The following is a 121,896-nucleotide window of genomic DNA, read 5'->3' as shown; positions in this document are numbered from 1 at the left end:
ATCTGAACAAAAATCGAGCTAGCTAACTTTCATAATACTCTGGCTACTGTTAGGATTTATGTTTATGCACTATAGCCTGTTAGCATATTGTTTGAAGATGAATATTGTTTTGTTACACACACACACACAAACAATACAGATGGGTGTGTAAGGACTGACCAACACAGGCCATAAAAGCTGTGGTCAGTATGGAGAGGGGAGGGGTGCATCTCTCTAGGCCAACCAGGAGGTTAGAATACTGGACAATACCATATTAGGAACTGTTTCAGTGTAGAATCGACAGACACAAGACGGATGTAATCTACCCAGCAACCAGATGTGGACAAAAGGAACGTGCCAAGGGGCTTGGACAAATCCGAGGGCCAGCAAAGGCGGGGCAAAGTCTAAACCGCGCCCAGCCTCTACTGTGATAGGCCAACAGACACGTTGGAACTACGTCATCACGGTATAAGAACAGCTGTTTACGTAGTTCCTGCAGTTCCCTGTGTACCCTGCGTGGTGATACAGCGAACCCGTATATACGAAAATTGCATTTGCCATTCATTGTTTGCGGTAATTAAACATAATTAAAGAAAGTTAGCAGACCTTGCTATTTAATTATCCTGATACCGGATGTGTTACACGCAGCGTTCACACTACACATTCCAAAGCATTTCAATGTAATTAGCCAGCTGCTATCTGGCAATGTGATTTGTAACTTTACATGCTAATGTTAGCTTCATTGGGTTATGTTAGCTAGCTAACTAACTACCACAGAGGCTAATGTGACTAACGTTGTGTGTTCTATTTAGAGTCCGATCCCATCAACATCTTCAGTGGCATTGACATCAAGCTCAGCACCAGGTACTAGTGTAAGTCACCTTGTAAAATCTTACTTAAATATACAAAATTTTCCCATGACTCCATTATGCGCAAATATACTGGAGCTAGGCATAAACATGGTCCGTGTCTTGTTGGTGTGTTTACAAGTAGGCTATGTAATATTCATATGTGTAAACATACTGAATTATAATTGGATGCATTTTACCGCCATATCATACTGTGCTATGATTGGTTAAGACCACCCAAATGGTTAGGTGATGGTCAGTTTGATCCTGGTTGGCGATACGTGAACATGCCAGTTATAGCTAGCTAATAAAGAGCTACGTTAAGAAATATCCTGTAGTATTGCATTTTTATTATTTTGTACAAAGCGTGCAAAACAAGACAAGCTACAACGTCTACTGTAGTTTTCTCCTTATTATGGAGGCTTAGTTGATTGTTCATTCAAGGCTTGAAGTCAACATTTGAGAAAAATCAGTATTAGTAAGGACTGGATGTGTGGTTGACTGACTGGTGTCGGTTGCGGGTAGGTATTGTGTGTGTGTGAAGGTTAGTATGTGTGATCTATTGACACGATGGGGTTGGGTGGATATAGCCCCTTGTTTGAGTGTGTATTGATGGAGACAAAGTAGTAAAATGTTGGCTAATCACTGACTACTGTGTGTCCTACAGACTAATCCTGCTGCTGATGATGACACCAGTTTTACTAGTACAGAGCCTGTAGGGTGACCAGACGTCCCCGTTTTCCGGGGACAGTCCCCGGCTGGAGCTGTCCCCGGAAATGTCCCCGTTTTTAACTGTGCGTTAAAAACAGACTGCAAAGTGAAATAATATTTTACGTGGCAAGAAACACCGGGCATCAGAGTCTACCGGTTGACGTCTCAATCTTGTTGTGCTTGTTTTGTCCAGCAGAGGGGGCCGCTCGCTATATCAGCTTCATTCACTCTTCTACTTCTAACTACTTGCTCGCGCTAGTTTTAGAGAAAACTGCTGTGGAAAACTCGGCCAGAAGCTAGCAAGTGTCAAGTGAATCCATAACATCACCACAAACGTATTTTCAAGCCAGGTAAGTTACACTCATTTGAGATACTAGCTAATGATGTTCTTTCACAACGTATTTTATAGTTAAATGGTTTGCGTTATATGGTTTTAAATAGGTTATGCTAGCTAACATTAGCTATGTAGCTAGGTTAAAAAACGTTCACATGTAAACATGCAGTGGACGGGCTATTTTGAAAATATGATTATATTAAATTAATGCAGTGTGTAGTGTAGTGTTATAAGTAGTGTGAAAATATATTTTGACATTTTCATGGATAACATTAGCATAATGTTTTCTGTTAGAGTGGAAAGGAGAAAGACTGGATAGGAAGAAGAGTGAGATAGAGGAAAGATATGATTACAGAGCCTGCCAATTTATTATTCCAAACAATGTTTTTGAGATAAAATACAAAATGAGGCAAGCAATGGGAATCTGTTAACCAAAGTATTTTATCTAATAGTGTACTATTTATTATTAAAGATTGGAGAAGGAAAAATTAAGGGAGTAAAAAGAGTGAAGCGAGGAGAGTGAGGTGGAAAGGTAAAGAGAAGGAAAGGAAGAAAGATCAGGAAGACGATTGGAGGAGGAGAAAAAGTTGAGAGTAAGAAGAGTGACAGAAGGAGAGTGAAGAAGAACAGACAGAGGAGGTACAATGGCTCTTTCCAAGAAACGGAAATGCCATTTTAATGACAACATGACGAGAGAATTTCCATTTATACGCTCAGGTCAAGACGATAGAATGGTTAACTGCACCCTTTGTAATTCCTTTTTTTCAAATGGCAGCGGGGGAAGAACGGCAGTGGTAGAACATCAACAGACAAAAAAAGCATAAAGCCTCTCTGATTGCCCGTGTTGGTATACCCTCTGTCACCACATTCTTCAAGAAAGTAGATCCTTCCCAAGAAGAATATGATTTAGCTGTGCAGGAGGGTGTCTTTGCATACCACACTATGCGACACAATCATAGTTACAGATCTATGGACTGCACAGCATAACTGACACGAAAGCTTTATGAGCCGAAGTTTACACGTGCTAGGACAAAATGTGACGCCACAGTAAGTAACGTGTTAGCACCATGGGCAACCACTTTGGTAACACAGGACCTAGACCAGGTTGAATTTGTGTCCCTGGCCATTGATGCATCCAATCATGGACATGTAAAGCTGCTGCCAATAGTAGTCAGATATATGTGGAAACAAAACTGCTTGATTTTGTTGAATTGAAAGGAGAAACAGCAGAGGAGATTGCAGCTGCAGTCCTGGTGGTCATCCAAAAATGTAACCTGCAAAACAAAGTCGTGGCATTCCACTTTTTCACCGTCAAGAGTAGAAAACCTGAAGAGCTTTTGTGAGTTTGTTGGCCAGGAGTACCATAAAATTTTTGGACACAGCAATGTTTTTATTTTATTTATTTTATTTAACCTTTATTTAACCAGGTAGGCAAATTGAGAACACGTTCTCATTTACAATTGCGACCTGGCCAAGATAAAGCAAAGCAGTTCGACACATACAACAACACATAGTTACACATGGAGTAAAACAAACATATAGTCAATGATACAGTGAAAAAAAAATAAGTCTATATACAATGTGAGCAAGTGAGGTGAGATAAGGGAGGTGAAGGCAAACAAATATATGTATAAATAAATAAAAATATAAAAAGGCCATGGTGGCGAAGTAAATACAACACAGCAAGTAAAATAAAACTTAAAACACTGGAATGGTTGGTTTGCAGTAGAAGAAAGCGCAAAGTAGAGACAGAAATAATGGGGTGCAAAGGAGCAAAATAAATAAATAAATACAGTAGGTAAAGAGGTAGTTGTTTGGGCTAAATTATAGATGGGCTATGTACAGGTGCAGTAATCTATGAGCTGCTCTGACAGCTGGTGCTTAAAGCTAGTGAGGGAGATAAGTGTTTCCAGTTTCAGAGATTTTTGTAGTTCGTTCCAGTCATTGGCAGCAGAGAACTGGAAGGAGAGGCGGCCAAAGGAAGAATTGGTTTTGGGGGTGACCAGAGAGATAAACCTGCTGGAGCGCGTGCTACAGGTAGGTGTTGCTATGGTGACCAGCGAGCTGAGATAAGGGGGGACTTTACCTAGCAGGGTCTTGTAGATGACCTGGAACCAGTGGGTTTGGCGACGAGTATGAAGCGAGGGCCAGCCAACGAGAGTGTACAGGTCGCAGTGGTGGGTAGTATATGGGGCTTTGGTGACAAAACGGATGGCACTGTGATAGACTGCATCCAATTTATTGAGTAGGGTTTTGGAGGCTATTTTGTAAATGACATCACCGAAGTCGAGGATTGGTAGGATGGTCAGTTTTACAAGGGTATGTTTGGCAGCATGAGTGAAGGATGCTTTGTTGCGGAATAGGAAGCCAATTCTAGATTTAACTTTGGATTGGAGATGTTTGATGTGAGTCTGGAAGGAGAGTTTACAGTCTAACCAGACACCTAGGTATTTGTAGTTGTCCACATATTCTAGGTCAGAGCCGTCCAGAGTAGTGATGTTGGACAGGCGGGCAGGTGCAGGCAGCGATCGGTTGAAGAGCATGCATTTAGTTTTACTTGTATTTAAGAGCAATTGGAGGCCACGGAAGGAGAGTTGTATGGCATTGAAGCTCGCCTGGAGGGTTGTTAACACAGTGTCAAAAGAAGGGCCAGAAGTATACAGAATAGTGTCGTCTGCGTAGAGGTGGATCAGAGAATCACCAGCAGCAAGAGCGACATCATTGATGTATACAGAGAAGAGAGTCGGTCCAAGAATTGAACCCTGTGGCACCCCCATGGAGACTGCCAGAGGCCCGGACAACAGACCCTCCGATTTGACACACTGAACTCGATCAGAGAAGTAGTTGGTGAACCAGGCGAGGCAATCATTAGAGAAACCAAGGCTGTCGAGTCTGCCGATGAGGATGTGGTGATTGACAGAGTCAAAAGCCTTGGCCAGGTCAATGAATACGGCTGCACAGTATTGTTTCCTATCGATGGCGGTTAAGATATCGTTTATGACCTTGAGCGTGGCTGAGGTGCACCCATGACCAGCTCTGAAACCAGATTGCATAGCGGAGAAGGTATGGTGGGATTCGAAATGGTCGGTAATCTGTTTGTTGACTTGGCTTTCGAAGACCTTAGAAAGGCAGGGTAGGATAGATATAGGTCTGTAGCTGTTAGGGTCAAGAGTGTCCCCCCCTTTGAAGAGGGGGATAACCGCAGCTGCTTTCCAATCTTTGGGAATCTCAGACGACACGAAAGAGAGGTTGAAAAGGCTAGTAATAGGGGTGGCAACAATTTCAGCAGATAGTTTTAGAAAGAAAGGGTCCAGATTATCTAGCCCGGCTGATTTGTAAGGGTCCAGATTTTGCAGCTCTTTTAGAACATCAGCTGACTGTATTTGGGAGAAAGAGAAATGGGGAAGGCTTGGGCGAGTAGCAGAGGGGAGGGCAGTGCTGTTGTCCGGGGTAGGGGTAGCCAGGTGGAAAGCATGGCCAGCCGTAGAAAAATGCTTATTGAAATTCTCAATTATAGTGGATTTGTCGGTGGTGACAGTGTTTCCTATCTTCAGAGCAGTTGGAAGCTGGGAGGAGGTGTTCTTATTCTCCATGGACTTTACAGTGTCCCAGAACTTTTTTGAATTTGTGTTGCAGGAAGCAAATTTCTGCTTGAAAAAGCTAGCCTTGGCTTTTCTAACTGCCTGTGTATACTGGTTTCTAGCTTCCCTGAAAAGTTGCATATCACGGGGGCTGTTCGATGCTAATGCAGAACGCCATAGGATGTTTTTCTGTTGGTTAAGGGCAGTCAGGTCAGGAGAGAACCAAGGGCTATATCTGTTCCTGGTTCTAAATTTCTTGAATGGGGCATGCTTATTCAAGATGGTGAGGAAGGCATTTTTAAAAAATGTCCAGGCATCCTCTACTGACGGGATGAGATCAATATCCTTCCAGGATACCTCGGCCAGGTCGATTAGAAAGGCCTGCTCGCTGAAGTGTTTCAGGGAGCGTTTGACAGTGATGAGTGGAGGTCGTTTGACCGCTGACCCATTACGGATGCAGGCAATGAGGCAGTGATCGCTGAGATCTTGGTTGAAAACAGCAGAGGTGTATTTGGAGGGCAAGTTTGTTAGGATGATATCTATGAGGGTACCCGTGTTTACGGAATTGGGGTGGTACCTGGTAGGTTCATTGATAATTTGTGTGAGATTGAGGGCATCAAGCTTAGATTGTAGGGTGGCTGGGGTGTTAAGCATGTTAAAATGTAGGTCGCCTAGCAGCACGAGCTCTGAAGATAGATGGGGGGCAATCAGTTCACATATAGTGTCCAGAGCACAGCTGGGGGCAGAGGGTGGTCTATAGCAGGCGGCAACGGTGAGAGACTTGTTTTTAGAGAGGTGGATTTTTAAAAGTAGAAGTTCAAATTGTTTGGGAACAGACCTGGATAGTAAAACAGAACTCTGCAGGTAATCTTTGCAATAGATTGCAACACCGCCCCCTTTGGCCGTTCTATCTTGTCTGAAAATCTTGTAGTTGGGGATGAAAATGTCAGAATTTTTGGTGGTCTTTCTAAGCCAGGATTCAGACACGGCTAAAACATCCGGGTTGGCAAAGTGTGCTAAAGCAGTGAACAAAACAAACTTAGGGAGGAGGCTTCTAATGTTAACATGCATGAAGCCAAGGCTATTACGGTTACAGAAGTCATCAAAAGAGAGCGCCTGGGGAATAGGAGTGGAGCTAGGTACTGCAGGGCCTGGATTCACCTCTACATCACCAGAGGAACAGAGGAGGAGTAGGATAAGGGTACGGCTAAAAGCTATGAGAATTGGTCGTCTAGAACTTCTAGAGCAGAGAGTAAAAGGAAGTTTCTGGGGGCGATAAAATAGCTTAAAGGAATAATGTACAGACAAAGGTATGGTAGGATGTGAATACAGTGGAGGTAAACCTAGGTATTGAGTGATGATGAGAGAGATATTGTCTCTAGAAACATCATTGAAACCAGGTGATGTCATCGCATATGTGGGTGGTGGAACTGTGAGGTTGGATATGGTATAGTGGTCAGGGCTAGAGGCTCTACAGTGAAATAAGCCAATAAACACTAACCAGAACAGCAATGGACAAGGCATATTTACATTAAGGAGAGGCATGCTTAATCGAGTGATCAATAAGGGTCCAGTGAGTAGAGGTTGGTTGGGGTCACGGCGATCCAGACAGCTGGCCGGGTAGATGGCTATCGGTAGCAAGATAGCATAGTATGGAAGTCTATTTGTAGATGTCTCGTTCGTTTCCGTCGGTAGGTTAGTGGGGTTCCGTGTGGTAGAGGGGATCAATCCAAATTGGCAAAATAGATATAGTGACCCAAGAATAAAAAATAAAAAAAAATAAACAATTAAAAAATAATAATAATAATTAAAAAATAAAAAAAATAAAAAAATTAAATTTAAAAAATAATTTTTTTTTATTTTTTTTTATAAATAATATTAATAATTGTCAGATATACTTATTCAGATAGCAGCCGATAAGACAGCTAACGGTTAGCGGGCCCCAGATGAGCGTTCAGGTAACGTCGGGACGGAGGTGCCAGTTGGATAACTCCCTCGGGCAGATAACGTCGGCAGTCAGTCGTGCAGGCCCGGTGGGGCTCCGTATCTGCAGCAACAAAACAACAAAAAATATATATAAAAAAAAATAAATACGAAAAAAAAATAATAAAAATTATGAAAGAAAATAAAAATGAAAAAAAATAAAAAAAAATAAATAAAAGGGTCCGGAATAGGTGGCTGTAGCCCAGGATCGACGTAAGCCAGTAGTCACACGGTTTGCAGCTAGCTAGCTGCAAATGTCCAGAGCCTGCGGCTGAAATCCGGGGAAACTGAGAGAAAAAGAAAAAAAAGTCCCGGAATGCTCCGGTCCGAGTCGCGTTGCACAAAAGTGCCGGTAGATTATCGAGCTAAAGGAATAGCTGATGACCACAAAACGTGGGCAGCTGAAACACCAACGCTGGCCAGCAGACCGGCTAATTTCTGGGCAGCTACAGATTAGCTTCTGGCTAGCTATCGGATAGCTTCTGGTTAGCTTTCTGGCTAGCTTCTGAATTAGCCCCTGGCTAGCTTCCACGGTGGTTTTTCAGATTTGAGGTAAATAATACTTTTTTGTAATTGGTGAAGCGGGTTGCAGGAAAGCTTTTGCAGGGAAGCTTTTGTAGTTGAGTTCTTGGATAATAAAATATATAAAAGATATGCGAAGAAAGGTGTAAATATATATATATACAGGACACGACAATACGAAACAGAAATGACGTCTGAACTGCTAAGCCATCTTGGCTGGATGTTTGCTGGCTGTCCATGCTCCCTGCTCTAGAAAGAGTGCTGAAAAGGTATGTGCCATTGAAATCCTTTTTTCTTTCTGAAGACAAATGCCCTGTTGTCCTGCGAACAATGCTCGAAGATCCACTGACTGAACTTTGGCTGGACTTTGTCCATGGAAACTTGACCGTATTCAGTGACACGATCACGATGCTTGAAGGCCAGTACCACTGTGCTGTAGAGTCAGCTGCTATTCTGAGAAACATTGAGGCAAAATTGACTGCAAGACGTGATGACAACCTTACAGTGAAATGCTTACTTACGAACCCCTAACCGACAGTGCAGTTTCAAAAAATACAGATAAGAATAAGAGATAAAAGCAACAAGTAATTAAAGTGGAGCAGTAAAAAATAACAATATATACGGGGGGGTGCCGGTACAGAGTCAATGTGCGGGGGCACCGGTTAGTTGAGGTAGTATGTACATGTAGGTAGAGTTAATTAAAGGGATTATGCATAGATGACAACAGAGAGTGTCAGTGATGTGGAGAGTGGGGGGGGGGGGGGGGGGTGCAATGTTAATAGTCTGGGTAGCCATTTGACTAGATGTTCAGGAGTCTTATGGCTTGGAGGTAGATACTGTTTAGAAGCCTCTTGGACAAATACTTGGCGCTCCGGTACCGCTTGCCGTGTGGTAGCAGAGAGAATAGTCTATGACTAGGGTGGCTGGAGTATTTGACAATTTTCAGGGCCTTCCTTTGACACTGCCTGGTATAGAGGTCCTGGATGGCAGGAAGCTTGGCGCCAGTGATGTACTGGGCCGTTCGCACTACCCTCTGTAGTGCATTGTGGTCGGAGGCCGAGCAGTTGCCATACCAGGCAGTGATGCAACCACTCTCGATGATGCAGCTGTAGAACCTTTTAAAGATCGATGTCAAATCTTTTCAATCTCCTGAGGGGGAATAGGTTTTGTCGTGCCCGCTTCACGACTGTCTTGGTGTGCTTGGACCATGTTAGTTTGTTGGTGATATGGACTCCAAGGAACTTGAAGCTCTCAACCTGCTCCACTGCAGCCCCGTCGATGAGAATGGGTGCGTGCTCGGTCCTCTTTTTCCTGTAGTCCACAATCATCTCCTTTGTCTTGATCACGTTGAGGGAGAGGCTGTTGTCCTGGCACCACACGGCCAGGTCTCTGACCTCCTTCCTGTAGGCTGTCTCGTTGTTGTCGGTGATCAGGCCTACCACTGTTGTGTCATCTGCAAACTTAATGATGGCGTTGGAGTCGTGCCTGGCCATGCACTAATGAGTGAACAGGGAGTACAGGAGGGGACTGAGCACGCACCCCTGAGGGGCCCCAGTGTTGAGGATCAGCATGTGGATGTGTTGTTACCTACCCTTGCCACCTGGGGGCGGCCCGTCAGGAAGTCCAGGATCCAGTTACAGAGGGAGCTGTTTAGTCCCAGGGACCTTAGCTTAGTGATGAGCTTTGAGGGTACTATGGTGTTGAACGCTGAGCTGTAGTCAATGAATAGAATTCTCACATAGGTGTTTCTTTTGTCCAGGTGGGAAAGGGCAGTGTGGAGTGCAATATTGATTACATCATCTGTGGATCTGTTGGGGCAGTATGCAAATTGGAGTGGGTCTAGGGTTTCTGGGATAATGGTGTTGAAAAAGCCCTTCATGGCTACGGATGTGAGTGCTACGGTTCTGTAGTCAGTTAGGCAGGTTGCCTTCATGTTCTTGGGCACAGGGACTATGGTGGTCTGCTTGAAACATGTTGGTTTTACAGACTCAATCAGGGACATGTTGAAAATGTCAGTGAAGACACCGCAGCCTTGTGAATGTTAACTTGTTTAAAGATCTTACTCACGTCAGCTACGGAGAGCGGGATCACACAGTCTTCCGGTACAGCTGATGCTCTCATGCATGCCTCAGTGTTGCTTGCCTCGAAGCGAGCATAGAAGTGATTGGCTCGTGTCTGGTAGGCTCGTGTCACTGGGCAGCTCGCGGCTGTGTTTCCCTTTGTAGTCTGTAATAGTTTGCAAGCCCTGCCACATAAGACGAGCGTCGGAGCCGGTGTAGTATGATTCAATCTTAGCCCTGTATTGATGCTTTGCCTGTTTGTTTGTTCGTCGCAGGACATAGCAGGATTTCTTATAAGCTTCCGGGTTTTAGTAGCATAAAATGTATGACTCAATCAATCAATGTACATGCACAAACAGATATTGAAACAACCTGAAATACAGCCTGCTGAGAAATATGATAATGATGGGCATGGTTTTGGTTTGCGTTTTTGGGCTTTGTATTAGGGTAAAACTAGGCCATCAAAATAAGGCTTTATGAAATACATGTTGTATTGTGTTAAATAAATCTCACTTGAAGTACATAGGACCAAAAAATAGATGAATGCAACAACCATGTCTCGTTCAATAACAAATATAATCATGGAAAGGCAAGGAATTTTCTGGAAAGGCAAGAAACTCTGGAAAATATATGAATATGGCTTTACACTAAGCAGTGTGGTAATTTAACAATATTACAGTGTCTTTATGGGTCCACAGACTCAACACTTTACGTGCTGAATTAACACTCTGTGTTAATTTAATGTTTTTTTCTTACACTGAAGGTTTTGCTGTGTAGCATTGTCCCATATGTATTATGTGCTGCCTTGCCAACTCATATGGTCATTGTTTGTCGTGACAACGGCCATAGGCAGCACAAACAGATCTAGGACCAGGCAATTCCTACTGTGCCCTGACTGATTTGATGTTTGTTTCCTGTGCCCTAAGCTAGCTTGTTCCCAGATCTATTTGTGCTGTATAGCCAGCTATTGCACCATTACAACACAAAAAGATCTGGGACCAGGCTAACTGTACGCTATGGCTGTAACCTAATATTCCCCCTTCTGACAGATAATAACATTGACTCTGATTGGTAATAAAATATATACATTCCTTTGTGGTTGAGTGTGTGTCTCTCAGCTTTGGCAGTGGCTTCACAGTGAAGACGTATCTGGCAGTGTCTTCCTGTGAGGTGGAGTTTATTACCAACTTCATGCAACACCACTTCCCCACATTTCCCCCAGCACGTTCCCAAAGCACATTCACACAGTTTATGATGTATGGCACCTGATTGATGATATATTGATTGACATGTGCCCTCCTGTCTCCTCCCAGGACCAACACTCTTTCATTGTGGAGTATCATGTTCCTGTGGCACCTGGAGGTATGGCAGACATCTTTGACCAGCTGGAGTCCAACAAGGCCACTTTTCAGATCAAGCACTTCTCTGTCAGCCAGACTACCCTGGATGAGGTGAGCGAGAGAGACAGGGAGAGGAAGGGAGATGGAGAAAGTGAGATATGGGGTGTGAGAAAAGAGAGACAGACAGAGATGGTGGGGGGAGTCTGGCAGAGACTTAAAAGGCCATTATGTCTTCACACTTCAAAAATCAAGGTGCAAAAATATGTTTTGAATCCTATTCAGTGATTGACAGAGGGTATGAACCTATTACTGATGCTGCATCCCAAAATGGCACCCTATTCCCTTTATAGGTCAAAAGTAGTGCACTAGGGAATAGGGTGCCATTTGGGGCATAACCCTACAGTATGTAAAGCAGTCTGAATAACAGGTCTTCATGAACTTTGCCATGGGAAAGGTTGGCATGGAGACAATCCCAATCCACAGCGAAGAAGGTTCCGAAGCACACAGCATAAGCCTCGAATCCATTGAGGCTTCAGATACATAGCTTTGGCGGCTATCTTGTTCACAATACAATGTGTCTGTCTGTCTGAGGACACCCACTGTGAAGGAAGAAGAGCAACATTCAATCTGGGCTGGAAATGAATAATTGGATCTGCATGTACGTTTAATAATAATGCAAACATTAAATGAATTATTCTTGTAATTAATTTACTTTATTTTAATTGTATAATTTTGCTTTGGTACTGTTATCAGTTTATCAAATCACTGTATCACATATACCTTATAAAGGATAACTTATGAAGTCACTTTGTGGCCACTTTGGACTGTTAAATTGAACCGGGTTGCTATATTGATGTTTCATCATGTAATGAGAATCATAGAGATGTTAACATGCTTCTATCATGTTTCTTCACTAATTGTCACGCCCTGACCTTAGAGATCCTTTTTATGTCTCTATTTTGGTTTGGTCAGGGCGTGAGTTGGGGTGGGCATTCTATGTTTTGTGTTTCTATGATTTTCTATTTCTATGTTTTCTTTTTCTTTGTGTTTGGCCGGGTGTGGTTCTCAATCAGAGGCAGCTGTCTATCGTTGTCTCTGATTGAGAACCATACTTAGGTAGCCTTTTCCCACCTGTGTTTTGTGGGTAGTTGTTTTCTGTCTTTGTGTCTGTACCAGACAGGACTGTTTCGTTTCGTTCATTCTCTTTGTTATTTTGTTTAGTGTTCTGTTTAAAAAAAATTAACATGAACACTTACCACGCTGCGCTTTGGTCCGATGATTCCTCATCTTCAGACGACGAACGTGCCACTAATATGGGTTGAAGTCCAAAAAATGTAATGGCCATCCTTCCTCACCTGCAGGCTATAACCAATTAACAAAAGTACAATTACATATTTACAATTACAATCACATCTAAGAGCAAATAAATGGTATTGTCATGTTATTATCATTCCAAATCGAAGTACTGTGGTGGAGGCACTGCTCTTCAGCAACAGTTATAACCTTAGTGTAACGGGTGTCTAGATCTTCCTCGGACGAGGAGAGGAGAGAAGGATCGGAGGACCAAAATGCAGCGGGTTATGAATACATAATGATTTATTAAAGCAAACGACGAAACACGAAAACAAACACTTGGAAGGATTACAAAATAACAAAAACGAACGTAGACTGACCTAAACCATGAGAACTTACATATAACACGAAGAACGTAGGAACAGGTACAGACTATAACAAACGAACGAACAAACGCTACAGTCCCGTGTGGTGCGCAGACACAGACACGGAAGACAATCACCCATAAAACAAACAGTGAACAGCCAACCTATATATGGTTCTCAATCAGAGGAAAACGTCAAACACCTGTCCCTGATTGAGAACCATATAAGGCTAATTACAAGTGACCTAAACATAGAAACACAAAACATAGAATGCCCACCCCAACTCACGCCCTGACCAACTAAACACATACAAAAATAACATAAAACAGGTCAGGAACGTGACACTTAGAGAAATCAGTATTCCCCATGTTTAACCATTCTCTGCATTCCAATGGTGAAACTCTTATATTTTGTTGATTCAATTATATTTATTTGGCCCATTGGTTAAGCAAAAAAATATCAGAAAAAATACTTGAAAATGTACTACCTACTATATGTGCAGAGATTGTCGTACTTAATGTTCTCAATATCTCTTCTTTTCTCCTTAACACTTCCTCTGAGGGCATATCTAAATATTTTATTGGCACCTCCAAATGCTTTAAAGCGGCAATCAGCAGTTGACAAATCGTTCTCCCCGCCACTGTTTCTCTAGAAAGCTGAGGTATGGGGCTGGAGAAATGTAACCACTCTCAAATTCATAGACATAGCTATGGGTGCAAGGGCTGACCATCCATAATATCAAAATTATCGTTTTAATCATGTTTTGAGGCTATACAGTGTTTGTTTACATGTATTGTTTACAAACATTGTAGTAAAACAAGCTTATATTTTTAGTTCTGATGGGGTATAACAGTTGAACTAAACTCATAAGGCGTTCATAAGTTATATTCTTCAAGAATCAATGGTTATATGTCATTAATTTATAAGTGCAACAATTTATATAGCTACTGTAGATTGCCCCTTTAAGCACAGTTCCACATAAACATGAACACACTGAACTTATTTTTGTACATTTAATAAAGCTATTTTTCAAAGAATTTGTTGCTGTGTGGTGTGCTCATTATATGATAGCAAGTGTTGCTTCCTTATTACAACAATGTGTCATAAAACATTACTTTGTCCATTAGGCTTATCTATTGCATTTCACCATGTGCATGCAAATTACCTTCCTCCATTCCATTATGATTAAAGATCGTTGCTAGCTACCCTCATTTTCATCATAATTCTAAGTATATTCAATGCATAATGAATGAGTATAACGTTGAGATGGTAGATACAGTATCTACTTGTTAAGGATTTTTTTGTTTATGGAAGAGGGGAAGAAATGTGCCATACACATAGTCAGGAAGGTACAGGAAGCAATTGATGAGGTAGAGCAGTGGGCATTAATGTGGGGATTCAGGTTCTCTGTAGAGAAAACTCAAACAGTGTTCTTTACCAGGAAAGTGCGAGATGAGGTACACTTGAGGTTATATGGGAGAAACTTGGAGAGGGTGAGGCTTTCAGGTTCCTTGGGGTATATTTTGACACTAGACTGACCTGAGAGAGAGAGAGAGTGGTGGGAAAGTGTAAGAAGGTGCTAAATGTGATGCGCTGTCTGACGGGGAAGGAGTGGGGGGGCTGGTCGTTCCTCATTGAGGACCATGTATGTTACATTGATCCGATCTGTAATAGACTATGGCAGTATAGCGTATGGTTTGGCAGCCCGAACCTCATTGAACAGGCTAGATGTCACACAGGGGAAAGGACTCAGAATATGTAGTGGGGCGTTTCAGACCTCACTAGTGGCTGCACTACAGGTGGAGATGGGGGATATGCCATTGCAGAATAGGAGACAGCAGCTGCCAATTAATTATTGGGTCAACCTACAGGGACATGGGGTGTCTCATCCTGTGAAAGGGATTTTAAAGGCATGCTGGGGACATGAGTGAGGACAGAACACAAGCTTTAGGTGGGTGGATAATACCTAGGCGAAAGAGATGGGACTGTTTGGAAGGGAGTTTAGTCCAACGGGAGCTATTCCTGTGAATCCACCATGGCTACTCCCGCCTCCAGAAGTTGATCTAGAAGTGTTGGTGAGACTACAGAAAGACGTCTGGATACTGTGTATCAGGATTCTGTGGCCATTTACACAGATGGTTCAAAAGATCCAAGGACAGGACGTACTGGGTTAGCATTTGTAGTGAAGGAATGTGGGGTGGCAGTCAGGAAATGTATTACAGATCATCTGGCTGTATATACGGCGGAGCTGATTGCAATGGGTGGAGGAAGACAAACCAGACAGAGTGGTTATTTGCTCTTATTCATGTGCAGTGTTGATGAGTCTGCAGTCCTTTAGCTCACGTAGCAGACAAGACCTGCTTTATGATGTGCTACAAACCCATGGCAGGATTAGACAGATGGGTATGCAGATAAGATTTACTTGGGTCCCAGCACATGTGGGGGTGGAGGGGAATGAGGCAGTTCATGTACTGGCTAAACAACACATAGTAGTGGGGATGTTGATGTTGTGGTTTCAATGAGCAAGTCAGAGGCAAAAGCCTGATATGGACACTAATGGTGCAGAGATGGCAGGAGCAGTGGAATAGAGATACTAAGAGTATATTTCAAGTACAGAGGAAAGTCGGGGACGGGAGGGTAGCAGGAAGGGACAGAAGAGAGGAGGCTATTTTCACAAGATTAAGGGTGGGACACAGCCGGTTGAAAAGCATCCAACAAGAAAGTGTGATTTTCGCCAGGAAACAGAGACCATGGACCATGCATTGATACAGTGTGGGCAGTAGAGAAAAAAAGAGAGGCTGAGAGTATGAGGGAGAAGGAGGTACAGGAAATTTGTTTAAAGATTATATTGAGTAGAACGTAGCCTTCTTTGGTGAGGTTTATCGGCGGTTGGCATCCAACGTTATGGTGCATTACTGCCACCTACTGTATTGGAGTATGGGCCAGAGACATTGAGAAACTAAATCCTACCAGTCCTACCATTGCTCCTAAAAAAGAAAACAACATATTTGAGAGGCTGAGAGTATGAGGGAGAAGGGGGTACAGGAAATCTGTTTAAAGAGTATATTGAGTAGAACGTCATTAGATATAGTCTCAAATATTTTATGTTTTTTAGGAGCAACGGGGCTGACAGCTAGGATTTAGTTTCTCAATGTCTCTGGCCCATTCTCCAATACAGTAGGTGGAGGTAATGCACCATAACTTTGGATGCCACCAAAGAAGAAGGCTGCTTTCGATGGAGCTGAAAAGGGAGGGAGGGGATACGAGGCCCAGCTATGAGCGGCGACTAGCAGAGGTTTGAAAAGGTGTCTGCTTCATCAGCAGAAAAAAAGATGGTGGAAGCAGATGATGAAGTGGATTCTGAATACAATTGCGGGAGAATCAAGGAGAATTTGAGTATTGTCCAAAAGAATGGAAAACGGAGCAAAGTAGCGTACAGTGATAAGAATGACCCTTCGCACCAAGTAGGAGTATGGTTTGTTAATGAGGAACAGCTGAGCAGAGTAGCAATCTTGAAGAAACCATTTGAGTTATCCAAACTGGTGGCGAGAGTGCTGGGCAAAGTGAAGGCTGTGAGGATTGTTAAGATTTTTTGTGCTTCTGCGGATCAGAAGGAACGTGCGTTGTGTCTTAACCGATTTGATAAGTTTGAAGTGTCATGTGTGTCTCTTTGGAACAGGGCACACCTCAAGGGGGTTATATCTGGCATCTCATGGGAAGTAGATTTTGAAGAGTTGAAAAATATTCCTGGAGTGATTGAAGCACGTCGGATGAATCGTGTGGTGAATGGTGAAAAAGTGAAGTCTATCTGTTCTTTTGTTTTTTGAAATGGAGTCTCTCCCTACTCAAGTGCAGTTGGGGTATATAAACTACAGAGTTAGAGCATTTGTCCCAAGACCAACGCAGTGTGACCATTGTAAAGCTTTTGGTCATGTTTCAAGTGTTTGCACAAGGGAGAAGCCAAGATGTCCAAGTTGTGGAAAAGATCATATCATGTGTTATAAAAGTGATGAAAATGTGAAATGTTGCAATTGTGGTGGGAACCATGAAGCCACAGCTTTCGAATGCCCCACAAGAGTGAAAGAGAATGAGGTGGCCAAAGTCAGGGTTGTCCAGAGCATTTCATATGCAGCAGCTGTTAAAAGGGTTTCAAATCAATTCAAATCACATACACATGGTTAGCAGATGTTATTGCGAGTGTAGCAACATGCTTGTGCTTCTAGTTCTGACAGTGCAGCAATATCTAGAAAGTAATATCTAACAATTCCACAACAAATACCTAATACACACAAATCTAAGTAAAGGAATGGAATACAAATATATAAATGTAAATATATGGATGAGCAATGACAGAGCAGCATAGGCGAAGATGCAATAGATGGTATAGAATGCAGTATATACATATGAGATGAGTAATGCAAGATAACTGGCATTATTAAAGTGACTAATGTTCCATTTACTAAAGTGGCCAATGATTTCAAGTCTGTATGTAGGCAGCAGCCTCTCTGTGTTAGAGATGACTGTTTAACAGTCTGATGGCCTTGAGATCGAAGCTGTTTTTCAGTCTCTCTGTCCCAGCTTTGATGCGCCTGTACTGACCTCGCCTTCTGGATGTTAGTGGGGTGAACAGGCAATGGCTCGGGTGTTTACATTTTTTACATTTATTATTATTTCACCTTTATTTAACCAGGTAGGCTAGTTGAGAACAAGTCCTCATTTACAACTGCGATCTGGCCAAGATAAAGCAAAGCAGTGAGACAAAAACAACAACACAGAGTTACACATCGGATAAACAAACTTACAGTCAATAACACAATAGAAAAATCTGTATACAGTGTGTCCAAATGAAGTAAGGAGGTAAGGCAATAAATAGGCCAATAGTAGCGAAGTAATGACAATTTAGCAATTTACACTGGAGTGATATATGTGCAGATGAGGATGTGCAAGTAGGGATACTGGTGTGCAAAAGAGCAGAAAATCAAAAACAAATCTGGGGATGAGGTAGGTAGTTGGTTGGATGGGCTATTTACAGATGGGCTGTGTACAGCTGCAGCGTTCGGTAAGCTGCTCTGACAGCTGACGCTTAAAGTTAGTGAGGGAGATATAAGTCTCCAACTTCAGTGATTTTTGCAATTCGTTCCATTCATTGACAGCAGAGAACTGGAAAAAAGGCGGCCAAATGAGGGGTTGGCTATGGGGATGACCAGTGAAATATATCTGCTGGAGCGCGTGCTACGGGTGGGTGTTGCTATGGTGACCAGTGAGCCGAGATAAGTTGGAGCTTTACCTAGCAAAGATAACCTGGAGCCAGTGGGTTTGGCGATGAATATGTAGCGAGGACCAGCCAACGAGAGCATACAGGTTGCAGTGGTGGGTAGTATATGGGGCTTTGGTGACAAAAGGGATGGCACTCTGATAGACCACATCCAATTTGCTGAGTAGAGTGTTGGAGGCTATTTTGTAAATGACAGGCCTTGATGCGAAGTAGGAATCCGATTCTAGATGTAACTTTGGATTGGAGACACTTAATGTGAGTCTGGAAGGAGAGTTTACAGTCTAGACAGACACCTAGGTATTTGTAGTTGTTCACATATTCTAAATCAGAACCGTCCAGAGTAGTGATGCTAGTCGGGCGGGCGGGTGCGGGCAGTGAACGGTTGAAGAGCATGCATTTCGTTTTACTAGCATTTAAGAGCAGTAGGAAACCTCGGAAGGAGTGTTGTATGGTGTTGAAGCTCTTTTGGAGGTTTGTTAGCACAGTGTCCAAAGAAGGGCCAGATGTATACAGAATGGTGTCGTCCTCGTAGAGGTGGATCAAAGAATCACCCGCAGCAAGAGCGACATCATTGATATATACAGAGAAAAGAGTCAGCCCGAGAACTGAACCCTGTGGCACCCCCATAGAGACTACCAGAGGTCCAGACAACAGGCCCTCTGATTTGACACACTGAACTCTATCTGAAAAGTAGTTAGTGAACCAGGCGAGGCAGTCCTTAGAGAAACCAAGGCTGTTGAGTCTGCCGATAAGAATACGGTGATTGACAGAGTCGAAAGCTTTGGCCAGGCCGATGAAGACGGCTGCACAGTACTGTCTTTTATCAATGGCGGTTATGATATCGTTTAGGACCTTGAGCGTGGCTGAGGTGCATCTGTGACCAGCTCGGAAACCAGATTGCACAGCGGAGAAGGTACGGTGGGATTCGAAATGGTCGGTGATCTCTTTGCTCACTTGGCTTTCGAAGACTTTAGAAAGGCAGGGCAGGATGGATATAGGTCTGTAACAGTTTGGGTCTAGAGTGTTTCCCCCTTTGAAGAGGGGGATGAATGAGGCTGCTTTCCAATCTTTAGGAATCTCAGATGATACGAAAAAGAGGTTGAACAAACTAGTAATAGGGGTTGCAACAATTGCGGCAGATCATTTTAGGAAGAGAGGGTCCAGATTGTCTAGCCCAGCTGATTTGTATGGGTCCAGATTTTGCAGATGTCTGGATTTGGGTGAAGGAGAAGTTGGGGGGGGGGGGGGGGGGGGGGGGCTTGGACCAGTTGCTGCGGGGGGTGCAGAGCTGTAGGCCGGGGTTGGGGTACCCAGGTGGAAAGCATGGCCAGCAGTTGAGAAATGCTTATTGAAATTCTTCATTATCGTGGATTTATCAGTGGTGACAGTGTTTCCTTGTCTCAGGGACACTGGGGACACACAGGGCCTGGGTTAGCCTCTACTTCACCAGAGGAACAGAGGAGGAGTAGGATGAGGGTACGGCTAAAGGCTGTAAGAACTGGTCGTCTAGTGCTTTGGGAACAGAGAATAAAAGGAGCAGATTTCTGGGCATGGTAGAATAATTTAAGGGCATAGTGTACAGACAAGGGTATGGTAGGGTGCGAGTACAGTGGGTGTAAACCTAGCCATTGAGTGACGATGAGAGAGGTTGCACCTCTGGAGGCGCCAGTTAAGCTAGATGCGGACTCCGCATGTGTGCGGGGTGGCACAAGGGAGCTATCTGAGGCATGTTGAGCAGGACTAGGGGCTCCGCAGTAAAATAAAACAATGAGAGCTGACCTAAAGAACAGTATACAAGGCATATTGACATTAGAGAGAGGCATAAATCAATCACAGGTGTTGATTGGGAGAGCTAAGACAACAACGGGTGAGACAACAACGGGTAAACAGCTAAGACAACAATGGGTAAATGGCGATGAATGGGCAAAGAGGGTCAGTTAGCAACACACAGGGCCTGAGTTCGAGGCTGGGGCCGACAGATAAACAAAATGAAGTACCGTGTTAATGAACAGTCCAGCAGGCATCAGCTGTGTAACTGAGTGATCATAGGGTCCAATGAGCAGCAATAGATGAAACAGGGAGACGTTCGGTAGTCGATTACTACGCTAGGCGAGCGGGAGACACAGTGTTCAGGAAGTTAGCGGGCCGGGGCTAGCAGATGGATCATCACCAACATCCATGACGCAAAGGCCGGTTGAGAGCACATTGGCCGAATTATGTCAGCAGACCAGCAGTGATGGATCGGTGGGGCTCCGTGTCGACAAAGGGTCCAGGCCAATTGGCAAGAGAGGTATTGTAGTTGGTGTACTTAATTTGCTAGCTGGGAGATGGGCCTTGCCCGAGGCTAACTGGTGCACGTTTCTGGACAAGGGCGTTAGCCACAATAGCCACTCGGTAGCAACTAGCTTGCTGCGAAGATTCGGTGTAATGGTCCAGAGCTTGCGGCATGAATCCGGTGATGTAGTGGGGAAAAAAGCAGTCCGATATGCTCAGGGCTGGAGTCCGAGCTAAAGGTAAAGACCGCTAGCAGTGGCTAACAATGACTAAATAGCTAGTAGCTAATTAGCTGGCTAGCTTCTGATGGATGTTCCAGTTATAAGGTCTCAAAAATAGCAGATCCGTACCACATTGGGTGAGGCGGGTTGCAGGAAGGTATATTTAATTTTAAAAAAGAGATTGAAATATCATGAAATGTATACAACCCCCCCCCCCAGAAAAATACAATATTTACATGGGACCAGAACAAACACGTCTTACTGCTGCGCTATCTTGCAATTAAGAAGGTGGACTTCGTGGCCTTTATAGCTATGGGGATAAAGTGCACTGCCAAGGTGGAGAGAAGTACCAGGAAGATAGAAATCATTGTGGATGCAGCGGAGAGGTTCCTGGGGCTGAAAGATTTCTCGGGGAAGGAGTTGTCACAAGCCGTACCACCCTCTCAGGCCCTACAGCCTGAGAAGGGAGACATGGAGATTTGAAAGAAGGAAGAACTGGGATTTTTGTTTTGTCAATGTACTATTTTTATTTGGGTAGATTAAGTTAGTTTCCCTATTACGTATGGATTTTCTTTTTTACCTTGTTTAAGTTTCAACCGGTCCATTTGGTGGCAGCAATACACCCTTCTCGGTTGTAAAACCCACAGAAGAAGAAAAAGAGGGCGGGAGGGAGGTATACGCAGTTACATCACGGGCAGGCCCTTGTCCCTGACGCTTTGGCGGGAGAAGCAAAAAACTAGGAAGTGAAGCTACCGCAGCAAAACTCAGCTGTAGCGTTATTTAAAGATATCAACGTGTACGAATTTAGCTTCGAAATAGTGGAAAACGTAACTACATTTCGTTAAATGGATCCTGATCTTTGCACCGACGAAGGCTGGACGAAAACGAAGGAGGCTGTCGCGCATTTTCGAAAACTTCTGCTGTGCTCAAAATGGTAAACACGCTACATTTAGCTGGACTTATTTGTTATGAAACTGGGCATGCTTGGCTGCTTGTTAGGTAACTAGTTGATGTCATTGATAATAATAGCGAGATCTAACTTACATGGTTATGGTCATGTCTTTGATACACTTTGTCATTACAGTTCAAAACTGATGAACGAACCTGTGTGCCTCGGAGTTTGTGAACATATGCTTTGCAGGTGAGTGGATGCTGTCCCTCTTGGAGTGGTTAACTTGGTAACGTAAACTCACGTAAACTCGTACATCGCCTTGGTCTGTAATATTGCCCTTATTTTAGCGCCCCAAAAACGTAATACTTCCAGATCAACTGTAATGTCAATACCATTGTAAAGCACAATTTCTCCCCTTTCCAACAAAATCAATTACATGACCTAAACACTGCCCGTTTCTGCATAATTCAAGCAGGCAATGAGCCCCGTCTGGTCTTTTTAAAAATGGTGGGTGAGGAAGCGAAACTAATGCGTGATGGTGAGAAGGACAGATGTCATGTGGGAACATTGCTTTTTTCACTCGATCTGTCCAACTTATCACCTTATCGCCTCTAAAATGTAAATAAAACACTATAAAGAGTTTATATAATGTGTCATTACATACCTATTTGAAGGTTTGTGTCGAATTTGAATCAGGTTTTTAGGGTGGTGCTAAAGTGATCTTAGAAGTAAACAGCCACTTTGAGAATGATGAACGCATGCAATGATGACGAAAAAAATGACTAGTTATCCCCCCTTAACCCCGTCACTGTCCATTTCTTGTTTTTAAACTATGAGAGAAGTGCTACACCTGGTGGAGGGAGATTGTAAGACAGCAATAGTTGCTTTATGCGTGCTGTACGTTATATCATGACACGTCAAGATGTAACGGAGGGTCAGTTTTTTCAACTTTTCTCCAATACTATGGAGCCAGTACCATGTCGATCAACACTTGAATAGAAACCTAGTTCACACCCCCGATTTTGAAGTCAACACAGTCGCTACAGTCCCATTAGTTTTCTTTGTAGCCTCGTTTGAATGTCGCGGTTACGCACATTTGTACGGAATGGGGTGAGTTTACGTTAGAAGCAGATTGTTGTACTTTACTTGGCTTGTTCTTTTACCATCCTGAGGTTATCAATGACTTGTGATTCTTTGTACTAACTACTAGGTCGTGTGCTGGTCCTCAAGCTGGAGTGGGATGTGTGGTGTGTCACAGTCCTGCCTGGGTGAAAGACATTCGGATCAACAGACAACTCAGCAATATCACAGAACTCTATGGCAACCTAGACTCACTGCTCAATCCCACTGGCTCAGATTACTCCGGTATGTTATTATTAGACAATAATAACAACTTTATTGTCCATTGGTTAGAACGGAAATGTTTCTACTGCTTTTCCCAACACCTCCAGATTATTATAATATTATAACGACTGTGCCTGTCACTGACCATGGTAATTAGGATACGTACACACCGATAGTGTTTGCTGGCCGAGAGTACTTATAACCTCTGAACAGAGTGTAGGCTGTAATTTGTGAAAGAGTGCTGACCAATTTCATCGAATCGGGTGAAAATGTTGGCAGTCATACGTCTACAGCGGGTGGTTCTTTAAACACAGCAGACAAACACTAGATCCACATTCGGTGCGATGTGCACAAGCCTTAAGATAAAGGATTTACAGACAGCACTGAACTCTTCCACAACCTAGATTCACTGTTTATTCCCCCGAGGACAGGAAACGTCTGTGACTGTTTACTCAACATGATAGTTATGACTGATTTAACTTTGTTTCCCCTGTAGGTAGGTACAACTTTTAGGATATTAATGATAGTATTCCTTGAAGACGAGTAGGCGGCATGTAGCCTAGTGGTTAGAGCGTTGGACTTGTAACCGAAAGGTTGCAAGATCGAATTCCCGAGCTGACAAGGTAAAAATCTGTTGTTCTGCCCCTGAACCAGGCAGTTAACTCACTGTTCCTAGTCCGCCATTGAAAATAAGAATTTGTTCTTAACTGACTTAGCTAGTTAAATAAAAGTAAAATAAATAAATAGGTGGCCAGTATGGTGCAATACACTTTAGTGAACTATTAACAAAACATACAGTATTTACAAAATAATACATACAGGAGCAGTCAGAATTGTACGTCAGGATGCACAACTGCAACGAGTTGATGTACAATTCTGACTGCTCCCATATGGATTCCTTTGTAAATATATTCCTTTTTATTACCTGCCATTTAGGGGCCTACCTTTCCACTGCCCTCATCTCACCTGTGATATTATTCCTTAACAAAGGTAGGCCTATATCCCTTAGCATTAAGCACAAATGGAAGTATTACCATGTATTCCCTCTGATTTCTTTTTCTCCCTCCCATCATAATCCCTGTTAATGACAGTAATAATGCAATGCCGTTATGTATGGTGGTGTTTAGCTTGTATACTTGAGCTCTGACAAACGGGTGATGTTCATGTTGCCGCAGTGGTAGAGGAACACTGACTGGCAGCTACATGCCCCTCTGGGTCACCAAATTAGATACTAGCTAGCTTGCTAGGCAGAACAGGCTGGGTGTGTGACAAGCAAGGTCGCGTGAATGAATGCAGCGCAGACAACCAAACACAACCACAGGTGAATCTAGTGGAATACAAATTGTGCCGTGACAAGGAAAGAAAAAATTATAGTGCTACCTTACCGCTTGCTTTCACATATGCCATTATAGTCTTTGTTCTTAGCTTAGGTGAGACGTTTTGATGTGTGGTTTCAGTTTGTGTGTCCTACCAGTATTTTTCTCTTTCCTGTACTATTTTCAGATGCCCTTCCCATTACACCACCAGCACAGTCAGATAAATCTGTCTTAAAGCACAAGAAGAACTTCAAGATCTGGTTTAGTCCCCGCAGCCGCAAGGTGCGCTGCCGGGTAGAGAAGCCTGCGGCGGTGCCTCTACCGGAGGTTGGGAGTGGGACTGTGAAAGCTGCTCCAAGACCTCCCGAGACACTACCTGAGTCCAAAGGCAAAGACCTGTCTGTCTTCAACTTCAACTCCTCCTCCCAAGACTCTGGCTCCTCCTCTCCTCAAAGGGCGACTAACTATGAAAAGAAAAAAGCGACTAAGAAGACGAGAAATGGTGGTGGTGGTGTCAGGAAGCCTGCAGCTGGGGGTGGGCAGAAACCAACCACGCATAAAGAAACCAAGCAGAATATCAAGACACAGAGGCTGGAGGCAATCAACCAGCAGTGGGGCTTTGGCGGAGCGAGAGAAGGAGATGTCAGAGAGGAAGAAGAGCAGGTCACTGCAGAGGAAGGAGAGCACAGGTCTAGTAAAAGAGTTTCCTTCCAAAGCCCAGACACCCTGCCTGCCACTGTGGAGCCTCAGAAGGAGGATCTCCCTCAGGGGAACACCATAATCCTCAGCCCCAGCAGAAGCATCCTGAAGGTGGTTCAGCCAGGAGAGAACGTCCCGCTCTCTGAGGACCAGGACGGTCCAAGCACACACACCACCCCTTCTCAGCTGGATAAGATATCTGCAAAGCAGCACTCCAAACCAAATGAAGAAATGACTACAAAGCCTGACCTGCCCTCCCCTCCTAAGCGCACTCCCAAAATATTCTTTGTGGAAGAGAAAAACATCTCACAGTGTACCCCACAGAAACCCAAGGCATCTCCTGGCCTGGGTAGACGTCCGGCAGTGGACAGGGTCGCACTCCCAGCCATGCATACCTCGCCCTCCCCCGCTGCCAGCCCCAGACAGGGTCGATCCTCCACTATCACCAAGATATCCAGAGAAGGAGCGCAGCAGTGTGGCAGTAGCCCGTGTTCCCCAGCCCCCCTGGGGAAGAGATCCCCGGGCAGGCTGTCACAGAACAGCCCAGCTGTGGTGAAGAGAAACCACAAGGGAGAGACACCCCTACACCTGGCAGCAATAAAGGTGAGATTAACATGACTTGGGTCACAGGCTCAGGGTCAGTTGTTGGAGACATGTCAACATGTAGCAGCTGATCCCAGACTTGCTGCTATTATCAATCATTCACAGCGTTGGAACATTGATTACCTCGGGAGGATCCAGGCAGGGATTACAGCGGTGTTTACAGGGCTTATGTTAAGCTCCCTGCTTTTCTCCCAGGGCTGGGAAGGGAATGGAATGCTTGTCTGATCAGTAAAGAGTAGTGCTATGGGCCATGAGAGAACCACACCGCACAACCAGGTAGATTTAGAAATTCCGATTTAAGCTAGATTCACAACAAGGCACCCAGAGAACCTTAAACTACAAGAGTACATAACCTGGGGGGACTATCTCTTTGATCGTATTACTGTCTGCTTCCCAAATGGCACCCTATACCTATGTAAAAGTACAGCACTATATAGGGCTTAGGTTGCCATTTGGGACACAGACACTGGTTGTGTGAAGTGCATGTTCTCATGTCTCTAGTAACTGACTCTGTACCTGTGAACCTGATTGATGATCGCTACAGGCCCCATGATGCCTGTGTAGGATTAGATGCTGTGTTTGGAGTACATGTTGACATGTCTCTAACACCTGACCCTAGACATGTGGCCTGATGCATCTTTGTCAACCTCACAGAGTAATTGATTGATAATAGCAGCTGGTCTAAGATGATTTTGCATCAGCCAATGTGTTTGAATGGCATGTTCATATCTTTAACAACTGAACTGAACACTAATCCTGTGGCCTGTCTCCTCTCTCTGTCACCTCTGCAGGGTGATGTGGAGACAGTGAAGGAGCTCCTAGACCAAGGTGCTGACCCCAACCTGAAAGACAATGCTGGATGGACACCGCTGGTGAGTGAAGCCTTGTCTCCTCAGTCTCTCCTTGTCTCAACAGCAAATACATCCAATCATATACATCAGGGGACAGATAGGAATGCAGGGCAGGGGTGTCAAACTCATTTTGTCCTGGGGGCTGCATTCGGTCCGGAAGGACTCATTGAAAATTGGTTGTATTTCCTTGCCATCAAAATTTGATTTTGACATTTCTGATGCTCCCTGACTGTCTAGCTTTCATTTCGGTGATTATTAGCGGGCTGGACACAAACTTTATGAACGTTGGTCCATTGTCATTTCTACACAGTTTTAATTTGGTTTTAGTCATTTTAAAGTATATTGTGTTCGTTCCTCCCCAACACTTTGTGTACACATTTTTACTCAAACCACCCTCGGCTGGATTGGACCCCCTCACACGGGCTTCATGTTTGACACCCCTGATCTACATGTTGGTATAGCATGCAAGTCTTTAACTTTGCCCTGCCGGATAGAAGAGCTGTTATACGTATGCATACAGTATTACAAATCTGTGACTTTTGGCCTTTTTAAAGGGATACTTAGAAATGTAGGCAAATTGCCCAATTATCTACTTTTCCAGAGTCCGATCAACTTGTGGAAACCATTTTTATGTTTCTGTGTTCAATTTGAAGGAAGTTCGAGGTAGTTTTGTGAACCAATGCTAACTAGCGTTAGCGTAGTGATGAAGTCTATGGGTATCTTATTGCGCTAGTTAGCAACTTCCTTCAAACTGCACGCAGAGACACAAAAATGGTATCCACGAGTTCCACTGACTCAAAATTCCGAAGTATCCCTTTAACAGCCTCATTGAATATTCAAATGAAATGCACCTTTTTGTAATGTCATCAGTGCTACTATGTATTACATAGTAATAGAAGACCGTATGCAGAGGAAGTTACTGTATAATGTATGTAATAACGGTGCTCCTGTGTTGCAGCACGAGGCATGTAACCTGGGCCACCAGGGTGTAGTGGAGGTGTTGGTGGAGAGGGGAGGCGTGCTGTTGAACACACCAGGCTACAAGAACGATTCTCCTCTACACGACGCTGTCAGGAATGGACATACTGGCATCGCCATGCTACTGCTGCAGCACGGGGCTTCACAGAGCGTCTTGTGAGTATGAATGAATTTATGTATTATTTTTTTAGCCACTCTTGTGGCTCATCCCACATAGCATTATACACATTAATATGGTAGAGCATATTGTGAGTATGGCAGAATGCACACAGTTATCCGCAGTGAAACCCTTAGTCACATATGTGACTGGTTACAGGATCTGAGGCATTTGTCGCCTCAGATGCCATTGCCCCAACTGTAGACCAGGTGTTTTTAGAGCTGCAATCTGTTTTTGTTGCCTTACAAAAATGGTTAGTTTCAAACTTGTACTTAATGTCAGGAAGACTAAATGTATGTTCTCTAAAATAGAGATGGTCTACATATTAATTGATTGATATTCCCAACAATGAGGTTCCCGCCTATAAATATCTGGGCTTTTGGATTGTCGATAAAAAAAAACATACGGGTGAGCTATAGTATGTAGTACTTTAGTTAAAAAACTAAGATTTAAAGTGGACTTCTCTTTTAGAAATAGATCTTGCCTCTCCCTGAACAGCAGGAAGCAGATTGTACAGTCAACTTTCCTGCTAGTTCTAGACTATGGTGACACCATTTATCAGAATGCAGCAGCTAATACTTTTAAACCTTTTGATGCCGTCTGTCATAGCACCCTTCGCTTTACCACAGGTGACCGTTTTAATACGCATCACTGCATCCTGCATCAAAAGGTTGGCTGGTCCTCATTAAAGTCCAGTAGATCACTTCACTATTCTCTTTTTGTTTACTAAGCTCTACTATAAGAGCTTCCGACTTCGTTGTTGAATTATAAAAACATGATTTACCAAACCCATTCACAGGGTTGGTTAACTCTTGATGTTCCTCAGGTCTCCACTGAATTAGGTAATTCCGCTTTTAGTTTTAATGCACCTCACTGCTGGAACAATTTGCAGAACTCCTTACAATTGGATGTTCAGTTGCTGCTTGGGAAGTTTATGGTGTTGATTGAGGACCTAGTTGCTGAGGAATGTAACTGTTTTTCTTAAATTGGATGTTTTGTATTGATTCCTGTTTTGTTTTACATTCTATTGGTTGTTGTATTGCTGAGATCAGGGCACCCTTGGGAATGAGACCCTGGTCTCAATGGGGTTTCCCTGAATAAATACATTTTTGGATGTTATTAATTTAAGATAATAATAATTTCTTTTTGTAGAAGTGCCGCCTTGAACATGGGAACTTTTATGTGCCTTAATTACAAACTTGTGTGTGATCTGTAAATATGAATAAACATTTTAAATTAGTTGAGTTGAGCCAAGGAGAAAGTTGAGCCAAGGAGAAAGCACTGAGCTATACAGGGAGAAGACAGGATCCTTCACTAGTCATGATTGGTTGAGATAATGGAGTGGTTGGACATGCCTAGAGATTAGTCCTGATTGGGCTGCATGTCACAGGCTTCTGTCTATACCAAAATGGGCTCTTCCCTGGTCAGTATATAGATCATCTTTGCTACTGCAGATTTATGAAAAGATATAGCTAAGGACAACTGCAAAAGGGTTGCTACAGCTCTCAAACTTTCCTGCCCTGAATTTTGCTGGGTTTAAGTAGAGAGATGACTTTCTGGAGGACGTTGCCATACTGACTCACATGCATTTACATGTGTGGGTGAGGCTTAAGAGGGAATGATGTGTAAACAAAGAAGTGTTCTCTAGGAAGTGTGAATCTTTCAAAGGGCATTTTCTCCTACTTGTCTTATACTTGTTATCCCACTTAAATCAACTTTTAAAGCAGCATAACTGTCTCGTGTTTCCTCCAACTACAGTGTACGAGATACCATTTTGAAGCTCTTGAGTCTTTACTTTTTTTAAATGTAAAAATAAGCAAATCTCATACATTTGACAAGCCTCAACAGAGATCTGAACACATGATTATTTATGATAGTCTTTATTTGGATCCCCATTATCTGACACCATAGCGAGTGAAAACCAAACCTTAGTCACTTATCCATCTTACATAGTCTGGTCTTCCATAGTTGTCTCTAGTTTTCACCATACTCTACGCACTCTGCTTGGCAAAAATTACACTTAATCCTGTGGATAGCAGAAGTGGCCCATATTGTAACCACAGATATAAGATCAATGTATTCAACGTGACAGCACCAGACTGTTGGCATACCAGACTTTTGGCCTCCCTCACCAGTAGGGTTGCACATTTTGGGGAATATTCAGAGGTGGGAATATATGCAAATTAATATTAATACCATTTAAATGTAGATGTTTTTTCCATTAGATATATTTACCATATATGGAGACAGAAACATAAACCTTTTACCTTATCATAAGTAGACATAATTGCGAATGATTAAATCCTTCCAATAGAAAAAAAAAAATATGTAGTTACGAATTGAACTTTAATTAAATGAGTTGACTCTTCACATGGGATGATTTCACTGAACAACAAAAGAAAGGGAATATTGAATGATCCCCAATGATCCATCGCATCTCCTAAAAACGTTTTCAACATGCATCTGTAAAATGATAGTCTAGAAACTAAAGCTTTGGTTGTCTTCCTCTCAGGCTTCCATGTCTTCTCCCTGGACCTCCTCAATGTCTACCTCTTGAACATCAGATTCTGAGACCTCCTCTTCACTGTCACTTTCCAACCTTGTTGAGGATGGCTTGACGTCAGGCTCAAATTTGCCCGGAGGGCCACCAATTTTTCAACCCTTGTATTGGTCAGCCTGTTGTGTGTGCTTTGGTGTGTGTGTTCCCAAACAAGGACCAGTTGCGCTCTGAAGCGGCTGATGTTGGTGGGATTTGGAGGATGATGGAAGCAACAGGGGAAAGAGCCTCAGATCCACAAAGTCGCTTCCACCAGGTGGCTGATGAGATGTGTTGGCACGACTGCCATATTGTATCTCCATCCCAAAACCCTTGCTTCCTTGCTTGGAAGTGTACTTTGCCTGACTGCTAAGAACCTTGCCCTCATCCAGGCCAAGGTGGCGAGATACCGTAGTGATGACACCATAGGCCTTGTTGTTCTCTGCACCATACAGGATGCTCTTGCCAGCATACTTGGAGTCCAACATGTACGCTGTGGCATGTATGGGCTTCAGGCAGAAGTCTTCACGCTTTTTGATGTATTTCAGAACTGCAGTTTCCTCTGCTTGGAGCAACAGTGAAGTGGGCAGGGCAGTACGGAGTCTGAACATCAGACAGGGTGGCATTGTCTCCCTCAATCCGTGCAATGGCTACTGCTATAGGTTTGAGGAGTTTCAGGCTGCTTACCACTCTCTCCCAAAATACATCATCCCGGAGGATCCACTTGATGGGGCTGTCCATTTTGGCAGACTGTGATATGGCCATTTCTTGGAGAGACTCCTTCCCCTCCAGGAGACTGTCAAACATGATGACAACACCACCCCAATGGGTGTTGCTGGGCAGCTCCAATGTGGTGCTCTTATTCTTCTCACTTTGCTTGGTGAGGTGGATTGCTGCTATAACTTGACGACCCTTCACATACCTAACCATTTCCTTGTCTCTCTTGTGGAGTGTATCCATTGTTTTCAGTGCCATGATGTCCTTGAGGAGCAGATTCAATGCATGAGCAGCACAGCCAATGGGTGTGATGTGAGGGTGGGACTCCTCGACTTTAGACCAAGCAGCCTTCTTGTCCGCAGCATTGTCTGTCACCAGTGCAAATGCCTTCTGTGGTCCAAGGTCATTGACTGTTTTCAGCTCATCTGCAATGTAGAGACTGGTGTGTCTGTTGTCCCTTGTGTCTGTGCTCTTGTAGAATACTGGTTGAGGGGTGGAGATGATGTAGTTAATTATTCCTTGCCCACGAACATTCGACCATCCATCAGAGATGATTGCAATACAGTCTGCGTTCTCTATGATTTGCTTCACCTTCACTTGAACTCTGTTGAACTCTGCATCCAGCAAATTAGTAGATAAAGCATGTCTTGTTGGAGGGGTGTATGCTGGGTGAAGAACATTCAGAAATCTCTTCTAATACACATTGCCTGTGAGCATCAGAGGTGAACCAGTTGCATACATTCATCAGCATTTCTCTGTCAGAGGTTGCTTGTTGTGAGCGCTGAGGGAACTTTATGCTCTTGTTTTTTGCACATTATTTGCAAATGTACACAGCTTTTCCTTCTACATTAGCTGCAGTGAAATCTTTCCAAACATCAGATGGCATGTTCCTGCTAAGATTAGGGGGAAAAAAGTAAAATAAAACAAATACAATTCCATGAATAGATAAATGGTTAAGCAGTTAGATTAAACAACTCCTTTTTAAGATAAATGTTTTAAAATGAAACATGTATGGAAACAGGTGAATTAACACTCCTCAGGTTGCAGGCTCAAGCAAGCTAAAACCCACATGGTAGCAAAAACTAACTAGCAGAAATTGTTAAAAGTTCGAAATGATTTAAACATACTTTGTTGTAGGCTACTATTTACTAGTTAACAAAAAAATGATGTATGTCATATAAAATATATTCACCCCACCCGGTATTGTAATAAAAACTTACCAGAAAGCATGTACTCCTTTTGCTCAGTCCATGTAGTAGTGTGGGCTCCATAGCATTTCATTAGTGTGCAAGTTCTTGAGAATCAGCTGTACATGTGATGGAAGAATGCACTGTGCATGCAGAGGGTTGCAATTCCATTGAATTGGGGATAGTTTAGCCTAAATATACCGCAATACCCAGAATTGCCTTATGTGTATCCCACAAAAAAAGGTTCACTGTTATAAGCTAACCTTTTTGATGAATTTAAGCAAAATTCTCAAAATTCCAGGGCTTAACTTCCCATGGAAAATGTTCCAGAAAGTTTCTGACCCTTTGCAACTCTACTCACCAGTCACAAATACCATGAGTTCATTTTGCATGATGTGCGGTAGCGGACAGCCGGAGTCACAATTCTAGTTGGACAGCTGGACACTGATTGGTTGTTTGATGGTCAAGTGGTTTGACCTCATGTGGCAGGTTGGCTCAGAATACATCAGCCAAAGGGGTGGGAAGGAGCTGGTGCTTGTGTGTGTGTGAGGACGCTCGCATGTTATTTGATGCTGATAAGGTGGCGGTCGTTAACTGAGCGCTGAAGGAACAATTACCTATATATTCTCCCCTTCTATCTTCTCTCTTTCTCCTTCCATTTCTTTTTTCCCCCTCTCTTTTCTCTCTCACCTTCCCTTCTCTCTTCCCCACTGCTCATCATGTTGATGTGCTGTAGTGGGTGGCGCCCGGGGCCTTGGCGACGGAGGTTAGCAACAGCAGATTTACTCAAGTTTACCCTGCCTGCCTGCTAGTCGTCTGCAAGGCAAAAGAGACAATCTGTCATGATGCCACAAGACAAGTGCAACCCTTCCCCATCACACACTATCAATACATTTAGTCTACACACACACACACACAGGGATGATCACACGCTGCCTCAGTCTTGTATAACTAATCTTTTGGGGACAGACACACAATTCAGTCACACAAAATCCTATTTTCCCTAACCATTGCCCTAACCCTAAAACTAACCCTAAACCTAATTCTACCCTAAATCTGTAGAAATAGAATTTGACCCTGTGGGGACTAACAAAATGTCCCCAGTTGGTCCAATTTTTGTTAATTTACTATTCTTGTGGGGACTTCTGGTCTCCACAAGTATAGTTAAACATGTCCACAACAAGCACAAACACAAAGACACACCCTGGTCCTCTAAGTCTGAAATAATTTGGATTGATTGGTACACAGAGCTGCACTTTTTATCTCAATATCAAATATTTTCTGTGTGACAATTAAGTATCTTACTGTCATAGTTTTCAACAAAACAATTCAAAAATGAACAAAAATAGCTTCTTAGCAAAGAGCAATTTCTCAAGCAAGAATTTTGTTAGGACTGTCTGAGTGGGGAGGGGAAAACTAGCTGTTATTGGCAGAGGTTTGGGAACTCTTTCTTATTGGTCTAAATAATTTACCACCTGGTGATGTCACCACTCAACTCAAACCAACTCACAGGCAGAAATGTCAGGCAGTTATTTCAAACTGCTATTACACTAAAATGGTATTATCCTAATACTTCACAATTTCACAGTATTATTCCAACCTCATAGTGTAGACAGGCAGACATGCATACAGTTGAAGTCGGAAGTTTACATACACTTAGGTTGGAGTCATTAAAACTCGTTTTTCAACCACTCCACAAATTTCTTGTTAACAAATTATAGTTTTGGTAAGTCGGTTTGAACATCTACTTTGTGCATGACACAAGTAATTTTTCCAACAATTGTTTACAAACAGATTATTTCACAAATAATTCACTGTATCACAATTCCAGTGGGTCAGAAGTTTACATACACTAGGTTGACTGTGCCTTTAAACAGCTTGGAAAATTGCAGAAAATGATATCATGGCTTTAGAAGCTTCTGATAGGCTAATTGACATCATTTGAGTCAATTGAAGGTGTACCTGTGGATGTATTTCAAGGCCTACCTTCAAACTCAGTGCCTCTGCTTGACATCATGGGGAAATCAGCCAAGACCTCAGAAAAAAATTTGTAGACCTCCACAATTCTGGTTCATCCTTGGGAGCTATATTCAAACGCCTGAAGGTACCATGTTCATCTGTACAAACAATAGTATGCAAGTATAAAAACCATTGGACCACGCAGATGTCATACCGCTCAGGAAGTAGATGTGTTCTGTCTCCTCGAGATGAACGTACTTTGGTGTGAAAAGTGCAAATCAATCCCAGAACAACAGCAAAGAACCTTGTGAAGATGCTGGAGGAAACAGGTACAAAAGTATCTATATCCACAGTAAAACAAATCTTATATCGACACAACCTGAAAGGCCGCTCAGCAAGGAAGAAGCCACTGCTCCAAAACTGCCATTAAAAAAGCCAGACTACGGTTTGCATCTGCACATGGGGACAAAGATTGTGCTTTTTGGAGAAATGTCTTCTCGTCTGATGACACAAAAATAGAACTGTTTGGCCATAATGATCATCGTTATGTTTGGAGGAAGAGTGGGGAGGCTTGGAAGCCGAAGAACACCATCCCAACCGTGAAGCATGGGGGTGGCAGCATCATGTTGTGGGGGTGCTTTGCTGCAGGAGGAACTGGTGCTCTTCACAAAATAGATGGCATCATGAGGCAGGGAAATTATGTGGATATATTGAAGTAACATCTCAAGACATCAGTCAGGAAGTTAATGCTTGGTTGCAAATGGGTCTTCCAAATGGACAATGACCCCAAGCATACTTCCAAAGTTGTGAGTGGAGTGGCCATCACAAAGCCCTGACCTCAATCCCATAGAAAACTTGTGGGCAGAACTGAAAAAGCATTTGTGAGCAAGGAGGCTTATAAACCTGACTCAGTTACACCAGCTCTGTCAGGAGGAATGGGACAAAATTCACCCAACTTATTGTGGGACGCTTGTGGAAGTCTACCCGAAATGTTTGCCCCAAGTTAAAAAATATAAAGGCAATGCTACCAAGTACTAATTGAATGCATGTAAACTTCTGACCCACTGGGAATTGGATGAAATAAAAGCTGAAATTAATCATTCTCTACTATTATTCTGACATTTCACATTCTTAAAATAAAGTGGTGATCCTAACTGACGTAAAGCAGGACATTTTTACTAGGATTAAATGTCAGGAGTTGTGAAACTGAGTTTAAATGTATTTGGCTAAGGTGTATGTAAACTTCTGACTTCATGCATACATACATACATGCAGTGGCAAGAAAAAGTATTTGAACCCTTTGGAAATATTTCTGCATAAATTGGTCATCAAATTTGATCTGATCTTCATCTAGGTCACTACAATAGACAAACACATTCTGCTTAAACTAATAAAACACAAACAATTATATGTTTTCATGTCTTTATTGAACACACCTTGTAAACATTCACAGTGCAGGGTGGGAAAAGTATGTAAGTCCTTGGATTTAATAACTGGTTGACCCTCCTTTTGGCAACAATAACCTCAACCAAATGTTTTCTGTAGTTGCGAATCAGACCTGCACAACGGTCAGGAGGAGTTTTGTACCATTCCTCTTTACAAAACTGTTTCAGTTCAGCAATATTCTCTTGATGTCTGGTGTGAACTGCTCTCTTGAGGTCATGCCGCAGCATCTCAATCGGGTTGAGGTCAGGACTCTGACTGGGCCACTCCAGAAGGCGTATTTTCTTCTGTGTTTTGGGTCATTGACCTTCAATTGGTGGACAGATAGCCTAACATTCTCCTGCAAAATGTCTTGATAAACTTGGGAAATCATTCTTCTGTTTACGATAGCAAGCTGTCCAGGCCCTGAGGCAGCAAAGCAGCCCCAATGATGCTCCCTCCACCATACTTTACAGTTGGGATGAGGTTTTGATGTTTGTTTGCTTTGCCTTTTTTTTCTCCACACATAGTGTTGTGTGTTCCTTCCAAACAACTCAACTGTAGTTTCATCTGTCCACAGAATATTTTGCTAGTAGCGCTGTGTACGCACTGTACGTACGTACGTACATACATACATACATAAACTCAGCAAAAAAAAAGAAACGTCCTCTCACTGTCAACTGCTTTTATTTTTAGCAAACTTAACATTTGTATGAACATAACAAGATTCAACAACTGAGACATAAACTGAATAAGTTCCACAGACATGTGACTAACAGAAATTTAATAATTTGTTCCTGAACAAAGGGGGGGGGGGGGGGGGGTCAAAATCAAAAGTAACAGTTGGTATCTGGTGTGGCCACCAGCTGCATTAAGTACTGCGGTGCATCTCCTCCTCATGGACTGCACCAAATTTGCCAGTTCTTGCAGTGAGATGTTACCCCACTCTTCCACCAAGGCACCTGCAAGTTCCCGGACATTTCTGGGGGGAATGGCCCTAGCCCTCAACCTCCGATCCAACAGGTCCCAGACGTGCTCAGTGTGATTGAGATCCGGGCTCTTTGCTGGCCATGGCAGAACACTGACATTCCTGTCTTGCAGGAAATCACGCACAGATTGAGCAGTATGGCTGTTGGCATTGTCATGCTGGAGGGTCTTGTCAGGATGAGCCTTGTCAGTCTTGTCAGGATGAGGAGGATGTCTTCCCTGTAACGCACAGAGTTGAGATTGTCTGCAATGACAACAAGCTCAGTCCGATGATGCTGTGACACCACCCCAGACCATGACGGACCCTCCACCTCCAAATCGATCCCTCTCCAGAATACAGGCTTCGGTGTAACGCTCATTCCTTCAACGAAAACCGCGACTCGTCAGTGAAGAGAACTTTTTGCCAGTACTGTCTGGTCCAGTGACGGTGAGTTTGTGCCCATAGACGTTGTTGCCTGTGTAATAGCCTTTCTCAGCCTATTGCGGACAGTCTGAGCACTGGTGGAGGGATTTTGCGTTCCTGGTGTAACTCTGGCAATTGTTGTTGCCATCTTGTACCTGTCCCGCAGGTGTGATGTTCGGATGTACCGATCCTGTGCAGGTGTTGTTACACGTGGTCTGCCACTGCGAGAACAATCAGCTGTCCGTCCTTTCTCCCTGCGTCTCACAGTACGGACATTGCAATTTATTGCCCTGGCCACATCTGCAGTCCTCATGCCTCCTTGCAGCATCCCTAAGGCACGTTCACGCAGATGAGCAGGGACGCTGGGCATCTTTCTTTTGGTGTTTTTCAGAATCAGTAGAAAGGCCTCTTTAGTGTCCTAAGTTTTCATCACTGTGACCTTAATTGGGAAACAGTGTTTAAAATCTTTGCAATGAAGATCTGTGAAGTTATTCCGATTTTTACGAATTATCTTTGAAAGACCGGCTCCTGAAAAAGGGACGTTTTATTTTTTTGATGAGTTTACATGCATACATTACCAGTGAAACGTTTGGGGACACCTACTCATTCAAGGGTTTTTGTTTATTTTTACTATTGTGGAATAATAGTGAAGACATCAAAATCATGAAATAACACATACAGAATCATATAGTAACCAAATAAGTGTTAAACAGATATATTTCATATTTGAGATTCTTTAATGTAGCCGCTCTTTGACTTGATGACAGCTTTGCACACTCTTGGCATTCTCTCAACCAGCTTCATGAGGAATGCTTTAACAACAGTCTTGAAGGAGTTCTCCCATATGCTGAGCACTTGTTGGCTGCTTTTCCTTCACTCTGCGGTCCAACTCCTCCCAAACCATCTCAATTGGGTTGAGGCCAGGTCATTTGATGCAGCACTCCCTCACTCTCCTTGGTCAAATAGCCCTAACACTGTCTGGAGGTTTGTGCTGGGTCATTGTCCCGTTGAAAAATAAAAATGATACTCCCACTAAGCACAAACCAGATGGGATGGTATATTGCTGCAGAATGTTGTGGTTGCCATGCTGGTTAAGTGTGCCTTGAATTCTAAATAGATCACTGACAGTTTCACCCGCAAAGCACCATCACACTACATCCATGCTTCATGGTGGGAACCACACATGCAGAGATCATCCGTTCACCAACTCTGCTTCTCACAAAGACGTGGCGGTTGGATCCAAAAATCTCAAATTTGGACTCATCAGACCAAAGGACAGATTAAACAGATCGCTCGATACATTCAGCTTGTCAATTCTTCTTACAAAAACAAGTAGTGATGAAGTCAATCTCTCTTCTACTTTGAGCCATGAGAGATTGACATGCATATCATTGTTAGCTTCCTGTATAATTTTAATGGCCAGCCGTGCTGCCCTATTCTGAGCCAATTATAATTTTCCTAAATCCCTCTTTTTGGCACCTTACAACATGACTGAACAGTAGTCCAGGTGCGTCAACTAGGGCCTGTATGACCTGCCTTGTTGATAGCGTTAAGAAGGCAGAGAAGCGGTTTATTATGGAAAAACTTCTCCCAATCTTAGCTAATGTTGTATCAATATGTTTTGACCATGACAGTTTACAATCCAGGGATACTCCAAGAAGTTTAGTCACCTCAACTTGCTCAATTTCCACATTATTCATTACAAGATTTAGTTGAGGTTTAGGGTTTAGTGAATGGTTTGTCCCAAATACAATGCTTTTAGTTTTTGATTGCACTCTGGCTTTAACTTGCAAGCCCTACCCAACAGGGCAGTATTCAATATAAAAAGGTATAGCATAAACTAAAACAAATTGAAAACATGAGAGATGGATATTTTTTTGTGCAAAAAAAATTACGATTAACAACAAAAGAGTGTGTGTGTGTGTGTGTGCACGCTCACTTACCGGAGATGGAGGCACGTCTTGTCTGTCAATGCAGATGACGTGTCTTTCCCGGCACTCCCAGACACAAGGTATTTTTGGGCATTCACAGCTGATCGCCCAGCTGCACTGAGAACTGCACAGAGCCATGCGTCGGGTGTTTCTGGTTCCTCTTCTGTCTGTCATCGTCTTGGCTTGGATCCTCACACATCATATATGTATCAGGATCAATAAAAGATGATCTCAATGGGGTATTTACTTACAGATATAACAACTGACAAAACATCTGGCCTATTCATTTATAGCAAGGTTTGTCTTATGTAGATGGAGGAAGTTTGAGAATAAATGTATTTTTTTATTTCAAAATTTTTTGACAAAACACTGTGCAACTACTGTACTCTGCATCCAGATCGGAATTGATAAATTAATGGATTTTTCCTTATTAGTATGAAAGGCTTGGTTTCAGTGGTTACCCGCACCCCTTAGATACACACACTACACCACCTACCCAAAGCAATTTTCTATGCTTTTCTCATCCTTTCACTGGGAATGTGTGTGTGTGTTTTTGTACATGTGCGCGTCTGCAGTATTTGTGCGTCTATCTGTGTGGGGGTAGATGCGCGGGGGGGGGTTATGAATCCAATTGAAATATTTTATGGACCAGTGGACCTATTAATTGTCCCCCAGGTGTTATCTTTGCTGACGCCTAATCTTTATGCACCAACCTGTTCTGCTTCTCCTCCCTCTTCTCCTCCTTTTTCTCATCCCTTCTTCCCCTCCTCCAGGAACGTGCTGTTTCACTTTGTCTTCTGTGTCTCAGTGTCTCGCGCTGCATTGCTGTTCACTGGATCCTCATAGCCCTATGTCAATCCATGCACTAATATATTGTATCATATTGTCACCAATGAGTGAGTTTGTTACCATCCATGTCTGTATAACCCTAATCTTGGCACCCAGAATGATGCATTGCTGGCCGGCTGCTAGATGGTACTAGTCTGTGTATCCGGATTCCCAGACAGTTTTGACATGGTTCAGGTTTGTGACAGAGACAGTCTGTATCTCTGTCTAACAGGAATATGTTTGGCCTTCGCCCTGTGGACTATGCCGTGAGCCCAGAGATGCAGTCAATCCTTCTGGCAGCCTCTGAAGGACCCCACCCAGTCAACTCACCTCTCAGTCCTCCACCCAGCCTCAATAAGGTATGCCCATCAGCACATCATTATTCTCACACAAAAGCAATGTTACATCAACCATTACCTTCTAGCTCTGCGTTAACTTTTCACAAATTATACGACTATGAAAAGAGCAGGAAGTTGTTTTATTTTATACCTTTTTTATTTATTATATACAGTAAGTTGCAAGAGTGAAGCAACATAAAATGTGTAATTTAAAACCCATGGTGTGTGTCTGTTGTGTTACAGGCCAGTGAAGTTGTGAGATGGGAGGAACAGGTAGTTGTACTGGGCAGTAAACTGTCCCAGTCCCAACAGACCCAGCTGGCCAAACTGAGACATCTCCTGGGAGGAAAGAGAGCAGATGCCTTCTCTTGCTCTGGTAACTTACCTGTCCACTATACCTGTACCCATCTACCTGTACACTGCCACCTACTACAACACATTTGATACTAGCCTGCTCCCAGATCTGTTAGTTCTGTCGTGCCAAATACTATGGCAAACATTTGTTTGGCATGTCCACGACCAAATAGGAGTTGGCAATGCAGCACAAAGAGATTTGGGTCCAGACACATTTTGGGACTTAATTCCTGGTTACTCCCAACCACTCTAGGTTTGATTAAGAAACAGAAGGCTCACATTTGTAGTATTGTGAAAGGGTTGCAACATCACTTATTACATACAAGTAGCTACCTTTTTGGAGCTTTGCAAATCTTAGTGATACAGAGTAACAGGGAAGGCAGTTTCTTAGCTCTTTGGTAATGGCAGTTGGGACAGAGGACAGGGCTGGAAAGTAATTTCTCATAAGCTGTTTGTGATTTCTGTTGTGATGAACGTTAGACTACAGTATTCCAATGAACAGAAAATGGAAGTGTTTGTCTGTCTACGGGGCTTTGGGTAGTAAAGACTTCAGTGTCTCCTATTATTTAAAGTGAAAGCAGAGCAAAGCTCCACAGCATGTAAACCACAGAGTTTAGCCCCGAGATACAATTAAGGTCATTTTGCAGCCTGTCAGCCACAGAGCCTTGTTGACTGCAGAGGCAAAAAGAATGTCAAAAAAAAAAAAAGGATCATGCATAAGTCTCATTGTCTAAGCCTGGTGTGAATGAGGCTGATTCTACCCATGCCTGTGTTGCAATCACTCACAACAAAGACATTGCCATTATTTTATTCAAATAATGTTTTGGAGAAGGCTATTCTATTGAAATTGTATTCAACTGTCTATTTATTTAGTAGGCCTAAATTTATATTACATTTTCATAACTAGGCCTAATTATCAGATTGTAACTGTTATAAACAGATACGAAACCAATTGATTGCACTGGCATGCACTTGATGTGTACTAACCCAACCCATGCAATGGCAGACATTCGTTGATATGTGCTGTATCCATCACTACCCATGCACTAAAACACATCTTTGGATGACATCCAGTTTTTCTTCTCCCATTCCTCTAGTCACCCATGTGGTGGTACCAGACGGGCCGATGCCCACCACACTGTCCACTCTCCTGGGCCTCCTGAATGGCTGCTGGGTCCTCAACTTTAGCTGTAAGAAACTTTCACCTCTGCCTCCTAGGCCTACAGTAGCCTGTCCTACAACTCTGCCTCTTACCATATCTTCAGCCTCTATGAACTTATGTCTAAGTATCTTATTATTCTTATACAGGATGCGTCCTAAATGGCACCTTTTTCCCTCATACATTAACTGTGGCCTTTGACCTTGGTTCTGTACTGCTTCTTTCAAATGTGTGTCTATGTATGGTTAATGTATTCTAATGAGAAATATAATTATACTGTAAAACTGTCCATATATTGTGTTATATACTGTACATGGATACATTGGGCATTAATAGTATATAATTTCAAACCCTTACATTTTTACATGATCGATGATGTCAGGCATTCAGAGTTATCCCCTACCCTCTGTTTCAAGCTTTAAAGCAGTATGGATTCATACTCCATAACAATCTAGATGGAGAAATATGCCTACTTTTTATTCATCTTCCCTTGCATTATCTCCTGTTTCCTTGGTTTTGGAAGAAATGTGTTTGCTTTTGTGCTTTGTCTTTTATCATCTTCTTTATTCTATGCAATGCAGTGTCCTGAGAGGCATGAAGGGTTTGTTCAACAGGATATTGTAGATATTAAATATACGTGTCGGGCATACAGGCAAATACAGTGGATTGAAATAGGGGGGTTTGAGAATTGTCAGCGGACCTAGACGTCAAAATTGGTAGAAATCAAAGAAAGAAACTCTCTTCTCTTGTGTTTGTTTCCTACAGAGGTGAATTTATAAGTGGAAACTTTACAATTTCCATGCAGTTATTTTTTTGCCGTTTATTCCTAGCGGCAACAATAAAATATACTAGATATTCACAGGCAGTCTACCTCAAAAAGGAAAAAGGTGACTGTCATCAAGGTGTCTGATGCCTTGGTGTGTGTGTCTGTCTGTTTAGGATTGAGAACATTTTTATTATTCCCAACACCTCTCTCTCCTCCACGGAGGATGAACACTTGACACAGCCTGTCTACCCTCAACAACAAGTGTGCCACACTCCATCCCTCTGTCCATGAACCCCAGTCTCTGGTGGTGGGGCTAACTAGCTGGCCCTATCGTCCGAAGCAGAGCGGAGTGGGAGCCTGGATTAACCCCGGTATCTCTTTCCCCCCCTCTCGAAATGAAAGCTGCAATTAAGGGGGATTAGTAAATGTAATTATGCTTGATGACTGCTATGGACACTGTTTGTGTGTGTCAGACAGTGTTGTGTGACTGTAGTGTGTGTATGTGGTCACATGGGAACTGCCCTCATGAGAAAATACATTGTAGCCGCCACTGCCGCGGTTAGGCAGTGATCAAGATGGCACTGTTGAATTGATAGCATATATCATCATGCCAAGCACAATGGCACCATGAGACATTCAAATGGCAACACTTGGTTACCTTGCAGATTGTCATTAAGCTTTAGGCCATGTTATTTGCATGTAGTAACTAATGTCCATAAATTACCTCAACTAACAGAAGTGTAATGCAACCCTCCATCCCCTTGAAAGCCTTCTTATTTTACTGTTGTCTGAAATTGTATTTTATTTCCTATATAGTGTGATATGTAGGGGATAGAGTGCCATTTCAGATGCAGCCAATGTTCATAAATGACCGCAAACAATGGAAAAGTTTAAAGCAACCCTCACTCCCCTCCCCTTGAAATGCTTCTTATTTTAGCCATGACTGCTGTTCATCTGTCATCCAAACCTCTCTCGGCATGAAGAGGTCTCCCAGTGCTGAGCAACACAACCCAAATATTGTTTTTGTTTTTACAATCGATAATGTAATAATGGAGCATTTACCTAGTCCCAGACAGTACTATTAAAGTTGTCTGGTACCGTTGGAGAAAACCTTCCTCTTTTCTGTGGCACCACAGGGAGGGGGAAAACATGTCTGCTTCCCAAATGGCACCCTCTAACCTACTGTATATAGTGCAGTATTTTTGCCCAGGATCCTACAGTCAAAATAAGTGCACTATGTAGGGAATAGGGTGCCATTTGGGATCAATCCTAGGGCCTTTTCATCTCCCTCTATGCAACTTCTCCTCTCCCGTTTTTGAAAAAGAATTGTGACATTATATTAAGAAATAAAAGGGGGCGCTAGATTAGAGTGAAGAGAAGAGAGGATTAAGGTGGATGTGTGTATTGAACTCCTGCCACTGGGGGCCATATGTAGTCAGTGGTTAGAAGCACTACTACTAGGCCAGATCCTGGTACTCAATTTATTCAAGTGCTATGTGGGGAAAATCACTGCTTTTTGTAAACGGTTCATTTCTTACACGTGGAGAGAAGGAGATACTACGCTAAAGCTTGCCGTATTTCAATCTGTGTTGCATCATTCGCCTATAGGGCAAGTGTGTTGAGGGCATTCTACTCTTCATCACACTTTCATTTCTCAAACGGTTTCTTCAAATCAAATTTTGTTGGTCACATACATGTGTTTAGCAGATGTTATTGTGGGTGTAGTGAAATGCTTGTGCTTCTAGTTCCGACAGTGCAGCAATGTCTAACAAGTAATATCTAATAATTTCGCAACATACCCAATACACACAAATCTATGTAAAGGAATGGAATGAAGAATATATAAATGGATGAGCAATGTCAGAGCGGCATAGACTAAGATACAGTAGAATAGTGTAGAATACAGTATAGACATATGAGATAAGTAATGCAAGTAAAGTGACACTTTATTATAGTGGCCAATTATTTCAACTCTATATAGGCTGTGCTAGTAATGGCTATTTAACAGTCCGATGGCCTTGAGATTGAAGCTGTTTTTCAGTCTCTTGTTCCCAGCTTTGATGCACCTGTACTGACCACGCCTTCTGGATGGTAGTGGGGTGAACAGGCAGTGGCCCGGTTGGTTGTTGTCCTTGATGATCTTTTTGGCATTCCTATTACATCGGGTGCTGTAGGTATCCTGGAGGGTAGGTATTTTGCCCCCGTTGATGTATTGTGCAGACCGCACCACCCTCTGAAGAGCCCTGCGGTTGTGGGCGATGCAGTTGCCGTACCAGGCAGTGATACAGCCCGACAGGATGCTCTCAATTGTGCATCTGTAAAAGTTTGTGAGGGTTTTAGGTAACAAGCCAAATTTCTTCAGCCTCCTGAGGTTGAAGAGGTGCTGTTGCGCCGCCTTCTCCACACTGTCTGTGTGGGTGGACCATTTCAGTTTATCTGTGATGTGTATGCCGAGGAACTTAACTTTCCACTTTCTCCACTGCTTTCCCGTCGATGTGGATAGGGTGGTGCTCCCTCTGCTGTTTCCACGATCATCTCCTTTGTTTTGTTGACGTTAAGTGAGGGGTTGTTTTCCTAACACCACACTCCCAGAGCCCTCACCTCCTCCCTGTAGACTGTCTCGTCATTGTTGGTAATCAAGCCTACTACTGTTGTGTCGTCTGCAAACTTGATGATTGAGTTGGAGGCGTGCTTGGCAACGCAGTCGGGTGAACAGGGAGTACAGGAGGGGGCTGAGCACACACCCTTGTGGGGCCCCAGTGTCAAGGATCACCTAACTAGTGTTGTTTCCCACCTTCACCTGGGGGCGGCCCGCACAGGGCGGGCTTCAGACCCAGGGCCTCAAGATTAATGATAGCTTGGCGGGTACTATGGTGTTGAATGCTGAACTATAGTCAATGAACAGCATTCTTACATATGTGTCCAGATGGGATAGGGCCGTGTGCAGTGTGATGGCGATTGCATCGTCTGTGGATCTATTGGGGCGGTAAGCTAACTGAAGTGGGTCTAGGGTGGCAGGTAAGGTGGAGGTGATATGATCCTTGACTAGTCTCTCAAAGCACTTCATGATGACAGAAGTGAGTGCAATGGGGCGATAATCATTTAGTTCAGTTACCTTTGCTTTCTTGGGTACAGGAACAATGGTGGCCATCTTGAAATATGTGAGGACAGCAGACTGGGATAGGGATTGATTGAATATGTCCGTAAACACACCAGCCAGCTGGTCTGCACATGCTCTGAGGACGTGGCTAGGGATGCCGTCTGGGCCGGCAGCCTTGCGAGGGTTAACACGTTTGAAATGTCTTACATTGGCCACGGAGAAGGATGCCCCCTGTCCTTGATAGCGGGCCGCGTCAGGGGCACTGTGTTATCCTCAAAGCGGGCAAAGAACATGTTCCCTTGGTTTTCCTTTTGTAGTCCGTGATTGTCTGTAGTCTGTGCCACATACGTCTCATGTCTGAACCGTTGAATTGCAACTCCACTTTGTCTCTATACTGACGTTTTGCCTGTTTGATTGCCTTGCGGAGTGAATGACTACTCTTTGTTCTGCCATGTTCCCAGTCACCTTGCCATGGATAAATGTGGGTACATAGGACATTTTCATGGTTATATACTCTAGCTATGATCTGTAAGTGTGGTAGGGATTTAGCAAATGGAAATCAGTTTTCCATTAAAACGATAAGGATTTCATAAAATTCCATATGAATTCACAATGCAGCTGTGCTACTGCCAGCAACAGTTTGGGTCTCAGTGTGTCCCTTTCAGATGGTTAAGCATTGCACCTATACTACCATTACTTTACCTCAATTCCACCTCGCTAAGTTTGCATTTCCTTCTGAAAGTATTGCCATACAGGACTTTGCTGCTTTCACTTGCCTTTCTCTGCCATTTTTCCAACTCTTAATGACGATGATGTAGTGGTGTAGCGTCTACTCCAAAATAATTGATTCCTTGTCTCCTTGCACGTCGACTCCCATTTCTGAGTGCTAGGAATCGACTCCTAAGATTCAGTATTGCTGGACTGGAGGAGTGATTAGTTGTCGTACCTTCGAGAACACAAAAACTCACATTTTTCATAGCTAGCAAGGGACAGAGCGAGAGGCGAGGGGCACAGTATAGGCAGGTCGGCCACCTGGCAGATAGTCCGAATGGTGCACTAGGATTATCTATCTGCAATCATTGGCTTGCAATGTCTCGCAACTTCAGTAAAGCAGGGGCCATCATCAATGAATAGGCTAGATTATTGAGATGAGCGAGATTCAACACTTGCCTCACATTATTGGCACATGTGCACAGGTTCGCTTCACGCTGTCTACAGCGTGGTAGCCAGGGCACCAGAGCCGGGCGCTTCAGGTTCGCTTCACGCTGTCTACAGCGTGGTAGCCAGGGCACCAGAGCCGGGCGCTTCAGGTTCGCTTCACGCTGTCTACAGCGTGGTAGCCAGGGCACCAGAGCCGGGCGCTTCAGGTTCGCTTCACGCTGTCTACAGCGTGGTAGCCAGGGCACCAGAGCCGGGCGCTTCAGGTTCGCTTCACGCTGTCTACAGCGTGGTAGCCAGGGCACCAGAGCCGGGCGCTTCAGGTTCGCTTCACGCTGTCTACAGCGTGGTAGCCAGGGCACCAGAGCCGGGCGCTTCAGGTTCGCTTCACGCTGTCTACAGCGTGGTAGCCAGGGCACCAGAGCCGGGCGCTTCAGGTTCGCTTCACGCTGTCTACAGCGTGGTAGCCAGGGCACCAGAGCCGGGCGCTTCAGGTTCGCTTCACGCTGTCTACAGCGTGGTAGCCAGGGCACCAGAGCCGGGCGCTTCAGGTTCGCTTCACGCTGTCTACAGCGTGGTAGCCAGGGCACCAGAGCCGGGCGCTTCAGGTTCGCTTCACGCTGTCTACAGCGTGGTAGCCAGGGCACCAGAGCCGGGCGCTTCAGGTTCGCTTCACGCTGTCTACAGCGTGGTAGCCAGGGCACCAGAGCCGGGCGCTTCAGGTTCGCTTCACGCTGTCTACAGCGTGGTAGCCAGGGCACCAGAGCCGGGCGCTTCAGGTTCGCTTCACGCTGTCTACAGCGTGGTAGCCAGGGCACCAGAGCCGGGCGCTTCAGGTTCGCTTCACGCTGTCTACAGCGTGGTAGCCAGGGCACCAGAGCCGGGCGCTTCAGGTTCGCTTCACGCTGTCTACAGCGTGGTAGCCAGGGCACCAGAGCCGGGCGCTTCAGGTTCGCTTCACGCTGTCTACAGCGTGGTAGCCAGGGCACCAGAGCCGGGCGCTTCAGGTTCGCTTCACGCTGTCTACAGCGTGGTAGCCAGGAACCCAGAGCCGGGCGCTTCAGGTTCGCTTCACGCTGTCTACAGCGTGGTAGCCAGGGCACCAGAGCCGGGCGCTTCAGGTTCGCTTCACGCTGTCTACAGCGTGGTAGCCAGGGCACCAGAGCCGGGCGCTTCAGGTTCGCTTCACGCTGTCTACAGCGTGGTAGCCAGGGCACCAGAGCCGGGCGCTTCAGGTTCGCTTCACGCTGTCTACAGCGTGGTAGCCAGGGCACCAGAGCCGGGCGCTTCAGAGCTCTTTAGTTTTTGCGGAAATTTACCCACTTCTGTTTACTTTCTGTGTCTACTTCATATAACAAAGTCTACATTCAAATGACACATTTATTTTTCTAATTAGGCTATAACACAAATATTTTGTGATAACTGCACTGATGAAAAAAATTGATTTAAAACGTTTTTGAGTTGGGGATTTCTCTTAACTTGAAGGATCCCATTTTGGTTTTTATATGTTCACAACCCTAGTGTGTGGTACTAACAGCCAATTTCGTGGGTTAATTTGACCGCAGGGATCTCATCTAGCTATAAAATAGGTTTTCAAGTTCTCTCCACTCATCTAAGCTACTGCTGTCCCCTTGTCCCTGTCTCTTTCTCTCTCCTCACACAGGGGTAGAGGCGTGCCTGCAGGCAGATAGCTGGATCGCCGAGAGTGACCATGAAGCAGGAGCAGGACCGCAACGCAGCCGCATTAACAGACACAGCCTGGTAGGTAACACACACACACCCCTGCAAACAAGAAACAAAACAAAGTGGAGGCAATGTACCGGCTTACTCTAAAACTCTGGAGAGTACCAGTTTACAGCAGGAAACAATTGAGTGCATTGATGCATTCAGTGGAAGGGCCTTCTGGCACCTGAATACACAGCCACTAAACTGAAGAGTTTTGGATTTAAAAAAAAGCTACAATGATGGAGTATGGCTCTTGGGTTGGAAAGCAACGTCATTACAATGCAACCCCAATGGAATAGAATGCAATGGAATGGAATAGAGGAGTACAATGCAATAGGGTTGGGTGATCTATCAAATTAATTCAAATGCATGTTTTTGCGTGATATTCCAAATGTCAGAATCGCAGAATCGTTTTTATGAGCATTTATGTCCGCTTGTTCTCATGTGTTTTTCGTCTTGTCTCATTCGCTCCTTCTGAGATGCTCCTGTCTCCGCCCTAACAATGGGAGTCGTTGTCCCAAAGGCAGGTAGGCAGGCGACAAGCTAAGGTTCAAAATAAGCGCATAGAAAGGCATTGGGCTGATTTTGGACAGATTTTGGCGGGAGTTAAACCTCTCGCTTCGCCACTTTCTCCCACACCCCTCCCCCTACCACTCACAACAACAAAGATGAGAGATCACTTCTTCCTCTCTGATAAATGGTTTCAACAGCGATTTGCATTTTGATGTTTGGTCCAACAGAATTGGTCATATGGACACCGAAACACATGGAGACATTATTTTACTGTGACACTGAAGTTAACCGTTCGAACCATACCCTGTTTATGTTTGATCTTTTTGAGCAGAGCAGACACTACTAAAACGGATGTACCAATGAACATTCATTCCGGAAAATGTAGGCTCAGTTTGTTGCGCGCATTACGGTACCACGTATCGCTAACAGCATTTTAGTCAAATATATAGATTGTTATACTAGCTGTTTAGTCTCTGTTTTTATAAATGTGCATTAAGCGTAAAACAACTCCTCATTCTGAGAAATAAGGTAGGCTGCTTGATTTCAACATCTGGCTAGCATGTTGTTCAAACAGGTGGAGACGGACAGAAAGCTGTGTTCATAACAATTCAACTGTTCTGCCTTGTTAGCTGAATTCAGAGTTTATGAAATTATGCCAAGTTGGCTAAACTTGAAATATAAATATTAGCTGGCTACTCACTAGCACGTGGGCTTGTGCTTGAGAAATTGTTTGAGACCAGTTTTAATTTTCTATAATGCCTGCTACATTATTAGTGAATGTGCATTAAGAATGGTTCTGGTGATAAATTTGTAACAAAAATTACATTTCTAAAGACAGACCTGAAATCCAGATCAGTGATTATTGCAAAAAAAAAAGCAGGTACAACTATTTTGATGAAATCATTAGTGGGTCTTATGGTTGTGGAAGGTATGTATTCAGCCTCGGTATCATTACACAAGCTTTGAAATCAAGAGATTATTGCTGACTGTTTTTTTAAATGTAGTGTGTTTGACCTTTTAATTGTGCAACAAAGCTTATTTAGAGAATATAAAATAAATCGATCTATATCATAAATCGCCCATAAGTTTGAAATAATCAAGGTATGAGTTTTAGTCCATATCACCCAACCCTGGAGTGGAGTATTTGGTATTTTATTAGGAGTGGAGTAGAGGCTGCGGTTATGTAAGAACTGAAAGGTTGTGGCTGTGATTTAGCAACATTTCAACTCATTAACTACAGAACAAGGATAAATTATCTGTGTTGTCTGGACACTTTGTCCAGACACTAGGCTATTCTTAGTGGGACTTGATTTTATCCCGAGGCACTAGAATGGTTAGCATCGTTTAGGATCAAGGAAGAAGATATGTTCTTTGTTCTCTTTTTTTCTCCCTCTGTATGCGCAGGGCTTTGATGAATTTGTAAGGGCTTGTCTACCGTAATTTACAAAATTCATGAAACATCCTCACTTTTCCTTGTTAGAGGACTACAAATTATTTGTTTAGTTCTCCTTGCAGTCCACAGACGACGTGTTTTTGTCTTAACAACCCTCGTTTGTCTTTTGACTTTAAAGCCTTATCTCATTTCTCTCCCCTCTTCCTATTTGACTCTACTGTGTTTGACTCTACTCTTTTTGACTACTGTATTTAACTTTATTTTATTCTACTCTTCAATACTCCACTCATCTCTACTCTACCCCAGCTGCCTCCGCTGTTGGACGGTTGTTTCTTCTACCTCATGGGCTCCTTCAGGAAGCCCCCCAGGGACGAGCTCCTCCAGCTGGTGAGAGAGGCAGGGGGCCAGATTCTGACCCGACAGCCCAAACCAGACAGTGATGTGACACAGACCCTGTCTGCTGCAGCCTACCACGCCTCTCCGGGCTCAGACCAGGCCCTGTGTACCCAGTACATCATCTATGATCCCCAGGGCTCTTACAGGCCACCCAGGCTGAGGTTAGGAAAGGTGTGGTCAGCTCCATCTACATGGGTTGTAAACTGTATATCGGCCTTCCAGCTACTGCCAGTTCCTGAGCTTGAATCATAGACACACCTGGTGTGTATTCAGTGAGGTGAAACGTTCGCAACATTTCCGAAATAAATGTAATAAAGAATGTTGTCATGATTGCCTATTCTACATGACAGACAATCATATCTGTTCTACACTATGTTTCTATGTAAATGTTTCGTAACATTGCATCCTCTTTAACAGGCCCATGGTCTTTCCGTCTCCCACCTGAATATCAAGGTCTAATCAGAACACAGACAGCTGTGGTTGTAAAACTATAACCTTGACGTAATAGAGATTGTACAGCCACAGTCAGTCCCCAATCTCTGATGTCTCTGGATTTGGCCTTAAATATACCCACCTATCACAACCATGACTTGTTTTTCTTAAAGTTTTATACCTGTAGCTCAAAGATAAGCTAGTGAAGTGTTTATTTTTATCCCTGCTCAAGGACGATAGAAGATTATAAAAATGTTGGCACTTTTCAGTATTTTGAATGAAGGAGTGAAAAATCAACGTACATTTTTCCTCCTACTGAGACTCTTTATAACGTCCTTGCTTTTGAGAATGCCCTGAATTGTGACTGCCTCTTCTCCATTTTTATGACTTAAAAAAATAAAAATTATGAAACACTGCCTTTATTAATACTAATGTCACCTCCTGCTGCTGCACACAGAGTTTTCTGTTTGGGCTTTTGAGAATGAATGGTATTCTACAAAATAAACATTGTTGTTGCAGCAACACAATTGCTGACTCGTATATATCTTAATTCTATACTGAGTGTATAAAACATTAAGAACATCTGCTCTTTCCATGAGAATGACCAGGTGAAAGCTATGATCCCTTATTGATGTCATTTGTTAAATCCACTTCAATCAGTGTAGATGAAGGGGAGACAGGCTAAATAAGTTTTTTTTTTTTATGCTTTGAGATGATTGAGGATGAATGAGCAAGACAAAATATTTGAATGGGGTATGGTAGTAGGTGCCATTCTTGATAAACACGGGAAACTGTTGAACGTGAAACCCAGTAGCGTTGCAGTTCTTGACACACTCCAATCAGTGCGTTTGTGTCAAGAACTGCAACGCTGCTGGGTTTTTCACATTCAACAGTTTCTCGAGTGTATCACGAATGGTCCAGCACCCAAAGGACATCCAGCTAACTTGACACAACTGTGGAAACAGCATTGGAGTCAACATGGGCCAGCATCCCTGTGAAACGCTTTCGACCCCTTGTAGTCTATGCCCTGACAAATTGAGGCTGTTCTGAGGGAAAAGGGGGATTCAACTCAATATTAGGAATTTTATGGCAAGAAGGTGGAAATAGTGGCTAATGCATAGGAATGCTAGTCCTGGATGTTGTGTGTCGTGTTCAGCCAATCAGGTTGCAGCAGTCCCTGGCTGAACGTGGGGTGTAACATCAGAAAGTAGCATTAGCCATAATGGTGGAAAATTGTGCTTCATAAAGTATATATTTATATTCCCATTTTTTTGTCCACGTTCTGTCCATTAAACCGAGTTAAGGAGGAAAGAAACGCCTTTGCAGCCTGAATGGAGAATGTTTTTATTTTAATTTTATATACGAGCCGGTCCACGGGGATACAAGTGTATAGCTGGCTGCATACAATGCCTTTGGACAGTAAGATGAAATGACTCAATATCGCCATCTGCCAGCCTTTGAAGTAGGACACCAGCCATTCTCTCTTCCATATCCCAGGATACCCCTCTCCTCAATAGCATTAGTCAGGGATAGGTCTAATTGCTATTGATTGCAGCGTGCCACATTAAATTACCCCTTCCTGTTCATGCGGGAGGTATAGGGGGGCAATTAGTGGTGCAGACAGACAGAACCTCAGCTCAGCCTCATAATTAATAGGAATGTGGAATAGAACCAGAGTGTTTAAGCAGATGGTGTGTTTAAGCAAATGGTGTGTATCCCAAATTGCATCCTATTTCCTGCATAGGGCACTACTGTTGACTAGAGCCATATAGGACCCGGTCAAAAGTAGTGCACTATATAGGGAATAGGGTGCCATTTGTGAGAAAGACAGAGGAAAGCCCTGGGTCACTTCCTCTAGTAGACCTCAGGGATATGATTTTTCCTGATCAATCAGGAATTCCCACTTCTTTGACATTTATATCCTCTATACGTACATCATTAAAGTTGACCTACCCCTGAAACCAGTATCCTCCCTTTCCTGGTTTTCTATAGTGGTAGGCTATGACCCAGGCACTATTCCCAAAATAGTTATTTTTCTGATCTCTGCATGGTTTGTTTGACTGGTGTTCTCGCTCCCCGCTACACCGGGATGGGAAGAAGCATGATGCTTCAGGTGTAAGGCATATGAAATACTGTCGGTGTCAATGGTGAAGAATTGGAAGTAAAATGTTAACACCACCATATTTATCTCATTTGTGGTGCAGTGAATTACAGCCCTTAAGTTTCATGCAGAGGTCATATTGTGAATAAGGAGTGACCTTTCCTACAATAAAGTGGTGAAGAGTTGCACGTATGTAGGAATGTGTTTCTGCCTGGACAATAGAAGTGGAAATAAAAATAAATAAATAAATTGACACACACACTTATAATAACACTTATTTTTCAGTATATTTAACAAAATAGTTTTTGTCTCCATAAATAATACACATTTTTTTCTTCAACTCTGATTTTCAGAATACACATATGTTTTGAAGGTATTTACAACTTACTATACACCATAATTGGCACCAAGGGTATAATTTCAATTGGAACAAAAATCGGGGGTGTTTGGTTAGATGTATGTATGTACCCACTATGTGTTATAAGCTATGGTCTCTAGACTCTAGAGGTCAGTGTGTCTTGGTATTTCCAACCAAACCATCTGTTATTATTATGAACATTTCTGGCTCTAATTCAATATAACATTAAATGATAACAGAAGGAGTTAATATTAATAGAATCTTTAGGAGTGACCCTCCAGCGCCTGTATAGTAAAACAATTCGATTGTTTAAGTGTTTTCTCTCAATACTAGATAGTACTCTTGTTTTTTCAGGCACACTTTATGTAACAGTTTTTTTGGTAAAAAAAAAAGCAATAGAACAATCTTTCATAGCTTCCAGCTACAGTAAGTCGGTGCAAAGAGAAATTGTATGGTATACCTTTACAACGTGGTGATGGACAGCAAATGAGCAGTGTCAAGTTGAATGGGTTGGAGAGTGCTTTGTGAGTAGTAGGCTAGACTTTCATGGCCAGACACACAAAAGACCAGACTATTTCATGAGCAGAAAATTAACAGGGATATCGACTGCTCCCTCAGACTATCTTTTGATACATTTTGAAACTCTATTACTCAGTCAATAATTCTTCACTGCAGCTGGGGTCTCACAGTTGGATTCAAAATCTACTGCAAGTTCACTGAACAGTTTTAGAGCACATTGAAAGCTCCCTGCAGTAACCCATGTTCAGGATGCTAGGCGGTAGCTGGTGGTGAAAACAATTATGACTGCCTTAACCTTTGTACTTGAATAATTTCCCTCTGTATTATTACAATAAGACTTTCCGTCCTTTCATTGGACAACTGTTCATGAAACAAACCGGGAATGTGATTGTCAATAAAGAGAAAGGGGTTAGCAATATTAATGGAAGAGGGGTTATTTCAATATTATGATCCCTACATAGAATTAGAATACTAGAATGGAGTAGAACCTTATTATGGGATAAAGGTCTGCCATTTTGGTCAGGGAGTTGGTCAACCATTGTTTGCCATTGCCATTGCTGTGATAAGATATTGTGTAAAATAATGAATTTGAATAATTGATCTGCGCTGTATGCGTGTTAGCTAGCTGTCCAGACAGTTTTAGAGGAATTATTCCATAAATATTTCTAACTAACTGCCAATAGGCCAACATTCCATTCAAACAATGCAGTCAATACACAGCCAAACACTGGCTGAGATCAGTTGATGATAGGACTTACACAAGTTGTAAATGCAACAAGTACTGATATTGTCTCATATAATAGCACTCACAGCTTTCCAAGAAAACAAAAGTGTTGACATTTATGGTCTGTGCATATATTGTAGAGGCTATCTGACAGAAAATTGGTATAAAACCTTTTCAGATTGTGTTTAAAATTATATGACAATATTTTAGGTTGAAAATAATTATTACCACATTTTTTATATATCACGTCTTACTTTTATTTTCCTGCATAATTAAATGCCTCTACTGCCATTAATTCCAATTAGACTGGTTTGGGTTTCTCCCTGACCAATATGACTGCTATTTTCACCCCATTCTGGAACATTGAGGGTTTATGACATTGCCCCTCTAGTAATTCAATATAATCTCTATGGCTCTCTACTTGTCAGTGTTCTAAATGGGACATTATTTTGCCTTTTTACCTGAACATGCAAACACCACCAGATATAATTCATAGCAAGCAGTGCACTGGAATGAAATTCACTTTCATGGGATGGGTGGCCAAAAATAACTAACTGAAAGCCACATCCCAACAAAGCCATGAATATGACCGCATTGATGGATATGTCACTGTGCTTCTATGGCTATATGCACCATGCCACTGCCTACTTCATTTGTTCGTTCAACAAGCAAGACAGCTCATAATCCAGTTCCTTTATCACAGTCAACACACCTATATTTGAGCTTTAATTACCTTTAAAACAGCAACATTTTCTCTGCCCCATGGCAAAATGTGTAGAATTGCAGGAAATTAGCAATTCCTGAGGGAGAGATTAACCACCTATCCAGAACAGGTTAATCTGAGTTCAACTGTACTGCTTACCCACACAATCCCTGGAGGACTCCTTCCCTATCCCCAGCGCTATATACTGTATATGCACTGTTATACATTATATATGGCTCTGCCTTATCCCACTGTACACTGAACCTAGCTGGCCACTGGTCACAGAGGAGCTATGCAGGTTCGAGGTGACTCCACTAGCTCTTGGCTATGCTATATGTATGGGGAACTACATATCCACTACCTCTTGGCTATGCATGTAGAGTATGTTTAACTGAATTGAGGCAGATAATGGATATACATAGCACTTGAGGTCTCAGCTGGTTGGTTTGCAGCTGCAGGCCATGGACGGTTCCTGTAAGGGTTCCAGAACAACTTCAATATGACATACTTCTGTCCTGTTCATCTGGAATACTGTCTTTCTCTCTTTTTCTGTCTCCCTCTCTCTCCACCTCTCTTTCTCTCTTTCTGTCTCTCAATTATTTCCATGGTTATTAAGCACACCATGGTAGCAAGAGATAATCTATATCCAGTCCTAAAAATCTATAACACACTAAAGAAAATCTCAGATATCAGGACTATGATAGACCTAATTAAAAGAGATGAGTGATAAAGGTGTCATGGAGTCTCATACAATGTATGGAGCTGTAGAGTGATGTATATCTTAAGGTGCAGGTGCTTTCATGCATCTTAATATGTGTCGTTTTTTATTATATGTCTGTCGTCGTTATGTGTCCTTGTGAGTTATTGATGATGTATGCTGTGATAAAACAACTTCCCAAGTTGGGATTAATAAAGTAACACTCCACTCTCTTCTCTAGGTACTGTACGTGTAAGTATTCTGGCTTGACAAATTGCATCTCTGTTCTCATTACAAATGACTAATTCATCACGAGACAAGGTAATGATAAAAATGACCTGAGCAACTTTGACCATAATGATGCACCCAGGTTTGAAGTCCCCTTCCCTCATTTGTTCATCTTCTGAATTCCCCAATCAATAGTGATACAACTACAGGCAGCTGAGTATAACAGAATGAGGTAGTCTACAGTACAGTGGCTGCAGACAGACATAGATGGGTTTGGGAGGAGACGCTTATTAGGTCATGTATATTTTTTGGTAATGTCCCAAATGGGACCCTGCTCCATATATAGTGCACTACTTTTATCCAGAGCCCTATGGGCCCTTGTCAAATGTAGTGCACTCACTACATTGTGAATAGGGTGCCATTTGGGACACAGTCTATGTCATATTATATTCTTCCACCTCTTTAGTCAGGAGTCTCACTCCTGGGTTAATTTCCGTCTCATTACCAGAAACTGGAAGCCGTTATTAAGTAGTTAATCTATCACACAGGACGAATAGCTTCTAAAAGGTGAACAGGAATGGATTCTCACTGAAACACAAAAATAAAGTATCAGTGATGAATTGCATGGGCTTAGCAGGAAATCTGCCTTTGAATTAATGAATAGTTTTTATCATTTCAAAAAGAAAAGGAAGAGAGGTTGGGTAGGGTTGGTTGCCTGGAGTGTGACCCTGAAACCTATAGGAAGGGATCTATAGGCAAAGCAATGCATTAAATCAAGCTAAGTTATAACCCTGGCCATACTGTGGGGTGCTGTAGCGGAGCTATGCAGATATATGGAGGAGGCTAGAAAACAGAAAATCTATTGTGTAATCTATAGACGAGAGGATGGGAGGGGAGGAACTTTGTATCTCAGTGAGAGCCTTATTGGCTTAAGTGCTTCTTCTTGGGGTGCAAGAATATTTTTTAAGCTGAAAATGAATTACTGTGCAAGCTGTAGGTATGGGCCTATAGAGGATGAAAGGGTGTGCGTACAAGTGTGTGTGTGTGCCCGCACATGCTTGTGTGTATGCACATGCATACGTGTTCACCTGTGTGTTTGTTTGCTTATGCAGATATCCCCTTTGTCTCTCTCTGAGTTTTTGCCGAGGGTGCTTGGCTGCTGCTTGCAGACGGCAGGCAGGTGGCGTAGTGTTGAGCGCAGAGAGGCCCGGCCAGATGGTTTATCACAGAATACCCTTTGATTAATGGAAATTATAGCAGGCCACTGCTTGGCTCGCTAATTTCTTAGATAACAAATTCAAGCTGTTCACACTGAGAACAATTTTTGTTGGTTTGGGCTATGGGGGAAAACAACAAAGGCAATTAAGCCAAGAGGAATGGCACCGGTAGTGTATGAATGCTGGAGCATATTCATTTTTTACCCCCTCTGTTATGGGTTACATGGCTTCTAACTTAAGTAGTTGTTTCAACTACTAAAATAAGTCAAGTTGGTTTCTTTTTCTACTTTTTCCAGTAACTTATCACTTACTAATGTATCAGTTGGCTATACAGTACCAGTCAAAGGTTTTCTACATTGTAGAATAATAGTGAAGACATCAAAACTATGAAATAACACATGTGGAAACATGCTGTAACAAAAAAAGTGTTAAACAAATCAAAATATATTTTATATTTGAGATTATTCTAAGTAGCCACCCTTTGCCTCGATGATAACCTTGCACACTCTTGGCATTCTCTCAACCAGCTTCATGAGGTAGTCACCTGGAATGCATTTCAGTTAACAGGTGTGCCTTGTTAGAAGTTAATTTGTGGAATTAATTTCCAAGACCAAGTCCATATTATGGCAAGAATACTGTAGCTCAAATAAGCAAAGAGAAACGACAGTCCGTCATTACTTTAAGACATGAAGGCCAGTCAATCTGGAAAATTTCAAGAAAGTTTTGAAAGTTTCTTCAAGTGCCGTCGCAAAAACCATCAAGCGCTATGATGAAATTGGCTGTCATGAGGACTGCCAAAGGAAAGGAAGACCCAGGGTTACCTCTGCAGGCTTTGTAAGGGCTATTTAAACAAGAAGGAGAGTGAGGGAGTGCTGCATCAGATGACCTGGCCTCCACAATCACCTGGCCTCAACCCAATTGAGATTGTTGGGGATGAGTTGGACTGCAGAGTGAAGGAAAAGCAATAAACAAGTGCTCAGCATATATGGGAACTTCTTCAAGAAAATCATTCCAGGTGAAGCTGGTTGAGAGAATGCCAAGAGTGTGCAAAGATGTCATGAAGGCAAAGGGTGTCAGCTTTGAAGAATCTAAAATCTAAAATACATTTTGATTAGTTGAACACTTTTTTAATTACTACATGAGTTCATGTGTTATTTCATAGTTTTGATGTCTTTACTATTATTTTACAATGTAGAAAATAATCAAAATAAAGAAAAACCCTTGATTGAGTGGATGTGTCCAAACTTTTGACTGGTACTGTATATTAGATAAAACTGGCCTCCAATCTCTCCATGCAGAGAAGAGCACCTCGAAGACATTCTCATCAAGAATATTGTGTGTAGTAAAAACAGTAACTGAGGGGATCTGTTTGTGGCCATGCATCTTTTGTCAGCCCAGATGAGTGTAACTAACAGCACATCAGAATGCTGACATTTTATGTAAATAATTAATTGCATTGACCCCAACACCAGGAGTGAACTCTTGCTATTGACTCATAGAAGGATTGCACATTTAGTGGGAAGCCAACAGCTGTGAGTGATATGTTTTGTGACCATTGTAATTCCCGAAGCGAAGCGGTGTGGTGAAGACATCTCAGAGTGAGAGAGCTACAGCAAGCAGATGACAGAACACATCTGACCGTGTTTAACAGTGCTAATGGTTAGGTGGAAATGACTTCATGAAATATATAAACATTATGTTTATAAGCAGCATAAGCAATAAGTAGTTATCAGAAAATATAAATAGTCAGACAGTCAAAACAGAAGACAAAAAAAACAGTCTCAAGAAAAGTTCCTCCTGCTCTCTCCGCTCCTCTGTGGTTAAAGTTGTGGTAGTGGTGGTGTGTAGGTACTGTGTACAAGAGCTTTTCATTTCAGCTTGTTATGCAGTCTCCTAGTCAATGTTGCCAAGGAATTGTGCTCCTCTCCTGTCCATCATATCAATCATACAAGATGAGCGTTTGTTTGTTTGTTTGCCTTTGCAGCAGGCAGGACCGCTCCCTGGCTGCACATCACCGACACCGTCCCCGCCGGGGTTTCTATGACAACGTCTGGCCGTTGAGGCACTCCCGGCGCAGGCACTGTGCTGGCTTCCACCAGTCCCCATTGTGACAGCGGCAAATGGTGCAGTCATCCACCTTCACTTCAATACCGGCTGGGATGATCGTCGTTCCGGCAAAGCAATTTGGACCTGCCTCATGGGAGCAGAGGAAGAGAGTGAATAGAGATAGAGAGAAAGAAAGAGAGCGACAGAAGGAAGAGAGACAGAGAGGGAAGGAGGGAGGGGAGAGAGAAGGAGAAATGAGTGTGGTGGTTGTTTTCTCGGGAGGTTCTGTAAGAAGAGGATGGCAGAGTGATGCCTGCTTGGGGAGTTTCGAAGTCAGAACAGACACACAGATCCTTTCACGGGCATGCACAGATGGGCTTGTTTTTGCAACATTAAAGCGCTTTTCTTAGCCTGGCTCTCCCTCGACATAGAACGCTTTGCATTTCAATGCGCCACAAGCAGAGAGGAGGAGAGAAGAGGAAGGAGAGGGCTTGACAGCACAGAGAGGGCTGGAGTACAAACACACATGCAAATGCACACATGTACACATGTACTCCCGCACACTCAAAAACAAATGCACACCAACACAGAGAGAGAGAGAGAGAGAAAGTCACTCCTAGATTCCTAGTCTGCATGGAAAGGCCTCCTCAGCCTCTGTGGAAAGTTTATTTGGTTGATCATTGCGCTAGCAACGGGCAAGTTAGTGGGTTCGATTCCCATGACCACCCATACGTAAAATGCACACAGGACAGTAAGTCGCTTTGAATAATGTTATAATGTATTACATTATCTTCCTACAAGACTTAACAATTAATGTTTCCCAGCATGCACGTGAGATTTAGTTCTGGGTGCTGAGATTAGGAAAGCCTAGCAGATTGTGTCCCTGCTCCCTGGCTGCATATGATCTTGATTCAAAAGTAATGTAAAGTATGTAGCTAGCCTTGTCTGAACTGGAATGGCCCATAGGGCAGGAGCTTATCTCCTGTTTCTGAAGCGCGAGGTAGCTTGCTGTACAAGTACACCGCCTGGACAGGACACAAGTCTATTGCAGGGCCTAAATTATACCTCAGTAAAAAGTCAAAGTAAATGCTCTACATCAAACAGGCAAAGCATCAATACAGGATCAATATTAAATCCTACTACACCGGCTCTGACGCTTGTAGGATGTGGCAGGGTTTGCAAACTATCACAAGTTACAAAGGGAAAACCAGCCACGAGCTTTCCAGTGACGCAAGCCTACCAAACAAGATAAATACCTTCTATGCGCTCTTCGAGTCTAGCAACATTGAACTATGCATGAGAGCATCAGCTGTTCTGGACGACTGTGTGATCACGCTCTCCATAGCTGATGTGAGTAAGACCTTTTAAATAGGTTAACATTCACAAGGCGGATTACCATAAAGCGTACTGAGAGCATACATTGACCAGCTGGTAAGTGTCTTCACTGACATTTTCAACCTCTCCCTGACCCAGTCTGTAATACCTAAATGTTTCAAGCAGACCACCATAGTCCCTGTGCCTACGAATGCCAAGGTAACCTGTCAAACTGACTATCGCCTCGTAGCACTAATATCTGTAGCCATGAAATGCTTTGAAAGGTTGATCATGGCTCACCATCATCAGACACCCTGGACCCACTCTAATTTGCATACCACGCCAAAATATTCACAGATGACGCAATCTCTATTGCATTCTACTCTGCCCTTTCCCACCTGGACAAAAGGAACACCTATGTGAGAATGCTGTTCATTGACTACAGCTCAGCGTTCAACACCATTGTGCCCTCCAAGCTCATCACTAAACTAAGGACCCTGGGATTAAACACCTCCCTCTGTAACTGGATCCTGGACTTGGTGACGGTCCGTCTCCAGGTGATGAGAGTAGGCAACAACACATCTTCCATGCTGACCCTCAACATACAGTAGGGGCCCCTTAGTGGTGCGTGCTTAGTCCCGTCCTGTACTCCCTGTTCACCCACGACTGCGCGGCCATGCACGACTCCAACAAGATCATTAAGTTTGCTAATGACACAACGGTGGTAGGACTGATCACCGACGATGATTAGACAGCCTACAGCAGGGGTGTCAAACTCATTCCACGGAGGGCCTAGTGTCTGCATGTTTTCTCTTTCAATTAACCCCTAGACAACCAGCTGAGGCGGGTTCCTTACTAATTAGTGACCTTAATTAATCAATTATGTACAAAAACCCGCAGACACTTGGCCCTCCGTGGAACGAGTTTGACACCTGTGGCCCTCCGTGGAATGAGTTTGACACCTGCCAGGTCAGAGACCAGTGTGGTACCAAGACAACAACCCCTCCCTCAACGTCAGTAAGACAAAGGAGCTGATTGTGGATTACAGGAAACGCGGGCCGAGCACGCCCCAATCCACATCGACAGGGCTGTTGTGGAACAGGTCGAGAGCTTCAAGTTCCTCTGTGTCCACATCACTAAGGAACTCATGGTTCACACATCAGCACATCGTGAAAAGGGCACGACAACGCCTCTTCCCCCTCAGGAGGCTGAAAAGATTTGGCATGGGCCCTCAGATCCTCAAAAGGTTCTTCAGCTGCACCATTGAGAGCATCTTGACTGGCTGCATCACTGCTTGGTTATTTTTACATTTTCTAAAAATGTTCCTCTCTGGTTTGTTTGGAAGGGCCTGTAAGTAATAATTTCACTGTTAGTCTACACCTGTTGTTTATGAAGCATGTGACAAATAACATATGATTTATATTAAGAAAACAAGACGGCATGATTTTCTTGTGTTTATTTTATTTACGGACTGACAGGGGCCCATTCCAACACTAAGACATCATTTACAAACACAGTACTTGCGTTTAGTGCTTCAGATCAGAGGCATTAGGGATGACAACACGGTTGTAAGGTTCTGTATTTATTTTCTTAGTCAACCTTGTGTTCTGTTTCTTTGTGTTCTTGAACGTAGCTCTGTCTTTCATTTTTGTTCATTGATTTCTCCTGTGTTAGTTACTCACCTGGTCTCATCAGCTCCTTATTTAGTTCAGTTCATTCTGTTTGTGTCTTTGTGAGGTATTGTTCGTTTTGACTCTACAAAGCCTTTACCTAGCTCGTTTGTGAGAACCAATTATAGCCTTCAGTCCTAGTTTTGATTCACCTGCCTGTTTGCCTACCTGTGTATGACCATTGCCTGCCTGTGACCAGAATTCCTGCCTTCTAAGAAGGCAAAATATACACCTGCCGCGCTCTGCACATGAATCTACACCTTTTTCTCCCTGAGTATTCATTACAGCGGTATATTAATAGATGCTTGAATTGGACCATAATTCTGCCCTGCCTGAGCATTCGAAGTGTAACGAGTGTTTTTGGTGTCAGGGAAAATGTATGGGAGTAAAAGTACATATTTTCTTTTGGATTGTAGTCAAAACTACACTGCTCAAAAAAATAAAGGGAACACTTAAACAACACAATGTAACTCCAAGTCAATCACACTTCTGTGAAATCAAACTGTCTATTTAGGAAGCAACACTGATTGACAATACATTTTACATGCTGTTGTGCAAATGGAATAGACAAAAGGTGGAAATTATAGGCAATTAGCAAGACACCCCCAATAAAGGAGTGGTTCTGCAGGTGGTGACCACAGACCACTTCTCAGTTCCTATGCTTCCTGGCTGATGTTTTGGTCACTTTTGAATGCTGGCTGTGCTTTCACTCTAGTGGTAGCATGAGACGGAGTCTACAACCCACACAAGTGGCTCAGGTAGTGCAGCTCATCCAGGATGGCACATCAATGCGAGCTGTGGCAAGAAGGTTTGCTGTGTCTGTCAGCGTAGTGTCCAGAGCATGGAGGCGCTACCAGGAGACAGGCCAGTACATCAGGAGACGTGGAGGAGGCCGTAGGAGGGCAACAACCCAGCAGCAGGACCGCTACCTCCGCCTTTGTGCAAGGAGGAGCACTGCCAGAGCCCTGCAAAATGACCTCCAGCAGGCCACAAATGTGCATGTGTCAGCTCAAACGGTCAGAAACAGACTCCATGAGGGTGGTATGAGGGTCCGACGTCCACAGGTGGGGGTTGTGCTTACAGCCCAACACCGTGCGGGACGTTTGGCATTTGCCACTGGCGACCTGTGCTCTTCACAGATGAAAGCAGGTTCACATGCACATGTGACAGACGTGACAGAGTCTGGAGACGCCGTGGAGAACGTTCTGCTGCCTGCAGCATCCTCCAGCATGACCTGTTTGGCGGTGGGTCAGTCATGGTGTGGGGTGGCATTTCTTTTGGGGGCCACACAGCCCTCCATGTGCTCGCCAGAGGTAGCCTGACTGCCATTAGGTACCGAGATGAGATCCTCAGACCCCTTGTGAGACCATATGCTGGTGCGGTTGGCTCTGGGTTCCTCCTAATGCAAGACAATGCTAGACCTCATGAGGCTGGAGTGTGTCAGCAGTTCCTGCAAGAGGAAGGCATTGATACTATGGACTGGCCCGCCCATTCCCCAGACCTGAATCCAATTGAGCACATCTGGGACATCATGTCTCGCTCCATCCACCAACGCCACGTTGCACCACAGACTGTCCAGGAGTTGGTGGATGCTTTAGTCCAGGTCTGGGAGGAGATCCCTCAGGAGACCATCCGCCACCTCATCAGGAGCATGCCCAGGCGTTGTAGGGAGGTCATACAGGCACGTGGAGGCCACACACACTACTGAGCCTCATTTTGACTTGTTTTAAGGACATTACATCAAAGTTGGATCAGCCTGTAGTGTGGTTTTCCACTTTAATTTTGAGTGTGACTCCAAATCCAGACCTCCATGGGTTGATAAATTTGATTTCCATTGATAATTTTTGTGTGATTTTGTTGTCAGCACATTCAACTATGTAAAGAAAAAAGTATTTAATAGGAATATTTCATTCATTCAGATCTAGGATGTGTTATTTTAGTGTTCCCTTAATTTTTTTGAGCAGTGTATATAGGGAATAGGGTGCCATTTCAGATGCACATTTAACTCACCCTTGTCTGTTTAACCTACATAGGGGAATATCATGTCAGCAATAATCATATGTAAAAACATCTCTAACTATAGTAATAATAGACCACTAGCTACACCTCATAATAATAAGACACTGCCCACATCCCCACATGGGGAATATAACCCAGCAGAATCTAAAATATGCAATCACTATCAGTTTTCTCTTTCTGATTTTGATTGCATTAAAATAGCTTGTCTCAAGGCCTACTGTAAGCAGTCCTCAATGATCTGCAGTACTGTCTCTTACTCCTCTTCCTCAAGGTATACTACTCACTCCATTCAGGAGTTGAGTGTTTTAACAGACACCCAGGCATTTGGAAACACCCTTCAGCTGCTCTGGAACAAACTTCGGTTTCCGGATTTCTTGCGTAATAGCTGAGTGAACACACTAGACTTGGAAGTGTAGCAGTGCAAGACTGCTCTGAACCAAACCAGAACCCGTGTCTGCTGGACCAAACAGATCTAATGGCATCAAATATACTGTATAATACATCAAACACTATCTAGCCTAGCACTACCTCCTTCCGGCACCTTAGGCTACCCATACCCCTCTCTTCCGTGCCCGGGTTGATTCTCCTCTCGTAGTCTACTAAGATATGATAAAAGCCCATCAATCAACCTATACCTCAATGGAGACATCGTGAGCGGCCTGATGCCAAGTCCTAATTCTCATTGATCCACCACCCACCTTCAGTACAGCTGGCACAAGTCATAGACAAACTGGGCAGAGGTTGATAAGAGAAGTGGGCATCAAGCAGCCCTGCCAAGTGTGGGTGTTTACGATGGGATATGACACTTCTGAGTCACATCAGGAGAAAAGCACAAAATGAGTCCCAAATCGCACCCTATTCCCTTTGCAGTGCAGTACCTTTTCTCCCAATTTCGATCTTGTCTCATCGCTGCAACTCCCCAACGGGCTCGGGAGGCGAAGGTCGAGTCATGCCTCCGAAACATGACCCGCCAAACCGCACTTCTTAACACCCGCCCACTTAACCCAAACGCCAGCCACTCCAATGTGTCGGAGGAAATACAATTCAACTGACTACCGAGTCATGTGTCCTCCAAAACATGACCCGCCAAACTGCACTTCTTAACACCCGCCCGCTTAACCCAGACGCCATCCACTCCAATGTGTCGGAGGAAACACCATTCAACTGCCACAAGGATTCGCTAGTGCGCAATGAGCCGAGTAAAGAACTCCCTGGCCAAACCGCCCCGTAACCCGGACTACGCTGGGCCAATTGTGCGCCGCCCTATGGGGCTCCCGATAATGGCACTGTAAAGAGAATACGGTGCCATTTGGGATGCAGTCACATGCAAGGACACCGTATCCACTACCTGTCACCACTGCCTGTCACTACTGCCTGTCACTACTGCCTGTCACTGCAGAAGATGCAACAGACAAGGCTCTGAGACCTTGGGACATTGCTCCATTCAAAGCCAGTGCTTGTCTGTTAGTACTGTCAACAGGGATACATGTTACCTGTGTCTCTGTGTTGTCACATGACTGTCTATCAGGAATACAGTGACTGACAGGTCAGATGAAAAGGAATAGATAGACGCTGAAAAGACTAGTTCCCATGTGTATTTTCCCTGCAAAACTGTAAAATAACTTTATGTAAGCTACATTTACTTGTGAATAATTTAAATGTATCTTACATAAAGTAAATTCATATTTAAATCAAATTCATAAGTTAATTTATATCCCTTTAGGATAGAGCTAGGTTGTTCAAGGCAAAACATAGCTACATTTGCATAGTCCTTAGGGATCCTCAGCTTAATTTGCCTCAGGAAACCTTGAAGAAAGCCTGATGAAGCCCTCTACAAGTCAGAGTACTTTAGTCAAAGTATGTGTGTCTGCTGATGCTATGTGAGTGTTCCATATGTCACCCGATGGGCCCTGTAATGTTAGCCGTTTTTGTCATTTTATTAGTAATTTACTGTATTAATCAACAGTAGGATACTGTGTAAACTGAATATAGTAAATTACCGTAGGATGCACAGTATAATACTGTACATTTATTTTACAGTACACCGTAATTTCAACAGTAAAACACTGTGAAATGCAGAGTAAAATTACGTAAATGTGTTTACTGTATTAATTATGGTGCATTTGGGGAAAATGGTGTGGGCGGGGAAAGAGTCTCTGACTCATTAACATATTTTAAGGTATGGCGTGTAAGAGACTATATTTGTTGCACCCGTAAGTAGGAATGCTGTACCTCCACAGAATACCGTAATATAAGCTACTCCAATGGTGCAACAGTCTATGGCTAAATCACCCCGGGTACATTCCTGGGCTGTGACATGGTCGGCCTTGGCCATGAGAGATATTGAATGGTTCACAATTGGCCCAGCACCGTCTGGGTTAAGGGAGGGTTTAGCTGGTGGGGCTTTACTTGGCTCATTGTGCTTGAATGACCCCTTGTGGGCCGGGTGCCTGATGGACTGATGATTGTTACATGTTATTAGAACAGATGCAATTGGGGGGGGGGGGGGTAATTGTTTGATTTGATTAATGTAAGATGGATTGATTATTTATTGTTTGAATTGTTTATTATTTTTGGAATTTAACAAACTTTATTTGGAAATTCTAGCATATATTGAATTTTGGAATAACCATTTAAATGAAACCTTTAATGGTTGAGTGACTAGCCATGTGCTTTTGATCTGTTTCACCTTGTAATCACTGTCAGTTTAGAAGCCTTTGTTAAGGCCTAAAGTGCAACTGATATAAAACACCTAGTATTTACATTTATGCTGTAATATGTAAATACATACAGCCAACCTGCTTGGTCTAATCCCTTGTAATTACAGTAAAATACTGTAGAAATAATTTTCTTACAGTTTAATAGTCACTTTTACTGTATTTTACTGTGTTTAATTTCTCTGGCATCAAGTTACCTTGAATATCTCAGTATTGTATTGGCACTATCCAGATATGGTCAGAGCAACACTACCATTCAAAAGTTTGGGATCACTTAGAAATATCCTTGTTTTTGAAAGAAAATGAATTTTTTTTGCTCATTAAAATAACATAACATTTATCAGAAATACAGTGTAGATATTGTTAATGTTGTAAATGACTATTGTAGCTGGAAAAGGCAGATTTTTTTATGGAATATCTACATAGGCGTACAGAGGCCCATTTATCAGCAACCATCACTCCTGTGGTCCAATGGCACGTTTTAAGTTTATCATTTTAAAAGGCTCATTGATCATTAGAAAAACCTTTTGAAATTATGTTAGCACAGCTGAAAACTGTGGTGCTGATTAAAGAAGCAATAAAACTGGCCTTCTTTAGACTAGTTGAGTATCTGGAGCATTGGCATTTGTGGGTTTGATTACAGGCTCAAAATGGCCAGAAACAAAGAATTTCCTTCTGAAACTTGTCCATCTATTCTTGTTCTGAAAATGAAAGCTATTTCATGCGAGAAATTGCCAAGAAACTGAAGATCTCATACAACGCTGTGTACTACTCCCTTCACAGAACAGCGCAAACTGGCCCTAACCAGAATAGAAAGAGGAGTGGGAGGCCCCGGTGCACAACTGAGCAAGAGGACAAGTACATTAGAGTGTCTAGTTTGAGAAACAGACGCCTCACAAGTCCTCAACTGGCAGCTTCATTAAATAGTACCCACAAAAACCAGTCTCATCGTCAACAGTGAAGAGGCAACTCCGGGATGCTGGCCTTCTAGTCAGAGTTGCAAAGAAAAAGCCATATCTCTCTCCAGTGTCTGTGTTCTTTTGCCCATCTTAATCTTTTCTTTTTATTGGCCAGTCTGAGATATGGCTTTTTCTTTGCAACTCTGCCTAGAAGGCCAGCATCCCGGAGTTGCCTCTTCACTGTTGATGTTGAGACTGGGTTTTGCGGGTTTAATGCACTGACTGTAAGTCCCTAAAGACAAGAGCGCCAGCTAAATGACCAAAATCTAAGTGTAAATGTGTAAATGAAAACTTCCAAAGGACGCAGGGATAAAATGACGCTGCATGGGTAATTCTAATAATATACTGTAAATTTGGTACTATAAAATTGATTAACATAACATGGATTACATTACCTGTACTGTAAAATAAATTACAGTAACTTACTGGCCAATTGCTTTCAGTAAATTACTGTAAATTTCACAGGAAACGTTTACAGTGTCGTCAAAAGTAATCCACCAGGGAATAGGGTGTCACTTGGGATGCATCCTATCTGCTCAATGCTTCCAGGCATGAAGCTCTGCCCATCATTTCAAAAGCAGGTGAAGTGAAAAAGCATATCTCCTGCAGGTTGGAACAGACTACAGGAGTGAATCTATCCTCTATCCTCCCACAGACATACACTAGGAATGAGCATTACAGTAAACACTCCTCCTGCACACACACAATGCATGCACGCATGTGGGTGCGCACACATGCACACACAAAATCAAAACGCACACACGCGTGCACACACACACACACACACACACACACACACACACACACATACACACCCACACACACACACACACACACTCTCTCTCTCTCTCTCTCTCTCTCTCTCTCTCTCTCTCTCTCTCTCTCTCTCTACAACAGAGATGAATCTTGCCAGAGCTGGCTTTGGTTCCCTATGGGGCTGGAGATGGCAGGCAGGCTCCCTGAAATGCCACCACCACGAGGGTGTCACTGTATCCTGTCTGTGTGGATTAGTGCTTCCTCCAGCTGCAGGCCCAATGTGTGTGTGCGCGCGCGCCTGCGGGAGTGTCGGTCTGTGTGTACAAGCATCTTCCCTGTACACCTTACAGCTCCAGTACCCTCTTTCAGAGAGCTTAGCCTATATAGAACAAACTGCGCTACAAACGAAGATACAGTCATTTTAGTCAACATAGGAATTTGATTGAAGTCTAAAATGGGACATTTATTTATTCTTTATTCCTTATATATACTGCTATGAGCATATCCCAAGTGGATGCTCTTGTGTGGAATTCCTTTTCCTTAAGGATGCACTGAAATGTCCTTTCCTGTCTCTTGCATGTGAGAAGCCCTTCATTAGTTTGTTCTTCATTGTTTACGTGGAGCTAGTTTAATCAACTGTCAGTTTAGTCCCTTTTGCATTTTCCATTGAGAGAGTTAGCCTATACAACGGCAAAATCATCATCATGACGTCTGACCGGCAAGACTATACCCTCATAGTGGCTATTTGGCTCGGGTAACAAAATGTCCTATCTGGATGCCCTTTAATCAATGGGACAATCTAAGCTACAAGGCAAATTCTTCAGTGTAACATTTTTTATCTATTAAACACTGAAAGTGTTGAGTCTGTGGACCAATATATACACATGAACCATATTAAATGAACACAGGACTTAGTAGAGTTACCAACCATGGACTGTATTTGTTAGTGACAGAGACAATGTTGTTGCATTCATCCATTTTCCATCATATGGTCTTCACCATGTGAGATCTTGAATGAATATGTTATAATTAAAACGTTTTATTATTTAACACAATACCATTAGTGATGTGGAAACGGAGCTTCCTGAAGCATTGATGTTTCCTAGCCAATTGCATCGGAAATAGGTTCATTACTTGAAGCTTTGATCAACACAGTGTACATTGGTGGCCCCTGCTGGTCAAAATAATCTAGAGTTGCCAAATTATTATAGACGACGTCCCACACCCCATATCGCGTTTGCAGGGAAGCCTTTTTGTTTCCTACCAACCCAATACCAAACCAATCAGGTGGTTGTTTGACAAAACAAAGCTTCAGACGTCATTGATCATGTGCTTCCGATAAAGTGATACAGACATAGACACACTGCTTCGAAGTACACTGCTTAGCGATTTCGACACATGCCTTGGAGCTCCTGTATCAAACGTAACATCACTAAATATCATACATATTTCATTAAGCCTTGTTTTGAGGGCCTAGTTTTACACAAATACATGGGCCTGAGACTCATACACATTTGCAGTGTTAATTCTGCTTAGTGTGTTGTATTTAATTAAAGCAGTTGGTAGTGTCCTCATTAGCGCTCGGGCAACCCCCCAAAGTAACAATTTAATATACAGTAAAACATAAAAGATGCACGTCCTCAATTAAAGAGACTGAAGACTCGAATCATGAAAATATAGACGTAGAGAAAGAGATAATCTTTTGGTTGGTTTCGATGTGATAAAAGTGTAATTCTTTTGTAGTGGGTTTGTGTGTGTGTGGGTTGAGGTTCAAACAGTTACGTTTCAAGTTTATTTGTGTAAGAATGTGTAATGACTACTTTAGAAATGTAACTCTCCAGTGTGCTCACAATAAAAACACAAGATCAGCAAGAAATATACAAACACACTAACCTGGTTAACCAGACAAATAGCTATGTTCATCATTCTGTTTTGTGAAACAATGGTGAGCACAGCGTCAGTCTGGTTTACCAGGGTACATGTACACAACAACAGGCAATGCAATCGTAAGGTTGATATACATAAAGTATTTCAGTAACACGTATGTGCGTGTGTGTCAGAAACACACGACAGTAAGTGCCCTTACCGTTTTTACAGATGGGACAGCACTGTTCTGGCTCGTAGACTGGGTTGACACACTCTGGGACGGCACAGTCAGAGACCACACAGTGCACCTCGTTATTTGGTTCACAGCGACACCACTCACAAGGCGAAGGCTGAAGGGAGAGAGGGGGGAGGGAGAAAATGGAGAGAGAGAGGGGGGGAGAAAGAGAGACAGAGAAGAGGGAAGGAGGGAGGGAGAAAGAGAGGCAGAGGGAGGGGGGAAGATTTTAATTGCATTTGAATACCAATCATATAACTATTGTAACAACATGGTGGCAAGATTACTGTTAATATCAAGTTATAAGCCTTGAAAAAAATACAAGGTTTATTTGACTGAACATTTAAAAGATCAACCCATGGTTGTGTGCAGACAGTAGGATGTCTGCACACTCTTAGAAAAAAAGGTTCCAAAAGAGTTATTTGGCTGTCCCCATAGGATATCCTGTTTTGGTTCCACGTAGAAACCTTTTGGGTTTGAGGTAGAACCCCATGTAGAAAGGGTGATACATTGAATCCAAAAAGGTTATATCTGAAACCAAAGGGTTCTGCTATGGAGACAGCTGAAGAACCCTTTTAGGTTCTAGATAACACATTTTTTCTAAGTGTGTAGGGTTACTCTTTACAACACATTAGGAAATCCACTGAAACTCCACTTGTAAACTGACAACTATGATATGATCTAGCAGTGTTCCTAAGCAACAGTGCTTAGCCTACTCAACCTTGGGGGCAATGCTGGAAACAGAGTGATTGAATTGGAACACCTCAATCACGCCACATCAACCTGGGTATGTTTCCATTTGTCCCTCTACCTACTGAGATCCAACTGGTACCTAATGTCATGGGCAGGTCTCCTATTGGAAAAAAGTTACTGTATCTCCATGGGACTTAGAGTAAGTCCAAGGTAAAATAAAAGAGAAACACGTCTGTCTGTAGCAAAAGGTAAATATTAAGCTCACGTAAAGAATATACTCGTGGGAGAACTCAGAATGAAACAGAATGAACTCCAACAGTTGTTGTCATGCAATGTCTGCATAAGCAGAAACCTTTATTTTACCCACTGACCACATTTCGATTATAGTTTGTACACTCTTAAAAAAAAGGGTACAAAAAGGGTTATTTGGCTGTCCCCATAGGAAAACACTTTTTGGAGAACCCTTTTTGGTTCCAGGTAGAACCCCCTGTGGAAAGGATTCTAAATGGAATCCAAAAAGATTCTACCTGGAACCAAAAGGGTTCAGCCTGCAACCAAAAAGGATTATTCAAAGTGTTATCCTATGGGGACCGCCAAAGAACCCTTTAAGGCTCTAGATAGCACTTATTTTTCCAAAGAGTGTACTACATGCCTTTTGTAGTATAGAATGTATGCCATCATGTTGTAAGCGACAGTGAAAGCAATTCACTGGCTCTAGAGAACGACAAAACCACTATCTTTCATTTTCACATTCACCCACTGCAAAGGGTATCCTTTTAGCAATGTTAAAAGTCCCTGCAGCCCCAATGGCCTTTTCTCTGCCCCAACTTAACAGAGCGTGTGTACTAAATGTCACCCTATTTCCTATATAGTTTTCTACTTTTGACCAGAGGCATATGGGACCCGGTCAAAAATAGTGCACTATAAAGGGAGTGGGGAGCCATTTGAGACAAAGCAAGAGAGATGTTGACTCATACATTTGGAGCGGTGCCTCCGCCTGGCTGGCGGAGTGTGTGCGCGCGTGCGTGTGCGCGTGCGTGCGTGCGCGAGTGAGTGTGGGAGTCAATAGGGTGATGAGAGACAGAGGAGAAGCCTGAGCCCTCTCAGTAGCCAGGGTGTTTAAACTTTGTACGTAGGTAATTGCCAAACTGAGACTGTCCCACACACTAATGATCCCCTGTCTATGCCTTCAATAACACTGTTTGGCCTCAGAGCCAAGGGCTCTTATCCATGGAAACGCTCCCTAATTGTACTGAGCTCAATGGTAAACAAGAACAAACAAGTTTGTGCCTGAGGGTGAAATGGCAGTCTTTTCAACTGAAACTGCATGACTTTTACTATGAAACAGCACTGTTAGTGATACAGTTGAAGTCGGAAGTTTACATGCACTTAGGTTGGAGTCATTAAAACTAGTTTTTCAACCACTCCACAAATGTCTTGTTAACAAACTATAGTTTTGGCAAGTTGGTTAGGACATCTTTGTGCATGACACAAGTCATTTTCCCAACAATTGTTTACAGACAGATTATTTAACTTATAATTCACTGTATCACAATTCCAGTGGGTCAGAAGTTAACATGCACTAAGTTGATTGTGCCTTTAAACAGCTTGGAAAATTCCGGAAAATAATGTCATGGCGTTAGAAGCTTCTGATAGGCTAATTGAGTCAATTGGAGGTGCACCTGTGGATGTATTTCAAGGCCTTCCTTCAAACTCAGTGCCTCTTTGCTTGACATCATGGGAAAATCAAAAGAAATTAGCCAAGACCTCAGAAAAACAATTGTAGACCTCCACAAGTCTGGTTCATCCTCGGGAGCAATTTCCAAAAGCCTGAAGGTACCACGTTCATCTGTACAAACAACAGTACACAAGTATAAGCACCATGGGACCACGCAGCCGTCATACCGCTCAGGAAGGAAACGCATTCTGTCTCCTAGAGATGGACATACTTTGGTGTGAAAAGTGCAAATCAATCCCAGAACAACAGCAAAGGACCTTGTGAAGATGGTGGAGGAAACGGGTACAAAAGTATCTATATCCACAGTAAAATGCGTCCTATATCGACATAACCTGAAAGGCTGCTCAGCAAGGAAGAAGCCACTGCTCCAAAACTGCCATAAAAAAGCCAGACTACGGTTTGCAACTGCACATGGGGACAAAGATCGTACTTTTTGGAGAAATGTGAAACAAAATAGAACTGTTTGGCCATAATGACCATCGTTATGTTTGGAGGAAAAAGGGGTGGCTTGCAAGCCGAAGAACACCATCCCAACCGTGAAGCACAGGGGTAGCAGCATCATGTTGTGGGAGTGCTTTGCTGCAGGAGGGACTGGTGCACTTCACAAATAGATGGCATTATGAGGAAGGAAAGTTATGTGGATGGAAAGTTACGTGGATATATTGAGGCAACATCTCAAGACATCAGTCAGGAAGTTAAAGCTTGGTCGCAAATGGGTCTTCCAAATGGACAATGACCCCAAGCATACTTCCAAAGTTGTGGCAAAATGGCTTAAGGACAACAAGGTTAAGGTATTAGAGTGGCCATCACAAAGCCCTGACCTCAATCCTATAATTACACCAGCTCTGTCAGGAGGAATGGGCCAGAATTCACCCAACTTCTTGTGGGAAGCTTGTGGAAGGCTAACCGAAACGTTTGACCCAAGTTAACAATTTAAAGGCAATGCTACCAAATACTAATTGAGTATATGTAAACTTCTGACCCACTGGGAATGTGATGAAAGAAATAAAAGCTGAAATAAATAATTCTCTCTACTATTATTCTGACATTTCATATTCTTAAAATAAAGTGGTGATCCTAACTGACCTAAGACAGGGAATTTTTACTAGGATTAAATGTCAGGAATTGTGAAAAACTGAGTTTAAAAGTATTTGGCTAAGGTGTACGTAAACTTCCGACTTCAACTGTACATACTCAGAAAAAAAGGGTTAAAAACGGGTTCTTTGTAAGGCAAAGGGTTCTACCTAGAACGTTAACGTCTTAAGAACTATTTTTGGAAGAAAGGGTTATTTGATTATTCTTTGGAAGGCAAGAATGATTCTTTGGAAGACAAGAAGGATTCTTTGGAAGGCAAGAAGGGTTCTACATAGAACCATATATAATATTTCCTAGCATGTCTGTTATTTTGCTTGTGCATTATTTGGTTGATTCATTTTATGCTACAGAAAAATAAAAAACATACCGTTTTCTAAACTAATCCAATCTGCACCCATTACTGAGATGGTTGTTCCAGTTAAAATGACTGACAAAGTCTCAGTATTCAAGTTGCCTTACTCTGGCAGTCAGTCTGAATGCAGGTGATTAACAATGCCACTTGTTGGATATCCTAACTCTGGCTGGATTCCAATAGGAGTTACACGTCACTTTGTAAGCCAGCATGTGACTTGCAGGCTTGATGTGACCTGTAAACCAGGAGATTCTTAACACTGTGTTAGGGTATAAATAGTGATGGTGAAACGAAGCTTGATGAAGAATTGTGGTTTTCCAATGGTCTTGAAAACAGGTTCATTACTCGAGGCATTGATTAACACAGTGTACATTCGTGGCACCTGCTGGTCAAAAGAATTTAGAGCTGCCAAATTATTATAGATGACGTCCCATACCCCGTATCGTGTGCGCAACATAGCCTTTTTGTCTTCTACCAAACCTATTCCAAACCAATCAGGTTGTTGTTCGATGAAACTAAGCTTCAGACGTCATTGATCACATGCTTCTGATAAAGTGGTACATGCATCAGCACACTGCTTTGAAGTATACTGCTTAGAGATTTTGATGCATGCCTCAGAGCTCCAGTATCAAACATCACTAGACATAACTAGGCCCCCAAAGAAATGCCTTATCATATATGTAATTTATTGTCATAAATAATTTAAAAAAAACTTTATTATACACAAACTGGCAGCAACATTTTCATGAAGGCATTTAAAGGTCTATGGAATCGTTATAAAACTGCAGCTCTAGGATAATGGTCTTATAGAACCTTTAGTAAACGTGAGCTGTCAGACAACTCAAGCATCCTCAGTTGTAACTAGTAACATGCAATTTCATGATACAGACTTTCATGAAACCTGTCATATTCAGAGCTTCCTCTGTTTTTCAGACAACACCAGACTCCTCAAACTGTGCAATCTACTTGATATCTATCTATCTAATTTACATATTTTCCTGCAACTGATCTCTCCACATACCTGTAACTTTCTCTATCCCCTTTCCTTTGGAATATTTTTACCAGTACTCAATGGTCATTCAAATAACTTAATTTGTAAGAGACCTTGGACATATATTTTCAGCACTAGATGTACAGTAAAATGCCTCCAGTTTTCTTGTACATGTAAATGCATGGATAGATCTCGCTGAATTTGCTTGATCTGGTGCCACTGCCAAATCTATGGGGGAGGTGATGAAGTTAAAACACTGACAAGCCTTTACTGCACTCTATATTTACCATCATATAACAAACATTTGCTTCTTCATGGCATAGATAGAAGATGAAACAAAATAAGAAATTGCACACTACTCATTGAGGGATACATTAGATATGGATGGTTGAATTCAACTGAAGCTATTATTTATTTCCTTTGTATAAGTTGTGTTACTTCCCTGCGGTACATGTTCATGTGCTGTCACAGTGTCTCTTACAAAGACTGTAAGATTAATTTATTTGACATGATCACCCGGAATAATTACATATTTCTCTGTAATCATGACAAGAAAAACACATTGAATGCAATTTCTTGACTGGATGCATTGTTATACATTTGATACATCTGAAATTAAAGTATATTTAAAATTAACGGGAAGAATACACTGTATACTGTACTTCCTGCATCTCAATAATACATTGCAGGCCAGTGCACTCGTCCATCAATGTATTTACTGTATCAGTGCTAGAGTGCTTTGAATGCAACCTTTTGTGTGAGATTTACTGTACGGTGAAGTGGATTAATCATGCCACGGTATGTAAGTACGACAGTAACTCACAAAAAAAAGAAAAGCACCAAGACCATGTTTTGCCATGCCGAGGGGTGTGTTAGTGTGTTTGTGGATCAAACTATATGGTGATTTGTGAGCCCATTCAGGTTCACATAAGAGTGAACTGACTGTCGAAGCTGCATTAGAGACTGTAGTGGTTGTACTCTGAGACTATTCTATGGGATCAGGGAGATGAGCAAGAAGTCCCTGGGGTGTAGATTAGGATGTAGTTTGGGGAGAGGGATGGGGAAAGTTACGTCAAAACAACATCTTATATTAACAGAACGAAGGAGAGGTGGAGTGTAGATGGGAGATGAAGGGATGGGAGAGGAGAGGTGGATTGGAGATGGGAGAGGAGAGGTGGAGATGGGAGATGAAGGGATGGGAGAGGAGAGGTGGAGATGGGAGTTGGATGGAAGAGGTGAGGTAGAGATGAAAGATGGGAGATGAAAGAATGGGAGAGGAGAGGTGGAGATGGGAGATGAACAGATGGGAAAGGAGAGTTGGAGATGGGAGATGAAGGGATGGGAGAGGAGAGGTGGAGATAGGAGATGGGACATGAAGGGATGGGAGAGGAGAGATGGAGATGGGAGAGGAGAGGAGAGAAGAGGTGGAGATAGGAGATGGGACATGAAGGGATGGGAGAGGAGAGGTGGAGATAGGAGATGGGACATGAAGGGATGGGAGAGGAGAGGGGGAGATGGGAGATGAAGGGATGGGAGAGGAGAGGAGAGGAGAGGTGGAGATAGGAGATGGGACATGAAGGGATGGGAGAGGAGAGATGGAGTTGGGACATGAAGGGATGGGAGAGGAGAGGTGGAGATAGGAGATGGGACATGAAGGTATGGGAGAGGAGAGGTGGAGATGGGAGATGAAGGGATGGGAAAGGAGAGGAGAGGTGGAGATAGGAGATGGGACATGAAGGGATGGGAGAGGAGAGGTGGAGATGGGAGAGGAGAGGAGAGGTGGAGATAGGAGATGGGACATGAAGGGATGGGAGAGGAGAGATGGAGATGGGGGATATAAGGGGTATCCAAAGTCAGATAAAGACACAAGGCAACCTTTTTTAGCTTTCATTTACCTCACTCAGTTTATTAATTTAAAGTAAGTTATGCGGGGAACTAGCTCAAACTAGTTCAACACTCCAGTTATCTCTGGCCTACTTGTTTGCTTCTTTTAATCAGCTTTTCAAATTAAAACAATGCTTTTTTCTTCAGGCAAATTGGATAGGAAAATCAATTTGAGCAACTCATTTTAGATGCTTTTCATAGAAGGTTTCCTTTCATAGGTGTCAGTGCTGAAGAGCACAGTAACTAATTAGTGTAGGATGTGCAGTGTGGGCGGTGAAGTTTGTTCTTGTGTGTGTGCACACGCGTGTGTAAGAGCGTGTGTTCTGTCCTCCATTCTATAATTTTCTGCTGTGCAAAGGGGGATATATTGGTTCATTACTTTGTAAATTGGTTTTCCTGTAATATTTGTGATCGTGATCTTGAAAGGCACTGCATTTTGTTGCGGAACTTTTACTGCAGTCAGACACTACTCTTATGAGCCTGATCAGTGTTTAAAAAGCTGTTGCAATGTCATTAGACTAGGAAGTTGAGAGAGCTGAGAGTTATAAAACCCTCAGAATTTAACCTAAACCTTGCCATTTTGTCCAAAAGTGTCATTAGTAAATAACTGCATTTTATTTAGAAACTTCCACTGCAGTCACTTCTGTTATGATTCTGTGCTTTAATATTCAGTAGATTCAGAGCTGTATCTCTTGGGTTCCCAAGAGTCCAATCTGTCTCTTGTAACAATGTGGGTAATAGAGCTCGCCAGCTTGTATTCCTAAAAAACGGAAAGGAGTTACCTCTGGTTCGTTCAGCTATGGGAAAAATAGTGGGGAAAGAATAGGGTTTTGGGATAAACTGCAAAAATATGGTCTGAGGTTAACACAGGCTTAGGAGATCTTATACGTTTTGTTCTATGAGATAATATCAGTCATTTAACATTAATAATAAAGCCTTGATGTGCTTTATGTGCTTTTTTAAAATTTCACGAGAAGTGATGTTAGCTGATGAGTTGTACCCACCCCCACCCTTTTGCCCTTAGAACAGCCATAATTCATCGGGGCATGGACTCTACAAGGTGATGAAAGCATTCCTCAGGGATGCTGGCCCATGTTGACTCCAATGCTTCCCATAGTTGTGTCAAGTTGGCTGGATGTCCTTTTGGTGATGGTCCATTCTTGATACAGATGGGAAATTGTTGAGCGTCAAAAACCCAGCAGCGTTGCAGTTCTTGACACAAACCGGTCCGCTTGTCCCCTACTAACATACCCCGTTCAAAGGCACATAAATATTGTCTTGCCCATTCACCCTCTTTAACCTGTCTTGTTTAACCTGCCTCCTCCCTTTTATCTACATGGATGGAAGTGGATTTAACCATTTACATCTATAAGGGATCATAGCTTTCACCTGGATTTAGCTGGTCAGTCTATGTCATGGAAAGAGCAGGTGTTGATAATGTTTTTTTACACTCAGCATATATTTAAGAGCATCAACGTTATGTAGAAACAAAATAAATCAGTGTAGCTTGTAAGACTACAGTTGCTTTTTGTGTCATTTTTGAATGGATGGGGACCCAACAACAAATGTCTTTAAGGTCCTTCTCAGCCCATCTCTCACCCCTCTCCCCTAGAGATCTCAGTCAGGAGCACGAATGGGATGGGGATTGATCGGATTTCAGCCCTACAGCCTGTCGAGTCCTGTTCTTCTCACCTGGGTCATAGATATAGAACAGTTGTTTTATATCTATGGCCTGGGATCTGAACTCACCCTATATTTCCTGGTTCTTGATTGGAGCTGCGCTGCAGAGGCTGGGGGTAGGACCGGGGGTAGTACGGGCGCGACGGCGGGCGGACTGGTCCCTTCCTCGTCGGACGGGGAACCCTGTAGGTGAAACACCTACCGAGGTTGAGTGGCACAACTCTCTCATACTGTCTTATATACATACTGTATACTATCTCTCTATCTTATAAATATACTGTATATATCTGTGTTATATTCTACATTACATGCATCTGAAATGAAACTGTACTTAGAGTGCGCTATAATACTGAATACAACACAGCAGTAAAGACCCACCCATAGTAATATGATTCTATTTCTACAGACTAACTCAAAAACATGATTATTTTTCTATGGAACTACTAGTGTTTTCACTCTACCGTCCCCATCACCAAACCACATAACTGTCCATCAGGCTAATAAAGTAGCTCCACATCAACTACATTACATCCATATTAAAAATGAACCACTGCCCAATAGAGACTGACTCAGCATTCTGTGGATGGAAAGATTCACTTTCTGATGAATGAGGTCTTTAAGGCTGGATCATATTTCTTAACAGATTACAGGGCATCGTCCGTGATCAATCAATGGTTAGAGAGTCCTTACTTATCAAAGAGTTTTATTACTGACAAGGTATCTACAGATGTAGTATCTTAATTTGAGCCAGTTTTCTCAAGCAGGAAAATAATACAGCAACAGTAAATGTGAATTATTATGTTGATTACAATTAATGGACATTTTTTGTAGTAGTTGATACATTTTACATTAGGGCAAATTAAGTATGACATTTTAAAGTGCAAGTTACAAACTTTAAAAGCCTTTTTAAACCTTGAATAGACTACAAGTTTACATTTCCTGCTGTGCAAGGAAATTCTCATCAACAAAATAGTGATCAAATGAAGATCCTACATCTATACAGAATGTAACCCTGAGACACTTGCACAAAAGATTGATCACATTCCCTATTCCATGATCAGTGAATTAGTAACTATGAGACACATAACATGTTGGACAAGGTGGTGATACAGTCTGATCTGTGAGATCAAAACTTGAGTGTTTCTCTCTTGGCCTGTGTTTAGGAGAAATATAATACCCTTTTCACATCCTGGCTCCGATACATCCTTCTTACATTGTCCTTTCCAGCACGGTTCCAGCAACTATGTTGAATGCCTAACCAGGCCAGTGCATCATGGCTTAGCTCGGCCTGGCACTTGGCACAGTAGTGTGAATCAACCCTCAGAGATATCTCCAACCTTACAGAGATGAAACCTGCCTTGTGGGTCTTAGATATACTGCTTGTGTTCCAAAACCCCAGTGTTTCTCTAATGTTTTGTGTGTTGTTTAGAAGAGATATCAGAGAGATCTCCAACCTTAAAGAGATTGAACCTGCCTTGTGGGTCTTAAAGATATAGATCTCTGTTGGACTCCTTCCCCGCCTGCTGTGTTCAGTAAATGCGGAGCTATGCATAAAGAGCCAGGACGATGGCCAAGGAAATGCCACCGCAGCCCACGCCAAAGGTTAACCAGCCAGCCCTGTCAGCATCCTCTTAATTGGGGCTTTGATCAGAAGCTACCGACACCCTTCAATTTTTTGTTTACTCTGCTGGGCACTATGCAGTCATCGTTTTATACAGTAATTCAAAGAGAAATTATGCTTTCATGTCTTTAATACTTTCATAAATAGGCACTTTCATTCTGGCACAACTGTGGTGATTATGACTTTAGCTTCCTCAAGTCATCAGATGCCTGTCACTGATCAACAACCCCAAAACAGTGATCTGATCAAAGCTTCAAAGCTGTGGTCAATGGGAATTCTTTGCTACATCAATTATTTATCTAAACTATCTGAAAATGGCGATTTTCATTGACCATCCACAGTTTCCCCTCTGTGGTCTGCCTCCCCCTGTAATTTCTCTGTTCAGTTGAGAAAATCAATTGGAACAAATGAATGGTTTTTCAAGAGGTGTGAAATGTCCTTCCCTCTCGCCGGGCCCTGCCACTCAAGGTTATTGGGGATGTGAGGGTGAGCTGCACTATTGATGGACTTGATCTCACATCAAACCAGCAGGCTTTACTTACAGGCCTCTCTCTCCCTGAGGGGAGCATGGATCTGCATCCCAATACAGGCCTATGAGGCTTCGTCCGCTCAACACCGATCCAGCCAGGCTGAGTTCCAAATGTCACCCCATTCCCTTTATAGTGCAATACCCTATGGGCCCTGGTCAAAAGTAATGCACTATAAAGGGAATAAGGTGCCATGGGACGCGCCCCCAGTCACTGATCACAATGGATTAAGTACACAGGTTTAAAGGGCTGATCGCTCACAACCTTATTAGCAACACACTGCTTTACTTAAGTCCCCCATACTAATTAGCTAATGTCATGCTCTTTTTGGAGATCTAAAAGCCTTGTAAATGATATGCAGTCTAAAATTAGTGGCAGGTGTTTCACTGGGGTGAGCAGTCACATTGTGATTGAATTGAATTGAGTTGAAGAATGTGATCAAGGACAAAGGTGGAATATGGAAAATAGTATAATCAAATCAATGAGCTGAGCTATTCGAGAGATGAGATTTCTTACAAACAAAAATTACAAAGTTTGCTTGTCAGACTAAAACTGACACAGTTTGGTGCCCACTAACCACGTTTCCATTCACAGTTTTTATGCAAGTAAAGTCATTTCTTATATATAATAAAAACCTGTGATGGAAACAGGAAGTTTCGGTGTAATTTTATAAATGTCGACAGATAATTTGTTAGTTCGACATGGTGGGATCTTTTTGTGTTAGTAAAATTAATTATACGAGAAATGGCGGTGGAAACAAAGTAAATTTGAAGTCACGCAACAATATGGTGTGTGGTCCTCCCACTACTTGGGAAACCATGCTATTTATTAGGCTACAGATAAAATAAGTTACGATGAACTTCACAGGGTGGTGAAAGTACACGGTGATGAGCTTGATGCTGCTTTCCAATAACTATTGAGAGTCTTATTCTGGTGACATGACGAGCGATGCTTGACTGCTATTTAACAAATAATAATATTCTCGCTCTCATCCATAATAATCTCATTTTGTAGACTAGCTAACCCGCACGGCCTACCCGCACTGTATCTGCTAGCTGTTGGCTAGTGCGCAGGTTCCAAGACCAAAGCCAGAGTATGCACATTTGCTATTTAACGCAACAGTTTTGTGAAAAAACTATCGGTAGTTGAAAAAGTGATGGAAACACATTGAACTTTAGATTTTTATTCGGTACATCATTCTTTTTGTGTGTGCACTACGTCATCACGCACTGATTTTTATCCACAACAAGTCCATTTGGTGGAAACACACCTTTGGTTGGAAAATGTGCATATTTTCTTTATGCAGATTCTAGAATATTTGCATGAAAATATTTTGCCAATTGGATTGAAACCTAGCTACTGTCTAACTTTTATATCAAACTTTAGGGACCATGGTTTGCTGGGGAACGGAAATGGAACATTTGTATAATTTGATTTAATGCTAACCATCACACAAGTTGATGATTGGGGACACATTACATGTAAAGGAAATTAATGCCATTGGCAACTGCAAGCACAATGAATACTAAAGTATAATGGAAACTACCCAAAACTCGAAGGACAATTATTCGGCTGTACCCATAGGATAACCCTTTTTAGTTCCATGTAAAACCATCTGTGGAACACCAAAAGGAATCTTCCTGGAACCAAGATTTCACATTCTTAAAATAAAGTGGTGATCCTAACTGACCTAAGACAGGGAATTTGTACTGGGATTAAATGTCAGGAATTGTGTTTAAATGTATTTGGCTAAGGTGTATGTAAACTTCCGACTTCAACTGTAAGCTTGTTTTTCTCCGAAGTTTGTAAACATTGTAAATGTAAACAAACACTGTATAGCCTCATAACATGGTTAAAACAATACATTTTATATCATGGACTGTCTGTCCTTGCATCGATAGCTCTGTCTATTAATCTGAGAGTGGTTCATTTCTCATGGCCCATCCCTCAGCTTTTTACCAAAAACAGAGGCAGGGCAACCATTTTGTTATTGTTTCATCTGTGGATTTGCCCTTTAAACAAGATAAAAGTGTCACCAACAAAAAGGTAAACAATAGGCCTATTGCAAATGCAGCATATGACATTCATTTTTTTCACATGTTAATACCACTTTTAAGTTGCGCTCAAAGCAGGCCATTCCATGAGCGCAGCATTTATTTTTCAACTTGAATCATTGAGCCCAATCAGTCCTCCATGACAACAAAATCATAAACAACAGAGTACGGCTGGCTAATAAGTCCTTAGATTTTGGGGTTATGCTGAGGTAAAACAATTTGGCTAATCTAGACTTCCATATTTCAAAGTCCTATTCTTGAAGATCAAGGGGTACAACATTTATTGGAATGACTGGAATTCAGATTTTAATGTAAAGATATCATTTAATCATATCATTATATGTGGTAGAAAGTGATGGGTTAGAAGATGCCTACATAACCAACCCATAAAGCAATTTTTTTACATCCATATATTTGGGCTTCCGCAGTGGTTTAAGGCATTGCATCTCATTGCTAGAGGCATCACTACATACCCTTTTTTGATTCCAGGCTGTATCACAACCATCCGTCGTCCAGGCAAGGGTTTGGCCGGGGTAGGCCGTCATTGTAAATAAGAATATGTTCTTAAAGGATCGGTCCCCCCCCAACGGGATAGTTGAGCAAACATAGGCTAATGTGATTAGCATGAGGTTGTAAGAAACAAAACAAAAATCCCGGGAAATAGACATGTCTGATATGGGCAAAAGTTTAAATTCTTGTTAATCTAACTACACTGTCCAATTTACAGTAAGACTTGCCTAGTTAAATAAAGGTTAAATAAAAAATATATATGGCCAGCAATATAAACTTTAACATAGATTTATCTTGCAAAAGATGTTGTTCAATTGATAACATACCAAAAATCGGTAACATACCGATTTTTGTCTTCTTCTAATGCCTATTAAGGGGAAAGTAATCTGAAAGTAACTGAATGTAATCAGATTACATTACTGAGTTTGGGTAATCTGAAAGTTACGTTACTGATTACAATTTTGGACAGGTAACTGTAATGGATTACATCTAGAAAGTAACCTACCCAACTCTGGACAGCCTATAGGGAGGAGGTCAGAGACCTGGCAGTGTGATGCCACAACAACAACCTCTCCCTCAACGTGAGCAAGACAAAGGAGATGATCGTGGACTACAGGAAAAGGAATGCTGAACACGCTCCCATTCACATCGATGGAGCTGAGGTGGAGCAGGGCGGGAGTTTCAAGTTCCTTGGTTTCCACATCACCACCAAACTATCATGGTCCAAACATACCAAGAAAGTCGTGAAGAGGCCACAACAACACCTTTTCCCCCTCAGACTGTAAAGATTTGGCATGGGTACTCAGATCCTCAAAAAGTTCTAGAGCTGCACCCTTGACAGCATCCTGACCGGTTGCATCACCACCTGGTATGGCAACTGCTTGGCGCTGCAGAGGGTAGTGCGTACGGCCTAGTTCATCATCCAGGACCTATATACTACGTGTTGTCAGAGGGAGGCCAGTCACCCAAGTCATAGACTGTTCTCTCTGCTACCGCACGGCAAGCGGTACCTGAGTGCCAAGTCTAGGTCCAAAAGGCTCCATAACAGCATCCAACCCCAAACAATAAGACCGCTGAACAATTAATCAAATGGCCACCTGCACTATTTGCATTGACCCCCCCCCCTTTGTTTAGACACCTCTACTGGCTGTTTATTATCTATGCATAGTCACTTTACCTCGACTAACCTGTAAGCACACACATTGATTCAGTACCAGTACCCCCTGTATATAGCTTCATTATTTTCTTAAAACTGCACTGTTGGTTACAGGCTTGTAAGTGAGCATATCACGGAAAGGTCTACACCTGTTGTATTCGGTGCATGTGACAAATAAAATTGGATTTGATCTATACACATCTTCACTGGAGGAATTTACACAAGATATACTAGGAATGATATGATACTGCATAAGGGTTGGTATGTTTCTTGACACTATAATTAAGAAATAAGTCTTGATATATACCAGGGCTAAGGGCTGTTCTTATGTACAACACAACCCTTAGCTATATTGACCATATACCACAACCTCCTGAGGTGCCTTATTGCTATTATAGACTGGTTACCAATGTAATTAGAGCAGTAAAAACACATGTTTTGTCATACCGGTGGTATAGGGTCTGATATACCACAGCTGTCAGCCAGTCAGCATTCAGGGCTCAAACCACCCAGTTTATAATAACAAATATGAACCCTGTAAATAGTGTATATTGTTTTTTATTGACAGGGAGAGAAAAACAATGCTCTAACAGCAGATTAGAGAGGCACCGTGGGATTAAGCTGCTCATCTAGCTAGCCTACTGTTTCTAATATAACATTTCCTATTTCACATCAGTAAAAAAAGGCATTACAGTCCCAATATGCATGACTATTTAGGGCATATCTCTGCATGATTTTGTTTATGTTTGTCATGTCAGAGCTACTGTACTGTATTCAGCTCATTGTGTATCCCCCAGGTGTTCCTCCTGTCACAGGTCTAAGATATGTTCTGAGATAAAAGTTGGTACAATTCCTTCTCATGCTTAGAATGATTGCTGCATTATCCGACAGAGTTCTATTAAACACTGCTGGGGGATATAGGCAACAGTATGTGAGTGAAAAATTGGTCTATCTATGCAAGCGAAAATCGACTTATTCTTGACTCAATCCTACTCTTCCAATCTGTAGGTTTAACTGACTCTCTCATAGCAAAATTAAATGAGCAGCGCTACAATATACTGTAGGTAATGTTTACAAGCCACTGATAAGAATCACTATTGGTCAGTATAGACAAGACATGTCCATACCAAGACTAAATAATAATAATAATAATAATAATAATTTAGCACATTTCTACAGCACTTTTCATAACAATCTTAATGCGATTCAAAAGCAAAAAATAAACAAGCAATACATCATCATGAGTAGTTTAGCTATAGTTAGGTAACCAATAGGCCATGTCTTTGAGTCCATCCTCCAAAGATAGAGATGGGAAGTTCATGGCTTGATCAGAGGAAGTATGGTCAGGGAGATGGTTGATGAAGAGTCTGGTGACAATCATGTAGAAGGCTACTCTGGGAACTAGCATGAGTCGTGTAGCTACTGGACTTATCCTCCTTCACAATGTATGGTACCTAGTTGGGTAACGCATCAGCAGCTCTTGGTGCCAGAAAGCTCACCACACACAGTTCAGAGTACTAGCCAGTCGTCCCAACCACAAACCCTCTGCCTCAGTACTGCATTAATTTACTGCATCTCCCATTCTTCTCAGGCTTCAGGTGACTCTTAAATTGATGTTTTCAAAAGATCAGGAACCAGCAGCCAGGTGAAACAAAAAAGCTGGTACAGTGTCCAGATGCATCATTCGAACAAAAACAATTGGCTAGCTAACCAAGCCAAAAATAGTTGACCTGCCAGTCTATCAGCAAATCTGTGGGTAAAAACCACCAGAAATATGCACTAAAACTCAATGTTATCAAAAACAAAACAGCTGATAAAAAACAAATAACAAATAATTAAATATGTACACATTTACAGGAGTTCTCTGTTTAAGCTCTCTGTTTAGGCTGGTGCCATGGCAACTACAGAACAATAAATATATGACTCTGCCATCTTCTCTGGCTCTCACCCGACTGACACATACCTCTCCAACACTGACAATGTGCTTCAGCCTCTTCCATCATGTAATGTCCGACCAACACGACTAATTGCCATGATTAATCATCATATAAATATATCAGCCCAGTTCAGGCCTTAAGGTAGGGCTGGGTATGCGTAGATTTTATCCAGTATAATAGGCCAGTATAGTAGGCCAGCCTACCTCAAGCGTGGTACAGCTCCAACCATGGCTCAAAGCATTCAGTTTGCCATTGATGAATGTGCTTGGGGAATCTCCAAGCCCATTGATAAAGTGTGAGGTGCCTGTAGATGTGCAGCACAAAGTGTCATTACTAATCAGCCATATCCGTTACGCCCCCACTGTCACAGCCAAGATGCTTGAGACGCTTGAGAATCTTGGCCTGGAGGATGGATAAATACATAGGCTAGACGCCGACCAGATTATCTAATATAATCCCATTTTGTCCATTTCTAATCCACAGAGTAGGCGTAGGCCTGAATACAAGATACCATGATTTTCTGCATCATAAGACGTGCACATTTACATCTTTCCCTCTGCCACCAGGTTCAGGCCCAGCCTCTCCTCTAACCTTAACCCCAACTTTAACCTCCCCTCTGCAGATTCAACACCAGTTCCAGCACCAGACCGAGTCACAGCACCAGAATACTGGAAGAGGTGCAGAGGAGGGACCCAACATCTAACCTTCACCCGGAGTGAGCGGACCAGGGGAGTGCCACCATTGACATCCGGGTCTAGGGCTCCCTTGTGTGTCTGCTTCCTCCTCAGGTTGTCCTTTCTCCCCTCTGCAGGCCCAGTTACAGCACCAACTCAGTACCCGGTTTCCAGCACCAGTCCCAGCACCAGACCACCAGACGAAGAGGAGGGACCAAAGATCAAACCTTCACCTGGTGATCAGGCCACAGGAAAGTAACACCATGGGCCTCTGGGTCTAAGGCACCTTTGTGTTTTTGCTTGCTCCTCAGGTTGTCCTTCCTCCCCTCTACAGACCCAGATCCCAATCCAGCACCTGAACCAGCCCCAGTTCCTTGTTCCTGTTTTTTACTGGTCTCCAGTTTTCCACCCTGGTCCCAGCACCAACATGACTTCCAGTCCAGTCCTGGCCCCAACAACAGCAACAACCCTGGACACAGCAGTGACCAACCACAACTGCCACCTCCATCCAGCAACTGCCAGCCCAGCCCAGACCCCGCCCACAACACAAAGACACAGACACATTGTGGACTGACTGATGGACAGATTGCTTTTGTTTTTGCTTTTGTTTGATTAGATGACCATTTGGTTTGCCTAATTTGACTTGATAGCTTATTGTTATAATTATTTATCATTTTGAATTTTGAAAAACCAAATAAAAGGACCTTAACCTTTTCAGGGTTCTTACCTAACCTTAACATTTCAAGGTTCTTGCTATGTAAACAGTTTGGGGATATTATGGCATAATTTTGACTGGCAAATGACTCCTATTCCCAATTTGAAGTTTCTGCTGAAGTCAAAATCTGGCGTATTAGGTAAATAGGACAGATGTCAAATAATGGAATAAGTTAATGAGTTCATGTTGCACTATGACTATCAAATCAAATCAAAACGTATTTGTCACATGCACCGAATACAACAGGTGTTAACCAACAATGCAGTTCAAGAAATAGAGTTAAGAAAATATTGACAAAATAAACTGAAGTAAAAGTAAAATAAAAAGTAAGACAAGAAAATAATATAACAATAACGAGGTTATATACAGGGGGTACCGGTACCGAGTCAACGTCGAGGTAATTGTAATTGTAAAGTGACTATGCATAAATAATAAACAGCGAGTAGCAGCAGTGTAAAAACAAAGGGGGTGGTCAATGGAAATAGTCCGGGTGGCTATTTCTAATTGTTCAGTAGTCTTATGGCTTGGGGGTAGAAGCTGTTAAGGAGCCTTTTGGTCCTAGACTTGGCGCTCCGGTATTGCTGGCCATGCGGTAGAGGAGAGAACAATCTATGACTTGGGTGACTGGAGTCTTTGACAATTTTGGGGGCCTTCCTCTGACAACACCTAGTATATAGGTCCTGGATGTCAGGAAGCTTGACCCCAGTGATGTCCTAGGCCGTACGCACTACCCTCTGTAGCGCCTTACGGTGAGATGCCGAGCAGTTGCTATACCAGGCGGTGATGCAACCGGTCAGGATGCTCTCGATGGTGCAGCTGCAGAACATTTTGAGGATCTGGGGACCCATGCCAAATCTTTTCAGACTCCTGAGGGGGAAAAGGTGTTGTTGTGCTCTCTTCACACTGTCTTGGTGTGTTTGGACCATGAAAGTTTGTTGGTGATGTGGACACAGTCAATTAACAGCAACACTATGGTGTTGAATGCTGTAGTCAATGAATAGCATTCTCACGTAGGTGTTCCTTTTGTCCAGGTGGGAAAGGGCAGTGTGGAGTGCAATAGAGATTGCATCATCTGTGGATCTGTTTGGGCGGTATGCAAATTGGAGTATGTCTAGGGTTTCCTGCATGATGGCGTTGATGTGAGCCATGACCAGCCTTTCAAAGCATTTCATGGCTACGGACGTGAGTGCTACAGGGCGGTAATCATTTAGGCAGGTTACCTTTGCTTTCTTGGGGACAGGGATTATGGTGGTCTGTTTGAAACATGTAGGTAGTACAGACTCGTTCAGGGACAGGTTGAAAATGTCAATGAAGACATTTGCCAGTTGGTCTCTGTTCTCTGTTTGTTGTCGGTTCGTCTTGTTCATTAAAGCTTACCAGCGTTTTTCCTGTCAGCTCCTATCGTTTCCCAGCGTCTCTTTGATAGTCCTCCCGGTAATTTTACCTTTGCCTGTCCTGACCCTGTTGTCCTGTCGTCCTGTACCTTTGCCTTACCCTGGATTTTCGACCCCTGCCTGCCTTGACCTGTCTTTGCCTGCCCCTGTTGCTACAATAAACAGTGTTACTTCGACAGTTTGCATCTGGGTCTTACCTTGATCCCTGACAGTACGAACTGGCCATGACTGACCCAGCAGTCTTCGATCAGCTCTGCTACGCCATCTCCTCCCAGGGAGCCACCATTGGTATGCACAAGGAGTTGCTTTGCGGCATGATGGAGGGGTTCCAGGCCACGGCCGATCGTCATGACCAAGCATTGGACATTTTGCGGGAGCAAGTCCGTGGGTTGCCTACTAGGCAGCCGACCACGACGGTAACCACCGAGCCCCTCTGTAATCCGGCTGGTAGCAGCGCCGTCACCCCGGTATTCCGAGAACCTGGTTGAGTCTCCGCAGGTCCCCGTGGTATTGGGATTCTCTTGGCTCCAGTGACACACTCCCTCCATTGACTGGGCTACTGGTGCCATTGTGGGCTGGAGCCCGTCCTGCCACACTCATTGCCTGAAGTCAGCTCTGCCTGCCCCGGGACGTCTTCCTGGGGGCTTGGAAATTGCCCCGGACCTCTACACCAGCTCCGCAGAGTACCAGGACCTCCGGGAGGGGTTCAGTAAGGCCCAGGTCACTTCGCTTCTGCAGCACCGACTGGTATCCAAGAAGGTCAAGTCTGAGGCACTGGCACGTAGCTTTAGGGCCATGGCTACACCCAAGGAAGCTGAGACCTGTTCCCCCCGCTACAAGATTACTAACCCATCTGCTGTTCGTCCTCTGTTGCCCTGTACCCTCCGTATATTTCCTACCTTTTCTGTGTCTAGAGTCAAAACCATCTCTGACTGCCCCTTGTCTTCTGTTTCTAGGCCCATCCCTCCCCTGCATGTCATCGAGGGCCAGCCAGCATACACGGTGAGATGCCTCCTGATGGTTCGACCACTGGGCAGGGGTTTCCAGTACCTGGTTGACTGGGAGGGTTATGACCCGGAGGAGAGGTGCTGGGTTCCCGCTAAAGACATCTTGGACCGGGCCCTCATCGCCGACTTTCTCCGCCAGCACCCCAGTCAACCAGACATCCGCCTAGGTGGAACGCCTGGTGACGTCCCTAGACGGGGGGTACTGTCAAGCCCTGATCTGTTTCACCTGTCCTTGTGCTTGTCTCCACCCCATCCAGGTGTCACCCATCTTCCCAATTTTCCCCTGTGTATTTATACCTGTGCTCTTCGTCTCGTTAGTTCAAATTTATCAGCGTTTTTCCTGTCAGCGCCTATTGTTTCCCAACCTTTCTTTGCTAGTCCTCCGGTTTTGACCTTTGCCTGTTATGACCCTGTACTCGCCCTCCTGACCTCTCTGCCTGACCTGATCCTGAGTCCGCCTGCCATCCTGTACCTTTGCCTTACCCTGGATTTTCGACCCCTGCCTGCCTTGACCTGTCTTTGCCTGCCCCTGTTGCTACAATAAACAGTGTTACTTCGACAGTTTGCATCTGGGTCTTACCTTGATCCCTGATAGTCCTGGTAATCCCTCTGGCCCTGCGGCTTTGTGAATGTTGAACTGTTTAAAGGTCTCACTCACATCCGCTCCGGAGAGCGTGATCACACAGTCAGCCGGAACAGCTGGTGCTCTCATGCATGCTTCAGTGTTGCTTGCCTTGAAGCGAGCATAAAAAGTATTTACCATGTCTGGTAGGCTTGTTTCACTGGGCAGCTCGTTTCACTGGGCAGCTGGGTTTCCCTTTGTAGTGCGTAATATTTTTCAAGTCCTGCCACATCTGACAAGCATCAGAGCCGGTGTAGTAGGATTCAATCTTAGTCCTGTATTGACGCTTTGCCTGTTTGATGGTTCGCTCCTTTAGCTCGGTGAGGATGTTGCCTGTAATCCATGGCTTCTGGTTGGGAAATGTACGTACGGTCACTGTGGGGACGATGTTGTCAATGCACTTATTGATGAAGCCGGTGACTGAGGTGGTATACTCCACAATGCCATTGGATGAATCCCGGAACATATTCCAGTCTGTGCTAGCAAAACAGTCCTGTAGCATCCGCATCATCTGACCACTTCCATATTGCGTGAGTCACTGGTACTTCCTGCTTTAGTTTTTGCTTGTAAGCAGCAATCAGGATGATATAATTATGGTCAGATTTGCAAAAATGGGGGGTGAGGGAGAGCTTTGTATGCTTTGTATGTGTGTGGAGTAAAGGTGGGATTTGGGCCTTGTCTTGACAAAGCAGTATATAGTTTGCGTCAGACTCATTAAAGAAAATATCTTTGTCCAGTTCTAGGTGAGTAATTGCTGTTCTGATGTTCAGAAGCTTTTTTCGGTCATAAGAGATGGTAGCAGCAACATTATGTACAAAATGAGTTACAAACAATGCGGAAAAAAACTAACAAAATAGCACAGTTGTTTAGGAGCCCGTAAAACGGCAGCCATCCCCTCCGGCGCCATTATTATACACTGTATAAATTGTAACTTGTTTTTAAGGTAACTTATGTTACTGTAAATTCCAATAAACTTTGGTTTAAATCTACATTACTGTAAAGAAAGCACTTCTTTACAATAATGTACAGTAACATGCTGTAAAAAAAATTACAGTAGCTTACAGGTAACTGTTTGTCAGTAATTTACCATTAAAACAAGTTATGTTTTTTACAGTGTAATATAATGAATTAAGACTAAGCTTGTTGAATCAACAATTAAAATGTTGAGTCTGTGGACCCATATTTACACCGAAACAGTGTTAAATGTTAACTCTGCTTAGTGTAAAGTCTTATTTAAATATTTCCCAGAGTGCCTTGTCTTTCGAGTAAATTGTAGAGTTACCACCCATGACTGTATTTGTTAGTGACAGAGACATGGTTTCAAAGCTAATGAAATAATTTTGTTTTTTAAAAATGTTTGCAATATCGAATGCTGGGTAATATGATAATGAGATGTGTATGACTTTCAGGCCATTGTACTAGGGTGAAGCTAGGCCCTCAAAATAAGGTCTTAAGAAATACGTATGATATTGTGTTAAATATATATTTTGAAAGATAACATATCCACTTAGGATGTCACTTGGTGAAGTCCATAGGACTGTAAATGGATGAATGCAACAAATATGTATCTGTCACTAATAAATACAGTAACTCTACAATTTACTCGAAAGGCAAGGCACTCTGGGAAATATTTGAATAACACACTAAGGAGTGTGTTAATTTAACAGTGTCGCTGTGTCTATATAGGTCCATAGACTCAATCATTTCATGGTTGATTGAACACTGTTAATTTAGACTTTCTTTAACAATGGAGAATTTGCTGTGTCGATTCTCTGACGAGCAGAGAACATTGGGGGAAAACAAAATCATGATGTTTTGAGTGGAATGACTATCCAGTCAACACTGCAAAATTTTTTTGATCACATTCAATTGTCACACTTAGCTCATTCTGCCTACCTAATTAAGCAACACTGCTTATAGTGTGTATTGTGGTACAAATGCAATTGCATCCAAATGAGAATTAAACATTTAAAATGATTACAAACGACTGATCAATAGACCATGCAAATTAAAACAATAAACACCAAACATCCCTACCTTAAATTCCTCCAGGATCTTGTAAGTTTTCCCCCTGTATTCACAAAAGTTTTTAACTTCCTTGCATTCAGGACAGCATCCATTGTGCTCCACTTTTGTGCACTTAGGGTGTATCTTGGGGCACTCCGGCTGGTCGCACACTGGCCCATCCTCAGTGCACACGCATGGGCAGTTCGAGTGTCCCGGGAAGAAACGCTCCCCCAGTTTGTAAACAAAGCCACTGTCGTCCACGCAAACTTTCCCCCGGTAATCGTCGAAAATGATGTTGTCGCTGTTGGCAGTTCGCTCTGCCTCGTCCGCGGCGTAATCCTCGGGACTGAGGGAGGCTGGTGACAAGGTGGCGTGGAGGACGAGGAGGACAATGCAGGTTGTTGGAAAGAGAAAGCCCATCCTTCGCCGCGGTATTCCTGTTGCAGTCAAGGAAAGGGTCGAAGTTGCATTTACTTTGCCCATTCCATTCCCAGTCTGTGCAGCACGAAGGCCAAATTAACATGCTGATGATATCATGCAAATAGAATGGGATATTTTCAGTTAGAAGTATCCACAGCAACGGACACAATCCCAGAAAAGATTTACAATCTAACACAGCAAATTCTCAAGTGTTAATTCAACACTTAGTGTTAAATTTAACACGGGTCCAGTGTGTTGATCCAGGTGTTAATTTAACACTAACATAATTAATTTAACACTCACTGATGTAAAATAACCCCAGTGTTGGTGTTAATAACAAGTGTAAAATTAAAACCATGCATTTATCATATTTCCCAGCATGCTCTATTGCAGGTGGCTTTTTAGAATTGTTTGTTTCAATATCTATGTTTTTGCATGTACATTGATTGGTTAATTAATATTATGCTACTCAAAAATAAATAACAAACATATTTCTCATCTAATCCAATCTGTTAGCTGGATTTATTGCACCATAGGGCCAGACTACCGCATTTGGAGCCCCGGGGCACTGACCTCCAGGGGCCCACCCACCGTTTTTTGGGGGAAATAAACTAACTTACTGCATTTCAATACATTTTGCCATGGTGCAGAGAGAAAAATTTGCATTTCTACACTTTTTGTCATGAGGGTAAGAGAAAATGTTGAAGTTTTAAAGCTAATTTCCTGCAATTCCACAGTTTTTGCCATGGGGTAGAGAAAAAATATGTTACCCGTTACTGAAATGGTTGTTCCAGTTTAGATGGTTTAATTCATTTTTCTCTGGGTGCTGCATTTGATCTTCAATGAGGTTCAGAGGGCCCCACTGAAACTGTATGAATGTAGGTCCGTTATACTTTCTACACAGTTTTGATTTGGGTTTAGTCATTTTAAATGGGCCGGATTGGCAGTCTTTCTAAATGCAGGTTGTGGGTGAATAAAGATTCATAATGTTGAATATCCCCACTCTGGCTGTATTCCAATAGGAATTACACATCACTTTCCAAGCCAGCATAATGTGATTTGCAGGCCTGATGTAGCATGAAAACCATGAATTTCAGGCCACTGTATTAGGTAAAAATGCGGCCCTCAAAATAAGATCTTATGAAAAAAGTGTTTCAGTGTGTTAATTACGTCTTATGATAACATATTTGCATAGGATCTCATTTGATGAAGGCCAGGAAATTTAATTTGATGAATGCAACAATCATGTCTCTGTCATTAACAAATACAGTCAAGGTTTGTAGCTTTACAATTCACTGAAAGGCATGGCACTCTGGGAAATATGAAAATAATGCTTATCACACTGTTAATTTAACACTGAAAAGTGTGGACCCATATAGACAATGGACAAGTGTTGATTTAACACTGGATAATGTTCTGTCTATTATTACATTTCTTACATACATTGCAGAATGTCAGTATTTTAAGTAAGAGAACCCCCCAATAAAAACAAGATGTGTTTACAATGAAAAAAGACATGAGGTTTTAGGATGAGTTTTACAGTGAATACATTGGGAATTATAGACTCACCGCGTTGAAATGTTCGGTTCCACTAGTTGGAGTCAGGATCAACAGAGATCCAAACCCAGTAGAATGGATTAAACACAGGATCCAATAACTTCCAGATTGACCATTGGATAAAACCAACAGGCTCCAGATAAAAATAGAATCCTCCTTCAGTTGCTGTTGTTGTACGTAAAAGCAGTTAGAAACGACACCATTTTCAGTACGGGTGACTTCGGAGCAGCGCGAGCGATGTGATTTGCACACACAAATCAATCTGATACATGACTCAGACGATCCCTTATTTCCCGTAGATAAAGATAACAATAGGTAGTTGATGTGTGAAAAAGAAGCCTTGAATTTTTTTTCACGAAATTATTTTGCCTTCTATTGTTGCCAATAGGCTACTCATAGTCGTCCACGGCAGTGAGAGTCATTTCAATCAACTTCCAAATGCTGCAGGTAGATCAAAAACATAATTATGTATTGTAACATACATCCAGCAGCGAGTGCAATTGGAATAATAGACCCAAACTCTGGAAGATACACCTTTAAGAAGAGAAAAAATAACTAAAAGAAAATAAAGTTAAACCCAGCATCTCCAGTAAAAGTTAAATGTTTCGCCTACTAAAGATATTTTATTTGTCCACACTTTTCCGTGCGCACTCTCCGGGAAGAAGCAGAGAACATGGTAGCCTACCAATCATAGCTTGATGCTCGTTAGTTGAATAAGCTGAAGCGAAAAAGCCCCGATTCAAGTCCTCCGCCTATACCGCCAATGTTGTGAAGAGGAGCGTGCAGAACAGCGGCGCTTTACATCGCCCTTGTGAGTGAGAGGGGACGCATTTGACTTCAGGACCACGGACAGTGGCAGAGGGCACAGCGGCAGACAGCGCTATCTCCAGCACTGTCGCTGTTCAGTCGAGCGTCCCACTGAGCACGCGGAGATTGGAGAGCTTTCCCATCTTGTGTTGCTCCCCAGACCAGCAAGGAAAAAGCGAATGGTTTGGCGCAGCTAGATCACTCTTCAAAGAACTTGAAGTGGCATTTTATTCTATCGATATCCGCCCAAAATGCACTGAATCAATCGAAATAGCTGGATGGGGTTTGCGCTCTTAAATATCACGTGGAGCACTTTTTATTGAAAGCCTCAAAAACAGATAGCACAGTTTCTCTGTGCGCAGACGTGATTTATGCTACTGTAGCCTATGATCTAGATCACACACACATTACCATTCTTGCAGCAATAACTGAAATAGACTTAGAGAAAAGATGCTGTACAATGTGGCGTTATGTTCATTTGCAGAATAGGCTACACAGTAATTTCCCACGATTGAAGATCAGCACAATTCCACATTATACCGTATCTGCTCTACAGAGAACCTAAAGAGGTGCAACATTTTCGAGTGGAGGGGAGAAATAAGAATCTACAGAGCTCAGCTCCCAAGGCATTTGCTTGTACAGTACAGGGGTATGGTTCATGTCTATAATGGATATAACTAAAGGCTCTCTTCTCAGGCTGTCCCTTGGGATCTCTGGCTAACATGGTGTAAAATGTCAAGGGTGGATTAATCTCTGAGTGAAAAACATACTCATAATACCTCACTGGACAAGCAGCCACACAGAGGCATGTACCATGTACACTACTGTAGGATGTTGTGTGTGCGTGTGCATGTGTGTGTGTGAGAGTACCATGCATGGGTGTGTGTGTGTGTGTGTGAGAGTATGTGAGTAAGTCCATGTGTGTGTGTGTGTGTGTGTGTGTGAGAGTACGTGAGTAAGTCCATCTGGATGTGTGCGTATGCTTGCCTGCATGTGGTATAATGTTTCTGTGTGTGCTTAGCCTTGTCTCCGTCCTCTCTGTCAGAGTTAGTGCTATGCTTCTTTAAATGGGTCATAAACAACACCTATCAGGGCTAATCAGGATGAATTGTGTCAGAGCCCTGGATGACGTCTTACAGTGATGAATCATTCGCGAACAAACAGCTCTTTTTGACCAGATATCTTTTGGAGAACGAAGGGAACCGAATCAAGAGAGAGAGCCGTTCAATCCCTGATTTGAGTCCCTGATTTGTATACTACTGCTACTGATTTTTGAGCACCAGAAAATGATGATCTGTAGAAACATTATAAAAACATTATCTGAAGATGGTAAGTCCTCACTGCAGGAACAATACGTAGTGGGGAGAGAGCCTCATTCTGGTCCACGCAAAATTTAGTCAGGTGAAATGTAGTATTTGAACTAAAATTTCATGATCTGACATAATGGTAGGCAACCCTTTAGGCTTTACATTAGAAATGTGCTATTTTTCATGTCTTTTCATCACATTTTAAGCACCACTGAACCAAGAGCTGTTTGGTAGCCAAATGAATGCCTCATTTAGGTGAGCTGAGACAAAAGATATGGCTCACCGAAAAGACTCGGAATACCCATCACTAATGTCATATCCCTGCTCCTTAGTAATTGAAGCATGATTTCTCCCATTTTTAATAGCAACGTGTTAGCTGTTTACCTGTTAGATCACCAACGCAATGTACTCTCTAATTGGCTCCTCACGCACCCCCTCACCCATCACACAAACATGCACACACACGTATGTAGGCAGGCACACAGGCACAAACACATTCACGTACGCTCACACATGCACACAGCATACACAGGCACAAACTTACAAATGCATGCATGCACACACAGGCATGAACACATACACACACACACACAGACATACAGACACACACACACAGACTTTGAAAGGTTTCACTATAGCAACATATAGATAGGTCATCCTTCTCATTACTGGAGTATCATAGGCACAGCAAGTTCCATAAGATGATCACACACACACACACACACACACACACACACACACACACACACACACACACACACACACACACACACACACACACACACACACACACACACACACACACACACACACACACACACACACACACAGAGAGAGAGAGACTCTGAGCTAAGGCGCTGCTGCTGAAATTCTACATGGGTAATTTCTCGTATTCAATGATTAGTGAGATCCACATGCAGTCACATGGGAAGCTGTGGCCGCTTGGGGAAGTGGGTGTTTGACGTCGTCGTGCGTGATGTGACATGCATCTATATTATATTACAGTGTCAGCTGAAACGTTAACAAGCAAGGACAAGGTTGCACTTGCTCTGATGATAAGAACAATTATCTATTCTGAATGTACAGCATGAAATATGCTGACCCTGTCTCTCACTAAAATACATTGTTGGCAATATTATCGTATTCTTCTTCATGCATATTGATGCTATCCCTCATGTCTTCATATTCGTCTACACCCGCAAAGCTTATGGACCGGTCTACCGGACACAGTTTACTAAGCCTAGTTCTGATTATAAAAAGTTGAATGGATAATCTCTACTGAAAATCCCTCTTTAGTCTACTGGGAAACCTGCCCTAAGTGTAGTTACCTTACTTACCTTCCTCGTGCCTTTTTGAGTCATGGTTGCCCTCTGTGTTAGCCTCTGAAGATGTTAACGAGACCGGCTCGTGTGACTTCTGAATGAGCGCTCGCTCCTCATGACCATGGGCAGGGGCTAGAAGTGCAGCCACAGTCACAGGCTGTGCCATGCTTAGTTCTTAGCTCTGAATCACATCATCTCCCATCTCTAACACTACAGTATATGCTTGTCTGTGACCTGGTTGTATGATTGTATGAAGCCTAGAAACACTGATTGTTTCAATCTGGAGAAAAACAATTCAGCACCATAGTAGCCAAGTCACTTTCCTTTTTATTTTTGTAATTTATTTTTTCACACCAAATACAAACATACACATACGAACAACAACTTACAGACACACACAAACAACTACATCTCCTCTGACCAGATCCGCATGCTCACACCCCCATCCCTAGAGCCTGCATTATTGTTTGCCACATGGCCTTAAATTGTACCAATTCGTTTTCTCAGTCGCCATGCTAATTCAATATTTAAATAACAATTCATTATATTTTTCCATTGTGTTAATGATGGCGGATTAATTGATTTCCAAGTTTTAGTATACGTTTTTTTCAAGATGAGTGATGACAAAAGAAACATCCAGTCAGTTGGGTATCTCACTACACCCCCATATGCCATGTCTTGAAATATGCAGACCGCCAAATTTTAAGTAAGTTGTAGTAATACTTCTGACAGCCAACGTTCTAGCTCTGCCCATAACTTTTGGACTTTATAGCATTCCCAGAAAGCATGGATTATTGAATCATTGTTCATTTTACACTTAAAACATGACTCTGCTGTTGTGCTGTAGAATTTGTGAATTCTGTCTCTTGTATAATAAATTATATAAAAATTATATAAATTAGTTTATACTGGATTAAGCGTACATTTCTGTTAATTCATTAGTTATTCTCCAACTTTCCTTCCATTTTGTGCCAACATCAGTTCTTTTTAACTCTTGGTTCCAATAGTTTATATTTTTTTCTAAGAGATTGTCAGTTGGATATGCTCTTTGCAAGGTTTTGCATATCTTACCTGTCACTTTCCTTTTTAATTGACCATTGAACAGATTCCCAGATTTCACATTTAAGGCAGGACTCCAATTGGGAAGGCATCATGGCATCAAGCCAGAACAAGGTGGATCAATTATTTAGTGACACTGCTGCACACTGGTCCTTATAGGGTTATAAAGTAGGCTAGGTACTGTAGGGTGTGTTGTTTCAGAAAACTAACCACTACTACAGCAAGCCTTGGTCCATTAGCCCTTCACTTTGGCTTGTGGAAACCATGCAACGGATAATACTGTTGTTTACAGCCGAGCAGAAACAAGTGAAATAGTACCTAAAATAGCTCCATCTCACATGTTAGCATTTATTTTCTCACTGCTGACTTTTCCTTTCTCTAGCTACTTCCAAAAGTGTAATTATTTGCTGCTCCTAAAGCTGCACTTGCTTGACATACTGTAAAAAAAAAAAAAGATGAGAAAATCACAGACGTCCGTATACTGATGTAGGGGTTGATAATTTTTTGTTATGGCAAATCAAGTCTACAATTTTAAAGTGGAAATCACAAACTTTAGAAGCCTTTTTAAACCTTGAATACAGTAAAGTTTGCATTTGCTACTGTGCATAAAAATTCTCAGCAACAAAAGAGTGATCAAATTAAGAGATCTGTAGGAGCGATTCAAATTCAATTAGCTAATGGAAGAAGCAGCATGCTTCCTCCTGCTCCTTTTCCATTCACAGGGCTTCATTCACAAACTGCAACCAGGCAAGGACTGTAACAATGTTATAATGGTTTAGCCATTAGGGTTACATTTATAGACTGCTATCAGATTTTCTCAGTATTATATTCGGTCACGGCTGTTTACGCTGGCTTAATAAACTGAATGCCAGAGTGGCAGTAAAGGCCCGAGGTATGGCCTGCCTCTACAGCCTTGAGGTATCTATTACGTCAGTCACTGTACAAAGATGTTCTCTTGCATGACATGACAGCCAAAGGGCTGTATGTACAGTTGAAGTCGGAAGTTTACATACACTTAGGTTGGAGTCATTACAACTCATTTTTCAACCACTCCACAAATTTGTTGTTAACAAACTATAGTTTTGGCAAGTCGGTTAGGACATCTACCTTGTGCATGACACAAGTCATTTTCCCCAAAATTGTTTACAGGCAGATTATTTCACTTATAATTCGCTGTATCACAATTCCAGTGGGTCAGAAGTTTACATACACTAAGTTGACTGTGCCTTTAAACAGTTTGGAAAATTCCAGAAAATGATATCATGGCTTTAGAAGCTTCTGATGGGCTAATTGACATCATTTGAGTCAATTGGAGGTGTACCTTTAGATGTATTTCAAGGCCTACCTTCAAACTCAGTGCCTCTTTGCTTGACATCATTGGAAAATCAAAAGAAATTAGCCCAGACCTCAGAAAAAATTGTAGACCTCCACAAGTCTGGTTCATCTTTGTGAGCAATTTCCAAATGTCTGAAGGTACCACGTTCATCTGTACAAACAGTAGTACGCAAGTATAAACACCATGGGACCACGCAGCCGTCATACCGCTCAGGAAGGAGACGAGTTCTGTCTCCTAGAGATGAACGTGTAGAAAATGCAAATCAATCCCAGAACAACAGCAAAGGACCTTGTGAAGATACTGGAGGAAACAGGTACAAAAGTATCTATATCCACAGTAAAACGAGTCCTATATCGACATAACCTGAAAGGCCGCTCAGCAAGGAAGAAGCCACTGTTCCAAAACCGCCATAAAAAAGCCAGACTCCACTTTGCAACTGCACATGGGGACAAAGGTCGTAGTTTTTGGAGAAATGTTCTCTTGTCTGATGAAACAAAAATAGAACTGTTTGGTCATAATGACCATCGTTATGTTTGGAGGAAAAAGGGGGATTTTTGCAAACCGAAGAACATCATGTTGTGGAGGTGCTTTGCAGCAGGAGGGACTGGTGCACTTCACAAAATAGATGGCATCATGAGGCAGGGAAATTATGTGGATATATTGAAGCAACATCTCAAGACATCAGTCAGGAAGTTAAAGCTTGGTAGCAAATGGGTCTTCCAAATGGACAATAACCCCAAGCATACTTCCAAAGTTGTGGCAAAATGGCTTAAGGACACCAAAGTCCAAGTATTGGAGAGGCCATCACAAAGCCCTGACGTCAATCCTAGAGAAAATTTCTGGGCAGAACTGAAAAAGTGTGTGCGAGCAAGGAGGCCTTTAAACCTGACTCAGTTAAACCAGCTCTGTCAGGAGGAATGGGCCAAAATTCACCCAACTTCTTGTGGGAAGCTTGAATAAGGCCACCAAAATTTTTTGGTCCAAGTTAAACAATTTAAAGGCAATGCTACCAAACACTAATTGAGTGTATGTAAACTTCTGACCCACTGGGAATGTGATGAAATAAATAAAAGCTGAAATAAATCATTGTCTGTACTATTATTCTGACATTTCACATTCTTAAAATAAAGTGGTGATCCTAACTGACCTAAAACAGGGAACTTTCACTCGGATTAAATGTCAGGAATTGTGAAAAACTGTGTTTAAATGTATTTGGCTAAGGTGTATGTTAACTTCCGACCTCAACTGTAAGTCTTTCTTGGGGAAAGTTGTACTTTACAAAGCAAAATCAAAGGTGTACTTTTAACTCTAAAAGTGTTAAATGTACATTATTTTCAGTGAATATAAGATTCCCACAGAATTGGTGTTAAAATAACTTAAATAAAGTGTGAAAGATTTTATTTTTCCCCGTTCAACTCTTGAAGTGTTCAAATGAACCTGATTGTAGAGTTTGCATAGCTCTGCTCTAGAGTGATATGCAACACCTACAGTGTAAAACATAACACTTGATTTAGATTGAACTGGATTTACTTTGCTTAGTGCTGAAACTCTTATGCTTTCTCAGTGTAAGAAATGAACACCTGTAGTATTACAGTAAATCCTTTGTGCGCGTTGTGCAAAGCCAAATGTGCATATTTCTCATGGTCCCTTCTCTTTTTGAGTGAATTGTAGAGTTACCACCCATGACTGTATTTGTTAGTGACAGATACATAGTTATTGAAATCTATAATATGTAGACTTGTGGCTTTCACCAAGTGAATACTTAGGTGAATACCATCATAAAAATGTAACTCTAAGATAGTACAATGCAGATCTCAAAAGTCCTGGGAAATATGATAATGATGTGTGTTGTTTTGATGGGACTGTTTTACTCCCCACTGTGTAAAACAACAACTCTGGATATTAGGCAAACAATAATGGTTATTTTACACCACTGAGTGTTAATTTCACTTGTACAGAGTGGATTCAACTCCTGAATCAACACTAGAAATGTTACAATGAAAAATAACCACCGACCAATTTTCTGTTTAGGTTTGTCTTTCTTGGGGAAAAGGTGTACTGTGGCACAGGTGGCCGGTGGCACCTTAATTGGGGAGGACGGGCTCAGAGTAATCAATGGTTTTCAAGTGTTTGATACCATTCCATTCACTCCATTCCAGTCATTATTATGAACTGTCCTCCACTCAGCAGCCTTCTGTGTACTGTAGGAATGTCTTTCTTTCTTGATGAGTCCTCCTATTTACAATGTGTCTTTGAGGAGGGAATTTCACATGAGAATAGAGTTCCAGTAAAGTAGACAGTGTTCTTCTTACCGACATATTTGTCCCATTAGACACTGTCTGTGTCTGAAATGGCACCCTATTCACTAGGGACCCTGGTCAAAAGTGGTTCATTAGATAGGGAGTAGGGTACCATTTGGGATACAGTTTCTTGCTGACATATCCTTCCCTTCCAGGATAGTAGACTGTGTCATATTACCTTCCCTTCCAGTATAATAGACTGTGTCATGTCCTTCCCTTCCAGTAAAGTAGACTGTGTCATATCCTTCCCTTCCAGGATAGTAGACTGTGTCATGTCCTTCCCTTCCAGTATAATAGACAGTGTCATATCCTTCCCTTCCAGTACAGTAGACTGTGTCATATCCTTCCCTTCCAGTATAATAGACTGTGTCATGTCCTTCCCTTCCAGTATAGTAGACTGTGTCATATCCTTCGCTTCCAGTATAATAGACTGTGTCATGTCCTTCCCTTCCAGTATAGTAGACTGTGTCATGTCCTTCCCTTCCAGTATAATAGACTGTGTCATATTCTTCCCTTCCAGTATAGTAGACTGTGTCATATTCTTCCCTTCCAGTATAATAGACTGTGTCATATTCTTCCCTTCCAGTATAGTAGACTGTGTCATATTCTTCCCTTCCAGTATAGTAGACTGTGTCATATTCTTCCCTTCCAGTATAATAGACTGTGTCATATTCTTCCCTTCCAGTATAGTAGACTGTGTCATATTACCTTCCCTTCCAGTATAGTAGACTGTGTCATATTACCTTCCCTTCCAGTATAGTAGACTGTGTCATTATCCTTCCCTTCCAGCATTGTAGATTGTGTCATATTACCTTCCCTTCCAGTATAGTAGACTGTGTCATTATCCTTCCCTTCTAGTATAGTAGACTGTGTCATTATCCTTCCCTTCTAGTATAGTAGACTGTGTCATTTTCCTTCCCTTCCAGTATACTAGACTGTGTCATATTACCTTCCTTCCAGTATAGTAGACTGTGTCATTATCCTTCCCTTACAGTGTAGTAGACTGTGTCGTTATCCTTCCCTTACAGTGTAGTAGACTGTGTCATATTACCTTCCCTTCCAGTATAGTAGACTGTGTCATATTACCTTCCCTTCCAGTATAGTAGACTGTGTCATTATCCTTCCATTACAGTGTAGTAGACTGTGTCATTATCCTTCCTTTCCAGTACAGTAGACTGTGTCATTATCCTTCCCTTACAGTGTAGTAGACTGTGTCATTATCCTTCCTTTCCAGTATAGTAGACTGTGTCATATTACCTTCCCTTCCAGTATAGTAGACTGTGTCATTATCCTTCCCTTACAGTGTAGTAGACTGTGTCATTATCCTTCCTTTCCAGTACAGTAGACTGTGTCATTATCCTTCCCTTCCAGTATAGTAGACTGTGTCATATTACCTTCCTTCCAGTATAGTAGACTGTGTCATTATCCTTCCCTTACAGTGTAGTAGACTGTGTCATATTACCTTCCTTTCCAGTACAGTAGACTGTGTCATATCCTTCCCTTCCAGTATACTAGACTGTGTCATATTCTTCCCTTCCAGTATAGTAGACTGTGTCATTTACCTTCCCTTACAGTGTAGTAGACTGTGTCATATTACCTTCCTTTCCAGTACAGTAGACTGTGTCATATCCTTCCCTTCCAGTATAGTAGACTGTGTCATTTACCTTCCCTTACAGTGTAGTAGACTGTGTCATATCCTTCCCTTCCAGTATAGTAGACTGTGTCATTTACCTTCCCTTACAGTGTAGTAGACTGTGTCATATTACCTTCCTTTCCAGTACAGTAGACTGTGTCATATCCTTCCCTTCCAGTATAGTAGACTGTGTCATATTACCTTCCTTTCCAGTACAGTAGACTGTGTCATATCCTTCCCTTCCAGTACAGTAGACTGTGTCATATTCTTCCCTTCCAGTACAGTAGACTGTGTCATATTCTTCCCTTACAGTGTAGTAGACTGTGTCATATCCTTCCCTTCCAGTACGGTAGACTGTGTCATATTCTTGCCTTCACATTCTTGCCTATAGGCTGTCATTCTTGACGTCGTTGTAATCTTCCCTTGCACTTCAATTGATCCTAGCATAATTTCACTGTGACAAATCTACTCCTTGGCAGAGCTGCTGGAATTCCGTTGCTGTTAAGAAAAACTGAGCAAAAAGAAATGAATCTCTCTCTATAGATTATCCAAATATTTCATATAAAAAAATGCTTCTGTCAATTAAGCAACCTCATTTTGGTAAATATATCAATGTGAAATCAAATCAAAGTGTATTTGTCACATGCGCTGAATACAACAGGTAGACCTTACAGTGAAATGCTTACTTACAGGCCCTAACCAACAATGCAATATTTAAGTAAAAAATAGGTATTAGGTGAACAATAGATAAGGAAATATAAAGCAACAGTAAAAAGACAGTGAATAATAACAGTAGCGAAGGCTATATACAGTAGCGAGGCTATAACAGTAGCGAGGCTATATACAGGCACTGGTTAGTCGGGCTAATTGAGGTAGTATGTACATGTAGATATGATTAAAGTGACTATGCATATATGATGAACAGAGAATAGCAGCAGCGTAAAAGCCGGGCTGGGGGGGATGGGGGGGACACACAATGCAAATAGTCCGGGTAGCCATTTGATGACCTGTTCAGGAGCCGTATGGCTTGGGGGAAAAAGCTGTTGAGAAGCCTTTTGGTCCTAGACTTGGCGCTCCGGTACCGCTTGCCATGTGGTAGTAGAGAGAACAGTCCATGACTGGGGTGGGTGGGGTCTTTGACACCGTCAAAGGTGTTGAGGTCCTGGATGGCAGGCACCTTAGCCCCAGTGATGTACTGGGCCGTACGCACTACCCTCTGTAGTGCCTTGTGGTCGGAGGCCAAGCAGTTGCCGTACCAAGCAGTGATGCAACCAGTCAGGAGGCTCTCGATGGTGCAGCTGTAAAATCTTTTGAGGATTTAAGGACCCATGCCAAATCTTTTTAGTTTCTTGAGGGGGAATAGGCTTTGTCGTGCCCTCTTCATGACTGTCTTGGTGTGTTTGGACCATTCTAGTTTGTTGGTGATGTGGACACCAAGGAACTTGAAGCTCTCAACCTGCTCCACTACAACCCCATCGATGAGAATGGGGGGGGTGCTCGGTCCTCCTTTTCCTGCAGTCCACAATCATCTCCTTAGTCTTGGTTACGTTGAGGGATGGGTTGTTATTCCGGCACCACCCGGCCAGGTCTCTGACCTCCTCCCTATAGGTTGTCTCATCGTTGTCGGTGATCAGGCCTACCACTGTTGTGTTGTCTGCAAACTTAATGATGGTGTTGGAGTCGTACCTGGCCACACAGTCGTGGGTGAACAGAGAGTACAGGAGGGGACTGAGCACGCACCCCTGAGGGGCTCCAGTGTTGAGGATCAACGTGGCAGATGTGTTGCTACCTACCCTCACCACCTGGGGTGGCCCGTCAGGAAGTCCAGGATCCAGTTGCAGAGGGAGGTGTTTAGTCCCAGGATCCTTAGCTTAGTGATGAGCTTTGAGGGTACTATGATGTTGAATGCTGTAGTTAATGAATAGCATTCTCACGTAGGTGTTCCTTTTATCCAGGTGGGAAAGGGCACGGTGGAGCGCAATAGAGATTGCATCATCTGTGGATCTGTTTGGGCGGTATTCAAATTGGAGTGGGTTTAGGGTTTCTGGGATAATGGTGTTGATGTGAGCCATTACCAGCCTTTCAAAGCACTTCATGGCTACGGACGTGAATGCTACAGGTCTGTAGTCATTTAGGCAGGTTATCTTAGCGTTCTTTGGCACAGGGACTATGGTGGTCTGCTTGAAACATATTGGTATTACAGACTCAATCAGGGACATGTTGAAAATATCAGTGAAGACACCTGCCAGTTGGTCAGCACATGCCCGGAGCACACGTTCTGGTCATCTGTCTGGCCCTGCGCCCTTGTGAATGTTGACCTGTTTAAAGATCTTCCTCACGTTGGCTACGGAGAGCGTGATCACACAGTCGTCCGAAACAGCTGATGCTCTCATGCATGCCTCAGTGTTACTTGCATCGAAGCAAGCATAGAAGTGATTTAGCTTGTATGGTAGGCTTGTGTCACTGGGCAGCTCGCGGCTGTGCTTCCCTTTGTAGTCTGTAATAGTTTGCAAGCCCTGCCACATAAGACGAGCATCGGAGCCGGTGTAGTACGATTTGATTGCCGCTTTGCCTGTTTGATGGTTCGTCGGAGGGCATAGCAGGATTTCTTATAAGCTTCCGGGTTAGAGTCCCGCACCTTGAAAGCGGCAGCTCTACCCTTTAGCTCAGTGCGAATGTTGCCTGTAATCCATGGCTTCTGGTTGGGGTATGTACGTTTAGTCACTGTGGGAACGATGTCCTCAATGCACTTATTGATAAAGCCAGTGACTGATGTGGTGTATTCCTCAATGCAATCGGAAGAATCCCGCAACATGTTCCAGTTTGTAATAGCAAAACAGTCCTATAGTTTAGCATCTGCGTCATCTGACCACTTTTTTATTGACCGAGTCACTGGGGCTTCCTGCTTTAATTTTTGCTTGTAAGCAGGAATCAGGAGGATGGAATTGTGGTCAGATTTACCAAATGGAGGGCGAGGGAGAGCTTTGTATGCGTCTCAGTGTGTGGAGTATAGGTGATCTAGAATATTTTCCCTCTGGTTGCGCATTTAACATGTTGATATAAATTAGTTAATACTGATTTAAGTTTCCCTGCATAAAAGTCTCCGGCCACTAGGAGCGCCGCCTCTGGGTGAGCGGTTTCCTGTTAGCTTATTCCCTTATACAGCTGACTGAGTGCAGTCTTAGTGCCAGCGTCCATCTGTGGTGGTAAATAAAATAATGTGTACACATTATTCATGCATGCAATTAACCCAACTGTTCAATACCTTAGCGTACAATGTCTTGTCATGTCTTTATGCTGCATAGTAATACAATTGATTATCATTATTGTATTCAGTAAATGACGAGTGTACTTTGTGATAAGTGACTTTAATTTCAATATTACTGCAATCATATAGACCTGGCCATTTATTAATGATCATATATGGAAGATATTCCATTTGAATAAATTAAACAATCATGGATGGCTCTGAATTAGAATAGTAATTCAACATAACCCCTGTCTCCCATAGCCTGCTACATTAAAACCTTCCATCCCCTCTCCCCCCTATCCATTTTCTTATGGTCCTGCTGTAGCAGACATATTAAATGGGATACTGAGTCAGCAATTAAAGAGCTGCTCTCTAGCAAGAGGGGAAGTGGCATGGCATGGTATAGTATGCTTCCCAAATAGCACCCTATTCCCTACATAGTGCACTGGTCAAAAGCTGTGCACTATATAGGGAATAAGGTGCCATTTGGGACACAGCCAGAGAATGAACAGGGTTTTGGTTGACTCAGCTCCAGTGTAGTACATGAGAGACTGGGGGGGTTCGAGATAAATCCATGTTCTGGTATCAGTGTCAGTGTGTGTGTGTGTGTGTGTGTGTGTGTGTGTGTGTGTGTGTGTGTGTGTGTGTGTGTGTGTGTGTGTGTGTGTGTGTGTGTGTGTGTGTGTGTGTGTGTGTGTGTGTGTGTGTGTGTGTGTTTAACTATTAAACAAACATTTGACCAAATACGGACATTTTGTTTGTCCCCACAAGGTTTTAAATGCAATTTAGGGTTAAGGTTAGAATTTGGTTTTAGGGTTAGGAGCTAGGGTTAGGTTTAGAGTTAGGGTTAAGGTTAGGTTTAGGGGTTAGCGGAAATAGGATTTTGAGTGGCACTGAATTATGTGTCCCCATAAGGTAAGTTATACAAGAATGTGTTTGTGTGTTTGTGTTTGTGTGTGTGTGTGTGTTTGGGAGGGAGGGAGTGTGTGTAGGTGTGTTCAGCTGTAGTGGATCAGAGCCTCCCTCTCTTTAATACTTATTAGTCAGACTAAACTATGTGTAACGGCCCCCTGTGGGTGATGGCATTTCCAACTGAGCTGGGCTAGGAGCTCTTATTCCTTCTGCCTCCTTATATCCCAAAGAGCTGTTTCAATCCTTTGTTTTTCTCTGTTTGTTCCGTACCTCCCTCCTTCTCGCAAAGAGTTGTGGCAGTCCTCTGTTTGCTCTTTTCGTTCCGTAACTCCCTCCTTCTCGCAAAGAGCTGTGGCAATCCTCGGGATTTGCTCTGTTCGTTCCGTATCCTCCCTCCTTCTCCCAAAGAGCTGTGGCTAGTAATCTTCGGCTCTGCTCCATCTCTGAAGATTGATGCACTGCTCCATCAGACCTGGCTTCAAATGCTGCTTGAAAAAGTTTAAAATACAGCTGTGCTCAATTTAGCTTGCCTCGCACAATAGAACCAACAGAGTAGTCGTAAGAGTACAAACCATAACCATCTAAAACTCCAGTTAGGCTAAAGCAAACGCTAAAAGTACAGTATTTGAAAGATTTCAAAGCCACTGAACAAAAATATAAATGCAACATGTAAAGTGTTGGTCCCATGTTTCATAAGCTGAGATGAAAGATCCCAGAAAAAGCTTATTTCTGTGCACGTGTTTACATCCCTGTTAGTGAACATTTCTGATTTGCAAAGATAAACCATCCACCTGACAGGCGTGTCATATCAAGAAGTTGATTAAACAGCATGATCATTACACAGGTGCACATTGTGCCGGTGACAATAAAAGGCCACTCTAAAATGTGCAGTTTTGTCACACAACACAATGCCACAGATGTCTCAATTGGCATGTTGACTGCAGGAATGTCCACCAGAGCTGTTGACAAAGACATTAATGTTACTTTTTCTAACATAAGGCGCCTTGAATTTGGGAGAATTTGGAGAGAGAATTTGGCAGTACGCCCAACAGGCCTCACAACTGCAGACCACATGTAACCATGCCAACTCAGGACCTCCACATCAGGCTTCTTCCCCTGCGGGATCGTCTGAGACCAGCCACTGGACAGCTGATGAAACTGTGGGTTTGCACAACAGAAGAACTTCTGCACAAACTGTCAGAAACTGTCTCAGGGAAGCTTATCTGTGTTCTCGTCGTCCTCACCAGGGTCTTGACCTGACTACAGTTCAACGTTGTAACTTACATCAGTGGGCAAATGCTCACCTTCGATGGCCACTGGCATGCTGGAGAAGTGTGCTCTTCACAAATGAATGCCGGTTTCAACTGTACCGGCAGATGGCAGATAGCTTGTGTGGCGTCGTGTGGGTGAGCGGTTTGCCTACGTCAACGTTGTGAACAGAGTGCCCCATGGTGGCTCTTCCATACAATTCCTGGAAGCTAAAAATGTCCCATTTATTCCATGGCCCTTGAGCATATTTGGGATGCTCTGGATTAACGTGCATGACAGCGTGTTCCAGTTCCCGCCAATATCCAGAAACTTCGCACAGCCATTGAAGAGAAGTGGGACAACATTCCGCAGGCCACAATCAACAGCCTGATCAACTCTATGCGAAGAAGATGAGGCAAATAATGGTCACACCAGATACTCACTGGTTTTCTCATCCACGACCCCTACCTTTTTTTATGGTAACTATTACCAACAGATCCATATCTGTATTGATTTTAACAAGGCTAATCTGAAACAAGGCTCCCTAAATGTTATCAGCATATCGAATGCGCGACCCGGGCTGGGAAAATTCTGTATCATTGTTACAACTTCCGCGACGCATACAAAGCCATCCCTCACCCTACCTTTGTCATATCTGACCATGACTCCATTTTGTTGCTCCCAGCTTATAGACAGAAACTAAAACAGGAAACGCCCGTGCTCAGGTCTGTTCAACGCTGGTCCGACTAATCTGATTCCACGCTTCAAGATTGCTTCGATCACGTGGACTGGGATATGTTCCGGATAGCGTTGAACAACAACATTGATGTATACGCTGATTTGTATGTGCTTCCCTCGCAAGGCAATTAAACAAGCCAAGCATCAGTATAGAGACAAAGTAGAGTCGCAATTAAACGGCTCAGACACGAGAGGAATGTGGCAAGGTCTACAGTCAACCACGGACTACAAAAAGAAAACTAGCCCCGTCGCGGACCTCCATGTCTTGCTCCCAGACAATCTAAACAACTTCTTTGTTCGATTTGAGGACAATACAGTGCCATCGACACAGCCCGCTACCAAAACCTGCAGACTCTCCTTCACCGCAGCCAACGTGAGTAAAACATATAAGCGTGTTAACCTTCACAAGGCTGCCGGCCCTTCCGTCATCATGAAGTGCTTTGAGAGACTAAAGGATCATATCACCTCCACCCTACCTGACACCCTAGACTCACTCCAATTTGCTTACCGTTCCAATAGGTCCACAGACGACGCAATCGCAATCACACTGCATACTGCCCTAACCCATCTGAACAAGAGGAATACCTATGTAAGAATGTTGTTCATCAACTACAGCTCAGCATTTAACACCATAATCCCCTCCAAACTCGTGATTAAGCTCGAGACCCTGGGTCTCGACCCCGCCCTGTGCAACTGGGTCCTGGACTTTCTGAGGGGCCTCCCCCAGGTGGTGAGAGTAGGAAACAACATCTCCACCCCGCTGATCCTCAACACTGGGGCCCCACAAGGGTGCGTTCTCAGCCCTCTCCTGTACTCCCTGTTCACCCATGACTGCGTGGCCATGCACGCCTCCAACTCAATCATCAAGTTTGCAGACGACACAACAGTGGTAGGCTTGATTACCAACAACGACGAGACGGGCTACAGGGAGGAGATGAGGGCCCTCGGAGTGTGGTGTCAGGAAAATAACCTCACACTCAACGTCAATAAAACAAAGGAAATGATCGTGGACTTCAGGAAACAGCAGAGGGAGCACCCCCCTATCCACATCGACGGGACAGTAGTGGAGAAGGTGGAACGTTTTAAGTTCCTCGGGGTACACATCATGGACAAACTGAAATGGTCCACCCCCACAGACAGCCTGGTGAAGAAGGCGGCGCAGCAGCGCCCCTTCAACCTCAGGAGGCTGAAGAAATTTGGCTTGTCACCAAAAACACTCACAAACTTTTACAGATGCACAATCGAGAGCATCCTGTCAGGCTGCATACCCGCCTGGTACGGAAACTGCTCCGCCCACATCCGCAAGGCTCTCCAGAGGGTAGTGAGGTCTGCACAACGCATCACCGGGGGCAAACTACCTGCCCTCCAAGACACCTACACCACCCGATGTCACAGGAAGGCCAAAAAGATCATCAATGGCAACAATCACCCAAGCCACTGCCTGTTCACCCCGCTATCAGCCAGAAGGCGAGGTCAGTACAGGTTCATCAAAGCTGGGACCGAGAGACTGAAAAACAGCTTCTATCTCAAGGCCATCAGACTTTTCAACAGCCATCACTAACATTGAGTGGCTGCTGCCAACATACTGACTCAAACCTCTAGCCACATTAATAATTAATAATTGGATGTAATAAATGTATCACTAGTCACTTTAAACAATGCCACTTTATATAATGTTTACATACCTTACATTACTCATCTCATATGTATACACTGTACTCTATCTACTGCATCCTGCCTATGCCGTTCGGCCATTGCTCATCCATATATTTTTATGTACATATTCTTATTCATTACTTTACACTTGTGTGTAAGGTAGTTGTTGTGAAATTGTTAGATTACTTGTTAGATATTACTGCATGGTCAAAACTAGAAGCACAAGCATTTCGCTACACTCGCATTAACATCTGCTAACCATGTTTATGTGACCAATACATTTTGATTTGATTTGATTTGATTCCCAATTCGTGAAATCCATAGATTAGGGCCTATTGAATTCATTTCAATTGACTAATTTTCTTATACGAACTGTAACTCAGTAAAATCTTTGAAATTGTTGTATTTATATTTTTGTTCAGTGTATTATTTGATCCCGGGTTTGCTGATCTGTCTCCAAAGACTGATTCAGCACTTCACACACTGCTATTAGGAGACAAAGAGAGGCTGTTGAGTTCATGTCACTGTTCATTGCTTTTAATGAAGCCTCTGTTTTAAATACCTGAGGCTGTATTCAAAAAGTCCCAGAGTAGGATTGCTGATCTTGGACCTTTCAGATGATAATGAATAATATGACATGGACAGGAGGGACCTTTGTGAATACATGCCCTGGAGTATTGTCGTACATAGTAATGAACTCTTCCTGGTTTTGAGCCGACACAGTACTGTATAGACTCACACAACTGATATTCACATATCTGATTGACCTGGATTGATTCTCTATAGGCATTTTTGTTCAAGTCTTTAGCTGCTTGATAAGGCAGGCAGCAGGGAGAAAGAAGCAAGGAAAAAGTGAGGAAGGAAATTTATTTAACATTTATTTAACTTTATTTTGCATGTTTTGTGTTATTAAGGAAGGAAGGAAGATCCCCAAAGGATAATCTTACAGCGGCGCGAGGCGTGGGAGGGGGGAGTGTGCTGTGTGCTACTGCTCTGCACAGGCAGCCAGGGGTCAATCGGATTGATTATGACCACATGCAGGGTCAAAGGGAGTCCGTTATGGGTGTAATGTATTTTATGTAATCAGCATCAATTATGCCACCCCTGAGGATAGGGATAGAGAGCCCATATCTTTGCCTGCCTTTGATATAGCAGGCTCCTGATGTTTCCACAACTAGCTAACTGGATATAATGAGAGAGGGGGTTGCATTACTTGCATCGCAGCGTAGAATTTTTACGTCAATTAGCAGACACTCTTATCCAGAGCGTCTTACAGGAGCAATTAGGGTTAAGTGCCTTACTCAAGTGCAAATAAACAGATTCTTCACCTAGTTGGCTAGGGGATTCAAACCAACAAGTTTTCCATTACTGTCCCAACACTCTTAACCGCTAGGCTACCTGCCACCCATTTATGTACATTTTATTTTATTTATTTATTTATTATTTATTTCACCTTTATTTAACCAGGTAGGCAAGTTGAGAACAAGTTCTCATTTACAACTGCGGCCTGGCCAAGATAAAGCAAAGCAGTTCGACACATATAACAACACAGAGTTACACATGGAGTAAAACAAACATACAGTCAATAATACAGTAGAAAAATAAGTCTATATACAATGTGAGGAAATAAGGTGAGATAAGGGAGGTAAAGGCAATAAATAGGCCATGGTGGCGAAGTAAATAAATAAATAAATAAATACAGTAGGGGAAGAGGTAGTTGGTTGGGCTATTTATAGATGGGCTATGTACAGGTGCAGTGATCTGTGAGCTGCTCTGACAGCTGGTGCTTAAAGCTAGTGAGGGAGATAAGTGTTTCCAGTTTCAGAGATATTTGTAGTTCATTCCAGTCAATGGCAGCAGAGAACTGGAAGGAGAGGCGGCCAAAGTAGGAATTGGCTTTGGGGGTGACAAGTGAGATATACCTGCTGGAACGCGTGCTACGGGTGGGTGCTGCTATGGTGACCAGCGAGCAGAGATAAGGCGGGACTTTACCTAGCAGGGTCTTGTAGATGACCTGGAGCCAGTGGGTTTGGCGACGAGTATGAAGCGAGGGTCAGCCAATGAGAGCGTACAGGTCACAGTGGTGGGTAGTATATGGGGCTTTGGTGACAAAACGGATGGCACTGTGATAGACTGCATCCAATTTGTTGAGTAGGGTGTTGGAGGCTATTTTGTAAATGACACCGCCGAAGTAGAGGATCGGTAGGATGGTCAGTTTTACAAGGGTATGTTTGGCCGCATTGGTGAAGGATGTTTTTTTGCGAAATAGTTTGCCAAATCTAGAGTTAACCTTGGATTGGAGATCTTTTATGTGAGTCTGGAAGGAGAGTTTACAGTCTAACCAGACACCTAGGTATTTGTAGTTGTCCTCATATTCTAAGTCAGAACCGTCCAGACTAGTGATGCTGGACGGGCGGGCAGGTGCAGGCAGCGATCGGTTGAAGAGCATGCATTTAGTTTTACTTGTATTTAAGAGCAGTTGGAGGCCACGGAAGGAGAGTTGTATGGCATTGAAGCTCGTCTGGAGGGTTGTTAACACAGTGTCCAAAAAAGGGCCAGAAGTATACAGAATGGTGTCGTGTGCGTAGAGGTGGATCAGAGACTCACCAGCAGCAAGAGCGACATCATTGATGTATACAGAGAAGAGAGTCGGCCCAAGAATAGAACCCTGTGGCACCTCCATAGAGACTGCCAGAGGCCCGGACAACAGGCCCTCAGATTTGACACACTGAACTCTGTCGGAGAAGTAGTTGGTGAACCAGGCGAGGCAATCATTTGAGAAACCAAGGCTGTTGAGCCTGCCCATGAGCATGTGGTGATTGACAGAGTCGAAAGCCTTGGCTAGGTCAATGAATACGGCTGCACAGTATTGTTTCTTATCGATGGCGGTTAAGATATCGTTTATGACCTTGAGCGTGGCTGAGGTGCACCCATGACCAGCTCTGAAACCAGATTGCATAGCGGAGAAGGTACGGTGGGATTCGAAATGGTCGGTGATCTGTTTGTTAACTTGGCTTTCGAAGACTTTAGGTCTGTAGCAGTTTGGGTCAAGAGTGTCCCCCCTTTGAAGAGGGGGATGACCGCAAATGGATTGTGTGGCAGACTGGGGTTCGAGCCCACGCCATTAGACTGTTTGCTTGTTGAGCTAAAGCCTAGTCATTAACTTTTGGAGCTAACACAATTGTTTAGGTATCAGCACTGTTACTCATCAGATGAGCGTAGCCCCAAATCACTTCTGTTACATTTGCAAAATGGATAGAAAATGGAGGGCTTCGACTTCCGATCAGCTGCATTGATTGTTTTAGGAAAATGTTTAATATTTTGGTGTCCGCTTTCTGTGGATTAAATCAATGCGCTCAGTGTCCACCCATTTACTCTGATGAGAACTACGGGAAGGGCTATGCAAATAACTCCAATGAATCCATCACAGACTGATGATGCTGGTGCATGATTGCAACACATTTGTCACTGAATTTTTTCAAGCATGTTTTGTGTTATTTAAAGTCTCTCTCTGTGACAGTGTGGGGGGGATTGGAGGGACGCCATGTGCGACTGACGTGTTTTCCGTTTGCTCCCGTGGTATTTTTAAAGTTTATGTGAATTTTGCAGCAGAACCGTATTTATTTTCATATATTATTTTGGTGATCCCTTCCCGTAAAAACCAAGACTACTTTACTTCCAAATGTCAGCATGTCGACGAAACATAAGGCTAAAAGCATGACTTTGAGAAAATCCGGCCTACAAGACACACTCTCATCACCGCCCTCTCCTGAGCCTGACGGCCCGGGGACTGACACTTTACCCGGGGGGGCGGCTTGGCCTGGCGGCGCTGAAATGAACATTCTCGAGGCCATCAAACTACTACGCTCTGAGATAGTTGAAATTAAAACGGAGGTGGTGTAATAAATATCATTTATTATAACACAAGCATATTTGCTAATACATTGTTATAACTAACTTCTTTCCAAACAGGGTTTCTCACAAACTCATAGCAGAAACGGAGACCCACACACACCCAGAGACAGATGGCTGACACAGGCCTTTTCATAAAGACTGATAAGAAAAGTGGTGCCTGGTACTGCATATCACGAGAAACTGAGACACACACATACCCAAGGACAGAGGGCTGACGTAAACCTTTCATAAACACAGATAAGACAGGAACATCTACGCACACACAAAAACTCCTCTTCAGTCTGAACATTTTACAGAGACACACAGAAATGTCAAAATAGGAACATCTACGCACACACTTAATCTCCTGTTTTAGCTGAACATTTCTGAAGACAAAGAACTCTACTCAGAGCCAATGGGACAGTGATACTGGCCTGAAGGAGACCTCGCCCAACTCATCAGAACCAACCAGAGGACCAGAACTTCCAGACTCAACCTACTTTCTGTACTGTATAAAATGTATATGCACTCTGTTATCTGGGCTTCTTTCGGATAGTTCCATTTGAGCTTGATGAAAAGGGTCCGTGCACGCTATTTCAGATATCTTTACCTCTGAATAAATTGCATTTAATTAAACCTCATCCACCCTGTCCAGAGTCTCTACTTCGTCTCAGTTCTCCAGTAAACATGTTTTATCAACAAATGGTAGCAGAGGATGGTTTTCTTCTCTGAATTCGGTCCATAAAAAGTTGATAGAGAAAAGAGACAAGTGAGAGACGGATCAGAAAGGAAGGGTGACCTGTCGAAGGAGCAGCCGGGAATCTAGCTCACCTCAGGAAACTGATCTATAAGGCCTACAAAACAAAGGTAAGCAGAAACCTGTTAAATCAAAAATCTGCATATTGTATATTAGGACAATCCAAATTAAAGATCAGAAGTACTGAGGTTGAGTATGGGTTACTGTCAAATTTATGATAAATGTCTATTGTAAATGTAAAAGTAAACATGTAAAGATATCTGAGATATAGAGAGTCACATAGTCGGGTAGAAGCCGTGAGACTCAGATTCATATAGTCGGGTAGAAGCCGTGAGAATCTAAGTAAATGGGTGTTGTGATAAATCCACATAGTCGGGTAGAAGATAATTGTAACTGACTTGATAAAAAGATTCAGACAGTCGGGTTGAGTGAGAATTCCGTGAGAATCCAAGTCTAGAAAAGGTTCCCCAGACTTAACAACATTTGATTGGTTAAAACACTTGGAAGTTACCTAGGGGGAATCAACAAAATAAAACAAAAATACAAGTTCAGATAGTCGGGCGAATGGTTGACGTGGCACTTAACTAAATGCACTGTGAAGAACTTAACCTGCGATCAATGTGTTAGTGTTGTTATGTAATAAAACTAAATGTGGAAATGTTAATTTGAAATGTTGTGTAAGATTGGCCTTTTCACGAGACTCACTAGTTGATAACTTTTGGGAGGACAGCTGAGTTTTCTTTTGGCCCGTGGTGCAGCCGCCGAGCTGAAAACTGACTTGTATTTTTCCTCTATTGTGATGTTGGTATTTCCATAATTCCTAAAATTGAATTGATAATTATTTTAGCAGCGCTTGAGTTCGTAGATATATTGTTCCCGAAGGGCGATTCTGATACCTTCTGGGAAAATATATAACAACTCGAAAAACTGAAAAACGCTGATAACTTTTGCAAAATAATTCCTACAATTGAATTGATAATTATTTTAGCAGCGCTTGAGTTCGTAGATATATTGTTCCCGAAGGGCGATTCTGATACCTTCTGGGAAAATATATAACAACTCGAAAAACTGAAAAACGCTGATAACTTTTGCAAAATAATTCATATAATTGAATTGATAATTATTTTAGCAGCGCTTGAGTTCGTTGATATATTGTTCCCGAAGGGCGATTCTGATATCTTCTGGGAAAATATATAACAACTCGAAAAACTGAAAAACGCTGATAACTTTTGCAAAATAATTCCTATAATTGAATTGATAATTATTTTAGCAGCGCTTGAGTTCGTAGATATATTGTTCCAGAAGGGCGATTCTGATACCTTCTGGGAAAATATATAACAACTCGATTAACAAAATCTGTTTAACAGTAATAACTGCTGTAAATAATTCTTTGTGTACGAGTGTGGGGCACCAGAGATAAGTCGGTGTCAGCACCGAGAATACATTGCTGGCCTCGGCCAGTGACGGGCTAAGTGCACTAAGATAGTCAAACCTGATCCTGAAATTTACCATGGCAGCCGCTAATGGCCCAAAACTAGAGTTCAATGAATACCTAGAACAAAAAATACAGGACAGGGCAGGGGGAAAGGAACAATATAAATGTACAGGGCCCAATCTCAAGACCTCGTGGGAGGGCCAATCAGACTTTGAAGGCTAAGATAGATGTGTGGTACACCAAGAGAGGGAGGTCATATGCCCGCTCTTGATGTACAACAAATTGCAATGTCTGACTATGTGAGAAAACTGACGGAACTTTCTGCAGCTCTCTCCAAACAGATTCACAAGGTCCAATGGCAGGGTATAAAGTATTTACATGTGAAGGCACTTGTGTAAAGATATCTGCCATTTATTCTGATATATCTTAGAAACGGGGCTAGTTGCAACTAGGAGTATCCGTAAGATAAGTGAGAAGTAATGACACATCTTAGAAATGCGGCTAGTTGCTAGAACTAGGAGTATCCATAAGATTGAAGTGTCTGTTCAAGTTTGTATCAGTGTCCGGGACTAGAAGTTAGTGTAAGTTGAAGATGTAAGTTGTTGGCAACCTCGTACACGCCTCGGACACCCTTCTAGGTAGCATCGGAATTAAACTGAGCTTGATCATTCGGGAGCTCGTGCTGAATTGGCAAATCCGGGTCAGGTTAATAACTATTTTTTAACTGGTCGCCGCTCGGTACCTAAGTCCAAGCCTGAGCTTTAATGTGGTGAGGACTTAATCCTCTTGGCCATGTTTTAAATTCTTGTGACAGGTATAACTATGTAATTATGTTTTGTTTGTAGTAAACGTTTGGGTTAAGGGGATTTACATGTTCCCAGAGACAAGGTATCTTAAAGGGGCACACTCATATATGGAATATTCAGAGTTTTATTTTCTGAGTTTTAATTAGACAAGGAAATGTTTAATTTTTAAAGATAAGGGGTTCTTTAATAGGTCTAGACATGGTATGGAACACGAATGTAAGGGGGTGTTGTAACCTTTGACCTGCATCATGGCTGTCTCTTGAAGTCTGATCAGCTTCGGGGGATGGTCATGTAGATAATGCATTTGTGGTCATTTGGTATACTGGTTTTGAGGTAAATTAATATGTAAGGACTCTAGAAATTGCCACCATAGACATGTTTTTCTAAAAATCCATGAGTTTTAGATGAAGCCAAACAGTGAGACATTTAGTTAAAATTTGGAAACAAAACAGTTGTTACAGACAGATAAGGGAAAGGGCAGACAGACAGGCCCTCCCTACACTGCTGAGACCTTGAAGGTTTGAGAGCAGAGAGGGGAGTTTCGGAAGGGGCGCCAGGACATGGATAACAGAATGGGTAGATAACAGTTACTGAATGGAGACAACAGGAAGAATTGGACATGTGGAAAATGAAAGGGGCGCTCCTACATGATAATGTAGAACATAAGAATATTTTACTATTCTTACCTAAGTCATTATTTAGAATAGGTAAGGTTGTTACCTGGCTAGAGCCAGGTATCAAGAGGGGGATGGGTACATTGTGGTCTAGGATAGGATGGGGCCTATTGGATAATAAACTAATTATAAAAAAAATAATAATAATAATAATAATTATAGCTAACAAATAGGTATAGAAGTTAAATATATAATCAGATAAAACAAATGAGAAACTGGTGGTTAACCAAACCTGTATGTCCAGGATTTTATGCGTTACAGATGAATTAAAGGAGAAGGTGATTCACTCGACCTGGGGGCATATCGCACTTGGAGGGTGAGACACACTGACACTGCCGAATGATCACAGAGTTAAGGAGAAGAACTGTTGCTAATAAAGCTCAGGGGTCAACTCCTTAATGAAGAATTCCCTGACCCCGACCTTTCCTCACTGTGTACGTTCATATAAGTGAAAGTGTTGCTTGATCTCTAGCTGATGATGTGTTCTCTGGGAGAGGATGGGGCTTTACAGGACTGCTTCTGGTCCTGAGCTGTCTGTTTAGGATACGATGGGGATGTTACCATCACAGTGCTGCCAGAACCACCACCAGTTCCAACGGACCAGGGATTCAGCCGGCCTCCTCCACCACTTCAAGACCAAGTCCCACACCACCACCTAAGCTTTCCAATCTGGGACAGGTAATAAATGTAAAAGACATCTCAGATAGTGAACAATTGGGGACTGAAACTGGTTATGAGGAAAGGGAGAATATGTGGTTGGCCTGCAAAACAATAAATAGAAAGGACTGTGTCGTATGTGGACATGCCAGACCTATTCTGGCTGCTCACCCATTTGCCCTAAGTAATGGGGAAGGTTGGATGTGCATATTGGAAAGTTTAAGCCAAATTCAACCCTGTGTAAAACTCTGAGTCTTGTGTTCCCAGAAGTCCCTCCCCAGAAGACACCATGGGGGGTTAAGGCATATGGGGGATATTACAGCTGTAACACTGGTACAGGTAGGGGTATAGACTATGGGAGGCTCCCTACTGCTACCTGCATCACCAATGCCACTATTAACTGGAGGTGTTG

At 42.8% G+C, this 121,896-nt stretch overlaps 2 protein-coding genes and 1 long non-coding RNA gene across 6 annotated transcripts; 2 read left to right on the top strand and 1 right to left on the bottom strand.

Moving 5' to 3' along the window:
- Positions 1-473: 473 nt before the first annotated feature.
- On the top strand, positions 474-14,053 carry LOC139538908 (uncharacterized). The gene is made up of 4 exons (XR_011667827.1): positions 474-552; positions 792-851; positions 1,495-1,888; positions 11,332-14,053. It is a non-coding gene; the product is annotated as an uncharacterized lncRNA (long non-coding RNA).
- Positions 14,054-21,481: 7,428 nt separating this feature from the next.
- LOC139538906 (BRCA1-associated RING domain protein 1-like) lies at positions 21,482-51,457 on the top strand. 2 transcript variants are annotated; one of them, XM_071341469.1, is made up of 11 exons: positions 21,482-21,720; positions 21,871-21,927; positions 22,889-23,043; positions 24,526-25,640; positions 26,432-26,512; positions 27,450-27,625; positions 39,829-39,955; positions 40,178-40,310; positions 41,386-41,478; positions 48,135-48,232; positions 50,409-51,457. In XM_071341469.1, the coding sequence occupies exons 1-11, from the start codon at positions 21,632-21,634 to the stop codon at positions 50,748-50,750; spliced, it is 2,466 nt and encodes an 821-aa protein (XP_071197570.1). In that variant the 5' UTR covers positions 21,482-21,631; the 3' UTR covers positions 50,751-51,457. The 2 variants fall into 2 exon arrangements, with proteins under 2 accessions (XP_071197570.1, XP_071197571.1); XM_071341470.1 differs by lacking the exons at positions 21,482-21,720; positions 21,871-21,927; positions 22,889-23,043 and adding an exon at positions 23,877-24,012.
- A 1,842-nt stretch (positions 51,458-53,299) lies between these two features.
- On the bottom strand, positions 53,300-97,090 carry LOC139538907 (von Willebrand factor C domain-containing protein 2-like). Of its 3 annotated transcripts, none has more exons than XM_071341471.1 (5): positions 95,706-97,090; positions 93,747-94,240; positions 79,562-79,675; positions 71,045-71,174; positions 53,300-59,667 (listed from the first exon to the last, which is right to left on the bottom strand). In XM_071341471.1, the coding sequence occupies exons 2-5, from the start codon at positions 94,197-94,199 to the stop codon at positions 59,516-59,518; spliced, it is 849 nt and encodes a 282-aa protein (XP_071197572.1). In that variant the 5' UTR covers positions 94,200-94,240; positions 95,706-97,090; the 3' UTR covers positions 53,300-59,515. The 3 variants fall into 3 exon arrangements, with proteins under 3 accessions (XP_071197572.1, XP_071197574.1, XP_071197575.1); XM_071341473.1 differs by having other exon boundaries at positions 93,747-94,153; positions 95,706-97,089; XM_071341474.1 differs by lacking the exon at positions 79,562-79,675 and having other exon boundaries at positions 95,706-97,089.
- Between the last annotated feature and the right edge of the window lie 24,806 nt (positions 97,091-121,896).

This window comes from Salvelinus alpinus, chromosome 14 (assembly GCF_045679555.1).
Source record: "Salvelinus alpinus chromosome 14, SLU_Salpinus.1, whole genome shotgun sequence".
In the NCBI taxonomy this organism is placed as follows: Eukaryota; Metazoa; Chordata; class Actinopteri; order Salmoniformes; family Salmonidae; genus Salvelinus; species Salvelinus alpinus.
The sequence above is the reverse complement of the archived record's forward strand: the minus strand, read 5'-3'. Positions and strand labels throughout refer to the sequence as shown.

What these genes read in the sequence shown, in the direction of transcription:
- LOC139538906 (XM_071341469.1), top strand. Translation starts at nt 21,632, where the DNA reads ATGGATCCTGATCTTTGCACCGACGAAGGCTGGACGAAAACGAAGGAG. An exon ending in CACTGGCTCAGATTACTCCG is followed by an intron (nt 23,044 to 24,525) that starts GTATGTTATTAT and finishes TACTATTTTCAG; the next exon opens with ATGCCCTTCCCATTACACCA. An exon ending in CTGGGTCCTCAACTTTAGCT is followed by an intron (nt 41,479 to 48,134) that starts GTAAGAAACTTT and finishes CTCCTCACACAG; the next exon opens with GGGTAGAGGCGTGCCTGCAG.
- LOC139538907 (XM_071341471.1), bottom strand. Translation starts at nt 94,199, where the DNA reads ATGGGCAAAGTAAATGCAACTTCGACCCTTTCCTTGACTGCAACAGGA. An exon ending in AGATCCTGGAGGAATTTAAG is followed by an intron (nt 79,676 to 93,746) that starts GTAGGGATGTTT and finishes TTTCACCTACAG; the next exon opens with GGTTCCCCGTCCGACGAGGA. An exon ending in CTGTCCCATCTGTAAAAACG is followed by an intron (nt 59,668 to 71,044) that starts GTAAGGGCACTT and finishes CCCATGAGGCAG; the next exon opens with GTCCAAATTGCTTTGCCGGA.